The sequence below is a fragment of the Rosa chinensis genome, chromosome 2, assembly GCF_002994745.2.
Source record: "Rosa chinensis cultivar Old Blush chromosome 2, RchiOBHm-V2, whole genome shotgun sequence".
Lineage (NCBI taxonomy): Eukaryota > Viridiplantae > Streptophyta > Magnoliopsida > Rosales > Rosaceae > Rosa > Rosa chinensis.
The window spans coordinates 81,574,064-81,695,959 of record NC_037089.1 but is presented as its reverse complement, the minus strand read 5'-3'; the positions used below and the strand labels follow the sequence as shown (position 1 = coordinate 81,695,959).

The window sequence follows — 121,896 nt, the reverse complement described above, 5'->3', positions numbered from 1 at the left end:
TATCCTACCAATAATCATAGAGCCCCCCTCCAAGCTACAGGTATCCCACAGACTACTACAACACAGCCAGGCAATATGGGAAGCAGGAGGCTTAGTCAAGCTGAATACCAAGAAAGAAGAGCAAAGAACCAATGTTTTTTCTGTGATGAGATCTTTAGACTAGGGCACAATTGCAGGAAGGGACAAATCATGGTGATTGAGGTGATGCAGGAGGAAATAGAGATACCAGGGCAGATTTTTAGTGATTTCAGTGAGGAACTCCAGTTTGAGGAAGAGCACAAAGAGACCGAAATTCAGTTATAAGTTATGGGGGACCAAAATCACTCTGACACCATGCAATTAAAATGAGTATTTGGTCCTAAGCAGGTTCATGTGTTAATAGACACTGGTGCCTCACACAACTTTATTCATCCTTCAGTGCTTAAACAGTTTAAAGGACAAGTTGTTAATATCCAACCCCTTAATGTGAGACTAGCCAGTGGAGCCTTGATGCAAACCAAAGGACAGGTAAAGGTGGAGCTACAACTACAACAATACATATTCTCAACTGAATTTTATATATTGCCTATTTCAGGTTGTGAGATTGTACTAGGAGCTACTTGGCTTAAAACCTTAGGTGACATCACTTGGAATTTCGAGACTATGAAAATGCAGTTTCATAGTGGTGAGCGCTAATATATACTACAAGGTGAAACCAAGTCTGCAGTTGCTATGGTGAGTTGCAAATCCATGACTAGATTGCTGAGGAAATAGAAAGAAGCTGTCTTAGTTCAACTAAGACCAATGGTAACCCAGAACTCTACGGTGACCACTCATCCTGCTATTTAGAACTTGTTGCAGAAGTATTCTGAGGTATTGCAGCCACCAAACTCTCTCCCACCTGCTAGAGATCATGACCATAGGATTGAACTTTTGCCTAACACTCCAATTATAAATGTGCGACCTTACAGATACCCTCACTTCCAAAAATCTGAAATAGAGAAAATTGTGCAAGAAATGCTTGCTAATGGTATCATCAGACCAAGTGTCTCCCCATTCTCCTCACCAGTAATTTTGGTAAAAAAGAAAGATGGGACTTGGAGGATTTGTGTAGATTATAGGTCTCTTAATGTTGCTACTGTGAAGGACAAGTACCCAATACCTGTAGTGGATGAGCTAATTGATGAAGTACATGGGGCCACCATTTATACCAAACTGGATTTGAGATCAGGGTACCATCAAATAAGAATGTTTGAAGGGGACATCAACAAAACAGCATTTCGGACTCATTCAGGCCATTATGAGTTTTTGGTGATGCCATTTGGACTAACAAATGCCCCATCAACTTTCCAATCTATTATGAATGATATTTTGAGGGAGTACCTCAGAAAATTTGTTCTTGTGTTTTTTGATTACATCCTCATTTACAACTCCTCTCTAGAAGAACATTTGGTTCACCTGCAATTAGTCTTTGAGAAATTGCAACAACATGAGTTAAAAGTGAAAGAAAGTAAATGCAGTTTTGGGGTTTCTCAAGTTGAGTACCTTGGTCACATTGTCAGTGCTAAGGGAGTAGCAGTTGATCCTACCAAAATTGTGTGCATTAAGAAATGGGAGAAGCCAAAGACACTGAAGGGCCTAAGAGGGTTCCTTGGTTTAGTAGGGTATTACAGAAAGTATGTGAAACATTTTGGGACCATTTCCAAGCCACTGACTGATATGCTCAAAAAGGACAGTTTCAAGTGGAGTTCTAAATCGGAGGCTGCTTTTGAGTTGTTGAAGCAGGCCTTAATTACTACCCCAGTCTTAGCCATTCTAGACTTTAACAAGGAGTTTGTAATTGAATGTGATGCATCTGACAAGGGAATAGGAGCTGTGCTCTCACAAGAAGGTCACCCTGTGGCTTTTCTAAGCAAGGCCTTAGCCCCCAAACACACTACTTTGCTTGTTTATGACAAAGAAATGATGGCAGTTGTGTTTGCTGTGCAGCATTGGAGACCCTACTTGTTGGTTTGTCACTTCAAAATTTACACAGACCATAGAGAAATTGAGCATTTTCTGAAACAAATGATCACCACTCTAACACAGCAGAAATGGTTACTAAAGTTGATGGGATATGACTATTTGTTTGAGGACAAGCACAAAATAAAAGAGAGAGGAGAGAGTAATGTTTCAGAGAGAATGAAGATTCATGTGTGTATTTCATTTCATTCAAAGGAGGTATTTATAGGGATACATTTGGAGTAAATAATTATACAACTTGATGGCATCTTTATTTGTAGCCTCATTTTGTGGCATCTCCATTTGTAGCCTCATTTTGTGGCATCTCCATTTGCAGCTCCACATTGTAATTGTGATGATGATGATTGCCACACTTGTTCCCCATTGGCATAAAGCTTGACTCACAAGTCACTATACCTAAAATACCTATCTTATACATGACATAGACATTTTATACTATGAACAATACAACATGTTTCATATATACTACAACACTCCCCCTTGGATATTTCATGTTGATAGTATTTGTCTAAGCCGTGCGCTTCGAAATTGCCTCGTTAAAAACCTTGCCAAGTAATAAAACCCTGTGGGAAAAAACAACCTTGGTCGAAGGAGAAAAAGAGCACAATGCGCATTGAGTGTGGAGTATGTATCTGGATACTCCCCCTGATTTAGACTCCCCCTGGAGATCATGGGAGTTCGGATAATCTTCTCAATCCGATACTCCTCACATGTTTCTCGAAAGGGGATTTTGGTAATGACTTAGTAAATAAGTCCGCTACATTTTCCTCTGATCGGACTTGATTTACTTCAATATTTAGAAGTGTTTGTTGTTGCTGATTGTAGAAGAATTTTGGCGATATATGCTTGGTATTGTCCCCCTTGATGAAGCCTAATTTCATTTGCTCAATACAAGCTGCATTATCTTCGTAAATGCATGTAGGTTTTTCTGTGGTAGACTTCAAACCACAGGTTCCTCGAATGTGTCTATTTACAGACCTTAGCCATATGCATTCACGCACAGCTTCATGTAGAGCAATAATCTCTACATGATTTGAGGAAGTAGCAACAAGAGTCTGTTTTGTGGATCTCCAAGATATCGCGGTGCTTCCCATGGTAAAGACATAACCAGTTTGGGAGCGACCTTTATGAGGGTCAGAGAGATACCCTGCATCAGCAAAACCCATCAAAACATCATTATCATTTTGATGGAGAGGAGGGAAGGTGGCTTTTTGCTTTGTGGGATCTAGTCCCATAATTCCTTCTTTCCTTTTCTCCCTGTAGGGAGAAAACAAGCCCATATCAATCGTACCTTTTAAGTATCGAAAGATTGTCTTTATACCAATCCAATGGCGGCGTGTTGGCGAGGAACTATGTCGAGCCAACAAGTTCACTGCGAATGAGATATCCGGTCTTGTGCATTGAGCTAAGTACAATAATGCACCTATTGCACTTAGATATGGCACTTCAGCCTCTAATAAGCCTTCGTCCTCATCCTTTGGACGAAATGGATTTTTTCTGGGCTCAAGACTACGGCTGATCATGGGAGTACTCACAGGCTTTGCTTTGTCTTCATTAAAGCGCCTTAGTAATTTTTGAGTATATGCTGACTGATGGATCATAATCCCATCACTACGGTGCTCGAGTTCTATTCCGAGACAAAACCGTGTTTTCCCAAGATCTTTCATCTCAAACTCGGATTTCAAATATTTAGCAGTTTCTTTTAACTCATTTAGAGTTCCAATTAGATTCATGTCATCGACATATACTGCTATAATTGCAAATCCGGAACTTGTCCTTTTAATGAACACGCATGGGCATATTTCGTTGTTAATATATCCCTTCCTAATCAAGTAGTCACTTAGACGGTTATACCACATCCGTCCGGATTGTTTCAATCCATATAGTGAGCGTCTCAATCTTATTGAAAACGCGCTCCGTGGTTTAGAGCCATTTGATTTGGGTAATTGAAGTCCATCTGGAAGCTTCATATATATCTCTGAATCTAGATCCCCATAGAGATATGTTGTAACCACATCCATAAGCTGCATGTCAAGTTTTTCGGAAACTACCAAACTGACAAGGTAGCGGAACGTTATAACGTCCATTACGGGAGAATATGTCTCCTCGTAGTCGATTCCAGGGCGTTGTGAGAAATCTTGTGCCACAAGGCGGGCTTTGTATCTAACAACCTCATTTTTCTCATTACGCTTTCTAACAAAGACCCATTTATGGCCAACAGGTTTTATATTTGGTGGTGTCAGCGTTATAGACCCAAATACCTGTCTCTTTGTTAGTGAATCCAATTCAGTTTGGATCGCATCTTTCCATTTAGACCAATCTGCTCTTCGTTGACATTCTTCAACGGAGCGAGGTTCGATATCATCGTATTCTATAATTCCTTTTGCAATATGATATGCAAAAGCATCATTAATAGTCATAGAATTTCTATCCATCACCCCATGTATACTAGTGTAATTCATGGAGATCTCTCTATTCTCTGGAATTGGTTCTGTTATTGGAGCGTCCTCCAATGATGTCTCTTTGACATAACCATAATCCGGAATATTTTCATGAGATGGATTAATTGTATCGATGATTAGTGGATTATTTTGTGCCAAACTCGCTTTCTTTCTTGGGCGAGAATCCATCGAACCTATAGGCCTCCCGCGCTTTCTGGAGGGAGCCATGGGTCTTGCCACTACGTCACCCTTATAGGGGACGTTGGCGCCATTCTCATGTACTCTTGAGATGGCATCATGTCCTCTAGTATTAGGGACATCAATCCTTGCAGGCACATTTGCAGCAGGTATATGTGATCTTGTCACTTTAGCGATATCAGAAAACGCATCAGGCATTGATTCTGCTACGTTCTGAAGATCGAGAATCCTCCGCACTTCTATTTCAGATTGTGCTGTTCGGGGATCAAGATGAGACAGAGTGGGGACAAACCACGACAATTCCTGTCTTTTCTGTTGAACATTACTGTTCATGTCTCCCCCTAATGATGGGAAGACTGTCTCATCAAAGTGACAATCTGCAAATCTAGCGGTAAATAGATCACCTGTCAAGGGTTCTATATAGCGGATAATGGTGGGAGAGTCATATCCAGTATAAAGACCTAATCGTCTTTGAGGACCCATTTTGGTGCGCTGTGGCGGTGCAATTGGCACATAGACTGCACACCCGAATATTCGTAAGTGTGAGACATTGGGCTCATACCCAGTGACCATCTGGGAAGCAGAAAATGGTTGGGTGGCAGTGGGCCTCAGACGAATAAGCACAGCTGCGTGCAATATTGCATAGCCTCAAGCAGAAATAGGGAGATTGGTGCGCATAACCAATGCTCGAGCAACCATTTGAAGCCTTTTAATGGCAGCTTCTGCGAGACCATTTTGGGTGTGTACATGAGGTACAGGGTGTTCAACCTCGATCCCAATGGACATGCAATAATCATCAAAAGTTTTTGATGTAAACTCTCCAGCATTGTCAAGACGAATTGACTTAATAGGATGATCAGGGTGGTGAGCCCTTATTTTAATGATCTGTGCTAGGAGTTTAGCAAATGCAGCATTTCTCGTGGATAATAGCATGACATGTGACCAGCGTGTCGATGCATCAACCAACACCATAAAATATCTAAATGGTCCGCAAGTTGGTTGAATAGGTCCACAAATATCACCTTGTATTCTTTGCAAGAATGGTATATTTTCTTTAGAGTCCTTTGCATAGGATGGTCTTGATCCTACCTTTGCTAAAGAGCAAGCCTTGCAAAACGAATGATATGAAGTAGTTCTTTCGACCAATCTTTGGTTCGTACTTCTTTTCATTTTGAAGAATGGATGTCCGTGTGAAGTTTTTAATATACGGAGCATCATATCAATACCTGGGTGACCCAAGCGGTCGTGCCAAAGTCTATATGTGTCAGAATCCCATAAATTATCATTCATGACATGGTTGGATTCAATTACTCTGATAGTGGTTGCATATAATCCACTAGAGCGACACATAAGTTTCTCTAATACTCGTGTATTTCCGTAGTTATTAGAGGTAATGCAAAGGAACTCTTGTCCATTCTCACAATGTGTTTCCACATGAAGGTCATTGGCTCTTATATCTTTAAAACTCAATAGGGTTCTTCCAGCCCTAGGAGCGTATAGAGCTTTGATGACATTAATATTCGTGCCATTTGGCAACAAAAATTGAGCTGGTCCTCGACCATGAATCAATTGTGATGATCCTGCCATCGTAGTTATTGAAGATCGACTAGGCGTCATCCATAAAAATAATTGCCTGTGTCGTAATATAGTATGTGTGGTGCCACTATCAAGAAGGCATTCCATTTCTCCGGAAAACATACCGAAAAAGAATAAAGTTCGGAATATTAACACATGTCCATGACATTGAATGCGATACTTTATTGATAAGGAAAATGACCAATGATTACATCAAGGTTTCCAAAGTCTATTCCAAAATACAATCAAACTTTATACAAATTGTAATTGCTCATTCCGTTTGGTAATTCCAATGAAATATGACCAGGGAAGTAGAGAGATGTTGGTGGAGCGAGGCTCGCTTAAATACCATGATCTCAATTACTTTCCTAGACATCATGTTTCATTGGGTACGCCACATGAGAAAAAGTCAATACAATTGTTATTGATTAAGGCACATTTGCCCTTGGAAAATAGAAAGGACTATTCTAATCAAAGTCTGCTGCATCCTCGTGCATTTGTTTAGCTTTGAAGTCCTCTATTGTGAGATTGACATCTTCACTATCTTCATTTTCGGCAAGGTTGGATTCTTGCTCCCTGAATTGCCTATACTCTTTGTAGCTTGCAGCTAGTTGAGTACTTGCACGGCATTGTTTGAGCCAATGTTCGATTGATCCGCACCTATGACACACGTCATTATGGTTGCCTCCTTTCATTGGAGGTGCAGTATGTTGTGGATATTCCCTAGGAGGGTTACTGCTACTACCACGCCTTATGATGCGACCTCCACGGCCCATATTGTTATTATATTCACCTCTCCCACGTGTGGAGTTGCCACCACGTGTGAAGTTGCCACGTGTGGAGTTACCACCACGTGTGAAGTTGCCACCACGAGTGTCCGCTTTAAAGTTGCGGTTTCTCTCTTTATTGGGGTGGTTATATGGGCCCGTACGCCTTTCTTGTCCCTTATTATTAGGGTGTTGCTGCTTGCGCCCCTTTTTGGGTGCATTATAATTTGCCTCACGGACACTCTTGGTTCCGATGGGCCTAGAATGATAATTCTTTACAAGGATGTTGTCGTGCTTTTCAGCTACCGACAAAATATTAATAAGCTCATTAAACCTTGTAATTCGTCCAGCATTGACTTCGGTACGATATTGCTTTGATATCACAATTGCTGAGACGGGAATGGTGGAGAGAGTCTTCTCAAGTAGCTCCTCTTCTGTGAGAGGCTTTCCACAGAACCTCAACATGGCTTTGAGGCGAAGAGCTTCCAAATTATATTCTGCAACAGACTTAAAGTCGGAGAAGCGTATATTATTCCACTGAACCTTCAAGTCAGGGAGGAGGGTATCTTGGATATTCCCAAAACGCTCTTCTAGCGCTACCCATAAGTCTCGAGCATCTCTGATTGACATATATTCTAGTCTGAGTGCTTTATCCATATGGCGCCGCATCAAGATAATAGCTTGTGCATGCTTTGTAGGTGTTTGTTGGAACACAAGGCCTGGATTAGGTGCTTGAATTATGGGCAATATTCCTCTTGGAGTGAGGTGGTTCTCAACGTCGGTTACCCAACTATAGTATTCCGAACCCGTTGAGTCAAGCATTTGAAAGTCGAGTCTAGGTTCATTCGACATCCTGAAGATAATAAGAGAAGATATATTAGTTTCGGAGTTCAAAACTTCCACGAAAGCTAAAATCAATAATCTTTAGACCAAAACAATGATGTTTTGCGGACGCTCTTAGTCCGAATATTATGAACACTCTTAGTTCATAATTACGAACGCTCTTAGTTCGTTTAGCGTGAATTTCTATAATTCCGCCTTTTTTTACCACAAGTTCCCGAGAAAAATAAAAGAGGAGAAAAGGAGTAAAAACTCAAAAACGGGAACTTTAATCTTTAAAACTTACTTGTTGAAATTCAGAGCAAATTCGCTTCTGAACAGATCCCCACTTCAAATGGTGTACAGGTCTCAAAACGACTCCAACAGGGCTGAAATTTGGAGGTCAGATATAAGAGACATAGATGAACAACTTTGATGAAGAAAGTATTTTGATTAGATGTCCCGAAAAGGACGTTGCTCGGCGTGCAAGCAGGCTGATCTGCACAGGAATGAGCGTACTGAACAGCTCCCACTTCGGATGATGTACAGGTCTCAAAACGACTTCAACAGGGCTGAAATTTGGAGGTCATATATAAGAGACAGAGATGAACAACTTTGATGAAGAAAGTATTTTGATCAGAGGTCCTGAACAAGATGTTTCGGGGCGTGCAAGCAGGCTGATCTGCACAGGAACGAGCGCAGGGGCAGCGCACGGTATGGCTAGCAAGGGCTAGGAGCTCGTGCTGATAACGTGTTTGAGGACAAGCACAAAATAAAAGAGAGAGGAGAGAGTAATGTTTCAGAGAGAATGAAGATTCATGTGTATATTTCATTTCATTCAAAGGAGGTATTTATAGGGATACATTTGGAGTAAATAATTATACAACTTGATGGCATCTTCATTTGTAGCCTCATTTTGTGGCATCTCCATTTGTAGCCTCATTTTGTGGCATCTCCATTTGCAGCTCCACATTGTAATTGTGATGATGATGATTGCCACACTTGTTCCCCATTGGCATAAAGCTTGACTCACAAGTCACTATACCTAAAATACCTATCTTATACATGACATAGACATTTTATACTATGAACAATACAACATGTTTCATATATACTACAACACTATTCAATTTTTTGTAAGGCATGAAAAAATAATGCTGCACCTGATGCATTGTTAAGGCAGGTGGAATTGTCAACTCTCACTGGGACCTCACAGCCCATCCACAGCTTCATTGAAGAGATAAAGAAAGCCTATTTGCTGGATACTGAGGCTGCTACCATTGTTCTCGAAATACAGGCCAATAATGAAGGAAAGAAGAATTATGCTTTAAATAATTCTCAATTTTACTACAAGGGTCGAATCTATGTGCCTAAAGTGGATAATTGGAGGACAAAAATCATCCAAGAGTTTCATGATGGACTTGTGGGAGGACATGCAGGGAGAACAAGGACCTACCAAAGGATAAAGAGAAGTTTTGGGTGGCCCAATATGTTAACTGACATCAAACACTTTATTGCGAGATGTCATATCTGTTAGCTTTACCATTATGAAACAATGTCTTCTCCAGGTCTACTCCAACCCAATTCCATCCCTGACAAGGCATGGACCAACATCTCTATGGACTTTGTAGATGGCCTACCTGTGTTTGAAGGCAAAACAGTCATATGGGTGGTGGTTGATAGGTTAACTAAATTTGCTCACTTTGTGCCGATGTCACATCCCTACACAGCAGTTTCAGTGGCTCAATTGTTTGTGAAGGAAATTTTTAGGCTGCATGGCATGCCTGAACACATTATATCTGATAGGGATCCAGTGTTCCTTAGTTTATTCTGGGAATCTTTTTTTAAATTGCAGGGCACTAAATTGGACAAGTCATCCGCCTACCACCCTCAGAGTGATGGCCAAACAGAAAACCTTAACAGAACCTTGGAGCAGTATCTTAGGTGTATTGCTGGGGAGAAACTACACTCTTGGGTACAGGCAATTCCATGGGCTGAATGGTGGTATAATTCTGCATTCCATTCAGCCATCCAAATGAGTCCATTCCAAGCATTATACGGATACCAGCCCCCAACCATGCATTACCACCTATATGCCAGGGTCAACAGTTGTTGCTCAAGTGGACCAGCAATTAAAAAGCAAAGATGAGCTACTAGCACTACTCAAGAGGAATTTGCAAGTGGCTCAGTCCAGAATGAAGACTGCTTACTACAAAGACATAATAAGAGGGAGTTTGAAGTTGGGGATTATGTGTATCTAAAGTTACAAGCTTATAAGCAACATTCAGTCCATCCACAAGGGCAGCACAAGTTATCTCCTCGGTATTATGGTCCATTCGAAATCTCAGAAAGAATTGGTAAAGTGGCATATAGACTCCAGCTGCCTCCCACTGCCAAGATACATAATGTGTTTCATGTTTCACTGTTAAAGAAGAAAATTGGTGACTATGTGACTCCTTCACCACAACTTCCTTATTTGGTTGACCCGGAAAACCCCAAATGGGAGCATACAGCGGTCCTACAAAGAAGGATTTTCAAGAAACATGGGGCTGCCGGTACACAATGGTTGGTTCAGTGGCATGGAACTACTCTTGAAGAAGCTACTTGGGAAGATGCCGAAATGATTTTGTTGAGGTTCCCCAATTTTTACCCTGATGCCAATCAAACTAGTTCCTCCTAGAAAATGTGAGTTGTTATTGGTCCTATACTTGAGGACAAGTATGTTTCGAAGGAGGGCGGAATGTTAGAAGGGTCAACTTAGCCAGCTTCTTCGGTTGATTGGAATTTTTCTTATCATTTTACTTTGGTGTTGCGCAACGTTTGATTTAGCCTCGCTGAGGAATCTCGCTAGCTATTACTGAATGTCTATTGCCCAGTGTCGAGCTAACACGTGGCACCCATGTGGATGACCCAGCCTATATATGCTGGTTTATCTTTGTACTTGTTTTTGGCCTATCGAAGATAATAGAATTTCCTTTGCTTCTTTTCCTTTCTTACATTTCAACCTTATCACAAATCTCAGTAGTTAGGGTTTTCCTAACACAAAGAGCTGTCTATTGAAGCCCATGCCCTATGAATTTGTGGGAATTCCACACAAAGTGGTACCTTCTCTTTCCTCACCACCATTTTCATTGTATCTTTCAAGAAGCTTCTGAGGCAAGTCCCAAGAACCCACCAGTTCAGCCAGAGGTGGAAGCTCTCTGGCACAATGAGTACTAGAATATATGTTGGAGAGAGAAGAGTATATGAGAGGCCAATTCCAGGCCAATGTGGTGGCTGATGACCAAGCCGGCGTTGGTGACGTCGCTCATTACTATTTTGTTCTCATCCTCCGATGACCACATTGTGTCGGAAAGACTGAAACTTTGAACTGGAAAAGTGAAAATTATGGAATACTGGTTCTGAATTGATTTACAACAACACTTTCGTTCAGATTGTGAAGTGGGTCCTCGGCCCCTTTATGTAGAGCTTTGGTATTCCTGATATAACTGGGAATTTAGGCCTTGTAGAAAGGGGAGATGATTCAGAGTACCGACATGCACTTGCACCAACATGAATGGAAGGTTAGATTGCATTAAATAAACCTTTTATTTTTTAAACATAAGGTTGATAATAATTATCAAGGGTTGAGATTGTTTTATAAGTGTTGGGTTACTTACACCGTCGGTGCATAGAATAATTTCTATGTAGAAAGGGGGAAGAAACATAATAAAGAGAGTTTCTATTGGGACCTCCAAATTTGCTCACTTGACCTCACTCTATTATGAATTATTAAATGACATATATGACCTACTATAAAATGACTATTAAGGACAATAATTATACTAAAAAATATTATATGTATTTTATGTAGACTTTCCAATTCAATAATATTAGATTGTATTTCTTATTATTTTCCTTATCTATTTTCATTTTCCAATTTCACTACATACTCATTAAAGCATTCATATATATATTTAATAAGAATTAAAAATATGATTAAGATTATATGACATAAAAATGTATGATATATATGTTGAACGCATATTGGTGAGTTTATGATTTATGACCTAAATCTAAGTCAACCAATTATATTTGCAAAAAAAAAAAAACTAGTAGTTTAGAAAGAAAAAAAACTAAAAATATTTAAATAATTAATCATGTGGTACAAAAAATAGACAAAAAAAACATTAAAAACAAATGATTTTTTTTTTCACAACTAAAATAGAAAAAAAATTATAAAAAAAAAACAGAATAGTTCATGGCATTTTCTTATTGATTAGACAGTGGCCACCTAGTTTGATTAAGAAATGTATATTTAGTTAAGATTTATAGAGTGATTAAATCATTAAAATGACTAACTTTTTTATTTTAAAGATAACAATTTGTTTACAAATTATATGATTGAGGTTATTTGAGGAAGTTTAGTGAGGTTTGGTGAGTAAATTTAGTATTTGAAAATTTAATAAGAGGTGTAAAAAGCATAGAGGTGAAGTGAGCAAATTTGGAGGTTCTAATAGAAAAACTTCATAATAAAACATTAAAACCTTTCTAGGGAACAAGAAGGGTTAATCAGTAATTACATTTACACCTACAACTTCTATTTTTTTCCTGACCTTTTTTTCCTTTTTCTTTTTTATTTCTTTTTAAAGGCTTTCGTGCTAAAATTTCCAGGCTGTTATTCTTTGAAAATCATTACACCCATTTATTCAAAAGAAAAAAATATCATTACACCCATGGTAGTGTCATTATGTGTTACACTATAGTCTAGATTAGCACAAATTATAAAAGAATGTTGTAAGGGATATACTTATTTCATCAAATTAGTTGAATTTTACACTGATTCACTTATGAACTTCAATTAATGTTATGTGATAATAACACAAAAAAAAAAAAAAAATTTAATCGACTAAAATTGAAAAACAATATTATGAAGTTGAAGTGTAGACAAGCAGGTGCTCGCTCAATCATAAAATAAAATGCAACACTATGTGTAACGAGCATTCCACCAATTACCTAAATATTGTATTATTAGTATATCTATTGGTCAAACCGACAGGAAATTACCACATAACACATGATACTTGAACATATAAAGACCAAGCAAAGCATGGTAAAAAAAATAGATAGCAATATTGAAAAAGGGTCTTCTAATAATTTCCCGAAGAAGAAGAAGAAGAAGAAGAAGAAAGATATGCCTAAAAAAAAAAATCTCTTAAATTATTTATTTACTTAAAAAAAGAAAAAAAAAGAAAAAGGGGATTAGGGTTCTTCAGGGGAGGGCTATATATACAAACGCGGAAGGGAAGAGAAAAGCAAAACAAAGCGCCCGAGGCCGAGCGCTTCCCTCTTGAGTTAGGGGTGGCGTGGTATTCCGCGGGAAAGGTTTAATCGCGGCGCACGTTAGTGCGTTGGGCGCACATTAACAACTTGCTTGGGGGCTCCCATGGCCGCTTACCTGCTCCAGTTTTTAGCAGATTGAGCGATCTGTTCGCCCTACATTCTTTTTCTTCTTTCAACATCTGTTCTTTTCCTTATTTCCCTTCTATTCTATGTTTTCTCGATCCGATCTGAGTTCATCGATTTCCATTATTACAATTTTTTTACTGAAATTTTGCTACTTGTCGTAGAATTTGTGGTTCAAAATAATCGAACAAAGCAGATGGGTTTCGATCTTCTACCTTATACAAGATGAAACCAAGTTTATAATACCCATCAAATAATAATTCAAGAACATTCGAGATAGAGATAAGTAAGCAGCGGTGAATAGAGCACAGCAGGGCAGTCGGCTTCTAAAAAATTGTTGTTGTTGTTGTTGGGTTTTGTTTGCTACATTGTCTCTATGGTGGTTTTGTGTACAGTTGGTATATGAAACTTATCTAAGGGAATGTCTATTGAACACGTTAGAATGCAACTTAGGACAATAAATATGTCGTTTTGAGATCGATCCAACCATCTGTGGAGGTTTTTCGATGACTTTGTTTGAACAAGCATTGCCAAAGTTTTGAGTGCATCACCGTGAGGGTGCTGGTTCTGCTTCTGCAATAGGATATAAAGTAATGTGATCAGTGAACATGTGCATTGTACTTGAGAACTTCTTCATGGTAAAGGGATCAAGATTGGGGATTCTACCTCTTTCGAACCTTGATCTGCGAGCCACATGACGAAGATGACTCTCGTTTCTTCGTAAGTGTTCATCGATTCTACCATGTTGGGATAGTAATGGACCCGAGTACTCGATAACATGTTTGTCTACTGACTTGTGATTCTGGGAAAGTTAAAGTATTAGATCATTACTGAACTCTGAGCATTTGAGTGACTGTTGTATAAAACATGTGCTGTAATCCTTACCATATTGTTTTCTACATCGTCTTCTTCGGGACCATCTGCACAGAAAAGTTCCGATCCATCAAAAGTTCGCATCTTTCGGATTGTCTTGCCATTTTCATTCCCTGGTTTCGACAAGTCAAATGCACTCTTGGCGAAAGTTGTATCTAACACACTGAATTGGCTTTTCGAGCCATCTGAAACCACGGATTTAGTACTGAATTCTGCGTTTCGCCTTTTAGCCCATGCAAAGCCGCTTCCAGCTCCTGCTTGTGCGCCTGCAGCAGAGGAGAATGTGCTGTCTCCTTCGGGTGCATTCAACTCGTAGTTCTCTGAAACTGTATCAAATGCCGCTGTTTGAGAATCTCTACGCAGAAGACTTGCTTTTGGCCTTAGAATGTGGGGGTAACCGCCATGATTTCTACGAGATAATTGGCTACTGTTATCGTCTTGTCTATCCTGCATAATCAAAGATAAATGCAGTTGAGTTAGCTCGGTTATTTCTTCCCACTTCTTCCTAAATTGAAAGAGAGGAGATATACCTCTTTTGGTGCTAACTTTGCAGAGTTGGTCTCTTGCAAAGTCTTTCGGAATCTCCTTGGTTTTTTGGCCGCTGTCTCTCGTCCTCGAGGACCATGCTTTTTCCTGAAAACACAGTTTAGTAGGAGAATAAGTTGCCTGAGATTTGTTACATGCATAAGTCCTCAGTTTGAATAATGGTCAAGTAAAAAAAAATTTACTTCTGTGCATCCTCACGACTTTTAGCATCCATTTCCTTGGTGGGAGGATACTTCGGCAACTTTGCTGGATCGCAAGCATAAGGCTTTGTTCTGAAATACTGCAAGAAAAGAAGCCATGATAGAACACACTAGATCAGCAAAAGGCTAAGTTCTTGAAAGGTTTAAGAATGCTGTAAAGAATCACAATGTAGAGCCCCAACTTGAAAACAGGAGAATTTCTACTTGAAAATAGTCCAGTTACTGATATCATATTTCATCACCATTATTACCTCAGACATAAGGGCAGAGGAGGCAGTTCCGCGGTTGTAAGGTTCTACTGAAAGAAGTGTTTGTAACAAGTCCACCGATGTGGTTGGAAATTCCTTACATCTTTCCCTAAGAGAACTTTCATAAGAATACTGAGGTTTAAACATTGTTGCGTGAGGAAGCTTTGAGTTCTTCCAGTAATCTTCAGGTGGAGAACCACAAAGCTTGAAAATTTTGTGTAATTGTTCAACCTGTAAATGAGAGTTATACTAACTTCAGCTGTAATATCCACAACATTGTGGCAAATTGGACTTTTTAAGTAACGAAAACAAGGGTGTTGTAACCACTAAGCACTAAACAAATTCCATCAACAATATAATCACCTCAGTTCTTCCTTTAAGAACAGGCTTCCCTAGATAGAGTTCTGCAAACACACAGCCCACACTCCAGAGATCCACAGATACTCCATACTCCGTTGCCCCCATCAAGAGTTCGGGAGGACGATACCACAAGGTCACCACCCTACTTGTTAGTGGTTGATTGCTTTTTGAGTTTACCACATTTGCCAATCCAAAATCTGCCAACTTCAAAATCCCTTCATTGTTTACCAATATATTCGACGCCTTGATGTCTCGATGCATAATACCTCTCAAATGACAATGCTCGACTGCAGAGAATAGCTGCCTCATATAGCATTTAACCTACACAAAAGCAACAAGATTCAACCAAACACATAAGAAACTTTATTTCTGCAAAACCCGGTAGAGGGAGATAAGCAAAAGCCAACCTGCACGTCACTGAATTTGATGTCATTAGCAGCTACTAGTCCAGCCAGATCATGCTCCATGTACTCAAACACTAGGTATATGCTACTCGATGATCGAGATGTTATTATCCCCTCCAGTTTCATGATGTTAGGATGATCAAGCCTACGAAGAATCATAATCTCGCGAGCCATAAACCTAATACTCTCTGGTTGAAAGTTGTCAAAACGCACTTTCTTAAGTGCAAGAATCCTCCCTGTTTCAACTTCACGTGCTCTGAATACACTGCTGTATGTTCCTTGCCCAATCTACATTCACAAAGTAAAGCAATTGCATATCACTATTACCAGAATCAATCCCAAATATAGAAACCGCAGATCAATAACATAACGCATATATTAGGAATGAAACTATGAATGGTGGTGATTCAATATTACCTTCTCCAATTTTTCGTAAGCGTCAGCTTTGAGGGGCACCCAACCGTAGATGGCTTCTCCGGCAGCGGCGCTGAGCCAAGAAGGCCAGCCGGCGGCGACCTGTTCACTCTCCAAAGATCTATGAGAGAAACCCAACTTGAAGCTAAAACCAGCTTTCCCATTACCCTCCTTTTTGGACTTCTTCAGCTCCTTGTTCTTGTGATCGTCGGACGGCTTCTCCTTGTCCTTGTCCTTGTCCTGAACATTCTGATTCTGATCAGTCTGATCCTTCTTGTTAAAACTATTGCTGCTTCTCTTACTACTGCCGTTGTTTCGCAATTCGGAACAATGAGACGTATTAAGATGACTAGTATTCTTGTTTTTCTTGTTGCTCACGGAAGGCTCGAGAACAACAGAGCCATTCTTGGTCAGGGCCGCCGAATACTCAATACATGGAGACCCCGGAGCCGCCTGCTTCGAGCTGATGCAACCCATTCGTCTCCTTCGCCGCCGCCAATTCCCGTCAGCATGGAATCAAAACTGCTTAATCCGGTATATAATCAAACCAGTAAGTAATGCTTTTTGATCGGGAAATGGTACGGTCCGATAAAGGAAGGGGAGGTCACCCCGCCATTATGGAACACACGAACGCTGGAAATGAATGGGTTGCAGCCAAACTCTGTCGTGAGATCGCTGTGTAGGAGCCCCTGAAAGAAAGAAATGAAGGATGACAAGGAGCAAGGAAGAAAGCAATTCAGGGGTGGTTTCTTGTTTTTATGAATCTCAGCCTCCCATTCCGCCAATGCTGCTCGATTTTGGCCAAATGTGCGGGCAGGGTTGTGAGAACAAACAGTGTATGGGAAATGCCAAATTTGTCCGGAGACGACGTGGGTCCGAACAACTGCTTCTTCATCCTCTCTCTCTCTCTGTGCTTCTCTCTTTTTATTTTTGCTTTTTTACTAATCCTTGCAAAAAACAGGTGGAAATGTTGTTACCGTTCAGGGGAGGATAGCCCTTAGATTAGTTATTGTTACGATATGTCTCACACAATAAGCTAATCTAACGGTTTTCATTTCAAGAGTTTCGATACTCGAGGGCAACCGGTTTGGTTATTTCAGTTTGTTGCTATGCTTTTGCAGCTTTTGCTCATGCTTTGGTAATTGGGTTGGTTATGGTAACAAATGCAGTCAAACAGAGACGGACAGATTTGAATTAAAAGAAAGAAAAAAAGGAAGTTAAAAAAATAAAGGGAAAGGGAAAGGGAAAGGTGGGGAGTTTGTGTCATCTTTCTCATCATCTCACCCTGAGGTAACCAATGGTGGTTGCAGGCCAACTGCCCAACAGTCCCACTGCACTGTATGATTGATTATATCTTAAAACAAACATGAAGAACAGAACAAATTAGAATATTGTTAGCTTTTTCATCTGAATTTTATGTATTAAAAGTAAATTAAAAAAACCATCTTCCTAAACAAAAAAAGAAAAAGAACAAAAAAGAAGACTTAATCTTGTTACTCTACACCAAATTGTTTGTGTAAAGCACAAAGTTTGGAACCTTCTGGTTCATGGATGTCGGTCAATGTTCCTGATAATTTTGGGTCAGCATTTACATGAAGCCATGCCGGTAAAGTACTTAAAAAATTAAAAAAGGAAGAATAATAGAAGATATTATCTAAAAGAAAAATGGACATTTGGTCTGTTTACGATGAATAGATTTAGTCATTTAAACAATGCATGACAGTGATCCTTGGTTTTTCTAACATACCCAAGTAGTTGACAGTAGAAACCAGATCATAGAACCTTTGAAGACATAAATCCTCAATGGAGAGTTCCAGTCAAATACAACAAGATCCCAGAGTTCCCAACATGACAGATCAATCATCCAGCCTCCAAACTTTGATGGTTGGTTTATTGCTTTGTGCCAGTCACCAAAAAGAAAGGAACAACTGGCCCAAAATCAAACAGAATAAACAAATGGCAACCCAAATAGGTACTGTAGCTTAAAGGAACATTTATATATCAGTTGTTTATTCCTAGTTCCAGTGTGAAATAATTATATACTGTAACACTATCTGCCTTCAACATTTACAAACCATCAGGCGAAACTCATCAACCATCTACATATTATATATGCAGAGAAAAGGGGTAAAAAAAAAAAAAAAAAAAAAACTATCACACACCAGCAAACCCTTTTAGTTCCTTTCTTATTCATTTTGCACCCTGTTAGTTTGCTGTACTTGACTACTGATATTAAACACCTAAATTACACGGCAATTTGTTCTTCTTTCAGCTGAAGAAGTACCGGTCTCTGGTCATTGTTGCCAAACTCTCTCCCTTTAAGTAGGGGATGCTTCTCGGCTGCCACAACTGTGGGTGGCTTGAACTGTGAGGCATTGTTATTGGCTATGTTGTGGCTACTGTTTCTAGCTGCTGGAACATCGTGGTTGTGTTTCCCCTCGTATGTGGTTATGACAGCTTTGGGGTCACCGGCAGCTCTCTCAACATGCTTCCTCACATTGCATCCGTTGTATGTGCACTTGTAATAACTTCTGTTAATTTATAGACTTATATTAGAAACAGTGCTCCCAACAGAAAACCATATACCAAATGGATAGCAAGATAATAGAGAACCAGTTTTCATACACCACTAATGTATGCCAAGGATATTAATCTAGCTCTTAGGATAACTTTTCATTTCTTAACCAATGACTTGCTCCACATAAGAGTAGTGAGTTCATATCAGTCCCTAAAACTTTGACTCCGAGTTAAACTTTATTTTATCTTTTAATGGTTCTTGATTTCTTCTCCAGTCTATATACAATAAAAGTAAATGCGAAGAATTCTCAGACACTTTAATATCCTTCCAACTGGGACAAACAAACATGCAACTTACCTTTAAGTTTATCACTTTATCTATTTTAAATCAACAAATTAACACTCGGAATTGAAGACTCTTAAATCAGAAAAACTGAAAACAAGCAAATAAACATATGGAGAAAGTTCCCACCTTGGATGAGGATTCCCTTTGACTACTTTCTGCCCATACTTTCTCCACCTGTAACCATCATCAAGAAGATCAACTTCACTCCTTGTTTGCACAATGATTTTAGGTTCTGTCACCGTCTTGTGAGGCAAAGCTACCTCAGATGCAACACCATCAATGTTCCTGCAGTTCGACACAATAGATATTTTGATATTAAGAAGAGAGAAAGGAGGTTGATATTCAATGAATATACGCAAGAAAGGTTTGAGAAATGCCTTCTCTTTGGATTAGGTTCATCAACATCCCCTTCTTCTCTGGTTTCCGCATCACCCAAGTCTTCACTGTCACTTGGTAACTGCACAGGAGCAGTTTGAGCGTGCTCATAATCCCTCTCAGGCACAGCTTCAGAAGACCTGTTTGAATCTCCAACCCTTCTTTGTAAACCATTTTCAAGCTTAGGCTGAGAATCCATATGTCCATTCTGACCACCACCATCTTTTGCACGTTTATTGGGTTGAGGTGGATCATGGTTATGTTGCCCTTTGTAGATAATCTCAGTTATTTCGCCAGTAGGAGAACGCTCAACTTTCTTTTTGACAGGACAGTTCAGATGTGTGCATTTATAGTAGCTTCGCGGATATTCACTGCCCTTAACCTGCTTCTGCCCATATTTTCGCCAGTTATAACGATCATCTGCAGGTTTATCAGTGGCATGGGATGAAGGGTATTTTTTATCAGGATGAGAGGCCTCTGATGATTGCACCATAGAACTTCCAAGTTCAGATGTTGAGGGTGCTGTCTGCTGTTGAGAAGCTTCATTGGGGTTTGAGGGCGGATTACTTGTCTGCGACTCTGTGGGAGCTGCTACTAAAGAAGATTGATAATCAGCTTGCATCTGCATATTAGATTGAGCTAGTGCAGTGACATGTGCCAAGGCCTGCTGGTGTGAAATTCCAAATGGGCTCTGCATCGAAACAAGGAAACTTATCAATACCGGATACTAAAAAATTCATCCCCTTTCAGAAATCATATGGTACCATGTCTGAAAGACAATATGGACATATGTTCCACATCACCTGTGACATATGCAACAATCTATTGAATGGCTAATCTGTTTTACTTTTTCATATGTTCCCCTTTCGTCAGCCTGAACATTTCATTTATATGGTTAACCAATCTGAAGAGCTTTAAACAAAAAGAGGTCCAAGATGCAGAAAGAAAAAATTGTAGTTGGGGTGCACAGGCACACATAACACATCACAGTAAATAAATTCCCCCAAAATCACCGTCATAGTACTTTGAAGACAATGTATCCAATACTAGTTTTAATCAGCGAAACTGGCCATCGTCAATTGTGAATTGTGATTACAGATCTATGGTAACACTCGGGGAAATTAAGCATTCATTTATTTTTAGCCAAAAATGCACTGTGTTTACACAGTTTTTGTCAATGTCATAACCTAGGACCTGATTTTTTTTGTTCAGTAACTTCAGTTCTTCTTTCCTTGCATACAAATTCATGAAGAAATCGCTCACAGTGAATCCAGTATCAGGAAGTGGCAGCCATTACCATTGAACACCAAACTTAATACAAAATTACAAATCAAAGGCATTACATGCATTCTGTACTAACACTTCTTTCAATTGGTCCCATTCAAAATAACAGACTTGTGCTCACATCATACTACTACATATGAACAAACTATACCAATCCCCGGAATGACATCCAAACAAACCCTTAAAAACACCCAACTTCAAGATCACTAGCATCCAAGACCCTAACTTTTCAACATCACTACCCCCACAAACATCAAAAGAAGCAAAAACCAACAACCACCCAGATCTTATCCTCAACCCAAAAGTACAGCAAGCATTCCACAGCTACAAAGTTAGCACCTTTAACCCTCCCAACCAAGTACACGACCAGCACAAAACAGAGCAAACAGAGCACAAAATTACATTCACAAATTACCGATTCACGACTTACCGGAGGTGCAAAGAACCCCGCGGGAGAGTTAAGCAACCCGGAGGGGCTCATCCCAGGTGGGACAGTAAACAATGGCGAGTGAGTCACCATCAAATTCATAGGCCTACCCTGCTTAAACCCAGAACTCTTCTCACCTCCATTTTCAGAGCCACCACCTTCTTTACCAACTGGGTTTTGGTTCTGTCCAAACACGATTGGCCTGGCTTGCCCCAAAGGCGACCCCATAGCTCCAGCAAGAAGCTGAGAGAAGGACCTGAACTCGGAGTCACAACCTGAGTCGGAGAAGAAGCTTGAGACCAGGGTCATCGGACCCGGGCTGGCTCCAGATCCGCCGCCGAAAAGGGCCTCCGCCGAAGGCCTCGGAGGGAGTGTTATTACCGGCCGCTGAGGTTGCGGTGCTGAAATTGAGTCCTGGTGTTTAGCCGCCATTAAAGTTGAGAGCTTTATTGATGTTTGCTCTGTTTCTGAAATCCTCCGTTTTGGTGCAAGTCTCTGTTTTTCTCTCTCTATCTTCTTCAAAATCTGTGCTTTTGTTTCCTCTGCAACTTCTCGGTTGGGTGGTTTTGTTCTCTGTGGGTTTCGTGCTATCCTGAATTTCAAGTGGGGAGGAAAGTCCACGGACCAGAAATGAAAAATGGACAATTTAGTTGGTTTTAATAATTGAATTTTCTCTTTTTCTTTTTCTTTTTGTAGTGGGGGTGGGGGGGTTATTTATTGAGGTTTTGTATGGCTTTGGTTAAATCCAAATGGCAAATTTGCTGCAAAAGTGAAATTAATTTAGGGAAAAAGATGGATATAAATGATGAAGACTTTAATCTTTCTTGCCCTCCAAGACCGGCATCTAAGGTGAAGACAAGCCAAATACAACAAGCCAACCTTAACTTTGGAGTCTATGTAATAAGTTCTCTTTTTTGTTCTTGTCCATGTATGTAGTGAAACCTCAACTTTCTAGCCCATGTAATAAGTTCTCTTGTTTGTTCATGTCTGTGTGGTAAGGTTAATCTCTATGTGTTGCAGTTGAATTTGAGAAGGTGAAGAGAAAAGGAACAATTAAATTTTATAGTAGGAAAGTGATAAGTGAAGTGAAATCAAGAATGAGGTGATGGTTCTAGGTATATCGAAATTCTAAATGTTCTGATATTACAAGAAAACAAAAATTAAAAATTGTTCGAATGAACAACTCATATTAAGATTAAACACTCATTAAGTCTTACATTAGAACACTAAAGAGTTATCAATTGATTATGTTTTTTTTTTTTTGGTGACGGATATAAGAGAAATATCAGTATGTTGGTGTTCGTTAAAGGATATTGTATACATCTATGCTGGTCAGCTTGTAAATCTTGGGAAGACTTCTTTGTTTTCAGTGCCCAACTGCCTGAATGCTTTGTGTGATTCTCTAGTAGAATTCAAATGACATGTAAAATTAGCGTCTAACAAGTTTCTTACAAAAAAGTGGAGCTCAAGTTATCTATTGACGTAATAAAACAATGCACGCTAACATCGAGAGTCCTATGTTAAATTATTTATTCATTTATGAATATAAGTCATGACCCTGTGTTTGCGAATTACAATCAAAGATCATTATAGATATTCTTCTAAAGTTATAGAAAATCATAAAATAATTTCAAAATTAAAAAATTACAAATGAATAACCGAAAAGTAGCTATTGGTCATGTCATCCATTATGGATGACCATTCATGATGGGGACCCAAATTTCTCATAAATGTTATTTTCCCATCTTTAATCGATCTTCTTAAATTGCATTGTCGATTTAATTATTCTTCCAAACTAATTATTTTACTTCCCAATCACCTTGTCGAGATTTCTTTTTTGTTAATCAAATTCTATGTGCAGCCCATCATCAGTTTTCCTCTGACTTTGTAGACATTAAATCAAATAAAAATGAGAACTAGCAAGTAGTAGACGGTACGTTTCCTATTGTTCAATTTTAACCATAACATACAGGTTTTATTTTGCACCAGAACATTCTAGTGATCTTAATCCAGAACATTTTGACCGACCTCGCTCATATATATAATATTATAGCACTACAAAATTGACATTTATATTTGTTAATTATAATATAAATTACGTGTTCTTTTTTATTTTTGACAAAGAACATGTTCATGAATTTTTGTTATGAATGACGAATCCAAAAGCTCCTTTAGGGTTATACCCAAATAGCAAGTTATATGACAAATATGTCAAAATGAAGATTGCCATATTAACAAGGAAGAGAAGTGGGAGGAGTGGTTGTATTTAATTAGATGTGCAATTTGGTGGTTGGGGACATATCACTCGTAGTCCTACCTGTTTAGCAGCTAAGGACATGATCTGTATCAAGTTGTGCACGTCATTACGTACTTGAATTAGTGACATCCAAAATATAAGTTTTGGATGGAATGGCCGCCTCGCATGTTGCAGATTTGATCTTCGAATTAGAATTTAGAAACTACAAACTTTATATGTATAGAATATGAAAATACCATTGATTTACTCGGATTTGATATACGTGGCAATACTTGATTAGAGGATCGGACAAAGTTAGTGGTATACCAAGCTGACCGACGAGTTTCTTGTCATACAACAACATCGATCAAGGGCCCAGAGAGAGACTGCTATATTTGCCAACTTGCATATGTTTCTTTCGTGAACAACTCCAATAGCTTTGTAAATCGAAGTTTCATCCAAAAGGGAACTTCTCAGGCTTAGACACATTGGATTGAAGTGCCTTAGATTCACTTGGTTGCCATTCAAACACATGAACCTATATAAGCATCCATCCAACTGGGAGGATATCTGGAAAGCTTTTATTAACTTCATGAAAAGAAGGCAAAAATTAAAATGCACTTTTGTCACAAACCAGCTTTAATTTTCTGCAAACTAGCTAGAACGTATATGCATAGAACAACAGAACTCATTTTAGCTCTATTTTAAAATCTAAAAGATAACTATATTCTGGAAACCCTGTACAAAACTAATATACACATCGTAGTTGGATCAGTGAAAGTTTTGGGTTTCTGTAGAACCATGACTGCAACACGAAAGCGGTTTCTGCGCAGAAGTTGTGAAGAAGTGAGAATTTAAGAGCTTAGCCCTGCATTTGATTTTTCTGCATTTCTAGTCTTCCCAAGGTTTTGAACGATAGTTTATCATGACTATCGAAGTAGGTTTCGAGGTGGAAGTACAATTACCCCACTTCACCATGTGCATTTTGCTTTGATGGCCTTGCGGAAGGTGTTGGTGTTAATCAACTGATTAGTTGTATGCCATGCTTACACCTTTATCATGGCAACTGCATTGTCTGGTGGTTGGGGATAAATCGCGTCTGTCCTTGTGCCGATGTCCCATGCCAATATTGTGAAGGATTATAGGCTTGGAATCTGAGTGGTGTGGTCATACTAATGAACTATGTAATTAGCTGGTTATAACTTTAGAGTTGGATGAAAATTGAAGTGCTTTAGCCTTGAAATATAATTCATTTGATTTTGCATAATTATTGTAAGTTTGTTGGTAAATTTTGCTGTAGCTATTGTTGCAAGTCTTATTTTATACCAAAAGGATATCAAAGTTTGGTAGAAACATTAGAAATCTCTAGCTTTACTCTCAGTCTCCCTATTTTAAAGTAGCCTAGATGATGCAAGTAGACTAGAAAGCCAGTTATAATTTCTCATCTTCAGCCCTACAGGAAAACTTCCTTTCGCATATTTTCTCACTGTTGCCTGCACTGGATTGAAGTGAGTTTTAAGGAAGCAGAATCTGCGTGAAGTAAAATAACCAGTGTTTGGATATTCTGTTCTTAGAAATGGGAAACTCTACATAAATAATGTACAGCATGTCTTACAATATCAAAGATATGTTACTCGAGGCTCAACTCTCTACTAGTTCAAGCAAAAATACAAATTGGCACTTCAAATGGGTTTCTGCAGAATTGTCAAGTACCATGAACAGAAGAAGAATCTGTTTTCCTTTCTATAACTATATCTACAATAATCAAAATTTTGTCTCATAGAAGTAAGTTGTAGAGACAGCCAAACCTTCAACATCATAAGTGCGAACTAATCTTTGTCTCTTGCCGGGGGACTCAACCCAACAGAACTCCAAATGGAATGATATGGATTCCGCAACATTCTTGCCTACATCACATGGGCATCCCATGTACATGCCACCAGGCAATAGTATCATCTGGTAACCTCCATTAAACGTAACCAAATTGTCTGACTTGATGCCCGTCCACGGCACATTAGTGGTAACATCACCAGCAGCAGAGGTGGAAGTAATGTCCTGATATTATTATGAACATCAACAACGGAAACTAAAAGAGGAGTAAAAAGAAGGAAAACACAGATACTTGAGCAAACATAAATCATCACTATTACACATGCCTTCCTTTTTCATTTTGGTAGTGGGTTCTTTATTATCAACACATTCATTGTCCGAAGAAATTCGATTTAACATTTCCCGAGGGATATGCTTGGAAGTGGAAGGTACCTGAATAATTTGGCCGTTGTCATCTATTTCAAGCGACGCTACAGTATCAGCTTCAGCCATTGTTGATCCATAAACACCACTTCTTTTTGTTATGGAATGACCTTTCCACTTACCAAGAAATGGCAAAATCCTATCTGTGCTTTCCTGAGATGGATAAATGAAATAAATAAAACAGGAAACACTCAAAACGAAATGACATAATGTCATAATTAAAAGAAGCTCATTTCTACAAGCTTTATGTGTATTCAGTTTCTAATATATATAGCGGCTTGTAGAGTAACTTTCTTTGTGAAACTTACCACAGTATTGTCAATGGAAGGAGGAAGAAGCACCCCATCACCTCTTTCCTCAAGGAAGATAAGAAGCATCTCGCTAATACCTTTTGGGTCCATGATATGGAATGCTCTTACTCGCATATCTTTTTCGAGTGAATATAGACAACTCTCACATACAATAGATGGCTGACGGGAGGGAAGCTTTAGATTTCTACATAAAATTTTAAGGGAACAAATGGATTTGGGATTAGTGAACAATTTTAATTAGTAAAAAGCAATAAAAGTCTGCATATAATCATGAATGAAAATAAACAAGAACAAAATAACACGAGACATCTCCACCAATTGCTGCCTTAGTTCTACACAACAATGGAAAAAAACCATGCTTATACACTAATTCCTAAGAACAACTTTTGAAAGCGGAACCACTCACTTTGGATGTTCTTCACCAGTGTCATCTTCCCCAAGAACCCCTTGTCTTAACACAGTTTCTAACATGCCAGCCGTCTGGTACCTTAGAGAAAATGCTCTCTCATTGGGGAAGAAGCCAATCTGCAGACTAATCACAATAGCTATTCAACAGAAAACAACTGATCACAAAAACTAGTCTATAAGTTATCTCTTCCTTGAAAGTAACCTAAAAGTGATCGAAAAGCACTTAGGAAAACCCCACCTGTTGATATTTGTCCACAGTAAACATGTTGGTTTCCTTAATTTTGTATTCTGCCCATTCTTCCTCATCTTCATATCCACTTGATGTAGCTTGTTTAATATATAATCTGCAGAACATGATCGCATCAAGCCATTCTACACAGTCAGAAATTGTCCTTGAATACCCTCATGTTTTAGACTTCTCTTTCAGAATGTAACGAGTGGAACTGAAGCTTACGTTTGAATGAGACTGAGGAGTTGATCTTCTCCATAAGAACTAGCCGAAAGCTTGGTATTCACATTATGCAACAGATTCCCGAAAGCATCAAATTGCTGAAAAAAAACAAGCAAACTAATGAATAATCTCAATAATACATCACCAGAACATCTCCTTTTCTATTTTCTTGTTTAGCAGCCAAGAAAATATAGAACAAACAAGAAAAAGAGAAATAAAAATCCAATCTTTCATCAACTAAACCCAGAATACCAAACACCCAACAATCTACTACTTGCATTTAGCTCCCTAAAGTTCAATAATTTGCAGCCAACCAATTTTAGACACTAGATGCTTACAAAGAAGGAACCATTCCACTTGCCCAAGTTGACTTTAACGAAGCTCTGAAGATTCTCAATGCTCATTGCTTCCTCGCTGGCCTTGAGAGCTTCTTGAACTGCCGTAGACGGCGATGATGAGTTCGTAGCTCGGATTCCGGGTGTGGAAATGGAGCCGGAAAACGGGTTTGGGGTGTAATGCCTTGTGGGAAAGAGTTGGGTTTTGTTGAGGTTTAGCGAATTGGGTATGGGAGGGAGTGAAAGTGAACAACAGCTGTAAGTGGAAGCCATGGAAACAGAGCAAGGGGGGTGGAGTTTTGAGGAAGCGAGGAAGAACAGAGAAGCAGAGCTTGGGTTATAATATCTTATCTCAAATGGGTCAATTCAAACCAGGCTTATGTTTTTGGGCTTTACCCACCCATTTTGTCCAAATAGGATAACCTTGTAGATTGGCAAATACATTACACATTAATACAGCTGAGAATATTGGCAATGTCATTTGTCAACTGACTAGCTACACTCTCTAGTTAAAGCTACCAACAAAGCAAGAGCTTACATTTACAACTCAAAATTTTCATCCTTGAATGCTAAACAACTTGGTTATCTACTCGAATATAAGGGTCAATGAGCATGGATTCTACGGAGACTTGTTAGGGATGTAGAAATCAAACTTAACATCAACAGAATCTGATGATGTCCCTGTATCCTTGTACTCAACATTTTTCATGGCACCAAGCTCATCCACAGCTTGATGTTCAGGCTTCACGCGCCGAACAGGAACTGTAACAGAGTACACTGTACCCATTTCTGAATCGGCTGAGACGCTAAGCTGGACTTTGTCCTGTGAATCTATCTCTACAAAGTCAGAGAGAGCGCCCACAATGTTGCTCACAATCTTCTGCTTTGCACCATCAGTTACAGCACATCGATCAGAGAACAGGATCATCTGCAAGCGTTGCTTGGCAATCTTTGCATTGGAATTTCTTCTAGTAGATGGTGAAGGGAACATTATCTTCCATGCCAAGTTTAAACGCTCGAAGAAGCTCATATTGATAGCGTCAAGGAGAAAGTCTTCTGTTTCTTGGCTTACAGGTTCGGGAATAAGTTCACTGTCTTCTGCAATCCCGAATGATTGGTTATAGTGGCACTTAGACTTGTACTCTTTCGAATTTAAGCAGGATGGTTGTGTCATCTGACTCATCTCCCATGAATTACTAAATACTCCACCATAACAATCCTTAAAGGCTACCTGCACGAGAGATGATTGGTTATTGATCAATCTGGTATCAATAGTTGCATTCTTCAAGATTCAAAGCCCCAAAATTGAACTCATAGGACAATAGTATGTACCTAATATTGATCAATCTAATACAACAAAGTTTTATAAACTCAATATATTATTCAATGAGAGAACTGGGGTGCTAGGCAGAAGTCCTAAACCTCCGTTTCAGAAACTCTTACAAGGAAATCTGGTCAAATTCTAGAAACTACTTAACAGAGAAGGTAATTCGTTTCCAAATCAAAAGATAACAAGTTCACACCCTGTATACTTACATTAACAAATACGTCCTGCATCACTAAAATTTACAACTTTCAAGCAGTCGGCAAAGGATTAAAGACAGGGATGAATACAAGGTAGTAGCATTTTCAATTCACTATTCTTGATATATACTTGAGGGGATACAATAAAAAGGTAGCAACTTTTTACTTTCACATTCTATAATTCCTTGTTTAAGTATTCACATTCTTGATAAACCCTAATATTGATGTAGCAACATTAATGTCTTGCCAAAACCTCTAATTGATGTTTAGTGGGTTCAACTAAGTCAACTAGTGCTGAGAGCTTACTGCATGTTAAGTTATTTCTTCTGCTCTTAGACTTTCACACTGACAGTAACTGGTAGAACTGAGAATTCACCAAAACAGAACCAGCAGCCATCAAGATCCAAAATTGGACACCAAAATTGCAAGTGCCCACTAAAATATGATGAAAATGAAGATAACATACAAAACCCAATTAGATAATGCATGAAATTTAAAACATTTTGCAGAAAACAAAAAAGAAAAATTGGGGGGAAATGTATACCTTAGAAGGTTGGAAAGAGCTTCCCAGACGGTGGTGCTTAAAAGGACAAGAACCCAATGCCGCAGAGATACAAAAATCCCTAGAAACCGCCATTTTACTTTCACTATCTGCTCTATTCTCCCCAGAACTATACCAGTTTGGGTTTTGAGCTGAAGAGTGAAGTGTGTATTTGGCGGCTGGGTCAACAGTGTCAGTCAACAAAACTGAGGGAAAACTCAACGAGGGTGTTCTTGTAATTTCGATATTGTTACTTTGGGCTCAAGAAATTGGTAATCGGGCTCGAGATTTAACCGAAAGAAAAACCCTAAATCCTAAAACCCTAGAGGGCTACCACCACCATCCTTCGTTCTATATAAAACCCTCACCTCCGCCTCTAAACACCATCCTTTCAATTTCTCTCCCAGAAAAGAAACACGACACATAACATCCTACCCAGTGACTCAACAATGAGACCTCCAAGAGGTACTCTTATTTCTACATAATTATGCAAGTATTTATGTTCGTGTGTGCTGTTGTTTTGGTCTGAATTTGTGTGCATTATGATCAATACTGGCATATGAACTTATGGACGTTTTACACAGCATGCTTTTGAGCCATTCACGATGTTTTTTTTATCAGTTCATATATTACAATTACTAACTTTCAAAATTTTTACTGTATGTGGACATGTTGTTTGTAAAAATATGTAGAACAACTTTACCCATACGTACAAATAGATTGACTTTTGAGAATACTAATAGCAAATCGCTAAGCCGATGGCCGATGCAAAAATATTTAGGTATATAGGGCCGTTTTGAAGTACTTATAATCTATTCAAAATTGGAGGATTTTTATTTTTTATTTTAATTTGACCTGTGTTAGTGACATGATAAGTCTTAACAGTTATATTGACAAAACATTTATGCATACGTATTTGATTGGTTTTTGGATTTGATGTAGGCCGTGGTGGTGTTGTTCGCGGCGAAGCCTATAGGGGTCGTGGAAGATACATCAAAGGTCCTCCTCGGAATGAGATAGGTACTAGAGGTCGTCCTCCTCCTCGGAATGAGATAGGGACTAGAGGTCGTCCTATTCGGTATGAGGTCGGGCCTAGAAGTCGTCCTCCTCCTCGGTATGATGTGGAGACTAGGGGTCCTCGTCCACCTCGGTATGATGTTGGGACTAGGGTTCCTCGTCCTCCTCGGAAGCAGGTTGGGATTAGGGGTCCTCGTCCTCATCGGAATGAGGTACGGGCTAGAGGTCCACGTCCTCGTAGGAATGATAAAGGGATAAGAGGTAGACAAAAAGCTGTGATCATACCACATAGGAATGAAGGTGTGTTTTATGCCAAGACTGGCAAAGAGGATGTTATCCTCACAAAGAACATGGTTCCAGGACAATCTGTTTACAATGAGAAGCGTATCTCCATTCCGGTAATCAATTCATCTCCTCGCTCTTCTGTAAACTGAGTTTAATTGTACTGCTAATTAGATGTTAATCACCTGTTATGTACTGATCCATTATCAGAATGAAGACGGAAGCAAAGTTGAATACAGGATTTGGAACCCTCATCGCTCAAAGCTAGCAGCCGCAGTCCTAGGAGGTGTTAACAACGACATCTGGATTGTGAGTTAAACTGATTCTATATTCAATATTCTCTGGAATAATACGTATATAGTAATTGTGCGCAATAATAATTGTGCGTGTTGATCGATATTAAGGTACCGGGGGCTAAGGTTCTTTACCTAGGAGCCGCTTCAGGAACCTCAGTCTCTCATGTTTCTGACATTGTTGGACCTGTAAGTGCAGATATGTCATGAATATTATTTGCCATAGTCTGTTTGTTTTTGTCCTTAAACAATTATGTATAATTTGTTGCAATGAACTATATCAAATAGACTGGAGTGGTATATGCTGTGGAATTTTCGGCTAGATCTGCTAGAGAATTGGTGACCATGGCACAGAAGAGAACAAATGTTATTCCAATATTTGAAGATGCAAGACACCCTGGCAAGTATCGGATGCTCGTTGGCATGGTTGATGTCATTTTCTCCGATGTTGCTCAGCCGGATCAGGTTTTACTACGCTGTTGAAAATCAAAGTCACATTTTTTATGCACACACAAAACTAAACATTACTTCTGCATTCATGTGAATGTAGAAGTACTTTTGAAAACCAAGTCACATTATTTAGCACTCCATTTTAAACTACTTAAAATGAGTGAAGTCTAAAGTGGATTGTTAAAATCACTCACATATAGGATTTTGCTAGTAGTTTAATTGCATGCTATGATTTAAGTTGTACATATTGTCTTGATCCACCACCTTTTTAAAAAAAAAATTTATATGCAAATTTGAAGGATAAAGTTTTTGATTTTTTTTAATTTACTTTTTCTTTTTCTAAAGGTGAAGTATGTGATGTGCTGAGGAATACCCTTGAAGCAAATAAGGGAAATCCAGCGCTGATGCTTATTTGGGTTGAATCCTTTCTTTCTTGCATTAACAAAAATGAGATGATTTCATGACAATTTTGACAACAACCTTCCATACACACTTCATTGTTAGCGAGCATGAGCACATGCAGATTATCTTGTTAGTAGCCCTTTTCTATTTGACCCTTTATTTGCAGGCAAGGATTTTAAGTTTGAATGCAGAATATTTCCTCAAAATAGGAGGCCATTTTGTGATATCAATTAAGGTTGGTCTTCTTGCTTTTCTGATGAATTTATACCTGCCTCGCCAGTTCTGAAAAAGAAAGTAGCAACTTAGGACGTTTATCTTTTCCCTTGTTTTGCAGGCAAATTGCATAGACTCTACTAAAGATGCTGAGAAAGTGTATGAGCAAGTAAGGAATGAACTCAGAGAGAATCAGCTAAAGGCTAGAGAAGGGATCAAGCTTGAGCCTTATGAACGCCATCACGCGTGTCTTATTGGTGACTACCGAGTTCAGAAGAAACAAAACAAGTAATATTGGAGCCTGTTAGAGCCTGAATGTTATTCCCTTTGTGATTTATTTAAGACTTAATATCATCCTTCTCCTATTCGAGTTAGATTGTGCAAGTTCAACACAAGAACATAAGCTTTCTCATTATTTGTTTTTACTATCAGAAGACCTAGCATTTGAATAATTATTTTTCATGGCCAAATTTTAAGAAAGGAATTTCAATTTCCTACTTCCGTGTGTCAATTAGCTTTAGATATAAACGGACATATATGGTGTCATACTGGGGGGTTTTCATGTCATACTCTAAAGTATGGTAGAAGGTCACTAATATGAATTATATGAAACAGAAGCACTAAATGCATGCCTAGATATATTGAGCACAAGCGAGCCAAAAAAATCAAATGTGATAAGCTTCATCAGCCTAGCACAATCCCAAGTCACATAAACATCACTTTGAATACAATCCCATTTGCTGTTTTCTTGTTTTCTAAAAGCCAAATTTGCAAGACTTACCAACTAAAGTTGGCCATCAAAGCAAAGGAAACCACAATGAGGGACAGAATGGAGATTTTAGCGCAGGAGGTTAATGAATTGGGAGAAGCATTCAGGGCTGGAGCCTGTGCCGGAGCAAGCGGGGGCTGTTCTTGGACAACAAGAGCAAGTTTCATTCCATGGTAGCAGTAGCCTCCGCTTGAGAGGAAGTAGTACGGCCTAGCCTCCTTCAGTTCAAACACATCTCGCCCGCCACGGGTAATGTTGGTTATGAAAACTTTGTCATTGCAGCTGTCAAAACTGGTCTCGTTCACCTCCAGTGCAGTGTAGTACCTCTTGTCGAAATTAAATACTAATTTGAAACGCCATAAGAAGATTGCAATGTCAATAATTATGCTAAGAAAAATCAATGAACTAATTTAGCAAGTTATGGAATATTGTATCAAGTACAATTACATGGACATGCAAAATCTTTCATGTACTTATTTGCTTTTCCACTTTGGAATACTATTGTTGCTTTTTCTTATTTTCTTCCTTAGTATCAATCATGTGTTCCTCATTGGCTCATTCCATACTTTTATGAAGCTTTAATCTTAATACTAAATTAACCTCGGAAAACGAATGGTATCAATCACCAGAACTAAATTAGAGATTTTATCAGGACTTGTTACTGATAGTGAGGGTGCACGTTCAATTACAGAAAAGAGAAAAAGAGAATTATATGACATGACCCAATTTTTTATAAAGTAAATTAGATAAACAAGAAAACTAACTTGAGATGGCAAGAGAAAGGCCAAGAAACTGAAAAGAGCCTAATTAATCATACCCTGAAGGCCTGAATTCAATATAAACTTCACTGAAATCATGGAATTAATGATGAAATGCCAGTTAAATATATCTTTTTAATTACAGACTGCACATATGGAAATTGACCAAGTAACTTTTCAAATTGAGGAAGGCTTATAATTATGGATTATGATGGTAATTCCAAGAGCCTATATGTGATGATGATTAATATGATATAACGATAGAGGAACTGGAGGAGGCATGAACAGGATAGAACCCATCATTAATTTGTGAAATGTAGCCTTTCAATTATGATCTCAATTTTGTGAAAAGATTCATACATATATATGATCAGAGAGAGTAGTAGAGGAAGTTAAGGTACGTACTGAGCCATTCACCGACGTAAAATTCCTTATCGGCGGACCATTGAGTGTAATTGACGTTCGGATTCCATCCTTGTTCGTCTCCCACCTTATGCAGCTTGGCTGCCGCGCTCGTCGTTAGAAACCCCACCACCACCACCACCATCACCGTCACCGTCACCATTCTAATCCTCATCATTTTCACTCACACACACAAACACTAGATTCCTCACTCTGAAAATTTCTCTCTATAATGACTGGAAAGAGACAATATGGTAGGTATGTATATATAAGGGAAGAGGATCAACCTCGAACGTTACAAGCTGGCTATTCTTAAAATTTACCTATGAACCGGTCACATTTTACTCGCAGGTTCTAGTCACTTTTGGGTCAAACCTACCAAACTCCATATCGTATGAAAGAAAGAATGATACAGCTCTGCGTTTACTGTCAGTAAAAGCAGAACAACAAAAACAAGGAGGAGGAGGGGTTGTAAAAGGCAAAGCAAAATCCACGTTCTTACTGACAGTGGTAAGTAAGCAAAGTGAGATTCGTAATAATTAATGTTCGATTTGAGTAAGTAAACGTAATCAATAAAAAGGAAAAAGAAAAAGCAGAGCGAATATTTTTTTTTTTTTTTGTGACAATTTCCATTTTTATTTATTAGTAGGAAATTTTGAAAGTTCACATATATAACATCTTCCTGTCGCTAAAAGACCTAATACTTCATGGACATTCTTAGGTTCACTCCTTGAGTGAATGAGCATATTCACCCTGTTTTGCGATTAACGCATAATAACTTTATAATTTTAGGGTTTTAGGGTTTGCGATTAACGCATAATAACTTTATAATTTTCTAATCCAATCATTCATGTTGTATAACGTAATACAAATATTAGCTCTGTAAAAAATCAATCAAATTGAAGACCTTTTAGTTATTCATTTCTATGAAATACATGGACAGTTCATCATAATAGTAGTAAGTATTGTTAGAACCATCCATTTGTTTGATTCAATTAGATAATTAAACGATTTCTGATTCGATTGATTTTTTACAGAAATGATTTTTAATGGCTTATTTAAGATATAGACAGTTAGATTATAAATTTATTAAGTAAAAGTATGTTAATCGACAATGGGGTGAATAACCTCGTTCACCCTATGGGTGAACCTAAGAATTAATGTCCATACTTCATTTCCTGAATGACTTAGAATAGAATGGGTCAGGAGTAATACAAACAAGAATCAGCACATTATCAACTTAAAACTTCATTGTATTTGAAGACACAATCGTATAGCCGTCCTCCAAGAAACTAGGCAACAAAGGAGAGCAAATATTGATCCTCTCAAACTACAAGCGTCATGTGAAATAAGTTCAGTAATCCATCCTCCGGACTTAAGTCTAAATTTTAATTCTTGAACTTCGTATCCGAAAGTTGTTGAAAGTTAGCCTTGTGTCAGTTTAGTTGAATTCCTATTCTTTGAAGTCTGTATCTTTCGAGTGCACATTTCTATCAAGTTCTGGACGAATGAAATAAATCTTCGTAACACAAAGTTTTGCACCTCAAAAATATTTGTAAGCTTTCGCTGTGTGTTTACGAAAAACTTTTCAAACGATATGCCTAGTGGTTCTCTAGAATGTAAATCGAGCTTTCGGTTTATGTTTTAGAGACTCGCGACATTGTGACATGCTTATTCTGATGAGGTGTAGCTTGGGACATTACATGTCGGTCTCAATTCCTTGTCAGGAATCGATTCCTAAATACTCATGAATTTGATAATGAAGGGGGGAGATGGGTTTAGGAATCAAAGCCTCCGGAATCAAGTTTTTCTACCCAATACCCTCACGTAATTTCAATAACTCCAAATTACCCAATCCTATATTGCTGTCTTTTTCTTTTTCTTTTTCTTTTTGTAGGAGTATTTTAGTAATCGAAGTAGTTTAATTCTGATTCACAAACATAGATAAACAACATCAATCGTAATCAGTTCCATTCTTATTCAGTTATTTTGATTCCACATAGTAAGTAAACAGCATAATGGAAATGAAATATTTCCATACCGATTCCTTTCTTCTCCCATTCCAGTTGTCTCCGATTCATAATTTTTTTATATTCCAAGTAAGTAAACGTGTCATAAAATTCTTAATCATTGTGCAAATTTATGCCTCTATTTGAATATAATGGTTTAAAGTTTAAACAATGATTCAAACTCTTCAACAACAAAGCTATATTTGTTATAAGAGACTACAAAATGTTGGTTAAACAACATAGCCAAAACTTCTATTCTTCGATTCGTTGTGTATGGTGAATAACATGGTGCAAGACATATAAGGTTGGAAAGAGGGTTTGAAGACGAAGAGAATGAGACAAATTTCATGGTCGGAGGTGGCGGGACAAGACGAGACGACGGCGACACAACAAAGTTTCGATGTCGGAAAAAAAAAAGGGTTTGGAACTGATTTTTCGAGTTTCTAAAATTACAAAAATGCCTGTAATTTAAATCTTTTATAACTTCTTCATTACGACTCCGATTTTAGCGTGTCACATATTTACGGACTCGGTTTAACATCCTTTATAACTTTTGTGAATAAAGTTTCTTCAAAAAGTGAACAAAAAAAAATCAAATTTTAATTTATTGCCCCTAATAAACTTTTATTGTCTCCCAATAAAATATTTTGAATTGATGTAATCTCCTCATCTTCTTCCTCAATCATAGTTTTATTTTTCTAGTTTTAAGGAGATACGTCCATCTTCCCCCAATAAACTTTTAGGGTGAGGTTATTTACACCCTACTAGATGCTTTGTTCACCCTACAATTAAATTTTTACATACAATCAAACATGAGTCACATGAAGTAGAACAAAATAATACTAACCAACAATTCTTTTCACTTGTCGCTATAACTTGAAAATTTCGTCTAATTATTTGTTTGGTCGGCTATAGCAATGAAGAAGCTAAGAGCATCTTTAGCAATGTTAGCCATTTTTGAGTCAAATTTTAGCTAAAGTAGCTAAAATGTTATTTAGCTAGCCACTTTAGAATTACATCTGCATCAATGCTCTCTATTTTAGTTAGTTTTGAATTTATATTATTTTCTAAATGAAGATTAAATAGTTTAAATGTATTTATAAATTACATAGAATAACTTAAAGGGAATGTTTTAAATTATAGAGAGCTTCATCCCGCTCTCTATATTTAGGAGCGAAATAGCTAAAAGTTATAATAGAGATCCACTTAGGAGTGTGGTGCAGCTGCTAAAATAGATAAAAAGCTAAACATGCTCTCCAAAATAGCTAAGGAGCTAAAATAGAGAGTTTGCTAAAGATGCTCTAAGATGATAATAATTTTTTTTTTTTTTGGCATAGATAGCTGATATGATAATTCATAATTAAGATGTTTGTTGGGTAAAGTTTTAATTAAAATTAATTTCTCATTTTCATTGTTTTCTGTTAATAATTGTTGTTAAGGACAATTTTGGGATTTTAAAGAAAAAAATTTGGTTATAGGGTGAACAAAGTATTTAGTAGGGTGGAAATAGATGCACCCAACTTTTATTTCACCCCAGTAGAATGTTTTAATTGATGTAATCTCCTCATTTTCTTCCTCAAATAAATCTAATTTTAGGGAGATTAGTCCCTCTTCCTCCAAATAAACTTTTATTGCCCCTTAATAAGACCCTATAAAATTTTATTGCCTCCTAATAAAATGTTTTGAGTTAATATAATCTCCTCATCTTCTTACTCAATCAAAGTTTTATTTGTCCAATTTTAGGGAAATTAGTCCCCCTTCCTAATGCCCAAAATTTATTGGTTCTATTGCCCCCAATAAAAGGTTTTGAATTGATGTAATCTTCTTATTTTCTTTCTCAATCAAAGTTTTATTTGTCTAATTTTAGGGAGATTAGTTTTCCATACCTCCAATAATTTTTTATTATCCCCCAATAAAATTAACTTTTATTGGGGGCAATAAAACTTTATTTGGTTTTATTGGGGGGCAATAAAAATCTCCGGTGACCTATGAGATCTCCGACGACCTCTTTTGGGACCTCCTAAAAGATTTTCAGAGAAATTCGGTCGCCGCGACCGGTGACCAAAGTCTGGTGAAATCTCCTATGGCTTCTCTCTCTTCCATTTTCTCTCTCTATGTGATAAAGGGGCGAGGGCAAAATAGTCTAAAAAATAAATAAAAAAACAAAACAAACAAACTTAATTGAGTATTAGGGAACAACTTTTATTATAGTTCTTTCTTTCAGGTCAAGAAGAAGCAATCAAATTCTCTTGCTTGGAAAGACATCCTGGACAGAAGTCATCTCCATCTTAAAGGTATGAGATGGATTGTTGGGAATGGTTAATCCATCAAATTCTGGACCTTCAATTGAGTGGTTGACCGCCCTCTTTTTGATATTATCGCTGATCATCTTAAAGATAGAATTGATCTGAATGAAACAGTAGTTGATTATATTGATAATGGGGTTTGGAATGAACCTAAACTTGCAAATGTTTTGGATAATAATATTGTTGATCGTATTACTGGTATTCCTATTTCCTATACTCATCAAGAGGATGAATTTGTTTTGGGGCCTTCATCTACTGGCCAATTCACGATAAAGTCTGCAGCTTGGCTGGACAGCATGGAAAAACACAACAATATTAATCTTTTACAGAAGCTCTGGAAACTGAATATTCCTCTGAAGGTTAAAATTTTTAGATGGCTTCTACTAAGAGGGAGGCTGAAAACAAGAGACATACTTTGCAAGTTTGGCTATATTGATGATAATTTCTGTCCTTTATGCGATAACAATAATGAAACCGCTAACTATTTGTTTGGTTCTTGTGAGTTTACTAGTGAAAGTATGGAGATTAGCTCAGGTCCAAACTCCAATTAACTGGGACGAGGACCACTTGAAGGTTTTCCAGGAAATGTTTGTTAACCAACCTTATGATAATGAAAACTTTGCGAAGATGATAATAATCTGTTGGCAAGTGTGGAAAGCCATAAATGAAACTTTCTTTAGAGGAGCTGTTAGTTTCCCTAATGCAGTTGTAGCAGCCTCGGTTGCCATACTAAATGATATTAAAGGAATGGATCATCCAAATAGGGGGGTTGCCTCACAAAACATTCCATCCAAAATTCTTTGGCAACCTCCTCCTAGAAGTTTTGTCAAGATTAATTGTGATGGCTCTGGACAAAGCAACTATTCAGCAAGGGGTTTTATTATTAGAGATAGACTGGGAAACCACTTTTTGTTGCTGTTAAAGGTTTTGGGAGCACCACAGTTCCTGTGGCAGAAGTGACAGCACTATGCAACAACCTTGTTAGTACACAACAACAAGGTTTCATGAACCTCTAAGTTGAAGGAGACTCAAACTGGTCATTGATGCAGTGAGAGGGATTATTAAACCACCATGCAGGATATTGAAGAACATCAAAGACATCCAACAACTAGCTACTACTTTGACCTTTATCTCTTTTAAACATGTTTATAAAGAACCAAACTTTGTTGCCGATGCAATTGTAGCGTAGGATACGGTTCATTTGAGGGTTTGTCGTGGACTAATGTTGTTCCGAGAAATGCTTCAGCTGCTCTTATTTTCGATGTTGTAGACACTGGTTGCCATAGAGGCTTCCATATCTAATGGTAGTCTTTTCGCATAAAAAAAAATAAAAAAAATAAATAAAACAATGAACTTATAAGAGATACTGTGGGTAAGTGGAAAAGGAAAAATTAATAAATGAGTGGTGTAAGAGTAAAAAAAAATCTCTAAAATTAGTATAAAGGGACAACCCCTTTTTTTAAAATTAAACCCAGCAAAACCCAAATACCCATCACAAACTTCTTTGTTTCCTTTCTTGATTAAACCGAGCAAAAAAGCTTGAAATTAAACCTTCGAAGCCGGGGATTCCAATGGAGGCCAGTAACGAAGAGAAGAAGCCCACAAAGCCTCCATCCGTTCTGGGTAAAGATGACAGCAAACCTGTGCTTCAAGACCCAATTCTGACGTCGGACCCAATTGAGACAGAGGAAGGCGTGCTGAGATTGCCTCCATCTTCCCTACTCCCTGACTATCAAGAAACGCTTAACACCAACTCTTCTTTTACTAGTTGAATGTTCAATACCTTCAATGAGATTATATGGTTCAAGATTTTTCATGTCTACTTCAATGTAATTTGTATTTGGGGTTTCTCTGAAATCTAATTTGTATTTGGAGATTGTTTTCTTTTAATACATGGGATTAAGCTTTCACTTATACTCTTATATGATATGGAGACGAACCACGACGATTTGGAGGCCCATTGGTCTCTTACTTTTTTTTTTCCATAAAGCAGATTGTTATGGAGGCTAATCTGGTTTTGGCATGTTAATTATTACTAGTTAATTAGGAGGGATCAAATATTGAAGGTTGGAGAAATATGATAGTTTGTAAGGGATGAAGATTGCTGGGTACAATTATATGGGGTTTTGTTTTTATTTTTTTTTTCTCTCTCTCTCTCTCGATGAGTATGCAAATTGATCTCAAGAAGTAAATTGAAGCAACAGTAAATCACAAGATGTGATTGATACATTCTGAAAAGGGAGAAATATCACTTTGGTCATCGAACTATGGCTCGCTCGACACTTTGGTCATCCAACTTTTAAAAACTTCATTTTGGTCATCGAACTATATCACCGTATATCACTTTGGTCATTCCGTCAATTTCCTCCGTTTTCTCTGTTAATTCCAGGGGTATTTTTGGAGATGAAATGTTTTACCCACCATTTTTATAACTTAATCCAATTTTCCCCGCCTAAACATAAAACTTCATCCAATTTTGCCAACTTTTCCCTCCTTTTATTCATGCATTCATCATCATCAGTAATCAAAGCATACAACAAAGAAAAATAATCGAGTCAGAGAATGATTCGAAGTAAGGGAATATAAGAGGAAGAAAAATATTGATTTAATAAATCAAGGAATTATAAAAGGAGGGAAAAGTTGGCAAAATTAGATGAAGTTTTATGTTTAGGCGGAAAAAGTTGGATTAAGTTATAAAAATGGTGAGTAAAACTTTAAATCTCCAAAATACCCTTGGAGTTAACAGAAAAAACAAACGGAATGACCAAAGTGATATGCGATGATATAGTTCGATGACCAAAATGAAGTTTTTAAAAGTTGGATGACCAAAGTGTCGAGCGAGCCATAGTTCGATGACTAAAGTGATATTTCTGCCTTCTGAAAAAAAGAATGCTATATAAATTGGAAATAAAGTAGACATAGGGCTTACATTTACTTTGAGATTATCATTGAAACTGCTAAGTTCGTTGATTAATGCTTGCTCTTTTCCATCTTTGGGGTCTTTGCTCTTAAGGAAACCAATAAATGCAGTGAAGAGGAATCAAAGTTACATCTCGTAGTGCTTTGTATACAATTAAGAATTAGAGTCTAGTGCAACCTCACTGAACTATAGTGTTGTGCCATATATCTCCACAGACTGTTTTTGTCGTTTTAGGATGGAACTACAGTCACAAAAACATTAGGGCCTGTCCGGTAATGTTTTTAAAAATGATTTTTCAAAAATCCATTTTTAAAATGAAAACGAGAAAGCAAGATTTGAATTTTTGAAATCCGAAAATGTGTCCGGTAGTTTATTCCGAAAATAATTTTCAAAAATGAGAACAGCAAAAACGCGTCCGGTACTACTGTATGAAAATACAAAAAACAATGAAAATGTATACATATATCTCCGTGTTTTCTAAAATATGAGAATGAAAAGGTGAAAACTTCTATTTGTCGTTTTCCTGTTTTATGAGTAAAATAAAAAATCATTTTCAATTTTTATTTTATGTATTTTTGAAAACAGACCAACGAACGCATTTTCAAGCCATTTTCATTTTATAACATGAAAAAGATGACTTGAAAACGTTAACCGAACGCCACCTAAAGGATCCCATCCTAGTGCTGTAAAAAGTTGAGGTGCGTAGGGGATTCCATTTTTTCTGTTTGGTGTGATATTTAGATTTCAATATGGTTTTATATTTCTTGCTAATCTGAAGTTCACAGTACTGTGATATCCTTATGAGAAATTTATGAGAAAACATAATGAATTCCTTAAAATATCTATTTTGATTTCAGTTTCTTGACAATTTGTATTCTGATCAATATAACTGATTTACCTTTGTAGGCTTAATGATGAGGGCTATTAAGTGGATGATTACAAGTCTGCTGTTTCGCAAATAAGTCGTTTATGGAAGACAGGTATTCTGATTCCAGATGCTATTTTTACTGTACTCTTTCAAGTAATATGCAGTTACTGATTCTTTCCTTTCTCCTTCTTGAAGTATTCACGAAGCCAACGCTGCGCATTCTAATTGTCAGCGATGATATGAGCCTCAGTGAATTAATGATCGAAGCCCTGGGTGAATATGAAGTAAGGGACCAGCAAGATGCTGATTTTGTGTTGCTGCATCAATTGACAAACTTTTCAGACATTGTGACAGCTCTGAAAAACCAGTTCGATATAGGTTCACCTGCTGATGTCCTACTTCTTGACTTGGATACTTTGTACAAGGAATTGGATGAGATGGAGAAGATAAGGAAGAGTCAAGATGAGGAAAAGATGGTCTGGAGTATTGCAGCACCTGAATCAGCTGCTGTAGATGCCATAAGCAATCTAAATAAATGGCTCTTTGTTCTTATCTCAATCACTCCTTTTTATCTTTCAGTTTTATGCTGCATTTGAATATTTGTACTCCGACTGTGTGAAAAACCGAGAGAGTGTGAAAAGCAGGGAGGACAGGGAAGTAGCGGATAAATACATGTCTATTTCTCATTTCATTGTTGGTATTTTGAGCTATGAGATATTAGATACAGACAAAGTCAACAAGAAATTCAGAGAGGAGAAGTTCAAGATGTGAATATTTGGAGAAACCTCTATTGTTCAAAAGAGTTTAAATTTTGAGAAGATGTTGAAGATTTTATACGAAGCAATTTCTACTTGGAAGCAAGCTATTGGAATCATCCATGGAGAACTTGAGAGATATTTGCAGAAGCATGGGGATGGAATCAGCGGTACAGAGACATTCAAATGGATTGAACAGGAAGTGTTTGAAGTACATAATTTTCATAGAACTTTTCTTTCCAGTGATCCTAAAAAGAATTTGTAGCTTGATATAGCTAGTTTAACTTTGTGTTTCACTGGTGATGATTGATTACATGCATTTATATGCATGTAATTGTATCTAAAACACTAGAAATAAGCTAATCCTTGAGCCAATTATAATGTAATTAATCCAATTTTATTTATTGTGTAGGAAATAAGTGGAATCGCGGGAATGAGATTAAAAAGGGCGAAATTGGAGTAAAATAGAGTTTTCGACAAAAGAACGAAATAATAGAGCATCGGTCAACCATGGTCAATCAAATATGGAAGGAAAGAGAACTTAGTTTATTAATCAAGTGGCTTAATTGGTTTAATTGCCAAAATTCATTAACCTAACTATTGGTTAATTAATAAAAGCATGCACGGGCAGTGTTGTTTAATTGGTTAGAAACCAATCCAGATTGTACATGTGGCAGCCCATGGTTTAATTAACCATGATTCTCACCAAGATGCCCTCAAGCACGGCAAGATATCTGTTTCCTCCTTCCTCTCCTTTCATGTATGACACGTGGCACATATCATTCTCTTCCTGCAACTACACATCTCGGCCACCCTTAATTCCATATAAAAATAGGGTCTTTCTAAATGTACCCAGCAAATATCTAAATAGACCCAGCATTTATAGAATTATCCTGAACTTTCCAACTATACCCTTATGTTAAAAAGACTTCTAAACACACCCAGCATCGATCTGGCTTTTTGCTTCCACTCCTACCCCGTTTGCAATCTTCAACATTAGCGATATGAAATATGAAATATGAAATCTGAGGGATATGAGGAGCAAACCCATGCTTGGTAGCAAGGCTGCAGCGGAACCAATCAACTTTATTGGCTTATGCATGCAAATGATGCAATCATACCCCACAGGTCTGTGATTCATGTTTTCAGTTATTTAATAGTTCCAATCATATATTTTAGTTAATTGGATAATATTTGCAACTAGTTCAGAAGAAAGGATAAGCAAGAATGTATACATATTGGAGGGATTCAAACAATAGTTAATCAGCAAACCCACTGTTCGAGAAGCGGCCAAAGAAATTTGGTATCGGAGGGGAGTTACTTCCCAAGAGGGATTTGACCCAATTCATTAAATTCCAAGGCTGTTCAGATTAAGAGGAAGAAAATGATCCTCAAGCAGAGGTTGAAGTTTCCTCCAGCTTTGAATCAGTTCACCAAGACCCTTGACAAAAACCTCGCTACAAGCCTGTTCCAGATGCTTTTGAAGTACAGGCCTGAGGACAAAGTAGAGAAGAGTGTCTTTTGAAAAGTCCCTTATTTTCCTTCATAGGGGACTGTCGTACGATAAGGTCGAGTGGTCGACTGCGAAATTTGATGTGGAGTTAGAGAATGCTGGGTGCTGGGTGCGTTGAAATATAGGGGTAGACTTGGAAATTTATGGATAAAAAGTGAATGCAGGGTGTGTTTAGATTTTTGCTGGGTCTATTTAGAAAGACTCTAAAAATATACCCCATCCTCTCTTCAAAAGGAGACCACAACCCCACCTCATTCCATATACATTCTTCTTCCCCTTCTGCCGCACACCACCATCAAGACCACAGGTCACCCCATCACCCTTCTCTCTCTTTCCTCCACACCATTTTCCTTCTCACCAATTTCTTCTCCTTACCAAGATCCATTCTTCACCTCACCAATATCCATTTTCCTTCTCACCAAGATTCACCTCACCAAAATTCCATCAAATCCTCATCAATTTCTCAAAGGGATTTCAAGGAGCTTCAAGGGATCTCATCTACATCAAGACTTGAGATTGGGTATAGTGGGAAGCCATAAATCAAGGCTTGTCATAATTGCTCCATAGCAATTTGTGACTTGTTCTTGTTACTTTTCACTCTTCTTCACCTTTACCTCTTTAATTAATTGATGAATATTGTTGTTGATTTGTGGATGGGTTGTGAGTAGTCTATTTAGGAAGCTAGGGTTTGAGCCCTAGCATGGATTTAATGTAATAAATATGTTTTGATTTAATAGTTTTCAATTTCGTGTTTGGTATATGTTGTATTCTATAATATTTGGCTTAGATGCATACTTAGGAGCTTGATTAACTCTTGAACGTGCAGATGAGAATGTCTAGAAAAATTAGGGGACCTAATCACTTCTCTAATTTATGGCTAGGACACTTGTTTTAGAACATGGTTAGTTACAATACCAATTTCGATTGCCGTATTGGCTAGCTTGGGAACCTTGATTCTAGGACTCTTCGCCTTTTGGTGCAACTAGAGGTCCTAACAAGGCTCTAGATTGTCCCAATTGAGTTTCTATGAACCTTGATCCGGAGTAGGAATATCCTTTAAGGAATCTATTGATCCATGAGCCTTGAAAAGCCTTGGGTACGGTTCTTGATGCCACTATGAATTGAACGACCATTGTCAGAATATATTTGTGCATTAAATTTGGCTAGGAGGATACCCTAGTGACCTAATTTCCAATTCTTGATAAGTTTCTATTAACTTTATTCTTAGTTACAATTTTAATTTTCAATTGTCAATTATATTTTTCAAAATTAAAAATCAAATTTCACAAACCACTTTCATTGTTCATACCATTTGGTTGTGAGTTTCCGCATTCACTTGTGGATCTCTTGACCAATTTTAGGCTTGGTTGTTCCGAGTCGGGCATGTAAATAGCTTGGTGCTATTTTTTTAGGTTTTGTTTGTTAAATTGTTGGTGACTTAGTAATCGGCATAACCAAGGATTGAAGTTAGCTTTTCAATCCCCGTGGTACGATAATTTCGGATTCAAATATTTCCCACTTCTTTGATGACCGTGCCCTCATTGTGCGTAAGTTGCATTCCAGCACTAAATCAATGATACAATTAAGACTTGGCTGATTCATCTTTCTATTCAATATTCAATGATGGAAACCAACTCAGTTACCTTGTTCATTATTTGTTTCCATTCTTTTAATATTGATAAGATCTTTCCATTTTATTGGTTTAGGTTTTGTGGACCTTTGATTTACTTGTGCTTGCATTTCATGGGTTTTGATTGATTTTCTAGGGTTCATTTGAATTTTGGGTTTTCATTTTGCTTTGGTGTGTGAAGATTGCATCTTGGATTTGCTTTTGGAAGAGATTGTTTTTGCTTTTCTTTGTTTTGCTTATTTGGATGGTTGAATATGGGTCATTAATTGTTGTAGCATATTCATATGGAGGCATGGCATTTAGATTTAATCATTCGGAGTTTCTTGGTTGTAAAACCATATATTCATGCTCACAAACATACGCAAATTAACTCGACAACAATCACAACAAGACCAAAACTTACCTTCAGCAATCACAGGCATGGATTCCATCTTCTACAGCTGCAAAACTCGATCACTAGAATATAGCATTCTGTTGCTTACCAACTTGCTTTTCAACGGACAGAACTAATGCAATTAACGTGGTAGCAACACGGACCAATTCATCTGTATATATAGGAGACTTAAACCTCAAGAAACTTCCAATTAAAGAAATCCATATCGGTTTAGGTTTCCTAGTTAGATTCTTAATGCATCACATCATTGTAGTCATTCTTGCAGACCAAGAATTGGATTACTTACCTTAATGAATTGATACAATCTTTCATTAAGTTACAATATTGATTTTCAGTTTTTTTTTTATTAAAAAAAAACCCTTAGCCCACCCCACCCTTACATATGTCAATGAGAATCGAACCCATGACCTTTAAAATGTTGGAATTATAATTTACCAACATGTCACAGCTCACCGACCTGTTTGTATCCATGTTAAACTAGGATTGATATTAAGCTAATCATCATATACATTATGATAATTTGTGACAAGGCCACATTTGATTCTTACATTGGCATCATCTATATATATGATTGAAGAATATTCAAACATGTTTCTTTTTTTTGTTTTTGCTACTGATTATTCCAGCGAGCAGCTTCCTCCTCTAGTGTTTAACTTCATTTGGAAATTTTACTATTTCAAATAGGGTATGCTTGCCACTTCTGAACTTTTCATTTCCAGTTTGTGGTGGAATTTAGTTCAGCTTCTATGTTGCGAATAACTGAGCTTCTATGTTGTCTTGACAAATGGATTTCCATCCAGATTTTTGGCAGTTTGGGGTTTAGGTTATGTGCTAAACTTTTCTTATATACATTTCTCTACTCAGGTTGTTTACACTTATCTCTCCTATTTGATGGTAGAGCAGATCTGAAAATCTGAGCTTTAATATTGATAGCTCTTCACGCTAGTCTATTTTTCTATTTTTTCCCACTTAGTTTTAACTAGTAAATATATGGTTTTATCTCTGCCTTCTCCTAATACACTTCGGGCTAGTTTAGGATTGTTGTAACTTAAAAAAAAAAAACTGCTGATGGTGCTGTGTTGTGAGAATAATCAGCTGTGAATTAAAACAGTTTCGTGTTTGGTAAATAATATGCCTTCTCCTAATACACTTTGGGCTAGTTTGAGATTATTTTGACTTTTAAAAAAAAAAACTGCTGCTGCTGTGTTGTGAGAATAATCAGCTGTGAATTAAAACAATTTCGTGTTTGGTAAATAATATTTTTAAAAGTGTTGTCAATACATAAAACAACTGCAGAGTGTGTTTTGATCCACAGCAGCTTCTAGGCTGCTTCTAAAAATTGCTGCCAGTGACCTATAACTTTCAATTCTATTTATTTATTTATTTACCAAACACAATAAAATCTAAAATCTTGAACAAAAGCTGATTTTTTTAAAAGCGAAGCAATCCCAAACAAGACCTTCCAATACTCGACATATCTTGTGCAATTTTACACTCCATAGTGGCTTAGATCTTTGACATGGCTACACGGATTCTAAAAAAGCCACTATAGTATTTGCTTATTGAGTCCTCCATGTGGCTGCAATTCTTCTTCTCAATTAAAAAAAAAAAAAGTGGCTGCAATTCTTCTGTTCTATTTTATTTTTTCGCTAGTCCAGAAATCATATGAAAAGTATATAGTTCAAAAAATCTTGGGGAAAACTGTCTAACCATGACCTCTTCACAAGATATTGGTTTAGTTTTTTTACATTATAGATAAGCATTGGTACTACTTGGAACTTATATACTTTCCTAAGGATCTCATTTACCCTATTGTCTCAGCATTGCCCGAAAATGATTTGGAATGAAGGCAACACTAATTCAAAAAGTTGAAAATAAAAAATGTTGTAACTTGCTTCATTCAATTCAGTATCAGCAGTTAATAGTTTGGGTTCAACCTGTTTCTTTATGTTTCGGTGATGTAATGAAAGGGTGAATGGAAAAAATAAGAACAGAATAAGTCAGGTATCCCCAACAAAAAGACCTAAAGAAACCAAACACAAAACAATCCAGCAGAACCGCCCGAGTCTATTGCTAAAATAATTACAGTGCCAACCAATCCAGCACAACTGCCACAGATGTTGGACAGCCGAATGCTTGACCTGATGTTATAAAGACTTCACCATCCTTGACTGCAGGCAATGACACTGTGCTAACATCACAGACGCCTCTAAAAGGGTTAAACAATACAAAGAACAAACATTACAGTAATATGATACACACATGGGATCTACGTACCACATCATGTGATACATCCATTGGGCATATGCCATAAACAACAACCAATATCTACGGATATGGTACAAATTACAACCATTATAGGATTACAACTTGAGCATCAGTCATTACTTCCTTCAGCCTTTTTCGGACAACTACACTACCTCTTTGTTTCCACTAGAAGTACTGCAAATCCACCACATCCACACTGTCCTCTATGTGCAGGAAAATTTTCTCTTCATTGTCATCCTTGCCCTCATTCTCATACCCCTCCCTGTAATAACAACAGCTGATTTCGATCCAGCTTCCACCACCGTTGTAATATTTTCCATACCTCGAGGTTTGTTGCAATTTTAAGAATGCTAATTGCCAATTCTATCTCGATCCACTTACCCTGGAACCCCTGCATCTTAACTCTTCTCAAATGGTCATGTGAAAATCCAGAAAGATTCCTTACATCTCCTTGATAGCTTGTTGCTCGTACCTACAATATAAAAGAGTTCTAGTATATAGTTATATATATATATATATATATATATTAGAGTAATAGTCAACCATTTTATTAATAAGAAACATAAGAAAAATTACAACTTATAGATGTAGAACCTGCATCAAAATATATAATAACAAGAGAAGTACTAGAAGCAACAAAGCATCGGAAATAAAAAACCTAGCAAAGATACGAAGGGATGCAATTAAGCATTTGATGAGGCACCAGACAGAGTCCAGGCTATGTAAAACGGTACCAATAGTATGGTCGACCATACTTCCACGCAAAGATATATGTCGAATAGAGGGTAACCTTCTATCAAGGTAACCGCCGATAGTGTGACCGACCTTGCCTACTCCACGCAAAATAAAGCGCTAAATAGGGAGCAATTTTCTACCTAAGTAATCAAAGAAGCAATTCCAACATGCAGATAAGTTTAGGGCCCAAAAACAGTCTCCCGGATCCCAAATGCGAACCCTAACAACTTCGGACTCATTCTCCAACTGCCCGGCCCCAAGAAGGAAGGCCCAACCCAAATTCCACTGGAGCAACCCAACAGAATAGAGGCCCAGGCCCACCAGGGTACTTTGGGCACCCAAAGCCTCTCTGGGCACCAAGCTTGATCGCGGCTCTGACAGTTGCTCCACCACCCATCGTCGGAGAAGGCACCACCCGGTCTCACCACTTACCTGAGATGTCCAAGGACGGCCGACTCTCTAGGTCGTCCTGATCCGAGAAGGTAACGTTGCCATTGCTTCTCCCAATTGAACAGAGACATGACGACCCCGATCAAGGAATGGGAACCAGAGATCTCCACCACCAGGGTTACTCAGCAACGCCGCCACATCTTGACTCCATAATAGCCCACGCCGACCCGGATCCCAGATCCGGCCCCAGAGCCAGACTATATCTCCGGCAGCCCTCCTGTTAGCATTAAAGCCACCCTCAAGTGCAAGAGGTACAAGTTATAGAATAGGGGATTAAGTAAGGATGTCGAACCCACGAAGATTGGTAAATCCTTTCCTAGCTAGGGAAAACCTAAGGAAAAACTAGAAGAATATGCAAATGTACAATCACAAACAAAGGCTCACAAGTGAACCAAAGTTCATGGTGAGTATGTGCAAGATGGTGTGTAGAGATTTGATTTCGATTTTGAAATTGGTTTCTATTCAAATTGAAACAATGAAAGCAAGTAATATAAACTAACCTAAACAAAACAAGTTGTTATCAAATGGATGAGAGTTAGGGCATCGGGTTTCACCTTTTGCCTCCCTTGCAAGCATTAAAGCAATTGAATATGAATGATGCAAAGCTAATTGTCCAACTACCCTCTTAGCATCCGGATAGGACTACTAAGGCTTAAACCCCTTTAATTTTATTAACTCTAACCGGATAAGTCTAGAGCTAACTATCTAGAGACAAATTCAATTACCGGATAGGTCTCAATCATTTGCCCCTAAATGCATAAAGCTTAGAGTTTAGGTAACCAAGCAAGCAAACCAATCCTATCTCTAGGTGATTTTAGCTCACTACCCTCACATGCACACATGGTGTGCTTTCATGCTCCCTTTTTGCCTAGAGGTAATCAATCTCTAGGAAAAACTTCATGTCATGGCAAACACATAACTCAAATTGATTAGGTCTAAGTAATGCATTCAACTATTGACTTAGCATGTGAGAATGACAACATGAATTTTCATCAATTTATAAACAAAAGCATCAATCCAAGCAAGTTTGGCTAGGGCTTTTAACCCTAGCCCCAACTAGTTCACTACTCACACATAGCTAGATACACAAGCTTCAACATTCTATTAAACATCAAATACATAAAGAGATAGAGAGTAAAGGGTGACTATTGATGATGCCGGAAGAGGTGGTGGAGATGGGTCTCCAAGAACATGATGTGGTGGTAGTCACCTCCTTCTCCTTGCTCCAAGCTCTTGATATCGGTAAGAATAGTGAAATTTGGGATCTCTAAGATGAGTTGTGGTGTTGAATGGTGGAGGAAATGAAGGTTGTAGTGGTGGAAATGGAGGTTTTAGAGGTGGAGATGGTGGTTTTAGTGGTGGAAATGGTGGTGTCTTCTCTAGAGATAAAAATGGATCTTGGATAGGATGAAGATGATTGAATGGAGTCAAGAATTCTGAATAATTGGTCTTTGGCCTCTTTTTGATCAGCTAGGTGTGTCATCTTTGGTCCCCAAGTGTGCAAGAGATGCTCTTACACCATTGTCCCCCAAATGGTCTCAAATTGGCAAGGTGATAAAAGGACAAGGTGTAAGGAGATATTTGAATTTCAAGTGATGAGAGATTCTCACCACCATGGTCCTCCTTTGCTGGAGAAAAGACCCTCCATGAGTGGAGGCTCGCCGGAAAAGTTTGCCGGAAAAGTCGCCGGAAAAATCGCCGGAAAAGTCGATTTGCAATTTTCTTCCAATCTCCGTGTCTTCTTCCCCTAGCTTCAAATCTCCACATTTCAAGCCTCAAATAGTCATTTTATTCTCAATGCAAGGTTTCCTACAAATAAAAGGAAATGGATTAAAAAAAGTAAAATAGCATGGAAGACAAATCAATTTTCATAATTATGGGGCACAATTGCGTAAGTAATTTGTGACTCAACACCTCCATACACCCAATCGCAGCCTCTTGCCTCACACCACCTCGCTCCTTGTCGCTGCCCACTGGTTCTTTAGCCTAGACAAACCAGGTTGAAGAACGGAACGCGCACAGCCACCGGTGAGATGTGCTTGCCATGGCCGCCGGATTGAATCACAGAAAAATCCTGAATGCTTTGGGCAATCTGAGATTGAGAATGTAATACCCGGTTGTTTTCTTTAATCAAGCACAAACATAATTATGGCATTGCTTTACTTTTTATGATTACACTACTTTCATGATTATGCTTAATTAGTGGGTTTACTAATTGAGTTGATTTCGATTATGATCGACCGACACTACTTTCATGATTATGCTTAATTAGTGGGTTTGCTAATTGAGTTGATTGCGATTATGATCGACCGACACTCGGTCGACAAGAGCAAAGGCTCTCTTCATATCTCTCTCTCTCTCTCTCTCTCTCTCTCTCTCTCTCTCTCTCTCTCTCTCTCTCTCTCTCTCTCTCGTCCGAAGCCACCAACACAGAGCAAACTTCTCCAGCCTTATTCTCCTTTCATCGTCCACCTCCAGACGTCGGACCACTCCCCTTGGCTTCGCCTCAGTCCGCTCTACCAGTTGGACGTCGTTGTTCCCTCCGACATAACCTCAAATTCTGGCAAACCAACTCGATCCGGTTACACCCGAAACCGAACCAACTCATTCTCCTCGTGTTTCCGGCCACCAATCCCCACCAAACTTCATCCTCAAGCTCGCCTCAACCCCCTGAAGCTTCCAGAAGTGTCCTTGCATGGCGACGCAGCGCGTGGTGGCGGCTGGAGGACAGAAACGATCCGAATCGAAAAACCGAGCTATCGATCCTGATATCTTGAGGTACAGACCACCATTTCTTGTGATTATTGAACTGGTGAGCGCGCCTTGAGTTTCTGAACAAATCCCAGAAAGGATCGAATCGAGTTGTTGACATTTTCACGTGGATCGGAGCACTCGCCGGATTCTGGAAAAATTCCGGCCACTGTGACTGATTTCGGTAATTCCCGACCTCTTCTTGATGTTTTCTGATAACATGCCTTTAGAACTTTTGGTTAAGCATGATGAGAGGAAGAAGAACAGCCCAGCCCCGACACCATTGGTGGTGGTCGGCGGCGGCTCTGCCACAAACTCCGGCGGCCTTTTCCGGCCACCCCCGGGGACCTTAAGGGCAGTTTCTGCCCATTGTTATGTTCTACATGTTAAGACGATCATTTTGATATATTATACGCAATTTTTGGATATCGTTTGATTAAGTTATAAATTTTTACGTTTCGATCGATTTCGAATCGTTTGATTTATGATCTGTGAAGATCTAACCGTTCGATGGACTTGTAGTTTTGATATGTTGATCGTATGATTGTCCCAGTGACTTTGTGTGGTCACGGGCGAAGATCCGACCGTTGGATCTTCGTATAATTGTGAAATAGTGGTTTGAAGGGCGATTCGTGAGAATCCGACCGTCAGATTTTCGTATAAATTTATGAAGATGATTGTAAGGACGATTCAGGAGGATCCGACCGTTGGATCTTTGTGATGATTTTTGGAGGATGATCCTAAGGGCGATCCGTGAGGATCCGACCGTTGGATCATCATTTAATTTCAATCCGACCGTTGGATTGTCGTTTGAGTATGTTTTGAGTTATTGGCTAAGTTAAGGTCATGTTGATTAGGTAATTGGCGGTCTTCCTAGGGTGAGCTGTTTCGGTGTGTTTTGTATTAAAGTGAAGACGCAGCGGGAATATCAAGGTGAGTAAACCTCACATGGTTCATATTACGAACCAAATGTCTTTAATTACCTTGTTTATATTGTGAGTAAAGTGAAAATGCGTATGGAAATACAATATATCATGTTATTGTTGATTTTATTGTGAGAAAGCATAAGTGAGTCGAGGTGTAACATTTGAGTCATATAGGATGACCTTTAAAATGTTTTGATCTACGGTTTGGTCACCAGTGGTGACAGAGGCAAGGTCTTCGTAAGCGTGAACCTTGGCCCAGGTGACACATTACGAATGATTCAGTTAGAGCTCTAGTCTGTCTGCCGTGGTATGACATGAAAGCAGCGAGTTGAATTACTCGTGATCATGAATACAGTATGACATGAAAGCAGCGAGTAGTAGAATTACTCGTGATCATGAATACACTTTTGAATTTGACGTATGACATGAAAGCAGCGAGTTGAATTACTCGTGATCATGAATACAGTATGACATGAAAGCAGCGAGCAGTAGAATTACTCGTGATCATGAATACACTTTTGAATTTGACGTATGACATGAAAGCAGCGAGTTGAATTACTCGTGATCATGAATACAGTATGACATGAAAGCAGCGAGTAGTAGAATTACTCGTGATCATGAATACACTTTTGAATTTGACGTATGACATGAAAGCAGCGAGTTGAATTACTCGTGATCATGAATACAGTATGACATGAAAGCAGCGAGTAGTAGAATTACTCGTGATCATGAATACACATTTGAAATTTGACGTATGACATGAAAGCAGCGAGTTGAATTACTCGTGATCATGAATACAGTATGACATGAAAGCAGCGAGTTGAATTACTCGTGATCATGAATACATAATTATTATTTAAAGTGTGTCGAGTGGTGAGTGTTGAGATTGTTGGTTGCTAATTGAGTTAAAGGAGTTGAAATTTAATTAATGAACAGTTCTTTCTTGTTTACTCATACGAGCTGTAAAGCTTACCGGGTTTGGTGTTGTTGCAATCCCGGTACACTATTCAAATTGTGTAGCGGGTAATCCTACAGGTCAGGAGAATCGGGAAGGTGATCAGGCTGCTTAGAGTGGTGGTATTTGAGCTACAGCATTATTGTGAGGTTGTTATGCTCATTTGAGCTTACATTTAAATTTGGAGAGAGTGTGCTGTAATATTAACCTCTTGAGGATTTGGTTTATGTATTATTGAGTGATGTGAGGTGTGTTTATTTCTGAGAAAAAAATTCAGAACGTTTATTTGATTAAGTTGTTTTAATTCATGTTTCGGATTTGAATTTATTATTCAAAATTCGGGGTGTGACAGAGAAACAAGGCCACAAGCCCTGCGCAGTATTCACGACACCAGGAACGAGTCGTCGTACTGCTCCGTTATCATGGAGGAAGGTGCTAGAGCCGGCCATCCAAGGAGGCGACCACTCTCACAGTCTCACCCTAGCAGAGCTCTAGGTCATTCTCGTTCTAGTATAGTTATATTGGTGAAGAGGGTCATGGTTATATTGGAGCTTCTACGAGTCCCACTGGGGATTAGATCCCAATACCCACTCATATCATCGTTAACATATTTCTATAGCAACAATATGTTTAACAAATAATTCTTGCTTTTGCTTAACAAATTCTTAGGTTCACCCCCTAAATGAGCAATTGCGTGTCTGACGGATGAATGACTAGAAGATGATTTTTTCTCATAAGACACGGAGTTATTCTTTATTTATGAGTTCGCTTTACAAAGCGAGCTCGAATTGACTTGTAATGAGTTTACATTGCTTAGATATGAGTTTTTTGTCTTTAAATGTGTGTTAGACTTTGACTTTTTGGGTGGTAATATAATACAATGAACCTTTATTTCAAAAAAGAAAAAGAAAAAGAAAACACGGATATGACTAGATGCATCTATTATGTAAGCACTATAATGCAATGAACCTTAAATGTATGTTAGGAGTTTTTTTATCTTTAAATGTATTTTAAATTCTTACTTTTTGAATGGTAATATAATGCAATGAACTTTTATTTCAAAAAAGAAAAAGAAAAAAAAGTACACGGATATGACTAGATGCATAGTATGTAAGCACTATATGGAGGTTGTCCTAATATCATTTGGTTTCTTCTTTTAACTTAAAATCCGAGCTTCATTGGAGTTTAAATTTATATATCTACAAAATAAGATTTGGTTTAAACAATATACCCAAATCCTAGATTGAAATTTATTTTCCCAAAAGATAATGAAGTTAGACAACCGAGAGAGTATTCAGAGCATCAGTGCAAAGAATAATTTCCATAGACAACCATGATTCGAATCATGTTGATTGCTAGAATAAAGTCAAAGTTGAGGCAGAGAAATCAAAGTTGAGGCCTCTCTGCCTCAAAACACAAGTCGTTTCGTATAAATGGGATAGGGAGCACATAGCTCCATGCTTAAATTAAGGACCACCAGATTAATAACACAACAAATCCCAACGACTCACCATCACTTCCATAATCAATGCCACCAATCACTCCGAGTCCAACATATAAGTAAAGAAAACTATACGCATCTAAAATATTAACAATTGAAATTACCAACAGCATCATTTAGTACCTTAATCAAAGCATTCTCCATTAATTTCAGATCAACAACTCCACCAACATGAGATTAAAACAACACCAACAAATCACAAACCCAAAAAACCAACATGAAAACCTAGAGTACAAGGATTAATGTGGACAAATCAATAGCTTAGCTAGAAGAAATTGTCTAAAATGTGATTTGGATACCCTCACTGATTACTCATTTTTGATATCCCCACCCATCAATACTATTAGCTCAATTTATTGCTAGCAGAACCTAAGAAATGCATCCCAAACTGCACCAATAGCAAAAATGGCTGGCAACACAAATTGGGATCTAAAAACAGGCGCTAATGGAGCGCTGCCCTCGCTCACCACCGGAGCAGCCTTGGGAGGTGGAGGTGGGGTTTCAACCTGAATAGCCAACTTCATGCCACTGTAGCAGAAGCCCTTGCCGCTCAAGAAATAGTAGCGCCTGGTCACATTTAGTGGAACCACATCTCTTCCAGCTCCTGTAGTCCAATTGTGAAGTGGATGATCTGAATTGCATGCCTCATAGTCTGTCTTGTTCACCTCTAGAATATTCTGCTGGTTCCTATCGTACACAAAAACTGAGAAAAACAGATATGGTATTTTAATTAGTGCCTACTTCATCTTAGATATCAAGTCTAAAGAATTCAGCAGTCCAAAGATGCCAAGATTCCAACTTTCCAAGTTTCAGTTTTTCACACAGTAAAGTAATATAGAAAGTAATTGCTATATAGTAGGACATAAGGCATTGAATTTCTTCACAGCAAGAACCAAGAGCAAAAATAGCACCAGTTGCAGATCTGAATCAGCAAGCATATTATGAAATACTGATACAGAACTTAAAAAGGAACCTCATTTAGTATGGAATCTATGGATTTGAGAAAAATATTGTTCCTTTTCCTACATTTTTCTCAGTATGCAAAATGAAAGCTTTACAAATCAAAGAAACAAGATTCAGAACCACCAAAGAAATCTGATCTAGTCTGTAACGAATTTGAGCAAAGTGACCATCTTTGAGGCAAACTAAAGAAAATCATTTCTCTCATTATATAAGCACATTGAAGCACAACCCACTAGGCCATTTTCAGATCCGACTCACTCAGACTTAACAAAAGTTATCTGAAAGACAAAAATTGAAGCAAAAAATTGAACCAAAGATTGAAACTTTCAACTATAGAACAAGAAGTTAGATCTGAAAGACAAACAAATTAACGAGGGAGAGCTTACAGAGCCAATCTCCATTGTAGAAGTGCATGCCCTGGGCCCAGATTGTGTAGTTAACATTGGTAGTCCAGCCCTTATTACCTCCCACAATAAAACGAGTAGCTGAGGCTTCTGGAACCATGATAAAAACCAAGGCCAAAAGCACCACAGCCGCCATAGCTGAACCAGACCCAAACCCTCTTCTCACCCTCTCCATTGCCCTCTGTGTTTCTCTCCGTGTTTCTGGAACACACTGTCTCTGGTTTAGACTTCTGTTTTGTCAGAGAAGTGTGGTTTACAATGGGCCCTTGTTATAAAGAAATGAATGTGACTCGCTGTCCAGATCTACAGGCCAGAGGCTACTTAACTCGAATCATTGATGGTAGCTAATCTGGATTACTATATACAATTAATCCAAATATTTTTGATTTATCTGTTTTGAACCGGTGTCAAATTTAACAGAGAATACAAAATTCTTTATTCTCTGTAACCAAAATAAAAAAATAAAAAAATTTATTTGCGTTGAAGCCAAAATTTAGGGGAGTTAATTTAGGGTAGAATTATACAATCTTAAATATTATGACTAGTACCTTGATCAACTCCATTAACTTCAATCACCTTGGTAAACTCCATTAAAGATTGATTGTAAATGTCATGTATTCAATTTTTACTGATATATGTAAGAGTGAGGTATTTTAAAAAATAAATAAATAAATAAATGTAAGAGTGGGGTGGGGTGAGCTAAAACCTTTTTTTTTTCTTTTTTTTTTAATATAAAAAAAATTCCAACTACATGCATAATGCCTTGACCTAAAATAATATGGATTACGATAACGTGTTCTAGAATCATGCATTGCTCAAAGTAGCACGATTAAGTAAAATATTTCAACACATACAATTTTCCAGCTGTAAGTAAAATATTTCATTAAGGGTAAAGTTACAATACATGCTTCACGTAACGTACTTTAAGCTTCATATTTGGTTTCTGTGAAGGAGCATGTGAGAATATTAAAGCCATACATCATTTTCCATTCCCATTTAAGAAGACATAAAAATGTATAAAGGTATGAGTGCAGTATGCTATCATCGAATCTTGTCCCTGCAATTGTGACGTGTGCGCGCGAGTGCATAATTCGGTTTGTATCCAAAATGTTTGCAAGCATGAGCTGCTGTGTGTGTGTGTGACTCCATGTAAGGAGGCAAGTTTGAAAATGTAATCCTTTCATTGAATAAGCCTTACAACATAAGTGAAAATATATTGTCTCCTGACATTGTCAAATAATTTTGGAATAAATTGATTTCTAGATTTCTCTTGATTTGGTGATAGAGACATTGTTTTGTTTTTTTTTTGTTTTTTGAAGAGAGATTCAAAATTTGAACTTCATTATGGTTGATAGAAAACTTTAACTACAGCAAAATTTGAGATCTTTTACCATAGTAAACCATACCTTAATTTTGGCCACACTAGTTTTCTTATCATTAAATGTGGCTTTTTCATTTAAATATGTCATGCACCACTCTGTAATCAAATTTCCGCAAGATTTCAGAAATGTGAGAGCAAGCATGGCATGAAATAATGCACTCTATTTTAAATGGGTAAGGAAAGCTCTAGTCTTTTTCTTATGGGGTTCTGATAATAAATTGCTAAAAATGGTTTTATGTTTCCCTTCAATTGGGATATAGCTGGGCGAAAATGGCACAATCACCTACTGCCTTTCATGTGTAACAATTATTTTAATTGGGCTTTTCATAATGACATGTTACCATAAAGCTCATAGATTTTCCAGAAAGTTTGTAATCAAAATATTTGTCCAATATAACAAGTTAACATTGAAATGTATAATCTAATGGTGTGATAAAGGAGAGTTTTGAATGTTAGATTGAGTTAATCCCTTTCCTTTTTCTTGTCATTTCTAAGCTTAGAGGCTTTTGCACCATGCTTGACTGAAATCTTATATTATAGAGCAGTTCACATGAAGTGATGATTGATGAAACAGTTCAAGCTCTTAGCAAAAAATGAAGAAGATGAAAGAAATGGTTCGGTGCACCAATGACTAATGATAAATGGATAGCCTTTATCTTTTATTTTTGGATATGATAATAAAGTGCAACTGGGGTTTGAATTGTCTGGGTTCCTTCCTAAAGTTCCCAAATTTAAAAAGGATATGGTGGGAAGGGAGATAAAGGCCAGATCACAATGTCTTTCCATGTCCGACTCTGTGAAGTGTCACAATGATTGTTCTTGTGGCATTATCATAGTGACATATTAGCACATATAAGATGGTTAATTTCATAATTATATATTCGTCCAATACAACATGATGTTTATTCTGAAAGTAACAAATTGCTGCAAGCACTGTAAACTAAGACGTCGAGCCTTCTTCGGATAACAATAGAAAAGTAACCCTTTTTCAAGGTGCAAAATCCCCTAAACTTCCCGTAAATCCGGATTCCCAAATGGTGAAAAGACTTTATTCTGTCCTCCCAATTATCTCCAAAATATTCCCCCAATTTGAGGAAGGTCTGAACTTTTCCCAACTAAAGTGGAATGTTTGGGTAACCAAGCAACAATTTTGAAGCAAAAGCTGAAAACAACTACTTTTGTTTTGAAGTAGCTGCTAACATATATACGTTTGCAAGCAAGTCGATGACCTTCACGATGAATGTTCATCGCTGATCTTGTTCAACTTTTGGAGAAGATGGTTTTCTTTCAACTATGACACGTAGAGCTCCGTACTTGCATAGCAGAGGCCATTGTCACACAAGAAATAGTAGTGCCTAGTCACATTCAGGGGAACCATATCTCTGTAGTCTAGTTTTGGAGGAGAGGGTGATCAGAAATGCATGCCTCAAAGTTCATCATAGATGAAGCAATTTCTTATTCAATGTCTTGACGATAAAATATACAAAACTGGTATATTCTGTATTTTGGTTTGTTGGTCTAAGATCTTAAGATCTTAAGATCTTTCTGCTAATCGACCAAGTCTGAGATCTTAAGATCTTTCTGCTAATCGACCAATAAGAAAAAGAGATCTTTCTGCTAGTACTCCGTTAACTGTTTAAGATCTTTTTGCCATTTTCTTGCTCCAAAAATAGTATTCCATCTATAAGAGAAAAAAGAAAATGCACAGCCTACTGGCTCATGGCTATTTTTCAATCAATTCTTTTAAGTTTGTGGACAAAGCAAGGGCAGCAACCAATCACGGATAATGGAAGTCAATCCATTAACGGTTATGGCTATGATGCTTATTTCAAAACTTACATATATAGATCGAATAGGACTGCTTCTTATAATCACACAATAATAACATGCTTGTAATCCCCTCTTAGCATCCGCATGAATTAGCAAATTACAGATAGCAAGTCATAAAGATGGGATATGTCTAAGAAAACCACAAATTTCTGTACTTCAATCAAATAGGTATTGGAGATTAGCTCACTCAATCCAACCTTCTTAATAAATATTCAACTTGAACTTGTTTTGTCAATGGCATGATCCATTCCCCATACAAATCTGCAACCAGTGTTGGTCTAATCTTATAAACCTGCAAGCCGGGTTGTTCCTCTTTCACTTTGTACACTGTAACCTCTTGCCCATAAGTTTTGGCTTTCATTTCTACCCTCTTTATGATTGCCTCCTCAACAGTTGGATACGTCAACAGAGCCAACAGCTTGTCCCTATTCTGAAATATTAAACAGCACCACCACAAGAAAGAGAGCCGTCTCAGCAAGCGCAAGAAATATCCAAAACTTACTATGAATCAAGATACTGTGACAGAAGCCCGGAAGATGTGTTCAACAACATGTACCTGTTCTTTAATGGCAGCTTCATACTGCTGTGGAGAGGTGCGGAACTTACACTCTGCTACAAATTTACCATAATGGATTCTCTTTGAAAGAGTCTGCCATCATGGGAGAAGGTCAGTAGTTAGCATTTTAGGAAGGAAAAAAAGTACTCTCCTAAACAACTAATTACAGTCTACTTCTATGCACAAGTGGACTTGTTACATAGAGCGGGACAGATTAAGTGGTGACTGTGACAAGAGTAAAAATTGCATGGTCTTCCAAACTGAACTAGAAATATGCTGTAATACGTAATTAAAATGCATACCTGCAAGCACATTGTGTCGCAAACAGCAGTTGATCCATTATTACCATCATCTCCTTCCTTAACCAGTCTTGGAAGAATATCTCTGAAGTACATCTCCCAGACTTTGCTATTTATATTAATTGAATGGGCAATGGGATGTAGTACCTGTTTGCAAGCAATACATATGTGAGTTCAAAACGGACTTGGTTACCACCCAAAATACAATAAGAACAAATTGCTGCTGCCACACAACAATGCTCATACAAAGAGAAGACATGCACACAAGGAGTACGAACATAAAAATTGGCAGGCTATCATGCTGCTGAATTTTCTGTTAAATGATGCTTCTGAAGAAATCGCTTCTTCAACTGTTTCGCATCACTCTTTGCCCAAAAAAAAAAACTGCTTCGCATCACTGATAAGATTTTTGAATTGGGCCATAGATCATGAATAAACTTCGAAAGTGTTTGAATTTAGTTTTGCAAACAGATATGATAACTACCATAGTACCATGTTACGCTTCGCATCACTGATAAGATTTTTAAATTGGGCCATAGATCATGAATAAACTTCGAAAGTGTTTGAATTTAGTTTTGCAAACAGATATGATAACTACCATAGTACCATGTTGTGCTTCGCATTACTGATAAGATTTTTAAATTGGGCCATAGATCATGAATAAACTTCGAAAGTGTTTGAATTTAGTTTTGCAAACAGATATGATGACTACCATGTTAAATTGATCTCAGAATGTTATATAACATCGTTTTCAAAGTAATAACAGGTACATTGAGCATTTTATACCAAGAAATGACTAAGTTTCCTGAATTTCAAACCATGTTGACCACAATATTTTTAATCAGAATAAGCCACAATCAAGTGAGCTATTTGAAAGTACTATAAGGTGTTTTCCATAGGTTGGCAGTTGGCTGCATAGTAACTGTTAAAAGTTCATAATGTCTCCATATATATACCTGAGGGTATTGCAGAGGCGGCAAAACTGGAGCAGGCAGTTGATCTGGAAAGAAAGGATGCTCATCGGGACTGCTGTATCTACCGACCTGATGGCAACAAAATGTTAATAACAAAGCCAGCAATAACCGGTGTTCAGTTATTCATACCGTTCAGAACAGGGTTTACATACCACAGCATGCAGTTTTTCTGTTTCTTGAAGCATGTATTCTACCAATGAGCCCTGGAACCCATCCATAGGGAAAGCATTGGGGTCATATGTAGACCCATTATGACAATACTGAGATCTCTCTAGAAGGCTAAATATGATGCTATCCTCCTGACGAATCAAAGAGTGTCTTATACCTTCTAGGGTCAAATTATCAGTTTCATCCACCCTATTCCTTGAGGCCAACGATCTACATATATTGGCAGACTAACGTTAGAATCTGGCCTAAGTAGATTGAATGCAAGTTGCTCCCAATATCTAGCAATCAAATTGATATGATGACCTATGGATTTGAGTATCAAGAAGAGTGTATTTCTATGCAAGACATGCCAAATTCACAACAACTAGGTAATGCTCTCAGCTAAGTGCGTGAGTTCAGACCCAAAAAGAAGAAAAAATCACCACTGAGTAATAACAAAGCGAAAGAGAAGCTAAGTAGTCATTCCCCAAGAACAGCAGCTCCAAATCTATCCAACAACCAATGAAATGCAAATTTGTATGATCAACCATAGACTTGAGTGCCTAGCAGCATATATATACTATATCAATGCAAGACAAAAATCACAACAACTTGGTAATAATTTGAAAAAGCAATTACATACAACTAAGTACTTGAGTTCAGACCCCAAAAAGAAAAAAGATCATTTATTGGGTAAAAGCAATAGGAAAAAAAAATTGAAAGGGAAGCTAAGTATTCACCCAAGAACAGCAGTTCACACTTCACAGTATTGTGACTTATCACTGAGCTCCTGGACTTGAAAGACTACTTTTTCCTTCGCTTTTTAGGGATTGATTATGCAGTGATTTGGAAATGTACTATAAAAATTGCTTAGCTCATATGTTCTTAACTAGCTAAGACTTGATCAATGAAGTTGATTTGGGTTTCGAGTACGGGCAAAACGTGGAGAAAATATGCAGAAATCCCCCGGAAACAAAGCAATCCACAGATCCATAAAAGGCAAAAGAAACAAAATTTAACAAGTTTAGAGAAAAGGGTTGCTGTATTTGTACCCAGTTGAAGTTGCGGTGGCCTGAACTGCCAGATTTCCTTTCTTAGCTAAGCCTGAGCTGACGCATGGGAAGCTGTTACTTTTCCTCAGGGCCACCGCGTAATTGAATCGCGAAGCTCGAGGAGCAGCAAGAATCGCAGAAGAGGAGGAGGCCCTAAACAGTTTAGCCTCCATTGATTACACAGAGAGAGAGAAAAGATTGAAGCTTTAAGTCCAAAGATTGAAACTTTAATAGCAAAACGAAAAGCGATCAAGGAGTTGGGATTTTGGTGGTGGGTGAGGGGTAGGTGGCTTTTTGGGTTCAACTTGGTGGGTAGATTGAAACACGAGCAAGCGCGTACAAAGAGATGACCTATTCCATTAGTGTCTCTGTCTGGGTTGTGTTTGTGGTTCGATGTGGGACACAAGGCCTTCAGTTTGAATATGTGCTTGCCCCCGGTTGCTTAGCTTAGGTGGATTGCATGTATAGGACAAGCCAATGGCTGCTGCTTGCTTGTTGCTACTTGCTACCAACTCTAGGACACCTGCTATTCCTTCATGTGAAATACCGAATATTGTAGCAAGAATTTGATAGTGGGGACAAATATGCTCGCAAGGAATATTGTTGGTGTTTAGTGTCATAAGTTGTTCCTAAATGACCATTCGATCTCCACTTTCTTTGTGAAACTCACCAATCAAAAGTTCATGTTCATATCTAAAGAATGTAGAAGACTAGAAGGTAATTGTTAGTCTAGTTTGTATATTTGTATTAGTTTTATAATGTTAAGGAAAGACCTAATATTTTAATTAGTTACACTTATTTTTGAATTCCATATCATTTTTATAGTAAACCGCTTTGACACATATTATGGGCTTAAGTGAAAAATAGCAGTGTAAGGTTTGTTAGGCCGAAAGCTTGACTGATGTTTGGTGGTGAATGTTCATTATTTTCTTTAAATTCATGAAATTGCTTCTCCCTTTGGTTCATCCGGTTCCGCTTCTATGCGAGAGGAGCTGTTAGGCATAGAAAATGAAAAAGGGAAGCTTTAGGTTTTAAAAGAAAGCTTCGACGGCTCTCTATGATCCTTTTTGGCTATGACTTTGTATATTTTACAATCATAAACTCGATCAATTGTTTGACTAATGCCAAAAAAAAAAAAAACTGATTCAATTTGTACTTAGTTTAGAAAGAGGGCTGAAATTTGCACACCCTCTTTTACATTCTACACACCCTTTGTCTTTTTTTAATATTTCTTATCAATTCATGATATTTCTCTTCCAAACCTACCCTTCTCTCTCTCCTTCCATCCACATAACCCCATTTGTGTCTGGATAGTCTTCTCCGCGCTCTCCCTCTCCTCCTTCAATCCACTCAAGTATCTACAATCCAACGACGCCACAATAGTCGGCGCCGCCAAGTCAGTAGCCTGCTGAACCGTTCATTTCTCGGTGCCTTTCATCCCCGTCTTATCCAGCAACTTATCCACCAAATCTATAATGCCCTGGATGCTGAAACCCATCATCCACATCGTGTTGAATTCAGTTTTTTTTTTTTCCTTTTTTCCAGACAAAACTGAAATGGGTTCTCTAATCTAAGCTTGTAAGAGAAGGAAATGGAGCTCCAGTGTGTATTTACATTTATACAAGGCTCAGAGGGGTGAGAAGGGAACAAGGGAAAGAACAAACAAAAGGTGGAGACAGGGCAACTTATCCAGCAACCCCGCCGGAGACTCCCATGCAGAGGTAGATGAGGCCCTTGGTGGAGGCCTCGTGGATGCGGCGCTCGGTGTTCTCGTACCACTCGTTGCCGCCGTCAATGATGTCGCCGGACCCCATGTAGGCGGACAGAGCGGCGATGATCTGGTCGACAGGGGCGCCGGCCTTGACGAGAATGATGACGGATCTGGGGCGCTGGAGAGAGAGAGAGAGGACGAAGTCTTTGGGGGCAAAAAGCATCGCCTTGGGAGGTGGAGAAGAGGAGCCAGACCAAATCGTTGCAGGTGTCGGCGACGAGGAGGAGTGCCGAGGCGGAGGTCGACGAAGTACTGGCCGGAGCTGGTGGAGGCGCTAGAGACGACATGGGAGGTGGCGGCGATTGAGGAGGAGAGTGGCATGTGAGTGTCGAAAGAGAAAGCTTGGGAGGGTGTAGGGAAGGGTACGATCTCAATTATATAAGCCCAGTTGGTGTTTGATTATGTGTTTGTCCATCTGGGTTTCAATCTGATATGAAGATATAATCTCTAATTTCAATGGGTTTATACACAAAATCAGTACATTGATTTATGCAATCTTATTTGACCACTTCCCTTAGCCCAGGTTCACCAAAGATAATGGAAGAAGGTGACATACAGAGAGAGAGATGATCAAAATGTACACAGACAGGGAGAGGGAGAGCAATATCAGTTTGCTTTCCATAGAAAGATTAAGGGTAATTTGAGAATGCAAATATGAGTTAGAGGAGAAATATTATAAAAAAATCGAATGAGTGTGCAGAATGTAAAAAGAGGAGTGCAAATTTCACTCCCCTTTAGAAATTATTCACAAGTTAAATGAAAATAAATGAACTTAAACACCAATGAACACGAGTCATTCACAAACTTAGCGAGTTTAGCCTTATAGCAAAGCTCAAACTGGACTTGCTTGTATCCGAGCTCGAACGAGCTAAACACAAGCCGAACTCAAGCCGAACTCAATAGTCAATACCCGTTCGAGTTGTGTACCGAGCCCAATACAAAGCCCAAAAAATTGGTTCTTGCAGCCCGCTACTCTCTCTAAGCACCGGCCCAATTCGTTTGCGTGGTCTGTGTCTCAAGACTCTCAGTCCCCCCGCACCAAAATCAAATCCTAAGCGTGCGCCAGTGTTAGCCATGGACACCAAAACCATGTCTCTTCTCCACCGTTAACCCAAAATCCGACCACCACCTCTCTTCCCCGCCATGCAAATGTGCCTCCCTCTCCGCTCCCCAACTTGGGTTTCCCGCCGACGACTCCTCGACCAAAACCTCTCCGACCTCCACCGCTGCACAAACCTCAGCCACGTCAAGCAACTCCACGCCCAAATCCTCAAATCCCATCTCCACCAAGACCTCCACACCGCCCCCAAGCTCATCGCCGCCTTCTCTCTCTGCCGCCAGATGGCCCTCGCCGTCAACGTCTTCAACCAAGTCCACCACCCCAATGTTCACTTGTACAACACTCTCATAAGAGCTCACATTCACAACTCCCAGAGCTCCCAGGCTTTCGCGGCCTTCTTCGATATGCAGGTGAGTGGCGTATACCCTGATAATTTCACCTTCCCTTTTCTGTTAAAGGCGTGTTCCGGCAGGAATTGGCTGCCTGTGGTGCAGATGATTCATGCCCAGGTTGAGAAATTCGGGTTCTGTGGCGACATTTTCGTGCCGAATTCGCTGATTGATACTTACTCGAAGTGCGGATTGTTTGGTGTTAGTGAGGCGAGGAAGCTGTTTAGGGTGATGGGTGAGAGAGATATTGTTTCTTGGAACTCTATGATTGGGGGGCTGGCGAAAGCTGGAGAGTTGAGTGATGCACGCAACTTGTTCGATGATATGCCTGAGAGAGATGCGGTGAGCTGGAATTCGATACTGGATGGGTATGCGAAGGCGGGGAGGATGGATGAAGCGTTTGAGTTGTTTGAGAGGATGCCACAGAGGAATGTGGTGTCTTGGTCGACTTTGGTTTCGGGTTATAGCAAAGTTGGGGATATGGGGATGGCGAGGATGATGTTTGATAGAATGCCTTTTAAGAATTTGGTTCCGTGGACCATTATTATATCTGGGTATGCTCAGAAGGGGCTTGCTAAGGAGGCGATTATGTTGTATGATCAGATGGAGAGAGATGGATTGAAGCTCGATAATGGGGCTATTATTAGTATATTGGCTGCTTGCGCGGAGTCTGGTTTGATTGCATTGGGGAAGAAAGTTCATGAATCTATTGAGAGGAATAGATTCAAGTGTAGTACTCCGGTTTTGAATGCGTTGCTTGATATGTATGCAAAGTGTGGTGGCTTGGAGGAAGCGTATAGAGTGTTTGATGGGATAGCAAAGAAAGATTTGGTGTCTTGGAATTCGATGCTCCAAGGGTTAGCCATGCATGGACATGGTGAGAAAGCACTTCAGCTGTTCTCTAGAATGGAGAAAGCTGGGTTTAGGCCGGATAAGGTCACCTTTATCGGTGTGTTATGTGCCTGCACGCATGCAGGCTTTGTGGAGGAGGGGCTTCATGCATTCCATACTATGGAAAAGGAGTATGGGATTGTACCTGAAATTGAGCATTACGGTTGCATGATTGACCTTTTGGGTCGAGGAGGGCGTCTTAGGGAAGCTTTTAGGCTTGTGCATAGCATGCCAATGGAACCGAATGCTGTTATATGGGGTACCCTTTTAGGGGCGTGCCGGATGCATAATGACCTTGAACTAGCAGAGGAGGCGCTGGATCAGCTTGTTAAGTTAGAGCCATCAGATCCAGGAAATTTTTCTATCGTCTCAAATATGTATGCTGCAGCTGGTGATTGGGAAAACATGGCCAATATGAGGCTACAAATGAGGAGCATAGGAGTCCAGAAAACTTCAGGGGCTAGTTCCATCGAGCTGGATGATGAGGTACATGAATTTACAGTATTCGATAGAGTTCATCCCAAATCGAATGACATATATGGGATGATTAACAGACTAGGTGAAGACCTGAAGCAAGTGGACACATCCTCAACGAGTATTAGTGTATTACCATTAGAATAGGTGCACTCAAACCTGGCCAGAAACACTTCTGCAAGCCTCTTACATTGGTGAAAAAGATTCCAGAGAGAAACCTCTCACCAATATAGTGTAAGAATATTTGTGTATACCTGTTGATATATAGAAGGGGATTGTCTGATTCTTGCTCATGTAACTATCATCAATTAGCATGATCATTTTGTTACTGTCTTACTGTGTTACTGATCATTGTGGCTGATTTTGTTGTATCCCCGCCTAAATTTGTTAATGAAATCATTTTTTTACTAGAAATTTTTACTAGAATTGCTCAATAATTCAACTGTGTTCTTGAAAGTAAGATCACTTGCTACCCACTAGTTTATGTTTCAGAATCCAGGGTATGGGAAACAAGAGCGGAACAAATAACTGGGTATGAGTATCACACGTCATCACCCATTCACCCACAAGCAAGGACAAGGTCTTAGTCCTTTTGTGCCTAGTGTAAAGTCATATCCACTGGCCCATACTTTGGAAACTCAAAAGTGACCTCCAACATGGATTGGGATGGGATATGAATAATGGGATTGGATCAGACACAACTTTGTGGTGCACATTGGCCTAACTTATTGTATATATCAGTATCATCATGCCTTTATTCCTTGCCATCTTTGAACATTTGATCAGCCATCAAAACTCAAAAAGAGAAAAGAAACTAGAGCAGATAGGAACCAGACATGGAAGCTTGTTTCCTTGCCTCGAATTCCTTCACCAAAACCTTAGAGTCTGCCACTTTCCCCAAGCGAAATTCGACTCAATTTCAAAGCAAAAGAGTTGGCATTCCATCTTCAATCACAAGTAAGATGCTCTATTTATTTTGTTTCAAATAGGACTTCCCTGCTTTCTTCTTGCATTTTTTAATGGGTGTTTGTCAAACTATAGGTTGCCGGATGGAGTCGCCTTCACCATCCGGTGATGACCACAAACATTCCATTAATACCGATTGGCGATCATTCAGAGCAAAACTGGTAGCTGCAGAAAAAGCATCAGTGCCCAAAGTGAATAATTCCTCAGTTGTTGATCTAGACACTGTGGTGGATCAACCTCGGCCCATCACTGTTGGTGAAAAGTGGGCTCATACTATCCATGAGCCCGAAAGAGGCTGCCTACTCCTGGCCACCGAAAAGCTGGACGGGGTCCATATTTTTGAACGGACAGTTATTTTGGTTTTGTCCACTGGGCCTTTGGGCCCGTCAGGCATCATACTGAACCGGCCCTCCCTAATGTCAATCAAAGAAACAAGATCAACGGCTGTAGATGTCGCCGGGACGTTCTCGGACAGGCCGCTGTTCTTCGGTGGGCCTTTGGAGGAAGGTCTGTTCTTAGTGAGGCCCAAGAAGGGTGATGTTATAGTTGGGAGGAGTGGTGTTTTTGATGAGGTGATGAAGGGATTGTATTATGGGACAAAGGAAAGTGTGGGTTGTGCAGCTGAAATGGTGAAGAGGAATATGGTTGAGCTTGGGGACTTCAGGTTCTTTGATGGGTATTGTGGATGGGAAAAGGAGCAATTGAAGAATGAGATAAGAGCTGGCTATTGGACTGTAGCAGCTTGTAGCCCAAGTGTAATTGACTTGAGTAATGTGGGAAATGTTGGGCTTTGGGAGAAGGTTCTTGGGCTTATGGGCCGTAGAAAGGTTCGGTGAGATCGTAAATTGTTAACTAATGTAATCAGTTAAGTGTGTACAAATTCCATTTTACTCATCTGTAAAAGGGTTACCATAAAATTTACTAGTCTGTAATCACATGCTCTACATGTGTATGAAAAATTTAGGGTTTTTGTCCATTTACACCATTTTTAGAGATTTTTTTTCCACTAACCCCACTAAGTTTTTTTAATTCCCATCTACCCTAAACACTCTAAGGATCTATTTCTTTTTACCCAACATTTGTATTTTAATATATTTTTGTTCACCTTTTTACCCTTTTGTTAACGACCTAGTCTTTCAGCCCCAGTTTCAAATCCCGAGGTAACGAATATAGAGAACTTCTGCTTAGAGAGAGAAGCTCTGGTTCTGGTGCGATAGAGAGAGAAGCTCTGGTTCTGGTGCGATAGAGAGAGAAGCTCTGGTTCTGGTGCGATAGAGAGAGAAGCTCGCAATGGAGAGAGAAAGAAGCAATGTCGCTTTGGATTTCAACCATGCTGCAGCTCGGTTTGAAACGATTTCAATTCCGCTTCTTCGATTTTTTTTTTTTTTGTATCCTTGTTTGCTATTCATCTCGATTGAGTCTGAGGCTGATTTTTTGAATGTGAGTTTAATCTGTTTCTGTGTGGTAAGTTTGTTGTGATTCTGTTTTGAAACGGTTCAATGTATTCTGGTATTTGTTAATCGTCTATTGCCAGTCAATATTGGTTTACATAGCTGCTTTTCTTCTTTTTTTTGGATGAATTGTTGTTCACGGTGTTGATAATGATGTGATTTGGTAGCTTCTGACATGATTTTGGTCTTTGTGAACCGTATATTGCCCCCCAGTAGACCCATACTGGGGGCCAATAGAGGACTGAAAAAGCTGCTTTTCTTCTTTTTTGATACTCTTAGTTGTTACTGAAGTTCAGTAGTACGTGTTTATAGTAACTTGTTTCTGTTTTGAAAAGACATTTTATCTGAGTCCCATCTATTGGGGGTCAGTATGTGTCTATTGGGGGGTAATAGTGGTTTGATTTTTTATTTTTTTTATTTATTATTGTTGTTTTTTTATATACAGGACTATGGATGCTTCCTTAGCTGTTAAGTGCTCTCATTCTGGACAACGTTTCATGTTTTGTATTAATCAATATATGAGCTATGCTCATTTGTTTGAATACATTTGTGAACGGTTCAAGTTTTCTGCAACTGATGATATTGAGCTTCATTATTCACTTCCTGGATGCACTATTTTTTTTCTTCGCAATGATGATGATTTCAAGATGCTGTTTAGCGGTGCCAAGATTTACAAGTTGGATTGTGTTGATATTATGGTGTTGAAGAATAGTGTAATTTGCAGCAAAAAAGCTTCTGTTTCATTTGAAGATAGCTGCTCTGGTATTGTGGATGAAGATGATTACCTCACTGAGGCATTTAGGACTGAAGTTCAAAAGTCTTACTTGTCAAATGAGTGGTCTAGTTACATTCAATGTGTAGGGCAGAAATTTCGTGGCGGTTCCCCGAGTTTCGAGACAAGCTCAGAAAGTATGCTATTGAAGTTGGGTTCAGCTTTGTATTTATTAGAAATGACTGGGACAGAATTCATGCAGTTTGTTCTAATTGGGGAACCGAAGGATGTCAGTGGAATGTCCGTGGTTATGTTTTGCCTGCAAATGGTTGCTTTATTATTGGTGAGTTGGACAATGTCCACTCTTGCAAAGGTGTTCTTCGAAAACAAAAACATGAGCTTTTGGGATCGAAAATTGTCAAGTCATGTATTGAAGAGGACATTAGCTATAACTTGTCATTGAAGCCAAGGGAAATTATCAGCAAGTTCAAGTCAGCTTATGGGTTTGATATATCATACAAGGTTGCTTGGAAAGCAAAGCAGAAGGCTAGGGAAATGATTTATGGTTCTGAGGCTGATTCGTTTAACATGTTAACATGGTATAGGGAAGCTGTATTTGAGACGAACCCGGGATCTTCTTTTGTTTTGGAAGTTGATTCATCGAGTAATCGGTTCCAGAGGCTTTTCCTAGCTTATGCGGGCTGTGTTCGTGGCTTTGAATTCTGTCTTCCCATCTTGTATGTCGATGGGACTTTTGGGAAGAGTGTCTACAAGGGGCAGATACTTTGTGCAACCGGAAAGAATGGAAATCATGGTATTTTTCTCATGTCTATGATTTTTTATTGGTATTTTTGTTGAAAATGTGTTGCAGCACGCTCCCTCTGGCGGTGCAGCGCACACTGCAATCGTGTATTGTCCCCCAATAGACGTCTATTGCCCCCCAATATACTCACTTTTTTTTCCTGTTTTCTGTAGGTTTCTTTCCTCTTGCAATGTGTGTCTGTGATTCTGAGACTGATGCTAATTGGTCCTTTTTCTTCCAACACTTGAAGAACTTGCTGGAACCTCAAGGTAGAAAGATCACTTTTATTAGTGATCGCGGTGTTGGACTGTTGAGTGCTTTCGACAAGATATTTCCTGGTAATCCTCATCTTTTCTGTTACAAGCACTTGGCACATAACCTTATGACTAAATACAACGGCAAAGGCTCTTCTGTTTTGAAAGATGATGTTAAAAAGAAGTTTTTTGAGTTGGCATATTCATGCACTGAAAAGGAATATCGTTTTCATTTGAGAGAGTTGAGAGAAGCTGGTGGTGCTGATATTATAGATCCGTTTCTTGCTGATCTGCCTGTTCAAAATTGGTGCCGTGCATTTTTCCCTGGATGCCGTTATGGAATTATGGCTAATAGTATAGCTGAATCTTTTAATGCTTGGTTTGCTGTTGAACGGGAGATGCCAGTGTACACTATGCTTGATCAGACTCGGATTAGGGTGATGCAGATGATGGGTGAGAGGAGAGACGAGGCACAGCTTTGGACCTCGCAACTTACTCCTGTTATGGAGGGTCGTTTGAAAGAAGGTATGGAGAAAGCTTGCCGTTTCAATGTGCATTACTCCCATACAAATGTTTATGAGGTTAGATCAAAGTATTCTTATGTTGTGGACCTTGGAACTCCTTCGTGCACATGTAAAAAATGGGAGATTAACTGCTTCCCTTGCTGCCACGGTCTTGCTGCAATTCAAGCTGCGTCATTGGATGTTTATGCTTTTATGGATAAGTATTTTTATGTTGATTATTACAAGAAGTGTTATGATTTTCCAATTTATCCAATATCTAATGTTGATATGGCTTCTTCTGAAACTGCAAGTAATGACTACATACTTCCTCCAAATGCAAAAAGGCCTCCCGGGAGACCTAGGCTCAAGAGGTTCAAGTCTAGAGGAGAGTGTGAAAAGAAGCTCATTCGTTGCGGCCGATGTGGCAAAATGGGACAGCATAACAAGAAGACCTGCACTGAACCTATTTGAATTTGAATGTAAAGCTGTCAATTGTTTTAGCATTAATTCTGACTGGCTGTATTGGGGGGCAGTAACAGGCTATTGGGGGGCAATAGATGATTTTATCCAGGGTCAGTTTAACATTCTTTGGTGTCAAAGATTATTGACATTGATTGGTACTTCAGTTTTGTTGCTGACTGATAAATTGATTCATTTTTTCCACTGTGATGTGACCCTACATTAAATGTCTATTTGGGTGCAATATAGCTTTTCGGCACACAATGGAACCTGAATGTTTGAGGTTTGTTGTTTCACAGTTGTGAATTTTTTAACACTTGCATATTCAAATGTAGTTTGAATATTCTACTTGTGTTACTTTCTGACCCTCTAACCAAGCTCTATTGGGGGCCAATAGACCTCTATTGCCCCCCAATACAACCTGGTTTCTAAGGAGTCAAGGCATCAGGTTTTTAATAGGGGCCTGTAACTTGAATATCAACCTGTGTCCAATGCGCAACCATAGTAAATGAAGATAAATTCTTTCAAGTTGACAGAAATTAAATTGAAAAGATGTCAAATCATCCGAAATTATTCCAAATCAAAGTAAGTTCAACAGAAAGTAACTACTTAAAATATTCATTTTCTACTTTTTTGGCTCTCCTACAGCATCTGCAGTTTCAGCAAGGTATTTTTCGACACTCCAAGCACTTTCCTCCTTTGCAAACCTCTCAAGAATTGTTTTCCTCATGTCATTGCCTTTCTTCTTGCTGGGTTGTACTCCGTGAACTATGCTTTCCATGAAATGGATCATAAACGGCCCACAGTCATCCCTGTAAAGCAAGAATTTCAGGGACAGATCCAAAAAGAGAGTTTCTATTGCCCCCCAATAGACACCTATTGGGGGGCAATAGACAGACAATTTGCACAAATTTATCAAAAAAACTGTCTTCTTTTATATCAAAAATAAAGAGTAAAGGATTTTGAGGCACTTACGAACAGGATTTCTGCTGAGGGCAGTTCAAGTCTTCTACAAGCTCATAGTCATTTTCCCCGATTTGATTATCCAAGATCCACCTTCTGACCTCTTTCTCTCTTGGTGTCATTTCTTCAACCTCAGTGACAAGTTCTCCTTTACTGTCCTCACCTTTGCACTTCTCTCTCGTGTTCTCTTGATCCTGGCTGTCATCTGGAAATATTGTCCCTGTCACCTTCACGTCGTGTATGAACCTCCTTATGTGCTTAACCTGTTTAAATGCAGATATATAAAGCATCAACAAACTTTCCAAATTCCACCATTTGAAAAATAAACAATTTTTTTTGATATGGTTACTTACCACCCAGTTTGCGTTGTTGTAATATTGGTTATCTTTTGTCCATTCCTTCTTTGGTGGCAGCATAGAGTTCATGTGAACAAACTGCTTTTTCTCATTGTCGATGACAAGCAGTGTGTAGTGCTGGCTGTAGTAATGGTGTATTGGGATAATCACCTTGGGGTAGCTGAACTTACTCCACAGTTCTTCAATCAGGAATAACTCTATTTCAATATCGTGGCCTTTGAAGTCGTCTTTGAGAATGTTCTTGCCTTCTTTTTTGAAATCCGCTAGTTTCTTTTCGTGTTGAACTGCGTAAAACTGCACAAAGAGTAAACACATATGAAAGCATTGAATTGTTTACTTAAATATGTTTTTCGGATGTGGTGCAGCGCGAGCTGCTAGTTTTGTTTCGTTGCTTACCGCTGCTTCGATGTTTAGTAATCCAATCTGAGTGTTCGTTTCTTTCATTTCCTTCTGCAACATTTCAGTGTAAGCCTTGACCACCTGCAATTGTTCAATTTGATTTTCAGTTAGTATTATATATGTGAAAAACATTACCTATTGCCCCCCAAAATAGCCATATTGGGGACCAATAGACGTCTATTGGGGGGCAATAGACGTCTATTTGGGTCACATAAAAACAAACAGGTTAAGCTTCGTACATTAACATCCAGATCTTTCTCTTCTACGATAATCTTCATGTCTCCCCTGGTTACCCCTAGTATTCCATTTTCACTTCTCCAGTAGACATATCTGCGTAAACAGAAAAATATGTAGTTAATATGGGTTTGTGAAGTATTCATGGTTTGAAAGTTATGCTATACACTCACGTATTGTCATCCACCATCTCAAAGAATTGCTGGTAGTGTCTTGCTAGTTCAGGCTTTAATGTTTTCCATGTGTACTTCTCACAATTCACCTCTTTTATTTGTATTTGGTGCTGCACTTCTTTTCCTTTCTGAATTTTTGTTGGCGGCTTCGGTTGTGCTTTCTTTTTCTCCTTTGGCTGTTCCTGTGCAGCAGTCTTTCTTCTCTTTTCATAAGTCTTCAGGATCTCCGGTGTGTCATACTCAAAGTCATCGTTCTTGTTCTTCACAGCTGCCTTTCTCTTTTTTACTTTCACATTCCTCTCGATTGAATGCATGTCAACCGTTTTCTTCTCCGTGGGGACCGATGGTACTGCCATTTCTGTTCCTGCCTCAGGCATTTCAACCGTCTCAGCTGCTTCCAGTATTTTCGACACAAGTTGATCTATTTTTTCTGATTCCATCTCATTTAGTGTGTCCAAATGTGTATCCTCAAACACTTCCCGTTCTGGACTCTTGTAAGATATTGGAGATGCATCAATTGGATCTGCTGCCCTTGGTTCTTCGTTGACTGGTGTTTGAGTGTCATATTCTGCAAAGTTCCCCGTAGATTCAGTCCTGTGATCTTTCTCGGTCAACACCTGCACGATCTCTTGTTGATTATTTTGTTGCTCACTGCTTTTCAGGTCAGGGTCCCTGCTGGTTGCTTTCGCCAAACATTTCTTCAGAGCTTTTATGTGGTTCTGGTGTGATCTGTTTTCCTGCATCACCTCAGTCATTTTTTTCTCCATACTCTCAATTTTCTCATCAGCAACAGTAACCTTTTTCCAAAGCTCCCTAATATGGTTTGCAAGTCCCTCATTTGCTTCCAATAGTTTCTTCATTTGCTTCTCCATTTCCTGTTTTTCACCATTGTCTTCAATCACTCTATCCATTTCTTTTAGCAGAACTTTCATGTTACCAGTAAGCCTTATGGTCTCCTCTTCCTTGTCTTGGCTCGCTTGGGGAACCTGTAACCAATAAAACAACAATTGAATAAAAAAAACAGAAAAAACCACTAATGTCTATTGGGGGGCAATAGATGTCTATTGGTCCCCAATAGACACCTTCTGAACCCAGTATTGGGGGCCAATAGATGTCTATTGCCCCCCAATAGACCATTTGTTCAATTCCACTTTAATTGCTAACTTACCCAGTTGTTGAAACTTGGTGTTTCTTGCTCCTCCTCCGTATCTGACAAGTTGATGTAGTAATGTTCTAACCAAGGCCCTTCTTTTATCAACTCCTCTGGCCAGTCTGGATTCTGATGGAGCTTCTGCAGGTTGAACAGCTCCTTTATCGACCACCTCACAAATCTCGGTTTCTCATCCTCCATTCCTGGAATCCAGTTTCTGATCTTGGTCTTCTCCAAGAACCAGTACTGTTACCAAAATTATATTTGTCAGTAAATGAATAACAGTCAAACAATACGTGTCTATTGCCCCCCAATAGACACGTATTAACCCCTGTATTGGGGGGCAGTAGACATCTATTGGGGGCCAATAGACCAGAAAATTAGTATTGTACTTACATATATGAGAATGAGGCAGCCAGAAAGAGTCGTTGGATGATCTTTTCGGTACCTCTGAAGGCCATCCAGCAGAAAATCTAGTATCATCTTGGCCCAATTGAAACTGTTTATGTTATCTATGTCTTCACAAGCGTTGATGAGGTCCCATGTCAAGGTTGTCGATGTCCTGCTGAAGAAGAATGCATTGAAGAGGTACATGATAAGCAGTGCTGCAATTATCTTAGGATCAGCGTTCTTCTTCTTGCCGAGCTCCTTGCTGAGTGTGTTTTCCAGATCAGGTTTTATTACTGTTTCTTTCCTCATGTTGACGTCAAATATCGAAGATGCCTTCCGTTCCTCCTTGAGCACCTTCTTGCTCAGGTCCCATTCAATACCGGTTGTTGGCAGGTCAAACAATTCATTTATGTCCTGCAATGTTATTTCCATTTCTGTCTCCCCAAACACAAACTTGGCTTTTTTAACATCAAAGTACTTCAGTATAATCTCCAAGTCGGCCTCATGTTTGTGGAGCTGAGTTTCTGTAAGCTTCTTCTCATAGAATGGTCTGATCATCCCCCAAAATACAGTAGTACTCAAAATATCCCAAGCCCCTTTAGGTATTTTCTCTCTATATGTGTCAATCAATCTCCAGAAAGCACTTAGAGTGCATTTCTGTTGCTTCCACTGGATCTTAGCCTTTTCTGTTGTCTTTGTGTTCCTCCTTTCCCCTTTCTTGGTCTTTTCCTCTTTCCTGTTTGACTTTTCCCGTTTGATCTTCTTTTTCGTTGGCTGTTCGGCCTCGTCTTCATCATACTCTTGTTTCTTTTTGCTCCTTCGACTCCTTGTCTGCACATAAAACCTTTGTGTTGTTTCTCGGTCATCATCCTCCTCCTCCTCTTCCTCCTTCTCTTCTTCTTCTTCTTCTTCTTCTTCTTCTCCTTCTTCTTGTTCCTCTGTTTCTTCTCCTTCTTCTTGTACTTCTTCTTCCTCCTCTGTTTCTTCTCCTTCTTCTTCTACTTCTTCGTCATTACTAGAAGTTTCTTCTTTTCTTCGTGATGACTTCCTAGACTTTATCACTTCCATCCTTTGCCGAAGTGTTTGTTCTTCTGATCTTTGTGTTTCGTCCATATTTTCTTCAAAGATGCAGCTGAATTGTGGTCGTTTGGTTCTTGGCATTCTGCTAGTAAAGGAAAGAAGAACAATTCATTATTGCACATCCACATTCAATTACTGAACCCCTTTAAACATCTATTATCCCAAAACAATAGCCTCTATTGGGGACCAATAGACATGTATTGGTCCCCAATAGAGATATATAATCTCCAACAGAAGCTTCTATTGGGGCAATAGATGTCTATTGGCCCCCAATAGAGGCATCTGTTTTGGCATAATAGACGTCTATTGCCCCAATAGACATCTATTGTCCCGAAACAGAAGGTTCTTTCGGGGCAATATACATCTATTGGCCCCCAATAGAGGCATCTGTTTTGGGGACCAATAGACGTCTATTGCCCCAATAGACATCTATTGTCCCGAAACAGAAGGTTCTTTCGGGGCAATATACATCTATTGGCCAGCAACAGAGGCATCTGTTTTGGGGACCAATAGACGTCTATTGCCCCAATAGACATCTATTATCCAAAAACAGAAGGTTCTTTCGGTGCAATATACATCTATTGGCCAACAACAGAAGCCTGTATTGGGGGCCAATAGACCTCTATTGCCCCAATAGACATCTATTATCCAAAAACAGAAGGTTCTTTCGGGGCAATATACATCTATTGGCCAGCAACAGAAGCCTGTATTGGGGGCCAATAGACCTCTATTGCCCCAATAGACATCTATTATCCAAAAACAGAAGGTTCTTTCGGGGCAATATACATCTATTGGCCAGCAACAGAAGCCTGTATTGGGGGCCAATAGACGTCTACTGGCCCCCAATACAGGCTTCTGTTGTTGGCCAATAGACGTATATTGCCCTGAAATAAGCTCACAATACATGTTCATTTTCACATTTTTCAATTTTTGTGTCCCCAGTTAACATAAAACATGAATTTGTAATAGATTTGAAACGGAAATCCTAGATTTTTCTAATTTTGAAACATGAAAATACTATTTTTCTCATTTGCCCACTCGATTAACCAAACCTAGGCTATGAACAAGTTCAATCTCACAGAAAGGTAAAGAATCTGAAACGGAAAAGAGATTTCCACTCACTTTCTATAATACCGAAGCCGGAGAAAGTTGAATCGACTCTGCAGAAAGTTGAATCGACGCCGGAGAAAGTTGAATCGCCGCCGGAGTTGGTCTAGATAGCAGAGTTGGTGGAGAAACTGCGAATCGAGAGTGAGAGAGAGAGCGAGAGCGAGAGCGAGTGCGAGTGCGAGAGAGAGATCGAGAGCGAGAGAGAGAGCGCGTTATATTTTTTTTTTTTTGAAACTGAAAAATGGTGGAAAACGAACCGCCATAAAGCAGTTGAAGTGGGTAAAATTGTCTTTTTAACTCACGTTTGGGTTAGTGGGAACAGTTTTTTCTTTCTGGGGTAATTGGGCCAAAATTTCCCAATTTTGGGGCTGATGGTCATGGACCCAAAAATTTAATTGTAAAAAAAAAAAAAAAAGTTATCTGCAGAAGAAATAGATTCAGTAAGTAGTTATTGCAGAGAGTCTCCCACTATTTTGAAAAGTGGGGGTTGTGGAATCATTTATTTTTAATTTTCTGAATAAAAATCTATTTTATAATTGTTCTATTTACCCTTGTGATTTAATTTATTCTCAAAGTTTTTTAATATTTCAGGGTTAAATCTGTCAAAATTTTCAGTTTTGGCTAACAAAACATCTTCTCTTAATATTAGTATAGATATAGTACACTAACTTGGTTTAATGAAGTTCGTATTGATCATTGGGCATCTGTGAAGGGTTAACGAAATTTTCATGGATAACTTGGGCATCATGAAGTTAATTTACACGGTAAGCTCAGAAATCTTAAGTATAAAGTTGGTTGAAAGTCTGTTAAGAAGTTAAAAAAAAACTCAAATATGTTGTATATGTGTCAAATTCTTATTAGTTGGGAAAACATTATCACGTAATCCGGTTAAGATGGTTTCACATAACACAGTATCGCTACATTAGGTGCACTGTATAATTTTGGGGTAATTCCCGTTTGCCCAAAATTCTTAGGTATTGTTCCCAAATGCACCAAACCTTCCGTATCTTACTATTTGCTTAAGAAAAGACTAAAAAGGGTTTGTTCCTATGCTAATTTGAATTTTTAGAGCTTTTGCCTCCCTTAGAGACTTTATTAAAAAACTAAGGCGAAAACAAAACTAGCCTTCAACATGCCCAATTTTCTCCTAACGGCCTCCTGCCTAGCGGATACTTTAACAGGCGGAATCACTGCTGCTTGTCTTAATCTTAGTTTTAAAACTGGTTTCGTCTGTTTAGCAAAAACTTTTCAATTTTCAAAAAGCAAATAGGAAATAGATGGTGATGTTTGTAGATGGTATGCAAGAATGAGAAATAACTATAGATAGAACAAAGACGTAAAAAAGGAAGTTTAATAAAGCTTTTTGACAATCCGGGTGGGAGGTATCTCTTTATTTATTCAACAGTAATACATGCTAATAATTCAGAGCCTCATCCTTAGGCAAACAGCAAAAACTGTTTAGCTAGCCATAAGAATGAGATCAGATACTTACTTGTAATGAAAGCACCCTATTGCTGAATGAGAAACACACTGCTACTATGGCTTTCGTACTTCTTGAGTGAAGACTCTTCTCTCAATTTTCTGATGCCTTACAAATGAAACTAAACGCTCTTTATATAGAGAGCGGAACTCAAACTAGAATTCAAAACATAAAAATATGTATGACAGCTCTGTGAACTTTTGCTTTTCTGAGTGCTCCTGCTGGTGGAGGTCGGGTAGAGAAAAACAAAAGAGAAAGGTGAAGGGTCTCTTTCAGTGCTTGAGGTGCGTCTTTTGCTCTTTCTTTTTCAAAAAAGTGTCCCTTATCTCTTTTAAAAGTCAAAAGTTTAACAGTTAAAGTTGGACACTTGCACCTGTAGCTTCACCCGTGATGCTACATATTCTCGTCTGTTTCTGAATGATAGCCAAAGACGAAAGAGCTGTTGTCCGCCTGGGCCATTCTAACAGTAGTAGCATTATCTTCAACGTCAGTATCAACATACATCTTATAGTGGTTGTCGATTTCAAGCTTGTCCACCCACCGCATGCATGCCATAGTTGAATCTATCTCTTTTCTGGTGAGAGATAGGAATAGGTCACTGCTGACTACGTCAGGATGATCATAGGCAGTGATTATTATCTTTTCTCCTGCTGCCAGGAAGGTGTTACTGATGTCTTCAGAGATGATTTTTTTTATATATTCCAGAGCCATAGCCTTCATCCAAGGAATGCTTGAATTTGGTTGACCATTGTATGCTACACAGGCTGGTTGAAGGTATTTTCTTTGAATGATTCTGACATAATGATAGGGAGGAATATATTCAACTTCTCCGTTTGCTTTCTGACTCCATTCTGGGGGAGTAGACCTGAACTTCAGACGGAGTGTACAGTAATTTCTCCTGATGTTTTTGACTGTGTTGACAATAATGGGTGGCAAACCCTTGAGATCATCATTAGTTTTAGTCCACAGATTATGGACAAAACCATTTTCAACAAGCCAAAGCTTGTGTTCTTGGGGATGTTCACTCTGAACATTTACCAGGTATCTTCCAACATATGGACCTGCAACAATGAAGAGGGTTGGAGGAACTAGGTCTTCTGAATTGTGCCTTCCTATCAGATTGTGGAATTCATGCCAATCTGATTCATTGAGTGCCATGATAGGGATTTTAGCACTTTCTGGACTTTCGAGGAAGGAAATTTTTTCTTTTCTTACAGCACTCTGCTGCATATGGATTTCTTCAGTTTGTGGTCTGGCATTCTCATAAAGTTCTTCAGCTAAGGCAAAGAGAGCTGGGAACATTAGACCACTGCTTCTTTCTTGAAAGGCAAATAAAAGATTATCCAGGATTGCCTTCTGGTGATAAGCTAGTCTCCTGCCAGTTCTGAACACAGGAGTATCAAAAGTTCTTAATTCATAATTAAAAACATTTATAACTCCACTAGGAGTTGGTCTGCTTTTTGGCAAAGCAGCAGCCATCAACGGTCTTGATGAGCCTTTACCGTCTGCCGTTTGAGACGGGCTAGTCAATCCTTTACCCTGGGATTGATCAGTTGAGGCCAAGCCTTTTGAGCTTAGCAGAAACCTTTTAAGGATTTTTTCTTTGGTTTCTTTTGGATCTTCTTCAGGTTCCTGTTCTTTCCCAGGCCTTTTACTTCTGGGATTACGACCTTCGTCGTCTTCTCTTTGGCTGAACATTGCCAATTCTCTGGTCAATGCGTCTGGAAGATAGTTCTTGTTTCCTGCAATTAATTCAACAGTATAATCATATTGGTTAAGAAACAATTGCCAGTTTGCTAATCTTCCTCTGTCAGCAGCTTTATCAAGTTTAAAATTTTTGAAATTCTTTACTCTGGCACAATCGGTGCGAACAGTAAAGGGTTTTCCAAGAAAAGCTGGAGAATTTAAAATCGTTTTCTTGACAGCCAAAATTTCTTTTTCCCCTGTGGGATAATTCAGTTCTGCAGGGCTGAACTTGCCACTACAAAATTTGCAAATCTTTTCAATGTTGGTTCCAGGCGCTTTCGCCAAAACAACACCAGACCAGTAATTATCACTCGCATCAGTTTGGAGGATAATCTCATCATTCTCTTCTGGTTGTTGGAGAGGAGGGAGGTTTTTGCAGAGATTTTTTATCTGCTTCACGATCTTTTCATCATCTTCTGTGAAGTTCCATTTTCGTTTGGAACTTGTCTTGGGAGATAACATTGCTGTTAATCCTGAGATTTTAGGGATGAAATCTCTCCCATAATTAATGACACCAAGGAATCTCTCTAGACTCTTAGCATCAGGAATTCTGTCTGGGAACTTCCAGATCTTTTCAAGAATATGAGGTTGGAGTTTTATCACTCCATTCTTGATGTTTATCCCTAGGAAATCTACCTCATCAAGGATAAAGAAGATTTTCTTTTCTCCTAGGATAATTCCATGCTGAACTATCAGCTTTGCTACCTCATGGAGGTGTTTCATGTGTTCTTCTCTGTTTTTGGAGAAGACCAGAATGTCATCTATGTAGACGACGCAGAACTCCGCTACATGCTTGAAGATGTTGTCCATCTTTCTTTGGAAGATTGAGGGAGCTTGCTTTAGACCAAAAGGCATTACCAGCCACTCGTAATGTCCTTGTGGTGTTCCAAATGCAGTGAGAGGGATACTCTCTGGATGCATCTTGACCTGCCAGAAACCCGACTTTGCATCGAATTTTGAAAAGACTTTAGCTCCTCTGAGCTGGTTGATCAGGACTCTGACTTGAGCGATCTGATATCCGTCTTTGACAGTCTTCTTATTGACATCTCTGTAGTCAATAACCATTCTAGCTTTTCCTCGTAGATTTTCTGCATGATTTCTCACATAGAATGCTGGAGCATGATGAGGGCTAGTGGAATGTTGAATTAATCTCTTTTTCAGGAGATCTTCAATATCATTCCTGAATTCTTTTTGATCTTCCTCTTTGTACTGAGGAATGGCTTTGACATGGCAGATAGCGTTCATGTCATGCAATCTTAATTCACAGACCACTGGGTCTTTTTCCCAAAACTTCTGAGGATTTGTATCTACATTCTGCTCGAGTAGTTTCTTGATTTTGTCAAGAGTGGGAGTTTGTTGAGACTCAAGCTTGTTCTGAAAGTGCTTGAGGTTATGCTCTAGGATGAAACTAGCTTCTTCATCTTCACTAGTTTCTTCTTCTTCTTCTTCTTCTGAAGATTCTTCAACAAGCAGTTCTTCTTGTTGTTTGATTTGGAGTATGGGCTCAAATTTGGGTTTGTAGGGGGTAAGATCACCACTATTCTGTTGCGATCTCTGATAATGAGTAGTAAAACCTGGACCTACCACACTAAATGCATGTGTGAGTCGGTCTGCCCAGAACACCCGTTCTCCTTTTCTGAAGCCGATTGCTTCTTCATCCTGAATGAACCGTTGTTGGAGAATAAAATCATTTCCCAACAAGAAATCGGAACCTTGGCCTTCAGATTGCCAAACATTCTGGATGATAAATGTTCCTCCACCAATGGTGATATGAACATTTTTTGCTACTTTCTTCATGGTGAGATGGCTTCCATCAAATGTAACACCAGTAGCTGATTTTTTCTTATCTTCTTTCCAGAGTTCATCTGGAATTGCAAATCTCTTTGCAACAGTAAATCCCGATCCATTATCTACAAAGGCATGTAGATGATATTTTTTATGATCAGGGAATTTTAGTCCAATCTCTATGTAGTTGCTGTATTTACTTGTAGAGACGACTTTCGACTGATGAAGCTCATTTTCTTGAGCTTGTTCCGTTGGAATGAATGGTTTGCATCCTTCTTTCGGAACATCTTCCTGAGGAGGTGATTTATCAATATCATCCCAATCTGTAGGAAGTATTTCTTTGTTGTCTGACTCTTTGAACCAGGACGGAGGATCATATCTGACTTTATAATCAAACTTGCCTGATGGTTGGCCAAGTAGATCCCATGTGTCCGTAGCCTCTTGTCTTTCCAAGAGATTAACAGTTTCTGGTGGTTTCACCAGTTCCGCATTTTCTGGTATTTCAACCAGTTCAATATCCTCATCGATTTTTTCTTCATCGATGATTTCTTCCTTTTTTGCTGAGGAAGAAGGTTGTTCCATGGTTTCCCGGAACAGAGTTTCTACTTCTTTTGCCTTTTGTTCGGCAAAATACTCTTCATATTCTTGTTCAACCAACTGGCTGACAAGACCGTTCTTGGTTTTTCTTCTTGCTTCAGCTATGAAGCATTCTTTATGATAAGTCTTTTTAGACTCTTCACAGAACATAGGAAGACCATTCTTTTCGTGACAGAAGCAGTAGTCACAAACGAATGAACCAGGGTTCACCTGATAGGAAGACATGAAGGATTCTGTCTTGCTTTCTTCCCAGTTTTTGATTTTCAAAACATGCATTTGTCTGGATTCGAAGTACTCTACTTCTAAATCAATCTCAGACTCTTCTGATGAAGTTTCTTCTTTAGACTCTTCAGACCAGGCAGAGTAGACTGACCTGTTGTCCTCTTCATCATCAGAATAGGCTATTTCGTAGCCTTTCATATTTGCTGCTTCTACTATTTGCTCATATTCTTCAAAGAGAGCCTTAGTAGATCTTTTACCCTTTTCTGGGCATTCATTAGCATAGTGTCCTTCAGCTTTACACAACCAACATCTGCAAGCTTTCTTGCTAGGTTGTTTATGCTGAGAAGTATTCTTCTTTTTCTTGAAGAATTTCTTTTCTGGACCTTCTTTTTGTTGCTTCTGGTAATTGGAACTTCTCTTGAACTTCCAATTCTTCTTCTGATTACTCTTTTTGAATTTTTTAGAGTAGTATTTTTCTTTTTTCTTTTTCCTATGGAATTTGGATTCATGACATCCCCAGTTTGTGGGCATATCTAATATTCCATAGCAGAAATTTTCAACTCCTTTGAGTTGCTTCTTAGCCATCTTAGCTCTAAGATTGGCTTTGCATTGCTCCTTCAGTAGTTGCCGGATTCTGTCGGCAATTCCTCCAACTGAAAATCTTTCAATTGGTTTTTCAGCTATGCTTTCTCTCACAGCTGTTCTCCATGGTTCGGGGAGCTTTCTGTGCAACAAGTTGACTAGATCAGTATTTTCTAGTTCACCAATGGTACAGTAATATTCCTGAAACTCATTCAGGTATTCTTCAAAATATCTCATGTCACAGATTTTGAGAGCATAGATATTTGATTTTGCCGTTTCTTTAGCTTTATCACTCAGATTTGAGAGATCTCCACAGAACTGATCGTACAGGGGTACTGCAAAATCATACGGAGATTTTGAATTTTTTATCTCTTCAAGCCAGTCTCTTCCTCTGGCAGTTTCTTTGAAAGATAGGTAGTACTTTTTTGCCACTCCAGTGAGAGTCGTTTCATAATACACCTGCAAATCTGGTGCTTCAAATTTGCCAAGGGTCAGTGCAGAGGCCATCATCAGGCTATCTACCCATTGGTCAATAGTTTTTCTTTTGTCTAGACTCTTGTCTAGATTCAACCAGATTCCGTAGTTGGTGATAGGAACTCTGGGCAGATTGTCCTCTGGGACAAATCTTTGAGAATTTCTTTCTCCTTTTTTACCCGTGGGGGCTTTTTGGAATGGGAGTTTTGTTTCCCTTGTTTCTTTTTTGATGAAAGTTCTGGAGCTTTCTCCATCTTCCATTTCAATATCTTGATAGGGAAAGACTTTTCTTGTCTTTCTGAATTTGAATTCTTTCATTTCTTCGATTAGTTTTTCTAATCTTTCAGGATTTTCGCAATTCTCAGCTTCTTCATAAAGAACATAGAGTCTCTTGGCTCTGAGCATATGGACTGGTCTATTTAGATCAGCTTCTAGATCTTCTTCTGATATTGGCTCTTCTATAGTGGGTTTTGTACCACTGATACTTGCTTCTCTGGTGCTGTAGCTTCTTCTCAGAAGATTACTGTTTATCCTGAGGTTCTCAGGACAGACATCACTTTTTCTGTGATTGTCGAAGTTGAGGCTGATTTCTCCAGTTCTTCTACTCTCGTAGATTTTTGCTCTTTCCGGTTGCTTTTTTGGACCGGATAGTTTCCATTCAAGGGGAAATGTTACTTCATTCCAAGTAACTTTGTGGATCTGCTGTGAATGGTTCTTCTGATTGGTGAGAAATCCAGTAGTAAGACCTGGGATATTTGTAATCCTTGTCTTAGGGGCTACTGTAGTACTCATCAATTTATAGTATATCCTGTATACTATTGCTAGTTCTTGCATGTCTTCTTTCATGGATATACCGTCTGTCTTGACTCTCAGTCTGAGACAATGAGCTGCATCTTTCAAGCTGGTGGTGAAGTTGGGGAAGCAGTTGAAATATGCTACTTGGTCGCATAAAGATGCTTCAAGTGTTCCTAACAGACTAGCTTGGAAGTCTGTTAACCTGTTGTCCTGTAGTACACATAGGACAGAACAGTTTATACCTTCTCGAGCAAGCAGATTTATGCCTACTTGGACTGCTCCAATATGCATAAATTGATATTTTTTCGCTTGTGCTCTGGCAACTTCTGCTGGAGTGATCAGTAAAAGATCAGTCTCTCCACCTGCAGTTGCTGGGGTTGTAATCTCCAGTAGTTTAAAATAATGGCTGTCCATTAAATCAAACTTTCCTCTTTTATAGATCTGTTTAAAATCTAACTTGGGGATTGAGGAATTTTTTACTTCTTGTTCAATCTCGTTGAACTCAAATTCTTCAGCATTTAGGAGTTGAACTCCTTTCTTTTTTCCAAAGATGCTTAACATCTTTATTTCTCTTTTTTCCGGGTTTTCATACCGGATACTAGTCTGACTAGTAGATGGTTCCAGAAAAATCATGCTAGGAACACGATTTGTGTCTGGTTTTTCTAATGGTTTGAATCCATTAGTCTTCTTTTTTACTGTAGGCAATTTCTTGTCCTTCAGTATAGAATCCAGCGTTTTTTGCTGTTCTTTGATTTTTCTACTAACACTCGTTAGTTTTTCTTCTTCCGTTTTTGGAAGATCTTTGATATAATTGATAGGAGCATTTTAATGTGATATTTTAATAGTTAATTCCTCACATTTTGCTTAGTTAATTCCTTAACGAATCGATTTTTAACTCAATTTCTATTTTCTTAGGTACATTGGAGTAAATGATGGTGAAATGAGCATTATGTCCACACTTACCTACAAATGGTGGAGATAAAATTGAAGTAAATGAGTAGGAAATCCATCATCATCATCACCCAAAAATATTCCATGTTTTAGGGTGTAATCATCATGTTTTCTCCATCATTTCTCACACTAATCCACCATCATCATCACCCAAAAACATTCCATGTTTTAGGGTGTAATCATCATGTTTTCTCCATCATTACTCACACTAATTTACTCCATCTTTTCCAATTTCACTCTTCTTTTTCTTCCCTATATAAACACCTTCTCCTCTCATTCTAAAACACATTCCTTCATCCATTCCATCTTCTTTGTCTCTCCATTTCCTTTCCATTTTTCTCTTCATACTCTAGTTTTAAGTTTCTGCATTTTTAAGCAAAGAGAAGAAGAGAAGAAGAAGCCATGAAGCCTCCTAGCCGTCATCATCCACCTTGTGCCGTGATAGTGAAGTTTTGCTTTAAAGATTCAAGATCAACGTCTCAAGCTCTTCATCATCCACTCCCTTCATGGTGTAATTCTATCTTTTTCCTTGTAATTTCTTTTGGTTTTCTTTGTTTAGATTTGTAGAACTATGATTCTAGTTAACAAATAATGTTAAGGGCAAAGTTTAAAGCTCGTTTATATGTTTTGAGATAAAGTTGTGATTTCTATATGTTGATTTTTATGTTGCTTATGTGGGTTTGTTTAATTAAATTTGCATGATAGAAAACTTTTGTATTTTAATCTTATGTGGTTGCAAACACTTAGGGTTTTGATATGAATGGTGCTAGGTTTAAGAACATGAAATCGACTTTTCGTTTTGTGTAAACTTGAATCAAAGTAGTAAAGGTTTTGTGCAAAGACCGAATTTAATTAAAGAGAATTGCAATTAGGTGGACTTTTCCATACTAAGTTGTACACTTGAGTTGATAGCCTTTCACTATGTGTAATGCGTTAAACATGACATGATTGACTAGCTTTCTAGGGTTTGATTGCATGTTTGATAGGATTAATCTAGGTGCTTTCGCTTAGGTTAATTAGCATTGAAAAGTAAAAAATGGGAATTCATTTGCTTTCGAATGTTTCACATGATCAACTCCTCTCTCATGACATTTAAAATCAACTATAGGAATTGTAATTAGATTTCTTGCATATGGATGTGGTTTTGATCTTTGTTCCTTGCGATCCACCCTTGTATATATGTTTTTACATTTTCTTTATTTTATTTATCTTAATTTTCAATTCTATAATTCTTAAACCCCCCTCCCTTTTTATTTTGTTAATTGTATATATTTATATTCTTTATTTTATTTTTGTAAATAATACTTTTCTTTATTTGTTTCACAATTACAAGTGTACCCTCAATCCCCGGAATAGAACGATCCCTATTTGCTTATACTACTAACGATATTTCAGGGTTAAATTGCGCGCTTCCTTTGAGCGCATCAATTTTTGGCGCCGTTGCCGGGGAATTGAAAAATCACTTGTTAAATTGTGTCATTTATTGTATATATTTGTTGTATATAAATTGTTTAAAACTTAGTTTAATTTTTTATTTTATTGAACACGAATTTTAATTGTAGGTTGTAAATTGAGAGGAATAGGTGAAGTCTCTTTTGTTAATATTGGCCTAAACCCCTTATTGGTACCTAGCTCAGGTCCCTTAAGGTTGAGGGCGGCCTTTATTAACACTTGTTGAACTGTCTTCACACTTATGAACTTTTTCATCTTAGTAAGCATAGCCTATGTGAAATGGTGTCTAGGAAGGGGACAACGTTCATGACGGGTTTTTGAATCCAGAAGTGCTTGCAAATGGGCCTAAACCACAATGTGGGAGTAGCTCATGCCAAAATGGATTTTTCCTCTCGTGTTCGTCCTCCCCCACCTGGCCATTTCAGTAAGGTTGCCCAAACGATTTGAAAGGGAGTTTGTGTCTAGGCGACTATACTTGGGCCGCACGTCCACTTGATTTACCGCTTGGAATTTGATTCGATATCAATAATGTTTATAATAAAAGAAATACTTGTGAATACTCTATACGTGTAAATTATTTTGTTGTTTCACACTTTAAACTTGTAAAAATACTTTTCACGTTTTATACTCACTTGAGTACTTAACTTGTGTCTTATGTACATTATACTTGTTAATTATACTTGTAGTTTGTAATTAATAGTTATACTTGTTTTTATTTTGTATTTCTTTGTTAATTATAGTTACTAACTTTATTTAATGTAGGTACCGTCTGGCTGCAAGACGTAAAATACAAGCGCTACTTGGGAGGCAACCCATGCAAATCAGATTTGCTTTCTCTTTCCCTATTTCTTTTTATTTTTCAATTTTTCTCTTTTGTTTTTTAGGATTTGTTTTCGTAAATGTCTTCTATCTATGCTTACTTATTTCATTGCATGCTTATGCTTGATTACATTGAGGACAATGCAATATTTAAGTGTGGGGGAAGGGATTTATATTTGAGTCTGTTATTTTGAGTCATATATATTGAAAAAAAAAAAAAAAAAAAAAAAAATTTGAAAAATGTCAAAAAATTTATAAAAAAAAAATTTAGTTGCTTTTGTTTGTGTGTTTGAGTCTTAGGATGATCCTAACGTCTAGGATGAACATGTCTCCAAATTCATGGCTGAAGGTTTTCACAATCAAAATAGAACTTAATTGAATTCCGTGGTTAATCGACATTGTGATGCTTGTATGAAGATTTGAGATAGGATTGTAACTTGGTTCATTAAGCATGCTAGGATTAAGTCTAATTCATTTGACCCGAAGTGAGCTATTGAGCTAAAATACTTTCTTTTCGAGTGCTTAATTGATAATTCCAGAATTTCGTGGCTGTATTTGCAAAACCTCATCATTCTTTGAAAATCCAATGATCATGTGCCATAGATTTTAATGGACTAGAGAATACTAGAACTCGACTGTTGTGACTGTCAAAACTTGTATGCCATAATATGCACTGATCCTGGATAGGATAGAAGGCATTAGGGTAACCACCAAAGCCAAACAAGCATGTGTCCCCAATTGTGCCCGTCGTGGGACTCCTTAGAATGAACCCCTTTGAGCCTACGTTGAAAACCTTTATTTCATCACCCTCACTACCCTACCATGAGCTTAGTACAGGATATCTCTACCCTTGTCTTAAGGACTTAGTAGAGCATGACATAGTATGTAGGGGTGACGATGAAAGACAAGTGTGGGGTGGGGAAAATCCAAGAAGAAAAAAAAAAGGGAAAAAATTTTGCCTTGAAAAAAAAAAAAAAAAAAAAAGAAAGAAAGAAAGAAAGAAAAGCGGCAAAAGAGAAGAAAAATTGAAAAGAAAACTCTTGGGAAAATGTTGAAGTGTGGTTTTGGACTTGCAAATTTGTAGAAGGCTCAAAGTTGAAAATTATGCCTTTGTCCATTCCCATGTTTGTTATAGTGAAACTGGGCCCAAAACAATGATAATTGGCCCATAAAAATGGTGACATAAGGTGGTCCTTATATGCTCTGCTAGGTCCTTAGGATTTTTTGTATCCTTAATCTTCATTTCGAAAACCCTAGCTTAGCCCCATTACAACTTGTTTTAAGTGCTGACTTGATCCTTGAGATGGGCAGTCTTTGGTTAGTGGAGTCAGTTACGCAGTCGAGCTTATGGTTTAGGTCCATTTGTGCACTTAGTCATTTCATGAGGTCTTTAAAAATTCTTCACAAAATGTGTTTATTGATGAAATATGCAAGCTGTTTGTTGCCTTAAAATTTGTTCTCTTGCATATACTTGAGTGTGAAGCTTTTAAGCATAGCCATTTCTGAGAGAAAAATCGAGAGTATGCCCTGTGAGTTTGGATTGGACTTGTTCGAAACATGCTATCATTCACTGTATAACTTAAGTTCTCCATATCTTGCTTAGTCATACGAATGTCACAGGTTTATTAACCATGGAATTATCTTTGTGATTTTGGTTAAGTGTTTAACGTGAAAGCCATGAGTTTGGAGTCTCTGAGACAACAGTTAGGAGCAATAGAGTCATTTACTTGCTTTTTGTCAAGTCTTTGTTCTGTTTTAGATTTTTTTTGTTTTGTTTTGCTAAGGGACTAGCAAAAGCTAAGTGTGGGGGAATTTGATAGGAGCATTTTAATGTGATATTTTAATAGTTAATTCCTCACATTTTGCTTAGTTAATTCCTTAACGAATCGATTTTTAACTCAATTTCTATTTTCTTAGGTACATTGGAGTAAATGATGGTGAAATGAGCATTATGTCCACACTTACCTACAAATGGTGGAGATAAAATTGAAGTAAATGAGTAGGAAATCCATCATCATCATCACCCAAAAATATTCCATGTTTTAGGGTGTAATCATCATGTTTTCTCCATCATTTCTCACACTAATCCACCATCATCATCACCCAAAAACATTCCATGTTTTAGGGTGTAATCATCATGTTTTCTCCATCATTTCTCACACTAATCCACCATCATCATCACCCAAAAACATTCCATGTTTTAGGGTGTAATCATCATGTTTTCTCCATCATTACTCACACTAATTTACTCCATCTTTTCCAATTTCACTCTTCTTTTTCTTCCCTATATAAACACCTTCTCCTCTCATTCTAAAACACATTCCTTCATCCATTCCATCTTCTTTGTCTCTCCATTTCCTTTCCATTTTTCTCTTCATACTCTAGTTTTAAGTTTCTGCATTTTTAAGCAAAGAGAAGAAGAGAAGAAGAAGCCATGAAGCCTCCTAGCCGTCATCATCCACCTTGTGCCGTGATAGTGAAGTTTTGCTTTAAAGATTCAAGATCAACGTCTCAAGCTCTTCATCATCCACTCCCTTCATGGTGTAATTCTATCTTTTTCCTTGTAATTTCTTTTGGTTTTCTTTGTTTAGATTTGTAGAACTATGATTCTAGTTAACAAATAATGTTAAGGGCAAAGTTTAAAGCTCGTTTATATGTTTTGAGATAAAGTTGTGATTTCTATATGTTGATTTTTATGTTGCTTATGTGGGTTTGTTTAATTAAATTTGCATGATAGAAAACTTTTGTATTTTAATCTTATGTGGTTGCAAACACTTAGGGTTTTGATATGAATGGTGCTAGGTTTAAGAACATGAAATCGACTTTTCGTTTTGTGTAAACTTGAATCAAAGTAGTAAAGGTTTTGTGCAAAGACCGAATTTAATTAAAGAGAATTGCAATTAGGTGGACTTTTCCATACTAAGTTGTACACTTGAGTTGATAGCCTTTCACTATGTGTAATGCGTTAAACATGACATGATTGACTAGCTTTCTAGGGTTTGATTGCATGTTTGATAGGATTAATCTAGGTGCTTTCGCTTAGGTTAATTAGCATTGAAAAGTAAAAAATGGGAATTCATTTGCTTTCGAATGTTTCACATGATCAACTCCTCTCTCATGACATTTAAAATCAACTATAGGAATTGTAATTAGATTTCTTGCATATGGATGTGGTTTTGATCTTTGTTCCTTGCGATCCACCCTTGTATATATGTTTTTACATTTTCTTTATTTTATTTATCTTAATTTTCAATTCTATAATTCTTAAACCCCCCTCCCTTTTTATTTTGTTAATTGTATATATTTATATTCTTTATTTTATTTTTGTAAATAATACTTTTCTTTATTTGTTTCACAATTACAAGTGTACCCTCAATCCCCGGAATAGAACGATCCCTATTTGCTTATACTACTAACGATATTTCAGGGTTAAATTGCGCGCTTCCTTTGAGCGCATCAATAATCCAGTTTGTTTTCCAATCTTTCCAATTGGTGGATTATAGCAGGAAATTTGTCTAGAGTCGACTGACATCTAGAGACTTCTAGTAACAGCTTCTGATATTTCTCATCAGAAGATTTCAGTAGAGAATTTATTTTCTCTAATAACAATTCTGACATTGTCCCCATTAAGGAGGGGTTCTCCTTGAGCTATTTTACAAGCTCTGATACCAGTGATGTGCGGATCTAACCAATGCTCAAATAATTCAGAGGTTTTTGTTCCTCTTCCAGAACATATAGGAGATTTTCTATCTCTTCTTCTATTTTATAGATTCTAGTCTGAAGTCTATAAATAATATCCCAATAGTTAGGTGACTCCCTATCAAGATTATCTCTATAGGCTTTTAGTTTTCTCAATTTTTCTCTTTCCTTTTGCAGTTCTTTGCTTGTAGTTTTACAGATGGCTACTAATTCGAGTCTGTCAACAATCGAAATTATGAATAGTAAAATGTACTGTTTACCTTTAGGATAGAGGATGAATTCGTATCATGCTTCTGTTTGAACAAAATAAAAAAAATGGGCCCACCACGTTTCATCAAAGAAAAAAAACAAAAGAACAGAACATACTATGCAAAAGATATCTTTAAAGGATATGATCGGGAGAGGAAAAGGAAGAGTTGGGTGAGAAGGAAAGAAAATGACAGAAGTCTGGGTGGAGAAGAACAAAAATAGTTTAGTGGGGTTTTTGGGAAGTATTTTATCAGAAACCGGGTGTATGAGCATTATCCCTATAATTTTCGATAAAAAAATGAAATTAGTTGTTAAGAAGTAAAAAAAACTCAAATGTACTTTTAACTCAGTGATCCTACAGTCAGTGGCGGAACCACTATTCGGTCTGCAGGGGTTCGGACCCCCCCTAAGACATAAGCTGATAAGCTAATTAATCAATGATTTCAATGAAATCATATATACCTTGCACAATCAGTGATCCTACAGTCAGTGGCGGAACCACTGTTCGGTCTGCAGGGGTTCGGACCCCCCCCCTCTTCAGTCTTCTTATGTAGTCATAAATTATAATTATATATTAAATACATAAATATAAAACGTATGATGAACAAGAAACTCAAAAGTATATTGTAATACAAGAGATCGAAATGTTAATTAAATCTGATAATTATGTACTTACTAGAAAAATACTTTTCATTAAGTATTTACTAAAATTTAAAAGAATTCGATTAGTGAGATTAAATCTATATAGGAAACAAATCAAAAATGTATAAAGAATGGACGTCGCATGAACCTTAAGTGTTAAGAGGACATTAATGTTTTGTATATATCTACATTATGTATATATATGGTTTATTTTCTTAATGAGATTACGCAATATATGTCGAGTGCTTAACTTTGTTTAGTGTTGGTTTTTTTTTTTTTTTTTACTTCTTATTTTGGACCCCCCAAGTTACAAATCCTGGTTCCGCCACTGCCTACAGTTACTCATGAACTAGTGCATGTCATATCTTAAAGAACTATATATATTGCTAGCTGTATCAACTGCAATCTAAGTCCATGCTCATCGTTTTGCTGTTTTTGCAGATCAGGAAGTGTTACATATGAGTAAAGCCACATCAATGAAACTGTACCTGGCAAATGGTCAAATGTGCATGTATTGACTGTTGCGAAAGGTTTCAGAGTAAAGTAGGGAAATTATCCCTAGTCAAGCCCCAAAAAGGGGTCTGTTACAGAGTTAAATCTTCAGATTTTCTTACCGCCCCCCCCCCCCCCCCCCCCTCTAAAGAGAAAGACAACAAGCAAATTAAGTAGCAATGAGAGTACATGGAGCGATGCAAACGCATCGAAAGAAAAGCAATGAAGCAAAGCAACATAGATGATAGTAACTAGAACATGACTAAAAGCTGAAAGACATCAAATTGCACTGCATATATCATATCAGCAATATAAATGTAAACTGTAACCAGGATCGTATTCGTAATTAGGAAGTAGTCTTTATGAAATATGATGTATTTGTTTTGTATAATACATTATGTTTATTCAGACAAGTTCTAACCAATAACAACAACAAAGAAAAAAGACTATAGAAATCAAATAGAAGAAACACAGCCACACCCATAACAAACAAACCTAGTAATGAACAAGCCCTACGTCTAAAGTTCTAAACACACATAAATCGGAATTCAGGGGCACAAAAGAAGGTTCTTGATGCCCCAAGTTGTTTAGACCACTGCTATAGCCAACAATTATTTGAGAGCAAGCAGGTTCTCGGACTGCACTGACGCAAGGATTTGCTCATTTGTGGAACTCCAATCATGAAGGATCCACTGCAATTTTCATAAACAAGATCATTACCAAATGTCAAGTATAGTAAATAAAGGCTTCACGATCTATCTTTAAACACATTTTAGGAATGTAAGATAATGCAGTGATTTAGGAGCAAGAAACCTTCAGGAATATAGCATCTCCCCCAACATGCTCCACACCTACAGGAAAACCAAAACCTTTCAGTCATCCCCTTTTTTGATGAATCATTTAGTCCTACGATTTCATCGACAAATAAAGTTATCAAATTACAATTCATTGAAATGATCGAAAAGGATATATGAGTTAATATACGCTCTAACGTTGAAAATATCATACAATATAGTTTTCACCTATGCAGACCTTGATTATATACCTTAGAATGAGATTCAATGAGAAAGGGATAGAACTTTATATACTTGAACACTAACAGTAGCAATATTCCCAAATGTTAAATGGAGGAAAGTGAAACTCTTTAATTAACCACAGAACATTACAAAACTGAAGCCAGGTCCAAGAGTTGTTACAATTCACTGCTGCTATACCTTATCAGTTACTATCAATAGGTGCTATTTCTGAAAATCTTGAAATAGAAGGGAGCTGAAGATGACACCCTTAGAGTATGGATAACAGATCCTTTTAAATATACTGGGAATCACGAAAGAAGTATCCAAACAACATATGCAATGCAAGATCACAGAGAAACTCTTGCAAAATGTGCTGACAGGAACATTCCTATCAGACTTCTCTTGGTTGTGAACTGTTGGCATGAGCATGGTATTGCAGGTCATTATGCAACAGTTAAGTAAATGCCTACCTGGAGATCAAAATCATGTAATGAAGAGAACGCTTTAGCAGATTCTAGGACATAATTTTTTTTCTAGTGCCTTCCCACAATTCAAACCTAAGAGAATATGGTTGACTTCCTGAAAAGTATTATACTGTACCATCACCAATAAATATAGAACAGTTCCACTGTCCAACCTTAATAGAAAATTGCAAGAATTTCAAAACAATCTAGCATCAGTGTGAAGAAACTAAATCCAGAAAAACTCAGAGATAATAGCTAATGGTTACTACGGCATTCAGATCACCCCATATGGGTCTCCATCGTGACACTTATAGGTAGTACAATATCTACTCTATCATTCATGACAGAGGTCTCTGAATCACAATTAACAGATATTCATATACAAACAACTCTGAATCTAATTGAAATCTATTCCAACAAATTCAAAAAATCATTAGCTGCTAAATCTTCATGGTGAAAATTACAGCAAAGCCCAAATTCATTAACAAATATTGAGGCAATCTAAAGACAGGGCAAAATTATCTACAAAGAATTGAATATCAAACCAGAATTGAGACAATGCATGAAATCAAAGAATCCTAATTTGAAGATTTTCCCCTATTGTTTTCACTCACCAAATGTAATTGCTCAACGCCAAAACTGCCCAAACGCAGCCTTGATACCTTCCTTACACGTCCCCCTTCAGAGAAGCATCAACATCAGTCTTGAGCCCACCAAAAGGCCGCAAGAACGGAGGAAAGGCACCACCACCAGAAGCCGGTGATCCTCGATCACTGATGATCGACAGCGCACCTCCAACAATCAGCGGCCTTGCTACCACCATCAGACCGATTTCGGCAAGCAAAACCCTAGAGCTAGGGGTTGTTGCCGGCCGTAGAGAGAGAGAGAGGAGAACCGCAAGAAAATAATCAAATACTAATCAGATATGGGAAGCATTACTTTCCTCGAAACAAGGGATTTAGTACTTGTTCCCCAAGAAACTTAGGCATATAAATTGAAGCCTCAACCATCAAATTAAGCAAACAAAACAAACAAACACAACTCGATCTCTCCCTACACAAACCAAGTCAGAAGCTAGCGCGATTATCATAAACTTTGAAAATGGGAGACCTCGCCAAGCAGGACCAGAGCGTCCCCAAGCTCCCCATCCCGGGGGAGCGAAACATCCTGATCACTAGTGCCTTGCCATATGTTAACAACGTCCCCCACCTCGGGAACATCATTGGCTGCGTCCTGAGCGCCGATGTCTTTGCTCGGTACTGCCGTCTCCGGGGATACAATACCGTCTATATCTCCGGGACCGATGAGTATGGCACAGCGACGGAGACCAAAGCCATGGAAGAGAAGTGCAGCCCCCAAGAGATATGTGACAAGTATCACAAAATCCATAGGGAGGTTTATGAGTGGTTCAACATAAGCTTCGACCAATTCGGCCGAACTTCCACGCCGCAGCAAACTGAGGTCTGCCAACAAATCTTCAAGAAATTGTTGGACAGTGATCGCCTTGCTGAAAACACAATCCAGCAGCTCCATTGTGACTCATGCAAAAGATTCTTGGCGGACCGATTCGTGGAGGGGACATGCCCTACTCAAGGATGTTACTATGATTCTGCTCGAGGAGACCAATGTGACAAGTGTGGAAAGCTTTTGAATCCCACGGAACTGAAAGATCCTAAATGCAAGGTATGCAAGGAAACTCCACGGATTCGCAAAACAAATCACTTGTTTCTGGAGCTCCCTTTGCTCAAGGATAAGTTGGAAGACTACATCAATAAGGCATCAGTGGAAGGGTGTTGGAGTCAGAATGCGGTTCAAATCACAAATGCCTGGCTCAAAGAGGGGCTTAAACAACGTTGCATTACAAGGGATCTCAAGTGGGGTGTTCCGGTTCCACACGATGGCTTCAGGGACAAGGTATTCTACGTGTGGTTCGATGCTCCTATTGGATACATCTCCATTACTAAGTGTCACACTCCTGATCACTGGGAGAAGTGGTGGAAGAATCCTGAGGATGTCGAATTGTATCAGTTTATGGGCAAGGACAATGTGCCATTTCACACGGTCATGTTTCCTTCCGCGCTTCTTGGAACCGGAGAAAATTGGACACTCATGAAGAACATTAGTGTCACTGAATACTTGAACTATGAAGAAGGCAAGTTTTCCAAGAGTAGAGGCATTGGAGTTTTTGGAAACGATGCAAAAGGAACGGGCATTCCAGTTGAAGTGTGGCGTTATTACCTGCTGACTAATAGGCCTGAGGTATCAGACACATTGTTCACCTGGGCCGATTTACAAGCAAAACTCAAAAGTGAGTTGGTGGGCAATTTGGGCAACTTCATCAACAGAGTTTTGAGTTTCGTTGCCAAACCTTCAGCCAAAGGGGGATACGGTGACACCATTCCTGATGCTCCACATGCAGACTCTGATGCCTTGACACTTGAATTAGCCGAAATAGTTGGTAGATACGTCGAGCAATACATAGAAGCAATGGAGAAGCTCAAACTAAAGCAAGGGCTGAAAATAGCCATGAGCATTTCTAGCGAGGGGAACGCATATCTCCAAGAATCCAAGTTCTGGAAGCTCTACAAGGAGGACCGACCTCGGTGCTCCATTGTCATTAAAACTTCAGTAGGGTTAGTGCATCTTCTTGCTTGCTTATTGGAACCTTACATGCCCTCATTTTCTGCTAGAGTACTTGAGCAGCTAAACTTGCCTCCTGAGTCGATCAAATCCCTTTGTGATGTCAATAAAGCAAAACGGCCTTGGGAGATCGTACCTGATGGTCACAAGATTGGACAACCCAAGACATTGTTCACAACGTTGACCGGCGAAGAAGTCGAATCTCTGCGGAAAAAGTTTTCTGGAAGCCAAGCTGATAGGGAAAAACGTACACAATAAGCTTTTAGTATATCTTGAATTGTCTGAGTTTAAATTTTAACTGTTGTACATAAAATCTGTTTCTTCTATATATTTTGGTTTATTCTGATTTAGAGGCATACCAGCTGTTATGAGAGGTTTGGTAGGGATCCATCTCCTATCTTGCAGTTTTGTTGTTCAGTAGGCACTGGGAACATGTCTGCAAATTGACGTACAAAAAGAAACTGAGACTGATTGCATATAAAAACATTTTTCCAGGCAATAGATAAAAACAAACAAAGGCTTAACCATAAAGAAACAATTTCAGTCCTTTCATTCAATTGTAAACATCATTGAATCTCAAATGAAAGCAGAACATTACTGAGGACACATTTGAAGCCAAATTTCATGCATACCCTAGTGATTCAAACAAACATCGATTCAGCAATAGAACAGGCAGGAACTAATAACTTTCTAGAGAATGTATCACAAAAGGTACCTGCTATTTTAACTTCTAAAGCAATTTAATGGAGCTTTTGGGCCCTGCAAGAGTGCTTCCTACAGTGCCAATCTGCTAATGCAAATTATTAGACATAGTCATTCTAGGCCTAATATTTGGAATTTTTAGACAACCAGTCATGTTCTATGTCAAATGACAAGGCAACCTAAGGAAACTTATGCAAAATCCATACAGGAACTGTAGTTAAGTTCAATTATATATTTCTGAAGGTGATAGAGCTGTGCTTCATAGATAGAACTAAGAACTCAGCAAGGTTTAAGATAGGCGCATACTGAGCAACCAACAGAACAAGAACAAATTCTTTTAACAGCAAGGAGAAAGCATATGTGTGAAGAATAGACTAACCTGATTTCCCCAGTGAAAGCCCCACCTTTTCCAACCCTAGAATTTTGACCGGATGTTAGTGAGCTCTTCACTTGATCCAAGTAAAGAAATGGTGGTGCTACTGCTACAACATCTGTACATTTTACAGGAAAATCAACAGTTAGAAACATTCTACCACTTATACAAAGTTTTGGTACAAACAGGTGATGTATATACTGTACAAGTGACACATTCAGTGCAGATGACTGCATAAGACTTGCCATCCACTTTGAACAGTAAACAAAATTCATCTATATAAATATTGTGCAGCTAGCTCAAGAACACAGAGGGACTGACCGATTCACTAGTACAAATTTGGATGATTTCTCATAACAAAATAAGGGATGTAATGAAAGACAGCTAAAGCATGTTCTGGTTGAATGTTGGCCTTAAGCCCTCAACACTGAAACAGAATGTTGGCATTAAGCTCTTAAACCTAAACTTGAACTTACTAATATGTCAAAACAGAATCTAGTATTTGGGTATCAAGCAGACTAATATTACCAGTCTCTTAGAAAACGAGGGCTAACTCAAGACGACTAATATTTAATACATATTTGATATATTACCAGACTAATATGTGATAAACATATTTGGCTAGCAAGACAACTCATACTAACATACCAGACTAATATTACTAATAAAGTTATAACTTTTTAGAATGGATGTCCTTCCAAAAGAATATACCCTGTCATATAATTTTGTTCAAACTGTGCTCAATATAGCTAGCAAAGTCATAAGCTATGCTGAAATGAGAACTGAAGTGGCAATCAAAGACTTCATCTGGTAGACATAAGCTAGTATTGTTTAATTCTGGTCATCATGGAGTAATCAAATGATGCCAAATGCTTTTGCAGGTAGACATGGATGTTATTCAAAATAGTATTGCAGTACCCATACACCAATCCTTGCAATCATGATCTTCATTGTAATCATGATTGTGCATTATTCAAAACCTATCTAATTTAACTAGTCAATTGAATGGGAGTTTTAACTATCAGTGAATCAATTATGCAAGTAGCCATGTTAAGATGGATGGTAATCAACTGGTGGACCAAAAAGAAAAGTTTTCAGATTCAATATAGACTATAGACTGTATAGTTAATGTTCCAAGCAAATAGGCTATTGCATAAAATGAGGACAGCCAAAGAAGAAGAAACAAAATCCTTAATCTTTGATGCACAGACATATTATCCAATTTAACTCAGAATTTGGCATTCAACTACTCTAATTCTCCCGAATACTGACTGTGACTATTAGATTACTAATTGTGTTGTTGAAGCTAATCCTACCATGTGGGAAAGATTAAAGAGCATAAAGATTAGAATAGGAAAACACAGTTCACGAATAAGAGAGGAGCTTATTAAAATAACACAATTGAAGAGCAATTGCATTATTCATTACCTTCTCTTTCAAAAGCCGCTCATTCTCCTCATCTAATTCAACCACCAATGACTCCAACTCAACTTGGTCAGCCTAAAATCAGAAAAATACATAACCAGTCCAGGCAAATATTCAAAATTCAAACTCACAAACAGCATGAACACCATAAGTTGACCAATCAAACATCATGTATGCACCAAGTTAAATTTAGCCTTCAGTTCAGTTCAGCCTTTCCAAGTTAAATTTTCCTTTTCATTTCAGAGATGCTATCCAGTATACACCAAAAAGGAAACCTTAAGCAGTATCCAGATGCTATCCAGTATCCCATTAAAACCTGCTAAAAGAAATTATCAGATGAAACTACTCTATGCAGCAATTTCTAAATACAATACATGAAAAGGAATTTTATAGAATGATCTCTCTCTTTAGTCTTCCTTTTACTATTGAAGTAGAAAAGGAAAAACATGAAAACATGCATATATCCTCTAGAGTTTAACAGGAAAACATGCATAAATGTCAAAGTTCCATGCTACTCTGCTCTACCTATTTTCTCAAAATGCAGAAAACTAGTCACAGATTGCAGCCAACTAGTCACAAATTCCATCCTAACCAATTGCTATATTACTGAAGCCCATTCAATTCCACATAGCCATATATTCAATTGCTTCCAATTTCTAAACCAAAACACCACCATAAACGAACAATAAGTCCAAAAAACAGTACCTGTAATTAGAATCGGAGGAGCATTGCAGGAACCGAAGGGAGTAATGTGCAGAGAAAAGCGAGCTGATCTTCTTGGGAATCAAAGACAGAGAAGCGAGCTGATTTGAGAGACGCTGCGAGTGAGCGAGTCAGTGAGGGAGGGAGAGAGAGAGATATCTGAGCTTTTGATTTTGACTTACAAACTGAGAATTTGAAATTGAAAACTAAGAATGAAGAGCGATTGGTACCTTGAGAGAGTTGATGGCGGGAGGGAAGGACTGCCTGTCTGAAACGACTAGGTGGCTCCGATGCCGTCGAACATTGTGAAGGCTTCGACTAGGACGAGAGCCTTGCCTTTGGTGGCGGTAGATAAGCACAGATTTTGGCCAGAGCGTTTAGTGACTTTGTCGAGGCTACATGAACGAAATTTCAAATTTCCGTTCGCTACACGTTGTGGTTATGAAATATTTAATAACGGCCACTCCCGCTTGTTGATATCTCAACTGACAACTTATACACAAGAACATGCAAAGTGAGTTGTTAATAACCAAATTAACAACATGCAAATGACTCACGGATTGTAAATAATTTAATACAACGCACATGATGTGCTTGTTGTAAAAGATTGTAGATATAGAATGTTAATTTCCATGCATAAGGTCACATAAAAGGCGAACAGCGAAAGTTATATAAAAACTGTCTCAGGTTACATTTTTCAGACGACAGCATCTATGTGGCTGGAGTTATAATATTCCTGCACTTCTTCTTTCAGTCTACTTTTGCAGTGCATTTATAGCATCTTGTGGATGAGGTGGGTACTAATATGTGGAAGGTACTGTCTATCAGTTAAGCTTGTAAGGTGAAACTGTAGCTTAAATAGGAAGAAATATGGTTGAATCTAATAAATGCTGAATGCTCAAGCTGTTTGATCATAACTAAATTTTTGGTTCTTAAATTGAAGCTAAATATTTTGATTCCAACACCATGCTTCGTAGCAATTTTGCTCAAACATTGTGTTTTGGTCTTTTTAGTGTGGTTTCAGTTAGTTCATGGTCTCTGATGCTTTGTCTTAATTAATATCAAAATGCATCTATGTCTATTGCAAATTTGTGATGCACGTTATTATATTTCATCCGCTTTCTATTACCCTGGTTTTTTTTTTTGGTGCAATCGAAAGAATTTATTAAAGGAAAAAAAAAAGTATCTATTGGGATATGAAATGAAGTGAAGGCCCTTTGAAAGAAACAACAAAATCAAAAGGCAACCAAAACATAAGCAAGATTAAGCATAGCAGATTGAATCAAAAAATTAAGACGCATAACGGCCGTTCGATTGCAGGTAAGGTAAGATCTCGTGAATCTCTTATTTTTATCACTTGCTATTACCGTGCTTCCTCTTTTTCTCTGTTTTGTATTTTAAAGTGACTCATTATCTAGCTTGTAACATTTCCTTAACATTTCTTTGATGATTCTGAAATTCCTCTGCAGTCCTCTACTCCATATGAACTGCCTATTTGATGATTCCAATGATTGGAAGATTTCCTTACAAAATTGTGTGCTATTTCCAACTAAAGATTATATCCAGCATACAAGAAAGGTATATGGTTTTTTGGACAAGAAAGGGATATAATCTATTGCATCCAAGTACCATTTTAATATATAGGTCAAACTAGAGTATGAAGGATAGGAAAAATACCATATTAATGACTTGCAATACTTAGTACGCATGCCATATTAACATCATCCCAAGTACCATGTATTTGCCTTTGACTCTAGGTCAAAGTTTGAACTTCAGTCTTTTTTAAAGAAAAAAAGTTAAGTGTATTTTTTGGTTGGAGATTATGCTATTACTAAGTTTATGATTTTTATCCATGATCAAATAACATAACATGTCAAATTGTTAACATGACGATAGATAATAATGTATGTTTAGTTAATTCAATTTATACTATAAAACTTCACGTGAAGTTCGACCTCACAAATGATAACTTTGAGTAAAACAGTTCGACACAAAATAAGAAATCAACGGTCAAAAAATATAACACGTCGAATTGTTAACATAACGGCAAGTAATCATGGGGATATGAGTGAAATCCTTTGATCATCTTTAAAAAAAAAAAGTAAAAAAAAAAAAACATAACAGCAAGTAAATAAAGTATTTTTAATTCATTAAATTTAAACAGTAAAATTTCACGTGAAGTTCGGCGTCATAGATTTTTCCAAATTATGCAAAACGGTTCAACACAATAAAAGAAGCTTACAAAACAAGAAATGAATGATTAGCCAAATGATTAGACCCAGTTCTACGTTTCCAGAAGATATGAAGATAAGAACCAATCTTGGTTGTCATGTAGCATTATAGTTAACATGTCAACGTCCGAACAACATTGTGAATAATCAAACACTAATAAAGAGAATCTAAATATCATTATCTTAATACTTATGTACCATAATTGCTATGATGTAATAAAAGCGTAAACCAAAATTCATCCCCCAAATATTATTCCATATGTTTGAGTTGACCTATAAAAATGGAGAAAAATCCAATCAAATTTGGACAAAACAAAAACAAAAACAAATCCAACAAAACAGTCTATTTCCTTTTGCATAATTGCAACGTAACTTTAATGCAAATTCCAATTTACTTCCCTCTAATTTGGTTCAAGTCTTCAAGCAATATAGATTTTGATCCTGAATCCCCCACGCGCTACTGGAAGCGCGTGAATATGACTCTCCAACCACCTCAGACCAGGCAAACGTCGTCATCGTACAACGATGTACTTTGCAAGACAAGGAAAATCTTTCATGCGAGAAACACGCGCGCGTGGGTTTAACAGTCCCAGAAAGATCCAATGAAGTAGGGTCTGAGCCACATTAGGAAACTGTTAGGATTGTTGCTTCAGTAAAACCCAGGTGTCTGCATCTTTTTAAGTACTTTCCCTACATAAAATATTGAGTTACCCAAAAACCATGGAAGATGGAGAGAATCTAGAAAAGAAAAAATGTGGAAAAAAAGCCCATATCTTTCACATCTTGAAAAACCCAGAAAAGAAAAGTAATTATTATATTGGGTGGGGGAGAAAGAAATCATTGAAACCAAGGCCATAGGCGAAGCAAGGTGTATTCTTTTTTTTTTTTAATATAAATATTAGAATAATGGCAGACCACAAGTTGACAAAATTGAAGTCATTTGTAGGAAAGATCTTCTTGTGTTTGGGATGTGGGATCCCTCCTCTATTTTCTCATCAGATTCTGGCCCAGCAGATCTGAAACAAAACTGCTTCTCTCTCTCTCTCTGTATATTCTTCTGTCTGGGGATAATTAGGCCAAGTTTTCTCCAATCTTCAATGCCAGTAGAGGAGGTACCCACTTCCTTGTTTGGGCTCTGTTGAGTGTTTGTCTTTGTGTTCTGGTTCTTGCAGAGCTTAGAGGAGGATCATCTTATGAGGTAGATTTTAAATTTTGTGTCTTTATATGGAATTTGATGGTTTTTGGGTTTGATTCTATGGCTGTCTTTCTCTCTGCCTTTGCTTTGTTTTCTTGGTTGCTCTTAGTTTTGATTTATTATCTTCAGCAAAGACATTAACATTGATTTGGGTAATTGGTCAAGTTTTGATTGCTTTGTTGTCTTTTGATGTTGATTAGCCAAGTTTTTTCGTTTTTGGGTTTGTCTGTGCCTGTCTGAAGGACTATCTAGCTGGGTGTTCAGTATTGCTTTGGACATCTGTAAATCCCTGGAGATTGTTTTTTAGTTGAGACGATATGAACTTCTTCATTTCTGAGAACCAGATAGCATTTTAGTTGAGTTCATGGATAAATAAAAAAATATATATTTATTCTTTTGGTCACAACATGTACCATTACAATTCAATTTTGGTAATTTAAAGCTGCAGTTGGGTCTAGATGATGTGCTCTTTCCTTTCCAGATGCTAGGAAGATTGGGTTGAGGATGTGCTCAACCCGGACGTAGTATTAATGGTTTTCACTAAAATGAATGCTATTTCCATTAGTTGTGCATGATTAGAGTACGGATTGTTTCCCTTTTTGTGGTCTTAATGAAGATGGTAGTGCCAGTAGACTAATCGAAAAAATTGATTTGTGGAATCTTGCTGATTTAGTCTATTTGTTGAGTAAAGATTTCTGCTTGCTCAATTAGTTAGGTTTCTGATATAAATTTCGGTCAGCATTAACATTGATGAAATTTGGTATAGTTATTATTGACATTAGTTTTCTTGGAAAATCAATATTGTTCTCGAATCTTAAGAAAATTTTGGAAATTTTCATTCACCTCTAGTTTCAAGCCATATATTGTTTTGGTAATATTTCCCTTGGTAAAATACCGAGTATTCTGCTTCTTTGCTATTAATGAACTTTAAAGTCCAGTACTTCTCTCTCTATATCTAAGCCAATTTGGCGATGTTTATCGAGTTAATTGCAGGAATGGGAACTGAAGTACAGTCAAAGATGTATCTACCAGGATATTATTCCATACCGACTCTAACTAACAATGCTGGCCATGGTGGATGGTCCCTACTGCACGAGAACAAAACCTTGAAGAATGGGCAACAATATGACATACTCTCAACGAGGCCAGTTGTTGATGGATTTCATGGATGCAGTAAGGAACAAGTGAGGCAAATGATATTGAAGCATGAATCCATTTTCAAACATCAGGTCTACATTCTACAACCTTTGTTTTTCGTGCTCTGAAGTCTGTATTGTTAACAAAGTCTCTAACTTTGTGTACCCACAAAAATAGTTATCTTTACTTGAACATATTTATCTGTGATTTTGTCATTCAGCTCAATGAACTTCATCGTCTTTACGAAAGACAAAAGGACTTGATGAAGGAGATCAAAAGAAAAGAACTGCTCAAACATAAAAAAGAAGCAGCGACATCACAATTACCTCTTTTTTCATCTGGTTTGCCCTTGGTTGATCCCGATTACCATAGACCATCTATGTCTACTACTGGTATCAGCAGCCAATCGTATTGTAATTCTATTGGAAACACCCAGCAAACTAGTGGTGGCCCCAGCCAAAGTGGAGTCAAGAAGCTTCAGAGAAGATTGTTCAACCTTGAACTTCCAGCTGATGAATACATCAGTGATGGAGAAGAACCAGAAGGTGTTTGCTTGGGACCAGCAACTGAAAATTATCCTACTATCAGAAGAAATGAGGCGCAAGTGTCATTTAATCGCATTGGTGAAGCATCTGGCAATAACAATAGTGCTTTGAGCTCTGGCTTGTATCTAGAAAGAAGCTATGGTTTGACCACTCTGAATGAACCCATTCAGATTGATAAAATGTCTGCGTCAACAAATGTGTACAGAGGTGTCTGGCCTTTTGCAAAGAAGTTCCCGGAGAACCCACAACTGGGAAAGGATGGAGGAGTTAGTAATCTGCATGGGAAGAATCAAAGCAACCAAAAGGAGTGGTTAACAAATGCTCTCAAGGCTGGTAAGAATCTAGTTATTTAATTTCTTGTTTCTTTTTCATCGAGAACTTGGTCTCTTTCAATCTCTAAATTCCATGATGTATGAATCTACCTCATTGACTAGGTTTCTCTGAAGTGTCTTCGAGTTAAACTAACAGATTAACATGGTTTTATTTCAGATCAAACAAGAAATTCTTTTGGTGGAGGTTTTGGCCTTCGAGATTCTCAGAAGACTTGCGAACCATCAGAAACTGAAGCTAGGAAAGCATGTGAGCCTGCCAAGAGGACAATTTTTGGTATAGAAATCTCTGAAAGAGATATAAATCCATCTGGTAAGGCTTCTCAGTCTGATGTGGCCGCCATTTCTAAGTCACCTCCTACTTGGGAAAGACCTTCTAGTAGCTTGAGCCACAACCGGACATCAGGTCAATCGAACAGTTTGTTTAACACCTCCACACACTCTAATAGGGCTTCGATGATGTTGCAGCAAAACCCTGAAGTTATCAGGGACAGATTGCTCGTAGATTGCAATTCTATACCATTAACTCCAGGTCTGGGATCTGAAGTGTCACACCACAATGGTGTTTGCATTCGCACCAAGATTGAGAGCAATGAATTACACAGTTATCACCCTTCAATCAGACTTGGCTTCCCCTATGCAGACAGCAGCTATAGCTCTGCTTCTAAAGATTTTACACAACATGTTCCTCAGTGGCAGTATTCGAGTGTAGGTTGCAGGGCGAATGCAAAGCCTTCACATAATGTGCATGATAATAAATTTCTTCACAGACTGAGGAACCAAGAAACGCCACAAGGAAGATTGCATTGGCTTGAGGCAGCTTCACTTTGTAATGGTCCACTTGCTTCAGCAGTTGACAATGACAATTCTGTTGGAGTTGGAGAGCAACTGAAAGCAGAGAGTTTATTTTCGGAAAAGGGATTGGATAATGACAATACTTATTCAGGGCACCAAATAGACTTGAACAGATGTTTAACTGAAGAAGAAACTCGAATAGTTGTGCAGGCACCAGTAATAGTTGGAACAGATGTCAATGTTGGAGAAGCTTCTGAGGAAAGAAAATGTACAGAACTTTTTTATTCATCTCATGATGGTTTATTCAGGGTTGCAGCTGAGGCTCTCGTTGCCATCTCATCATCACAAGCTCATGAGATGCAGGAAAATGCTGCACATGGTCTTGATCAAGAAATTTCTGCTTGTCGTGAAGATGATGCAACAGTAACTGACGACTCCCTTCTTTGGTTTGCAGAAATAGTTTCTTCAAACGAAGAAAATATTGAACAAACGGATAATGTGGTAAAAGTTAAGGGAGCGATGGATTACTTTGAGTACATGACATTAAATATGGCGGAAACCAAGTTAGAGCAGTGCGGCAATGTGCCTTCAGACAACCCAAAAGAAGTGCCGCTGTCAAAACGGCCACAAAGGGGTCAGACAAGGAAAGGCAGGCAACGAAAGGACTTCCAGAGGGATGTTCTCCCTGGTATTGCTTGTTTGTCAAGAAATGAGGTGACTGAGGATCTTCAAACATTTGAAGGGTCGATTAGAGCAAGTGGTGGCAGCTGGCAGTCAGGTTTGTCACAGAGAAATGCTGGTAAGGTTGGCGGGGGAAGAGGGAGGAAGCGTTTGGGAACTTGCGCACTACCTACTTCGAGTGCTGTGCAGGCTGCAGTTAGTCAGCCCCAGATGGAGCAGCAGCCTCAATGTGGGGAGCTGCAGGAACCTGGGGAAAGAAGTATGGCGGTGACAGGTTGGGGTAAGAGGACAAGGCGTCCACCGCGGCAAAGATATCCGATTAATAGTTCTCCTGTTTCTCAAAAATAAGGAAGGAGTCGGTCCTTTATTTAGCGGACTTGAATGATTTATCATAATAAATTTATAGTAGAGTTTGCTGAACTAAATAGTGTACCATATAACTGCAAGAGTGCTATAGAGCTGTTCTGATGGATTTTAATATTTGAGGTTGATTTGGGTGTCCATTTTTCATTGAATTTGATTAGTGTCTTTCGGTAATTACATTTCAGTTGTGTGGGTGATCTGAGTCTGCTGAACTAGAGGTCGTAACAAAATCTCCATACCACTATACAAGATGCAGCAAAGTAAAATGGAGCTGTGTTTTAAAGCTGAAATAGTTTTTTTGTGTGCAGCATTTAGAGAGGTTAAATTAATTACACCAACATCGAAGGACAGTATCACACATTCACACCATATCTATGGCGAGATCGATGAAATGGTGGTCGGTATTGCTTACATGAGCAGTCTGGATGGAAATTTATATCGGTGATCATATATTCTACTTTTTCATGACGGATGTCGATGCAACTCGTAATAGGATAACAATGAAGAGGGCAAGAAAATGTACAAAAATTAGACGAAGAAAGGAAGAGAAGACGGTTTTCACCAATTGACTACACATCTTTACCGAGTTGTTTTCAATACAGCATCGAGCAATAAAATTTGAAATCTTGGTAGGGGGTATATGTAGTTTACATATAAAATTACTATCCTTTCTTAACATATACAATGTCGAGGCTCCAGTGTCCTACTTTTCCCTTTTTACTTTGTTGGCAAAAGTGTCTTAAAATTGTTGGATCACTTGGATGCAAAGAATCTTTTTCTTGTTTTATTTCGGTGTGTGGTATAGTTGAATGATCACCGGTCTTCTAGTATAATTTATGAATAAAGAAAGGGCGGGGTGTTGAGAAGTTTCGTAGGAAAGGGCTGAATGTTTGGTTAAAGTAACTTTAAATTAGGTTGCCTTTTTTTTTTTTTTTCCTGATTCCAGATCATAGTGTTGACTTGAAACATTTTCTTTCCTCTTGTATTTCATCAAAATTATTTTATATGGTGCTTGGCATTGGTGGTTATGAGATTTATGAGGCGGCTTTTCGTGATAAATTTATTTTTCTGGGTGTTTTCCTGGTTTGGAATCCACCCATCACACAGCGAGTTTTAGCAAGAAAGAAAACGAACAGTGTTGTGGGGGGGGGGGGGGGGGGGGGGTGGCGGGGCCGATTAGATGTTACTTCTAACCAATTGGAATTCCTCTTTCCTTTCCTTTCTTGTGCTTTTAATCCCTTATTAAGATCCTAGTGTCCAGAATGATGAGTTATAATTACGTGGAAGAACAACCTTCGGTTATAGCTGCAACAAGTCAAACGGTCAAACCATTCCTCCTCAAGAAGCAGGGCAAAGTTCTACGTGGGAAGAAGTACGGGAAAAATGGTCAAACCACTTAGACATGTACTGTTCATCCGGCTTAACTTTCAAGCTTCTCCCCTGCTTCCTTTGCAGTCATATTCTCACCGATATAAAGCAGGACATTATCAGTAAGATGCAGCTCAATAGAGCTCTTTGCTTTCTTATTCTTCTTCGTATAATCTGCTTCAGTCATTGTTGCAGGCTTATTTCCAATTGCCTCATCAACCTCTTGTTGAACTAGAACGTTCTTTATCTTCCTTTGCCAAAGCGTGAAGTTGTCCTTGCCATTAAAGGGCTTAATGGATAGTTCACATCTCCTGCTTCGACAATGACTTTGTTGTTCACCATCGCAAAACACCTTGAGCCTAAGCTCTGATACCACTTATTGTGTAAGCCCCCTTTAGGATCGTTGTGTTTTACTACCTAAGCAAAGTTAGAAAATAGATGAACTGAAAACAGAAACAACACAGCAAATTTTAGAGTGGTTCAACCAAAACTTTAGTCTACGTCCATTTCGTGATCTCTCTTGAGAGATTCACTAGCACTATGAAGAATTTAAGTGTTTACAAGTACTTATTACAGATCCCTCAAACCCCTCAGACTAGTTCTTATCTCTCTATCACCTTGACTCTCAGTTTTCTGCACTCTCTGTCTTCATTCCAGAAAACCCACTACAGCTCCTATTTATAGGACATAGAGGTTGCTGATACAACATGGGATTAGGATTCATAATCCTAATAGACTAAGCCTTTCTAAGCCTATAATACAAATCCTAATAGAACTTGAAAACCTAACTTTCCTAGAACTTATTGAAAAGCTACGAGCAAATCTCTTTCCTTTCTAGACTTGGATTTGAATTCTGAATCGTAACTTTTCCAGATTGTATCAATGAGCCAAAACACAACAAGTGTGATCCAATAGGAGGACTTCACCAAAGGCACCTTCTTAATCGGCATAACCCCATCATACTTAGCCCAAGCCACGGGCACATGGTTAAACCCCCATGGCGCACTCCTTCATACCCTAGACCGGTATGTAGGATCCGAAAAAGTGAACAAAACCCTACCTCCTTTAGCTTCTTCAACTTGCAGCGTCCCATTGATCGACCCTCCAAGTATATCTGAACATACCTAGGAATTATCGAACCTTGAACTCTCTAGAATGAGGAGTTTCCCAACCATAAAGACTTCAAATTGCCGCAAACCCTTACCTTGAGATGGATGGAGATCTACTTTCTTCTTTCCCTCTGCCAGTGCAAGAGAGGAGGCCAGTCGGGCAGCCATGGCATCAACGGAACTCATGATGAGGCAGTTGAAACTTGGACAGAACGTCAGAAACCCTAACCCTAAAGAGAGAGAGAGAGAGAGAGAGAGAGAGCGGTGTTCTTCTTTTTTCTTCGATTATTCTATTTCATTTCCAGTAAATGAGGTGAAATGAATATTTTACTAAAAAGTTAACAACTATATTTGACTAGCAATGTTCTAAAAAACGGCCTAGGCGCTAGGCGGCAAGGAACCGCTCCGATTTTGGCCTAGGCGTTTCCCTTAGGCGCTGGGCTACTAGGCGGGCTAGGCGGTGGTGCTAGGCGGTTCTAGGCGGAGCCTAGGCGGTCATAAACCCTAATTTATTCTATATTTTGATTATTTTTATATTTATAATTAATTTTTAGACTTTAAATATTATCATTTATATTATTATATGTCATTAAAATAATTTAAAAATTAAAAAAAAAACCGCCTAGTCCCTGGGTCACCGCCCGACTAGCACCTAGCGTTTTTTAGAACTCAAATAATTTGAGGAATATTTTACCTGTTCAATCAAAAGGGTAAAATAGTCAAACTAAAAAAACGTGAAAAATCATAATTATAGACTTAAAACCTATAAGAAATGAAATAGAGTAGCCAGTAGTGTACTATTTGCTAATCGGTGCATGTTAGGATACAGAGGTCTAATGGAGACTCCTTTTATTATTCAGGATGTTCTCTCAATGCTTATTGTAACTTGGGGTTTATTAGGCACCATGTCCCCCCATTGTATTCTGCAGTTTCATTAATGAAGGTTTAAGAGCGACCGCACCGGACCTTATTTCAAAAAAAAAAAAGTGTTTAATTATGTAAATGAGTGTAGATTAAAAGAAAATATAGGAATGAGTTTTTCCTAATAGGAGCTTTGTTTTTTGCATTTTTTTTTTAATTTTCTCAAAACTTATTGTTGGTGATATACAAAATTTTGGTGTAAACTTTTAGTATAAATATGATTTTATGTGTAAATATTTCAGAAATTAAGAATTTCATGAAAATGAATGGAAGTTTTGGAAGACTCCTGACGAAAATGACATAGAATATAAATCTCGATTCGGTACTTCAAAATTACAAAAAATTCGGCAATTTCATAGAAATTTCATCATTGAATATGCATATGCCTCTATAACCATAAGTGACTATGCCGACCTTTATATGACTCTTATCAGTAACTACGCCGACCTTTATATGTTTTGTGGCCATGACTAATTCTGCTCCGAAGAGAAAGTTCTAGATGTTTTAATTTTTTTGCTGTGAAGATGTGACCAATGTGGAAAAAAAAAAAACTAATAAAGTGGATTTTATTTTTTATTTTTATCTTGTTATTTTTGAAAAACAAGATCGCTGTGAAATACATTTGCAGAGGCAATATAGGCCGAGTGGGTGCTGTTGCCCCCACTCAAATAATATTTATGCTGCCTGATATATACATGACTGTATTAGTGCAGATTAGTGTTCTGCACTAGATCAGGGTTTATCGTCAAAGAAATAGAAGGTCTTGCCCCCACAGTGAGAAAGAGTTGGCACAAAACTAAAGCTTCTCTACCTATTCTAAAGGCTTTAACCTTTATTTTATTGGTTCTATGCATAAGAGTAATTTTTTTTATCATTTTTTCTATAATTTCTCCTATAGTTTGGCCTTATGGTTCAATCTTGTTCTTCAAGAATTAGATATATAGAGATGTAAACGTCGGCCTCCGCCACTAGTGAAATGGGTTGATTTTCCTTGACGCGTCCAAAAACAAGGTCGCTGTCATTGATTAGTTGATTTGGTTTGCTTTTGTTTCACGTCCAAAAACAAGGTCGCCGTTATTGATTGTTTGATTTGGGTTGGTTTTGTCTCACGTTCAAAAACAAGGCCACTGAAATACTGATTCGAGCAGCTGCCACCTTTTAGTCAGGCTCGGATTTTGTTTCACGTCCTCAAATTTATTTTTACTTTTTCTATTTTTTATTTTGTAGAAGAAAGTTGTGCATATAGTAGGTTCCAAAACAAGTCGCCGTTGTGTGAATTCACTGAATTGATCTGGTCCCAGAACCGAGTCAAAGAGCTCGGCCACGTTACAATTAGGCTCGGATTTAGGTTCGGTTTGGGCTGGCATGGGGTCGATTTTGCATTCGTGCATGTGTTAACTTAAAGATAAAACCTGAAGATCATACAATTGCATATTAGATAAACACAATAGACATACAAAACAAGGATAACACATCAATCATGATACAAGTGCATGAAGAAAACAATTTGTGAACGTCTTGTAGGCTGAAGACCAATACCAGCTTGTGATGAAAAGGAGGCCATTGCTGAAGAACAAGAATTTCTGGAAATAACAAGTGCTTCTGTGATTCTCTCAATAACTTGCAACTATCTATGGGGCTAGATTACCTGAATGCTCGTAACAAGAGAGGTCACAGGGACCTTGTTTATATAGTGAACCGATCAATTAGAGTCCTCCCCATAAGAGGCTAATGTATTCTATTCGAACTGCTACACTATATGTTTATCTGATGATATTTACTTGGTTACCAAGTTGTTTGGACCTCTTCTTATGTTTGTGTGATTCTTATCACAAACACAATTATACAAAGACTAGGAATCATAGTCCATCTCGGATAACTAATACCGCAAGTTATAACACGTTGTCATATCTGAAGAGAATCGTATTCATGTTCAACTTTGTTCTTACAGCATGTCTATGGGGCCAGACTGCGCAAGCAAGCAAGCTGCGGTGGGGAAGAACGTCACGGTGCAGAATTGAAGAAACAATTTCACTACTAAGCTTAAGGAAGGAAGAAATCAAAGTACAGAGCACTGCACACTGCCTTCCAAATGGATTTCGGCATCGACGTCAATGATCCTCAACATTCAGACGAGTAAGTACTTAAACCATTTACATGTACAAATCTTAAAACTGTACGTTGTTGCAGGGAGAGAGATCGAGATATTTCTCAACTCATATTAAAAAACCAGCTCTCATCGTAACTCTCTACTTTGAGAGAGTTAGGTGACGAACTGAAGTAAGCGACGACCAAGAGTCCCAGAGGGCGACGACGTCAATGATGACGCCAGCCATCGGGTTCTCAACAACGGCAAGAAGAGCGAGTGAGCAAGATAAGCTTGATGGTGAATGGGTTACTTGGGTGAGCGACGGGGATGGGAAGCTTCTGTAGTTCGGCGCGTTTTTCATGAGCCTGGTCGGGTAAGCGACGGGGATGGGAATTCAGCTCTTGTAGTTCGGCGCTTTCTTCATGAGTCGGGTTGGGTAAGCGACGGGGATGGGAAGCTCTTGTAGTTCTGCCCGTTTTTCACTAGCCGGGTCGGGTAAGAGACGTGGATGGGAAGCTCCTGTAGTTCCGCGCGTTCTTCATGAGCCGGGTCCGGTCAGCGATGGGGATCTGAAGTTCCTGTAGTTCGGCGCGTTCTTCATGAGTCGGGTCGGGTCAGCGACGGCGATGGAAAGTTCCTGTAGTTCGGCTCCGTTACAGAGAAGAATGGTAATTTGCTGATGCTGTCAGGTTCGGTAAGGTAGTGATCGGGTCACAATTTACGGGTCAGGTCGGGTTTGGCGATGCTGCCAGGTTAACGATCTGGTCAAAATTTGATTTCGAAAGCGCTTGATTCAAATTTCTTGCTTTTTGTATGTTTTTTGTTTTTTTCATTTGGGAAAATTTCGCAAACAGTACACCAAGTAAGGCCACTAATAATTCTTATACATAAAGTTCCAAACCAAACATTTCGATACACGAAATCTAAAACTCGACCCACTATCAGTACACGACATCAATTTTTGACACCAAAATGTCCATTATGCCATCAGTTCTTTTTTTTTTTTAATAATTTTTTTTTCTGTTATTTTTTTTCCTTCGTTTTTATCTCTTTCTTCTTCTTTCTCACTCCCTCGCTTCCAACGCTGCCTTCCTCACCTCCACGCTCACTCCCTCGCTTCCAACGCCGCCCTTGCCCTCCAATTGAACACCCATTCCTCCACCCGTGAACAGGTTCTGCTCTAAATTTAGTAGCTGGGTTTTTGAATTTGACGTCACCAACATTGTTTCCGGCACCAAGTTCATTTCCTCCAACAAAATCAGCTCTATAACACCGAAGAATATAGCTTTAGTGGGACTGATTACACCATCAAAGTAACCATAGTCTTTAACGAAATGGGTTTCATCCTGCTCCTTCGACCCAGGTCTCCACTCGTTGTCACTACCACTGAGAACAGAGGTCGGGGAGCGAATGCTCTGACACTGTTTCCCGGAATCATACTCATCTATCACAACAATATGGTCGATTGAACTGGACGCATTCAAACAAGAAAGATTGTTGATCGAACTGGACTCATTCGAAGAAGAATCGTGATCCGGAATGAGAATTTTGGAAGGAGGAGCGATGATATTCGTGAGAGCGTTATGTCCCCTCAACTGAATGGCAGCTCTGTCGTACACCATCGCCGCCTCCTCCGCTGTTTGAAACGTTCCGAGCCCGAGACTGGACTTGCGGACCGGGTCATGAATCTCGGCAGCCCATTTGCCCCACCGCCGCTGCCGTACGCCCCAGAACTTCCTCTTCTCCTCCGGTAAAGGCTTCGACTTTTGCTTCTGATTATTGGCCAGAAACACCCTGACCACCTCGGACTCCTCTTCAATTCTCACTTCGTTGATGACCCTCTTCGTCAGTCGTTGTTGTTGGTCTTGTTCTTCTTCGTTGCTGGAGGTGTTGGTCGCGTCCTCGTCCGTGATTGAAATCCGGACAATCTTAGGGACTGCAACGGTCGCGTCCTCGTCTGTGACGAAAATGAACTTGGTGCCGGAAAAAAAATTATTAAAAAAAAAAAAGAACTGAGGGCATAATGGACATTTTGGTGTCAAAAATTGACGTCGTGTACTGATAGTGAGTTGAGTTTCAGATTTCGTGTACCGAAATGTTTGGTTTGAAACTTTATGTATAAAAATTATTCGTGGCATTTACTTGGTGTACTGTTTGTGAAATTTTCCCTTTTCATTTTTTTCTTCTTATTCTCAAATCATACTGAGGCCAGCTTCTTGAATACCCCCTACTTGCTTCAATCCCACAACAATGTTTAGGGATGTGATATTTAGTGAGTAGTAACTCATCGTTACAGGGTTGTGATGGTTCAGTTGCTGCAGACCGTGTCAAAATTGCCCAAACCATATTGAGGCTAGTTGCTGTATTTAGATCTTGAATACCCCCACTTGCTTCAGTCCCACAACAATGTTGCACTTAGTGGTGATAATCTTTTGGACGTCAAACTCCAAATTGCTAAATGATGAGAACAAAAACTATCTGCCCTTCTCCAAAGAAAGAAAAAAGTCAAAGAATTTTATAAAAACTCTAAAGAATCTCTCTCTCTCTCTCTCTCTCTCTTTCCCTGTTCTCACAGTGGATACTATTGCCACACTTTTCTCGGTGACTATGCCAACCTTTATATGACTCTTATCAGTGACTACGCCGGCCTTTATATAGGCCACATCATATGGCCCTCGGGCCCAAAGCCCGCCCGGCCCATAGGGCCAAAGCCCGGCTCAGCCCTTCCATTAGGGCGGGTCGGCCCTACCCTTTTTAAATTAGGGTAGGGTATGGGTCATATAAATGAAACCCGGCCCTACCCTACGGCCCGGGCCTATTGAGCCCGTATGGGCTAGCCCTGGCCCGACCCTAAAAGCCCGGCCCTAAAATTTAATATTATATTTTTTATTTTCTATTACAATATTACATGTGTGAAAAACTATAGAAGTTTTGAAGAATTGTTTGAATTTGTCATATTACAAAATTGGTCTCTTAAATTGAGTCTGTGTGTTTAAGGCCCAAAGGCGAAGCCCAACTGTCCAAGTGACCAAGTCCAACTCAAGTAGGCTACTATCGAGCAATAGGGCAAACCGGCAAAAGCAAAACCTAGACAACATCATCACTCATCACTCATCCCACTATTGAGTCTCTCTCAAAGGCCGCCTCTCTCTCTCAGACTCAAACACCCGTCTCTTCCTTCAGAGTCCAGACCGCCTCTCTCTCAGCCACCACCTCCGGTGATTTTGGACAAGCAGAGACTGGTAGACTGGGTAGAGCCGTAGAGATTGTTCTGGTACGCTTGCGACGAGTCGGATTGAAGATCGAGGAGGAGTAGACGGAGTAGGCGATGCGAGCTGAGGCTGTGAGAATAGATCCTTGGCTGTGAGAATAGATCTGTGGGTGGGTGAGCTGAGGCTGTGAGAATAGATCCGTGGGTAAGGCTGTGAGAATTATTGCGACGCGAGATTCTGACGCGAGCTGAGGTAGTGGACTGTGGAGTAGGCAACGTTGACGCACAAGGTGTGACTTCGTTTCTGGTCTTCGGCATGCATCCACCGCCGATGCCTAAGGTGAGGACTGAGGACCACGTTCCCGATTTTTGTTTGTTTTGGGTTTGAATCTCTCTCTCTCTCTCTCTCTCTCTCTCTCTCTCACAAACTCACAGTTCTTCCTTGATCAATAATTCTCAGAGCGAAAACAGAGATCGGTGATCTCCTTAGAGCTATAAAAATGGTGACGTCGTCGGTGGTCAACACCTATCCACTTGGTGAGGTATAATCTCATTCCTGTTTAGTCATACACTTGTTGATGTCGGTGATGTTATGTGTTGACTGTTGAGTATTTGAGACTTTGAGTAATTGACTCTGGTATGTTTTGTTTGTCTTCAAATTCTGGTTTTTTTGAAGGGTTTGCGACTGCTGTGCTTTATTTTAAGTCTCTGTTAAATCATTGAATATGTATATATATATATATATATATGTGTGTGTGTGTCCAGTTGATATGTTTTGTTTGTGTTTTTTTTTTTTTGTGAACTGAAATATGTCTAATTTCTAAATTATTTATATGTTTTTGTGCAGGTTCTGTGTTTGGTGAAGACTTGATTGTGCAAAGCTTTGGAAGTGTTGAATTACAGAATTGATGAGGACTTGATCAGTTCTTGTATCAAATTAATTTTTGTAGTTTTTGTAGCCTTAGTGCCCAAGTGCAATTAATCGGTCAGAATGTGAGTTTCAGACTTTTTATGTGGGATTTGTAATCAACTCAGGTTATGAAATCAGGTTCTAAAATGTGTTCGGTGAATGTGTTTTTTTTTTGTTTAATAGTTGACAGAATTTGGTTTTATGTGAGTTAGACAAAAGCCCGACCCGACTCTATTCGGAAGGGCTGGCCCGGCCCGGCCCTTTTGGCCCTTGCGGAATGGGCCTTAAGGGCGGGTAAGGGTTTGCATTTTGAGGCCTCGGCCCGGCCCGGCCCGACCCTAATTTTTGTTGACTTGGTCAAGGCCCGGCCCGGCCCTACCCTAAGCCCTAAATTTTAGGGTAGGGCTGGCCCTAGCCCCTCCCATGATGAGGCCTACCTTTATATGTCTTGAGGCCATGGCTTTTTGCTGTGAAGATGTGACCAATGTTGAAAAAACATATAAAAAAATAATAATAATAACTAATAGAGTGGATTTTATTTTTTATTTTTATCTTGTTTTTTTATTTATTAGGATTTTGATGTTTCTAGTTGATATTTATACCACAATTGTGTGATTGACAGATTAGACTAGATGAATATTTCTTCCTTAGAGAACGAGACTACTCTTGCTTAGTTTAGGCTTGCTGTTTCAGCGAGCGTCCCTTTAGATTTTAATGAGTTTAGAGTAGCTTAGATAGGTTATTTGGTTTGTTCCGGGTTTTCTTATGTAAGTTCTATTACACTCTGACTTGTTTTTATGGCTTTATATATCTAATAACATCAAATCCTATTAAAAAAAAAAATCTCTATGGATTGGTTTTGTTTCACACCTGTTTGTGGACGTCGCTGTTATTGATTATTTGACTTGGGTTGGTTACTTGGTTTTGTTTCACGTCCAAAAACAAGGAGAGATTTTTCTATCCTACAGCACACCAAATAGATTGTGTGACGGGCCAATGAAAGCCTTCTTTGTGAATAGTGTCGATTTGTCGCCGACTCAGATCGGTGTTATTGGCTCTCTAGAACCCGGTTCATTTTCTTCTCCAACCCCTCTACAATTCGGCCACGTTACAAGTCGGCCACTTGACAATTAGATTCGGTTTGGACTGGGGTGGATTTTACATTCGTGCATGTCTATGGGGCCAGACTGCGCAAGCAAGCAAGCTGCGCGCGGTGGGGAAGAACGTCACGGTGCGGAATTGAAGAAACAATTTCACTACTAAGCTGAAGGAAGGAAGAAATCAAAGTACAGAGCACTGCACACTGCCATCCAAATGGATTTCGGCATCGACGTCAATGATCCTCAACATTCGGACGAGTAAGTACTTAAACCATTTACATGTACAAATCTTAAAACTGTACGTTGTTGCAGGGATAGAGATCGATATATTTGTCAACTCGTATGAAAAAACCAGCTTTCATCGTAACTCTCTACTTTGAGAGAGCTAGGTGACGAACTGAAGTAAGTGACGACCCAGAGTCCCAGAGGGCGACGACGTCAATGACGACGCCAGCCGTCGGGTTCTCGACAACGGCAAGAAGAGCGAGTGAGCAAGATAAGCTTGATGGTGAGCGGGTTACTTGGGTGAGCGACGGGGATGGGAAGCTTCTGTAGTTCCGCGCGTTCTTCATGAGCCGGGTCGGGTAAGGGACGGGGATGGGAAGCTCCTGTAGTTCGGCGCTTTTTTCACGAGCCGGGTCCGGTAAGCGACGGGGATGGCAAGCTCTTGTAGTTCCGCGCGTTCTTCACGAGCCGGGTCGGGTCAGCGACGGGGATGGGAAACTCCTGTAGTTCCGCGCGTTCTTCCCTATCCGGGTCGGGTAAGGGTCGTGGATGGGAAGCTCCTGTAGTTCGGCCCGTTCTTCAAGATCCGGGTCGGGTCAGCGATGGGGATGGGAAGCTCCTGTAGTTCTGCGCGTTCTCATGAGCCGGGTCGGGTCAGCGACGGGGATGGGAAGCTCCTGTAGTTCGGCTCCGTTACAGAGAAGAATGGCAATTTGCCGATGCTGTCGGGTTCTGGTTGGTAATGACCAGGTCACAATTTACGAGTCGGGTCGGGTTTGGCGATGCTGCCAGGTTAACGATCTGGTCATAATTTGATTTCGAAAGCGCTTGGTTCAAATTGCTTGCTTTTTGTATGCTTTTTGTTTTGTTAATTTTTTTTTTCTTTCTTATTCTCAAATCATACTGAGGCTAGCTGCTGTATTTAGATCTTGAATACCCCCTACTCGCTTCAATCCCCCAACAATGTTTAGGGATGTGATATTTAGTAACTCATCGTTACAGGGTTGTGATGGTTCAGTTGCTGTAGACTGTGTCAAAATTGCCCAAACCATACTGAGGCTAGCTGCTGTATTTAGATCTTGAATACCCCCACTTGCTTCAGTCCCACAACAATGTTGCACTTAGTGGTGATAATCTTTTGGACATCAGACTCCAAATTGCTAAATGATGAGAACAAAAACCATCTGCCCTCCTCCAAAGAAAGAAAAAAGTCAAACAATTTTATAAAACACATTTAGAATCTCTCTCTCTCTCTCTCTCTCTCTCTCTCTCTCTCTCTCTCTCTCTCTCTCTCTCTCTCTCCCCCTCTCCCTGTTATCAC

The 121,896-nt window shown here is 38.6% G+C and overlaps 15 protein-coding genes and 2 long non-coding RNA genes across 17 annotated transcripts; 7 read left to right on the top strand and 10 right to left on the bottom strand.

Moving 5' to 3' along the window:
- Positions 1 to 13,647: 13,647 nt before the first annotated feature.
- On the bottom strand, positions 13,648 to 17,184 carry LOC112186894 (probable serine/threonine-protein kinase At1g54610). The gene is made up of 9 exons (XM_024325453.2): positions 16,295 to 17,184; positions 15,881 to 16,165; positions 15,477 to 15,794; positions 15,117 to 15,344; positions 14,848 to 14,945; positions 14,650 to 14,752; positions 14,132 to 14,566; positions 13,913 to 14,048; positions 13,648 to 13,819 (listed from the first exon to the last, which is right to left on the bottom strand). The coding sequence occupies exons 1-9, from the start codon at positions 16,766 to 16,768 to the stop codon at positions 13,794 to 13,796; spliced, it is 2,103 nt and encodes a 700-aa protein (XP_024181221.1). The 5' UTR covers positions 16,769 to 17,184; the 3' UTR covers positions 13,648 to 13,793.
- A 1,078-nt stretch (positions 17,185 to 18,262) lies between these two features.
- LOC112186900 (probable WRKY transcription factor 3) lies at positions 18,263 to 21,907 on the bottom strand. The gene is made up of 4 exons (XM_024325462.2): positions 21,244 to 21,907; positions 19,532 to 20,220; positions 19,281 to 19,439; positions 18,263 to 18,822 (listed from the first exon to the last, which is right to left on the bottom strand). The coding sequence occupies exons 1-4, from the start codon at positions 21,670 to 21,672 to the stop codon at positions 18,537 to 18,539; spliced, it is 1,563 nt and encodes a 520-aa protein (XP_024181230.1). The 5' UTR covers positions 21,673 to 21,907; the 3' UTR covers positions 18,263 to 18,536.
- A 3,136-nt stretch (positions 21,908 to 25,043) lies between these two features.
- Positions 25,044 to 27,638, bottom strand: LOC112183654. Its single transcript, XM_024322017.2, has 7 exons — positions 27,238 to 27,638; positions 26,903 to 26,997; positions 26,687 to 26,792; positions 26,447 to 26,565; positions 26,038 to 26,224; positions 25,739 to 25,882; positions 25,044 to 25,531 (listed from the first exon to the last, which is right to left on the bottom strand). The coding sequence occupies exons 1-7, from the start codon at positions 27,505 to 27,507 to the stop codon at positions 25,241 to 25,243; spliced, it is 1,212 nt and encodes a 403-aa protein (XP_024177785.1). The 5' UTR covers positions 27,508 to 27,638; the 3' UTR covers positions 25,044 to 25,240.
- A 36-nt stretch (positions 27,639 to 27,674) lies between these two features.
- On the bottom strand, positions 27,675 to 29,471 carry LOC112183655 (cell division topological specificity factor homolog, chloroplastic). The gene is made up of 2 exons (XM_024322018.2): positions 29,303 to 29,471; positions 27,675 to 28,465 (listed from the first exon to the last, which is right to left on the bottom strand). The coding sequence occupies exons 1-2, from the start codon at positions 29,393 to 29,395 to the stop codon at positions 27,854 to 27,856; spliced, it is 705 nt and encodes a 234-aa protein (XP_024177786.1). The 5' UTR covers positions 29,396 to 29,471; the 3' UTR covers positions 27,675 to 27,853.
- A 240-nt stretch (positions 29,472 to 29,711) lies between these two features.
- On the top strand, positions 29,712 to 32,250 carry LOC112185181 (rRNA 2'-O-methyltransferase fibrillarin 1). Its single transcript, XM_024323390.2, has 7 exons — positions 29,712 to 29,764; positions 30,242 to 30,714; positions 30,809 to 30,907; positions 31,003 to 31,080; positions 31,180 to 31,356; positions 31,910 to 31,978; positions 32,078 to 32,250. Exons 1-7 carry the CDS (start codon positions 29,749 to 29,751, stop codon positions 32,246 to 32,248), a joined length of 1,083 nt encoding a protein of 360 aa, XP_024179158.1. The 5' UTR covers positions 29,712 to 29,748; the 3' UTR covers positions 32,249 to 32,250.
- A 352-nt stretch (positions 32,251 to 32,602) lies between these two features.
- On the bottom strand, positions 32,603 to 34,237 carry LOC112185446 (lamin-like protein). Its single transcript, XM_024323699.2, has 2 exons — positions 33,889 to 34,237; positions 32,603 to 33,068 (listed from the first exon to the last, which is right to left on the bottom strand). The coding sequence occupies exons 1-2, from the start codon at positions 34,061 to 34,063 to the stop codon at positions 32,734 to 32,736; spliced, it is 510 nt and encodes a 169-aa protein (XP_024179467.1). The 5' UTR covers positions 34,064 to 34,237; the 3' UTR covers positions 32,603 to 32,733.
- A 17,897-nt stretch (positions 34,238 to 52,134) lies between these two features.
- Positions 52,135 to 54,646, top strand: LOC121051800. The gene is made up of 3 exons (XR_005807034.1): positions 52,135 to 52,668; positions 53,342 to 53,417; positions 54,431 to 54,646. It is a non-coding gene; the product is annotated as an uncharacterized LOC121051800 (long non-coding RNA).
- Positions 54,647 to 55,951: 1,305 nt separating this feature from the next.
- LOC112188689 (lamin-like protein) lies at positions 55,952 to 57,523 on the bottom strand. Its single transcript, XM_024327859.2, has 2 exons — positions 57,216 to 57,523; positions 55,952 to 56,569 (listed from the first exon to the last, which is right to left on the bottom strand). The coding sequence occupies exons 1-2, from the start codon at positions 57,406 to 57,408 to the stop codon at positions 56,226 to 56,228; spliced, it is 537 nt and encodes a 178-aa protein (XP_024183627.1). The 5' UTR covers positions 57,409 to 57,523; the 3' UTR covers positions 55,952 to 56,225.
- Positions 57,524 to 60,338: 2,815 nt separating this feature from the next.
- On the bottom strand, positions 60,339 to 63,898 carry LOC112188602 (chorismate mutase 1, chloroplastic). The gene is made up of 6 exons (XM_024327750.2): positions 63,473 to 63,898; positions 62,426 to 62,651; positions 62,256 to 62,342; positions 61,303 to 61,446; positions 61,001 to 61,093; positions 60,339 to 60,874 (listed from the first exon to the last, which is right to left on the bottom strand). The coding sequence occupies exons 1-6, from the start codon at positions 63,643 to 63,645 to the stop codon at positions 60,632 to 60,634; spliced, it is 966 nt and encodes a 321-aa protein (XP_024183518.1). The 5' UTR covers positions 63,646 to 63,898; the 3' UTR covers positions 60,339 to 60,631.
- Positions 63,899 to 66,210: 2,312 nt separating this feature from the next.
- LOC112188197 (pentatricopeptide repeat-containing protein At3g29230) lies at positions 66,211 to 68,350 on the top strand. Its single transcript, XM_024327270.2, has one exon. The coding sequence runs from the start codon at positions 66,387 to 66,389 to the stop codon at positions 68,202 to 68,204; it is 1,818 nt and encodes a 605-aa protein (XP_024183038.1). The 5' UTR covers positions 66,211 to 66,386; the 3' UTR covers positions 68,205 to 68,350.
- Positions 68,351 to 68,782: 432 nt separating this feature from the next.
- Positions 68,783 to 69,986, top strand: LOC112188198 (UPF0301 protein CHU_1773). The gene is made up of 2 exons (XM_024327272.2): positions 68,783 to 69,014; positions 69,099 to 69,986. Exons 1-2 carry the CDS (start codon positions 68,894 to 68,896, stop codon positions 69,857 to 69,859), a joined length of 882 nt encoding a protein of 293 aa, XP_024183040.1. The 5' UTR covers positions 68,783 to 68,893; the 3' UTR covers positions 69,860 to 69,986.
- Positions 69,987 to 70,923: 937 nt separating this feature from the next.
- On the top strand, positions 70,924 to 73,403 carry LOC112185180. Its single transcript, XM_024323389.2, has 3 exons — positions 70,924 to 71,291; positions 71,336 to 72,000; positions 72,162 to 73,403. The coding sequence occupies exons 1-3, from the start codon at positions 70,924 to 70,926 to the stop codon at positions 73,214 to 73,216; spliced, it is 2,088 nt and encodes a 695-aa protein (XP_024179157.1). The 3' UTR covers positions 73,217 to 73,403.
- Positions 73,404 to 73,829: 426 nt separating this feature from the next.
- LOC121051352 lies at positions 73,830 to 79,369 on the bottom strand. Its single transcript, XM_040513625.1, has 9 exons — positions 79,072 to 79,369; positions 76,876 to 78,031; positions 76,498 to 76,725; positions 75,330 to 76,315; positions 75,162 to 75,252; positions 74,920 to 75,003; positions 74,521 to 74,817; positions 74,180 to 74,430; positions 73,830 to 74,016 (listed from the first exon to the last, which is right to left on the bottom strand). Exons 2-9 carry the CDS (start codon positions 78,028 to 78,030, stop codon positions 73,830 to 73,832), a joined length of 3,279 nt encoding a protein of 1,092 aa, XP_040369559.1. The 5' UTR covers position 78,031; positions 79,072 to 79,369.
- Positions 79,370 to 97,294: 17,925 nt separating this feature from the next.
- LOC112186034 (probable methionine--tRNA ligase) lies at positions 97,295 to 99,454 on the top strand. Its single transcript, XM_024324388.2, has one exon. It carries the CDS (start codon positions 97,626 to 97,628, stop codon positions 99,420 to 99,422), a length of 1,797 nt encoding a protein of 598 aa, XP_024180156.1. The 5' UTR covers positions 97,295 to 97,625; the 3' UTR covers positions 99,423 to 99,454.
- A 2,213-nt stretch (positions 99,455 to 101,667) lies between these two features.
- Positions 101,668 to 102,888, bottom strand: LOC121051549. Its single transcript, XR_005806075.1, has 3 exons — positions 102,597 to 102,888; positions 102,370 to 102,482; positions 101,668 to 101,739 (listed from the first exon to the last, which is right to left on the bottom strand). It is a non-coding gene; the product is annotated as an uncharacterized LOC121051549 (long non-coding RNA).
- A 2,458-nt stretch (positions 102,889 to 105,346) lies between these two features.
- LOC112187374 lies at positions 105,347 to 109,794 on the top strand. Its single transcript, XM_024326138.2, has 4 exons — positions 105,347 to 105,795; positions 106,786 to 107,021; positions 107,150 to 107,807; positions 107,964 to 109,794. Exons 2-4 carry the CDS (start codon positions 106,788 to 106,790, stop codon positions 109,625 to 109,627), a joined length of 2,556 nt encoding a protein of 851 aa, XP_024181906.1. The 5' UTR covers positions 105,347 to 105,795; positions 106,786 to 106,787; the 3' UTR covers positions 109,628 to 109,794.
- A 6,399-nt stretch (positions 109,795 to 116,193) lies between these two features.
- Positions 116,194 to 117,417, bottom strand: LOC112185179 (ethylene-responsive transcription factor WIN1). Its single transcript, XM_024323388.1, has 2 exons — positions 117,333 to 117,417; positions 116,194 to 117,086 (listed from the first exon to the last, which is right to left on the bottom strand). The coding sequence occupies exons 1-2, from the start codon at positions 117,415 to 117,417 to the stop codon at positions 116,194 to 116,196; spliced, it is 978 nt and encodes a 325-aa protein (XP_024179156.1).
- Positions 117,418 to 121,896: the final 4,479 nt, after the last annotated feature.

What these genes read in the sequence shown, in the direction of transcription:
- LOC112186900 (XM_024325462.2), bottom strand. Translation starts at nt 21,672, where the DNA reads ATGGCGGCTAAACACCAGGACTCAATTTCAGCACCGCAACCTCAGCGG. An exon ending in CGGGGTTCTTTGCACCTCCG is followed by an intron (nt 20,221 to 21,243) that starts GTAAGTCGTGAA and finishes GTTTCGATGCAG; the next exon opens with AGCCCATTTGGAATTTCACA. An exon ending in AAAGGGAATCCTCATCCAAG is followed by an intron (nt 18,823 to 19,280) that starts GTGGGAACTTTC and finishes ATAAATTAACAG; the next exon opens with AAGTTATTACAAGTGCACAT.
- LOC112185179 (XM_024323388.1), bottom strand. Translation starts at nt 117,417, where the DNA reads ATGAGTTACTACTCACTAAATATCACATCCCTAAACATTGTTGTGGGA. An exon ending in TATTCAAGAAGCTGGCCTCA is followed by an intron (nt 117,087 to 117,332) that starts GTATGATTTGAG and finishes TTTTCGTCACAG; the next exon opens with ACGAGGACGCGACCGTTGCA.
- LOC112185446 (XM_024323699.2), bottom strand. Translation starts at nt 34,063, where the DNA reads ATGATGAGGATTAGAATGGTGACGGTGACGGTGATGGTGGTGGTGGTG. An exon ending in TTACGTCGGTGAATGGCTCA is followed by an intron (nt 33,069 to 33,888) that starts GTACGTACCTTA and finishes GTTTCAAATTAG; the next exon opens with TATTTAATTTCGACAAGAGG.
- LOC112186034 (XM_024324388.2), top strand. Translation starts at nt 97,626, where the DNA reads ATGGGAGACCTCGCCAAGCAGGACCAGAGCGTCCCCAAGCTCCCCATC.
- LOC112183655 (XM_024322018.2), bottom strand. Translation starts at nt 29,395, where the DNA reads ATGGCGGTTTCTAGGGATTTTTGTATCTCTGCGGCATTGGGTTCTTGT. An exon ending in GCTCTTTCCAACCTTCTAAG is followed by an intron (nt 28,466 to 29,302) that starts GTATACATTTCC and finishes TCTCTCGTGCAG; the next exon opens with GTAGCCTTTAAGGATTGTTA.
- LOC121051352 (XM_040513625.1), bottom strand. Translation starts at nt 78,030, where the DNA reads ATGCCAAGAACCAAACGACCACAATTCAGCTGCATCTTTGAAGAAAAT. An exon ending in GCTGCCTCATTCTCATATAT is followed by an intron (nt 76,726 to 76,875) that starts GTAAGTACAATA and finishes TTTTGGTAACAG; the next exon opens with TACTGGTTCTTGGAGAAGAC. An exon ending in CACCAAGTTTCAACAACTGG is followed by an intron (nt 76,316 to 76,497) that starts GTAAGTTAGCAA and finishes TATTGGTTACAG; the next exon opens with GTTCCCCAAGCGAGCCAAGA.
- LOC112188197 (XM_024327270.2), top strand. Translation starts at nt 66,387, where the DNA reads ATGCAAATGTGCCTCCCTCTCCGCTCCCCAACTTGGGTTTCCCGCCGA.
- LOC112183654 (XM_024322017.2), bottom strand. Translation starts at nt 27,507, where the DNA reads ATGGCTTCCACTTACAGCTGTTGTTCACTTTCACTCCCTCCCATACCC. An exon ending in AGTGGAATGGTTCCTTCTTT is followed by an intron (nt 26,998 to 27,237) that starts GTAAGCATCTAG and finishes GTTTTTTTTCAG; the next exon opens with CAATTTGATGCTTTCGGGAA. An exon ending in CTTCCATTGACAATACTGTG is followed by an intron (nt 25,883 to 26,037) that starts GTAAGTTTCACA and finishes TATCCATCTCAG; the next exon opens with GAAAGCACAGATAGGATTTT.
- LOC112187374 (XM_024326138.2), top strand. Translation starts at nt 106,788, where the DNA reads ATGGGAACTGAAGTACAGTCAAAGATGTATCTACCAGGATATTATTCC. An exon ending in AATCCATTTTCAAACATCAG is followed by an intron (nt 107,022 to 107,149) that starts GTCTACATTCTA and finishes TTTGTCATTCAG; the next exon opens with CTCAATGAACTTCATCGTCT. An exon ending in AACAAATGCTCTCAAGGCTG is followed by an intron (nt 107,808 to 107,963) that starts GTAAGAATCTAG and finishes GTTTTATTTCAG; the next exon opens with ATCAAACAAGAAATTCTTTT.
- LOC112188198 (XM_024327272.2), top strand. Translation starts at nt 68,894, where the DNA reads ATGGAAGCTTGTTTCCTTGCCTCGAATTCCTTCACCAAAACCTTAGAG. An exon ending in CATTCCATCTTCAATCACAA is followed by an intron (nt 69,015 to 69,098) that starts GTAAGATGCTCT and finishes GTCAAACTATAG; the next exon opens with GTTGCCGGATGGAGTCGCCT.
- LOC112185181 (XM_024323390.2), top strand. An exon ending in TTAACAACGACATCTGGATT is followed by an intron (nt 30,908 to 31,002) that starts GTGAGTTAAACT and finishes ATCGATATTAAG; the next exon opens with GTACCGGGGGCTAAGGTTCT. An exon ending in ATTTTGTGATATCAATTAAG is followed by an intron (nt 31,979 to 32,077) that starts GTTGGTCTTCTT and finishes CTTGTTTTGCAG; the next exon opens with GCAAATTGCATAGACTCTAC.
- LOC112185180 (XM_024323389.2), top strand. Translation starts at nt 70,924, where the DNA reads ATGGATGCTTCCTTAGCTGTTAAGTGCTCTCATTCTGGACAACGTTTC. An exon ending in TTTAGGACTGAAGTTCAAAA is followed by an intron (nt 71,292 to 71,335) that starts GTCTTACTTGTC and finishes TTCAATGTGTAG; the next exon opens with GGCAGAAATTTCGTGGCGGT. An exon ending in CGGAAAGAATGGAAATCATG is followed by an intron (nt 72,001 to 72,161) that starts GTATTTTTCTCA and finishes TGTTTTCTGTAG; the next exon opens with GTTTCTTTCCTCTTGCAATG.
- LOC112186894 (XM_024325453.2), bottom strand. Translation starts at nt 16,768, where the DNA reads ATGGGTTGCATCAGCTCGAAGCAGGCGGCTCCGGGGTCTCCATGTATT. An exon ending in ACGATGTAGAAAACAATATG is followed by an intron (nt 14,049 to 14,131) that starts GTAAGGATTACA and finishes TAACTTTCCCAG; the next exon opens with AATCACAAGTCAGTAGACAA. An exon ending in CAGATCAAGGTTCGAAAGAG is followed by an intron (nt 13,820 to 13,912) that starts GTAGAATCCCCA and finishes ATCCTATTGCAG; the next exon opens with AAGCAGAACCAGCACCCTCA.
- LOC112188689 (XM_024327859.2), bottom strand. Translation starts at nt 57,408, where the DNA reads ATGGAGAGGGTGAGAAGAGGGTTTGGGTCTGGTTCAGCTATGGCGGCT. An exon ending in CTACAATGGAGATTGGCTCT is followed by an intron (nt 56,570 to 57,215) that starts GTAAGCTCTCCC and finishes TGTTTTTCTCAG; the next exon opens with TTTTTGTGTACGATAGGAAC.
- LOC112188602 (XM_024327750.2), bottom strand. Translation starts at nt 63,645, where the DNA reads ATGGAGGCTAAACTGTTTAGGGCCTCCTCCTCTTCTGCGATTCTTGCT. An exon ending in CGCCTCTGCAATACCCTCAG is followed by an intron (nt 61,447 to 62,255) that starts GTATATATATGG and finishes GCTTGCAAACAG; the next exon opens with GTACTACATCCCATTGCCCA. An exon ending in AAGCTGCCATTAAAGAACAG is followed by an intron (nt 60,875 to 61,000) that starts GTACATGTTGTT and finishes TTAATATTTCAG; the next exon opens with AATAGGGACAAGCTGTTGGC.